Consider the following 144179-nt stretch of genomic DNA (forward strand, 5'->3'; position numbering starts at 1 on the left):
TGAAGGTAAATCAGTGTCAGAGCAGTGGGAGGCATTCAAGGAGGAGATAGTGAATGTTCAGAGCAAGTATGTTCCTTTAAAGAAAAAGGGTGGGACTAACCAATCTAGAGCTCCCTGGATGTCAGGGGGCATACAGGGTAGGGTAAAGAAAAAAATGGAAACTTCTGACAGATACCGAGGGCTCAATACTGCAGAAACCCTAGAGGAGTATAGAAAGTGCAGGGGTGAAATTAAAAAGGAAATTAGGAAAGCAAAAGAGCATGAAAAAATATTGGCAAGTAAAATCAAGGAAAACCCAAAGATGTTTTATAAATACATTAAGAGCAAGAGGAGAACTAAAGTAAGAGTAGGGCCTATTAGGGACCATAAAGGTAAGTGGGTATGGTTCTTAATGAATACTTTGCGTCTGTTTTCACAAAAGAGAGGGACGATACAGATATTGCAATCAGAAAGGAGGAGTGTGAAATATTAGATGAAATAAACATAGTGATAGAGGAAGTATTAAAGGGTTTAGCAGCTTTGAAAGTGGATAAATTCCCAGGCCCGGATGAAATGTATCCCAGACTGTTAAGAGAGGAAATAGCAGAGGCTCTGACCATCATTTTCCAATCCTCTCTGGCTACAGGTGTGGTGCTGGAAGACTGCTGATGTGGTACCATTGTTTAAAAAGGGAGAAAGGGATAGACCGAGTAATTACAGGCAAGTCAACCTAACCTCAAAAATTATTGGAAAAAATTCTGAGGGGCAGGATAAATCTTCATTTAGAAAGACACAGATTAAGGGATAGGGACAGTCAGCATGGATTTGTTAAGGGAAGGTCGTGTCTGACTAACTTGATTGAATTTTTTGAGGAGGTAACAAGGAGGGTCGATGAGGGTAGTGCGTTTGATGTAGTATTTATGGATTTTAGCAAGGTTTTTGATAAGGTCCCGCATGGCAGACTGGTCATGAAAGTAAAAGCCCATGGGATCCAAGGCAAAGTGGCAAGTTGGATCCAAAATTGGCTCAGAGGCAGGAAACAAAGGGTAATGGTCAAAGGGTGTTTTTGCAACTGGAAGGCTGTTTCCAGTGGGGTTCCGCAGGGCTCAGAACTAGGTCCTTTGTTTTTTGTGGTATATATTAATGATTTGGACTTGAATGTAGGAAGTATGATTAAGAAGTTTGCAGATGATACTAAAATCGGCTGTGTGGTTGATACTGAAAAAGGAAGCTGTAGACTGCAGGAAGATATCAATGGGCTGGTCAGGTGGGCAGAACAGTAGCAAATGGAAGTCAATCCGGAGAAGTGTGAGGTAATGCATTTGGGGAGGGCTAACAAGGCAAGGGAATGCACAATAAATGGTAGGACACTGAGAAGTGTAGAGGATCAGAGGAACCTTGGGGTGCATGTCCACAGATCCCTGAAGGTAGCAGGACAGGTAGATAAGGTGGTTAAGAAGGCTTTATTAGCCGAGGCATAGAATATAAGAGCAGGGAGGTTATGCTTGAACTGTATAAAACACTAGTTAGGCCACAGCTAGAATACTGCGTGCAGTCCTGGTCACCACATTACAGGAAGAATGTGATTGCACTAGAGGGGGTGCAGAGGAGAATTACGAGGATGTTGCCTGGGCTGGGGAATTTTAGCTATGAGGAAAGATTGGATAGGCTGGGGTTGTTTTCTTTGGAACAGAGGAGGCTGAGGGGAGACCTAATTGAGGTGCATAAAATTATGAGGGGCCTAGATAGAGTGGATAGGAAGGACCTACTTCCCTTAGCAGAAGGGTCAATAACCAGGGGGCATAGATTTAAAGTAAGTGGTAGGAGGTTTAGAGGGGAATTGAGGAGAAACTTTTTCACCCAGGGGTGGAGGGGTCTGGAACTCACTGCCTGAAAGGGTGGTAGAGACAGAAACCCTCATCACATTTAAAAAGTACTTGGATATGCACTTGAAGTGCCGTAACCTACAAGGCTATGGACCAAGTGCTGGAAAATGGGATTAGGGTGGATAGCTCTTTGTCGGCCAGCACGGACAAGATGGGCTGAATAGCCTCCTTCTGTGCTGTAAATTTCTATGATTCTATGAATAATAATTCTTCCCTCCTCATTTTTGCTGGGGTACGAGTCCACTGTTGCCGGCCTTTCTCCTATAAGTGACCATCCTCCATGTTGTATGCCAAGACTCGGTGTTGGAAAGCTGTTTGACTGTGGGCTGCACAATCAGATCCGAGCACAATGCTGTTCTTGTCCAACATTAACATGTGTGCTCTTCCAGCAGTGATCACTGGATAACCATCAGGAATTGGAACTCTGGCTGGTAATCGCCAACCCTAGCTCCATGTTGATGAGGCCAGGCTGAGGCCAGGCTGAGGTCAGCCACCTCACAACATGGGACATTTCTGGTCAGTATAATGCAGTTCCACAAAACATGGTACATTTACCAGATGAGACATCGGGGGAGCTCAAAAGTTTAAACACATATTGGTCACTATTTGGAAGATTAAGCGTTTTGAATGTAAATACAATTTGGTTTGAGAGTTGACGTACCTGCCATGGCCAGCTGTTAGGTCTTGCATCTACACCACCTACTACCCTGGAGGGTATAGGTTGGTAGGTAGGCGTCCCACAACCGTAAACTGGAAAACAAAACATTGTGTCAGCCTCAATGTTTTTGTGATTCTAATTTTGTCCTGATCTTCCTGCCCTACCTAGCTCGGAGATATTGAGGTCAATTGTAGCATCCCTATCATTGCCCAGCTAGTTTAGCGCTAACCTGGGATCAAACCGACCAGCTCATTGTGGCTCAGTACCACACTGGGCAGCGAAGTTACCCATCAAGTCATTGGGGAAGCCTGCATCAGCCAAAGTTTTTATAGTTAACAGAGTTAATCCAACCAGCAGGGCTATTTTTAAAGTATCAGACTTAATTCTTGAAAATGTTTGTCCAGCTCTGCTAGATATTTTTTCAGTGTTAGTTTGTGATGATACCTGGGTAAGTTTCCTCTTTCTATTTAGCAATTTTGGTCCCTTCTCTCTTACCCCTTGGCCTGCTGCCAGAAGCGGAGTTTACCCTGCTTCCAAGTTGCTGTCGTTGGCCATTAGGAGGCACTAGAGAGTCCTCTGCTCCATATTGTCTTTAAAGGGATCCTGATGGTGAGTCTCCTTTAAGCCTGACGAGGAAGAAAAAAATGCTTAACTAATAAAATGGAAACTCACCGGTTGCGACGAGTAGAGCAGCTAAAGCAAAACGCATCATGTTTGCAAACTAGTGGGGCCGCCACACACACTCTGTCACTCCTACTTATACCTGAAGAGGAAATGACCTTGGGTACGTGTCTGCTCACCATGTGACTATCCCTTTCAATCTTAATTGTGGGAAGAAATGGCATTTAACAGAAGTTTGCGTCCTTGCAAAATATCTATTGATTGAGCAATATTTCTTTATCTTATACAAACTGCACCATTGGTACAATAGCAGAATTCCCATGCTTTGGAGGAAAAATAACTGTGTACAGGTCAAGGAGGGAAAATGAGGAAAGCTGGCGTGAGTGAGAGAGAAACACCAGAGAGAATGAGGAAGGTGGAGAGAAAGAGAGAGAGAGAGAGATGCCCAGGAAAGAGATGCCATGAGGAGAGATGCAGTGAGACTGAAAGCAAAGAAAGATAGCGAGAGGAGGAGGGGAGAAATGGACATTGGGATAGAGACAGAAAAGAGGAGGCAGGAACGTAGGAACAGAGGTAAGCCGTTCATCCTCTCGAGCTTGTTCCACCATTCAATTAGTTCATAGCTGATCTGATCATGGAGGCACAGACAAGGAGGGAAAAAGAGAAAGAGAGAGACAAAGCTATACGGGTGCTCTAATCTCCCATTCATAGCTCATTAACAGTCTGTACTGATAATAAAATAGGGGCCTATCTCCCCAGTGGGTCAGGCGGCAAAGGTAGTGAGGAATTGAGGCATTCAGAGTTAGAACGTCCTAAGTTCGATCCCTAGCCTTTGCTGGGTTGACTAAACTCAGTCAGGGTAACAAAAAGAGGGTCTACAAAGGGTCTGTGTTCCTGGGATTTCAAGAGGAGAAAAAGTAGCCAGGCCCCTCTATTGATTTGTATGTGGGTTCAATGACGACACATTCATGAAAGAGAATGGCCTAGAAATTGAGTTTTGGCGCAGCCAGGGCTTTAGCGCCGGAAGTTAGTGCCGGAGCTAAGTCGCGCTGGTCGGGCCCAAAATTCACCAATTCTGCGCCCAAACGGCTGCCGGCGCTGCTGAGAGCTGTTTGCGCCTGAAAACTGGCGCTACGCGCTGAATATCGGCGCTATTCCGGCGCTGCGGCGCCCGCTGCGGTGCGGCAGGTTCGGGAAGTGCAGGCCTCCTCCTTCCCTTAAGGAGGAGCTGCCTGCACCCGGCCGCGGCCCGCGAAAATCTTTTAAAAAATGAGCCCGGCACCTCGGACAAGTGCCGGGCTTGCTTCTGTTCCGGGGGGGGGGAAGTCCGGGGAGGGAGCTGCGGCCAGGCGGCCGGCGGGAAAGCGGCCGGCCGCCGCGGTGCCTTTAATGCGCCGGCGCAAAGTCATGTAAGACTCTGTTGCCAGAGTCTTAGTTGCGGCTGCCACGGGCGAGGCGGCCGCAACTGAATTTCAGCGCTGGGGCCCGTCGGCATGGCAACCGGGACGCTGCGCACACCGATGACGTCATCGGTGCCGGCGCAGCGCTACCGGTCTACCGCGGCGGAAGGGCCCCAGGCAATTTCGGCGCCGGCGCCAATTGCAGCGCTAGGCCCTCTAGCGCCGCAAAATCGGCGCTAAGGGCACTGAATTTCTAGGCCAATGTCTTTTAATCTAAAGCTTGTTCATCTAAGTTAACAGCATTACAGGAGACACCATGTTAGAGATCCATCTAAAACGAAACTAAAACTAAACTGCTTGTCTCTCACATGCCCTCTGCTGGTCAGGCATAAATAATCAATCAGGCAAATATGCTGGTAAGGCATAAATAATCAAACAGGCAAATACCATCACTATTTGCTGATATCATTACAGCCTCCTGCTCCAGTCCCTATCCGGTGACTCGTGCTGAAAAGAAGACATGCGTCAGATGAGAGCAGGATTCAATTCGGCTTCAATGGCCCTCCCTCACAGTAGAATATCTTGCTGACACTCACTGTCTAGGCTCACACATAAAGAACAGACACTTGGACAAGGTACTGGCGGGCTGCCAGCAGCCAAGGAATGCACCCCAGTAAGATTCAGCAGCTTCGGCAGAGGAGGAGAGGAAATCAAACCTGTTTTAAATTAGAATCTGTTTCTTACTATGGGACTTCTTTTCATGCCTGGGTTTTGTGTACTATACTAGCACCAGGGTGGAATCCTCTTTAAAGATGTAATGGAAAATCACTGAAGTGGTTTTTGCATGGAACAACAAATGCCAATGGAATGACATGCAGTGCGCCAATTATACACATGCAAACTGTGCGGACAACTGCAATGGGATTAGAGACTGACAATTCTATGGAAGAAAATATTTAAATACCAAATACTACCTTCACAATACCTCGTTCGAACCTTCAAAGTGCATTTCACAAAGTATCAGTGTGTTTGTTCAGGTGAAGGATATTTCCCTTCCCACCCTACTTCTGAAAGCAGTCCCCTAAGGCTAATTTCTGTGACAAGATCAGGTTGAGCCACGAGAATATAGATTCTGTCTCAAATCTGTCTGTACCCGGGCGACATCCCAATCTCTACATAATAACGATCTTTAAAGTACCGACAATGTAATAAATATTTTAAAGTTTATGTATGAAACACTGCTTCTCGTTTAGCAAAGTGGGGCATTTTAAACTATTTAAAAGCAGTTTATTGTGCTCAGTCTCCAAGGCCCCAAGCACTGCCTGGCTATTTACAGTAAGAGCTACCATTTAACACCTAGGTATCTCGTATGACTTTTCACCTAGTCAGATTAGACTGGCAGGTATTAAGTGATAGCTAGGTGTTAAAAAGCCTTCTGGAGGCTTTTTAGTTGCCAGTGTTTATAACATCGCAGGCTAGATTTTCCACAGGGATGTAATTCCCCACCAGAAGCGTGGCGGGATTGAGACCTCCGCTCACCTGATGATACGAGTGCTGCCCCGGCCATAGTTTCCGGGGTCAAGATAACTTGCATAACTTGGGTGGCCTCCTGGTGTTGCAAACTTCTCTGATTGGGGAAGCCCTCCCATTTGCAAGACAGCAAACCACGTGCTGCGGTAGGCTTTAAAATCAGCAGCTCAGGGCCAGGAAAAGAGGCCCTATTTGGAATTGAAAGACAGAAGAGACCCCATAGAGTGGCTCAGGGCCAGTAGAGGGAGGTGACCAGAGCTGTGTACACAAATTCCACCACTCCATGCACCGTCGCTCAGTGTAAGAAGAAGCTTATAATAATAATATAATAATAATCAACTTTATTGTCATTGTTAGTGCACAAGTGCAGTACAACAAAATGTAGGCTTGCGGCTCCCGAGAGTGTACATTTAGATTAAGACATTTAAACATTCAACATTCATTTGGCTTGTAATACATTAACATAAACATAACCATAATAAAGTGCATTGGCAGATGTGCAGGCTTTAGAGTTTATTTGAGGAGTTCAGTAGGATGACAGCCCTGGGAAAGAAGCTGTTCCTAAATCTGGTCGTTCGGGTGCGAATGCATCTGTAACGTCTCCCAGATGGCAGGAGGGCGAACAGACTGTGGCTGGGGTGGGTAGGGTCTTTGATGATGGTCCATGACCTCCGTAAACAGCGTTTCTGGTATATGTGCTCTATGGTCGGTAGCCGGGTGCCGGTAATGCGTTGGGCAGTTTTGACTACCCGCTGCAGGGCTTTCCGGTCATAGTAGCTACAGCTGCCATACCATACTGTGATACAGTTCGTCAGGATGCTCTCTATTGTGCAGCGGTAAAAGTTAGAGAGGATCAGGGGTGACAGGTTACATCCCTTCAGCCTCCTTAGGAAATATAGGCGCTGCTGGGCCTTCTTCACCAGAGAGGAGGTATTGAGGGACCAGGAGAGGTCTTCCGTGATGTGGACTCCGAGGAACTTAAAGCTGTCCACCCTTTCCACCACAGCCCCATGGATGTGGATGGGGGTGTGACTTCCGCCTTTAGACTTCCTGAAGTCCACAATGATTTCTTTGGTTTTCTTGATGTTAAGGGCCAGGTTGTCCTTGTCAGGCCAGGCTGAATAAGAGGAGTCAGCCACACCTTCTAAGAATGCACTGTGCTAATTAAGGTTCATAGAAGGTTCTAATTGTCATCCTTAAATACCCGTCATTAATTGTCATGACATCCTCGTGTCACCCCTTCGACTGAAGGTTCTAGACTCCCCAGCCAGGGGAAACATCCTCCCAGCATCTACCCTGTCAAGCCCTGTAAGAATTTTGTATGTTTCAATGAGATCACCTCTCATTCTTCTAAACTTCAGAGAATAAAGGCCTCTCCTCAATCTCTCCTCATAGGACAAACACCCCCCCCCCCCCCCACCCCCCCACCCAGCCCCATCCCAGGAATCAGTCTGGTGAACCTTTGTTGCACTCCCTTAGGTAAGGAACCAAAACTGCACACAATACGCCAGGTGTGGTAAGAACATAAGAAATAGGAGCAGGAGTAGACCATTCGGCCCTTCGAGCCTGCTCCGCCATTCAATGTGATCATGGCTGACCTTCTGCCTCAAACCCATTCACCGGCCCTGTCGCCATATCCCTTGATGCCCTTACTAGTCAGAAATCTATCGACTTCTGTTTTGAATATACCCAATGACTGAGCCTCCACAGCCCACTGGGGTAGAGAATTTCAAAGATTCACCACCCTCTGTGTGAAGAAATTTCTTCTCATTTCAGTCCTGAATGGCCTACCCTTTATCCTGAGGCTGTGGCCCCTGGTTTTCGACTCCCCAGCCAAGGGAAACATTCTCCCAGCATCCACCCTATCGAGCCCTGTAATAATTTTGTATGCTTCAATGAGATCCCCTCTCATTCTTCTGAATTCAAGAGAATACAGGCCTAGTTTACTCAATCTCTTCTCGTACAACAGTCCCGCCATCCCAGGAATCAATCTCGTGAACCTTCTTTGCACTCCCTCTATGGCAAGTATATCCTTCCTTAGGTAAGGAGACCAAAATTGTACACACTACTCCAGGTGTGGTCAATATAATTGGAGTAAGACGTCTTTACTCCTGTACTCAAATCCTCTTGTAATGAAGGCCAGCATACCATTTGCCTTCCTAATGGCTTGCTGCACCTGCACATTCACTTTCAGTGACTCATGTACAAGGACACCCAGGTGCATTCCCCAATCTTTCACCATTTAGGAAATACTCTGCCTTTCTGTTTTTTCTACCAAAGTGGATAACTTCACATTTCTCCACATTATATTCCATTTGCCATGTTCTTGCCCATTCACTTAGCCTGTCTATATCCCCTTGAAGCCTCGTTGCATCCTCCTCACAACTTACATTCCCACCTAGCTTTGTATCATCAGCAAACTTGGATATATTACATTTGGTCCCCTCATCCAAATCATTGAGATAGATTGTGAATAGCTGAGGCCCAAGCACTGATCCTTGCGGTACCCCACTAGTTGCAGCCTGCCAACCAAAAAATGACCCGTTTATTCCTACTCTCTGTTTTCACGCATGAAGAACACTTGGATGAGGTACTGGTGTGCAGCCAATGTCCATAGGACCATATCTCACAGGAGCCGACACCTTCAAAGGAAGAAATTTGCCACCTGTAACTTTTCTGAGGTATTAAAGTTAAAGCTTAACTGAAGTGAACATTCACAATTTTTTTTGTCGAAGTGACACCTGTTAGTATATCTTGTTTAAATCAAATGTTCTGGCAGGTTCACAGCTTTATTTTAGCCTCTGTTTGTCATTGAACAGCCTCAGTGACATGACAACAGGTTATTAATAACCGCTGCCTCGGTCCCCTGTGCCTTTCAGCACTTCTCAATATTAGAACATTTGAACCACCCAGAAAAAGTGAGTTGCTATAGTTTCCCACATTACAACAGTGGCTACACTTCAAAAGTACTTCATTGGCTGTGAAGCACTTTGGGACGTCCTGAGGTCATGAAAGGCGCTTTATAATTGCAGGCCTTTTGTTTTTACTACAGGTAATGGTTTGAGTCCGATATCCATTTGAAGTGACAAGTGGCTGGTAGGCCAGAGGTACGTCACTGGCTCTGTGTCACGCTCTGACCCAGCTGCTAACACCCACCAGTCTCTTGATTTGGGGTATTTAATGCCAGCAATTTACGGCTGAAATTTAAATGTGTAACTGACTTGCGTCAATCTGAGTAAGTCATACGTGTGGGTAGAACTGCTTCACTAACACTGAAGAGATTTACATAACCTGTAAAAAGTTTCCAGTGCAGTCATCCAGGAACGTTTTATAGTGTGAAGCCAAAGTGCCGTGGGATTGCCTCCCTGCGATGATTTCTCAGCCTTGGCCTCAATTTGATTTGTCTAAATTCACACTGTAGTTTTATCACACATGAAAACAAGCTAGAAGCCACTCCACGTCGATGCCGTGTAAGAGGTCCCAATGGGGATCCCCGTGTGTATTCTGTGAATATAATCCTGCATCAAATGAAGGAATTTGAGCCTCGAAACTCCTGTGGTTTTCTGGTGCAGAAATTGTGCAATTTGGACAAGGCAGGGAGAGGAAATCTAGGGAGAGCCTGCTGAAGAATTCTGATGGGAGGGGCACAGGCACTTCTTCTGCCCTTTCACCCCCCACCATTGTAAGAAGTAGGACTCTTGGGATGACGGTCCCCACTAGAAGTCCCTCCAGTTCTGCCGGTTGTACAGTATGGTATGGCAGCTGTAGCTCCTATGACCAGAAAGCCCTGCAGCAGGTAGTCAAAACTGCCCAACGCATTACCGGCACCCGGCTACCGACCATAGAGCACATCTACCAGAAACGCTGTTTACGGAGGTCACGGACCATCATCAAAGACCCTACCCACCCCAGCCACAGTCTGTTCGCCCTCCTGCCATCTGGGAGACGCTACAGATGCATTCGCACCCGAACGACCAGATTTAGGAACAGCTTCTTTCCCAGGGCTGTCATCCTACTGAACTCCTCAAATAAACTCTAAAGCCTGCACATCTGCCAATGCACTTTATTATGTTTATGTTTATGTTAATGTATTACAAGCCAAATGAATGTTGTATGTTTAAATGTCTCCAAATGTACACTCTCGGGAGCCGCAAGCCTACGTTTCGTTGTACTGCACTTGTGCACTAACAATGACAATAAAGTTGATTATGATTATGATTATGAATATATAATCTGGCTTGGCAGGTGGAAGTCCCGCTCCTTTGCACTTGTAGAATCATACAGCACAGAAGGAGGCCATTTGGCCCATCGTGCCTGTGCCAATTAGTATCCAATTAGTCCCACTCCCTTGTACTTTCCCTATAGCCCAGCCAAGTTTTCCTATTCAAGTTTATATTCAATTCCCTTTTGAAAGTTACTATTGAATCTGCTTCCATCACCCTTTCAAGTAGTGCATTCCAGATCAACTCACTGCATAAACAAAACCTTATTTCCCCCTCTAGTTCTTTTGCCACTTACCTTAGATCTGTACCCTTTGGTTACTGACCCTCCTGGAGTGGGCCTTTGGCGTAGCGGTAACATCCCTGTCGCTGGGCCAGAAGGTGTAGGGTTTCGAACCCTGCTCCAGACAGTCCCGGCAAGTGGAGTCGGAGCTCTGGCTCTAAATTCTGGGTTGACATCCAGCGGGATACTTGCGTCCGTGGGTGTGGGTGGCCCCCCCCCTCGTATGGGTTGTGGGAGCCCATAAAACCCTCCCGCCATAGGACTAACCACCCTAATGGCTGGTACGAAGATGGTTACGGTCACGGAAGGAGCGTTTAATCGCGGCCAGAAATCCTTCCACCACTTCATACAGTTCCCCAAAGGGAACAGTGTGAAGACACGTACGACGACGACTGACCCTCCTGCCAGTGGAAACAGTTTCTCCCTACCTACTCTTTCAAAACATTTCATAATGTTGAACACCTCTATTAAATCTATATTGCACTTCTGGTGGCCTGCCAGGAATTTCTAGGCCTTGGTTTTAATCACGTAAGGCCGGGATTTAAGAACAAAACTTTGGTGTTGGGGGAACTACCTACATGTATTGCACTAAACCCTGGGTGTCTCCTCATCAGAAGTCATACTTCTAATTCAAGTACTAACCCTGGCAAATACCCAACACGTGGTCAGTTTTAACCTGAAGGGTAAAGGTTCTCCTCATGAAGGACTTGTCTGTAGAGCTGAGGCCCTGGGAGTCACTCACTTAAACCGGCTGGTTTATTATTTTTACCAGTTTTTTCTCCTCCTCCTGAGAGCATTGATTCTTGCTGAGGTATCTCGTCCAACTAGATATTCTTCAAATGTGTGATGCCAATGTTGGCGTTCATCCATGGAGATCATTGCCCTCAAGCTTGATCTTGTTGTGATTCGACTTCTACACAAATGTACACTCCAGCGAGGGAGACTGGATATCGATCAGGAATGGAAACCCTGGCTGAATTGCTCCCCCCCCCCAGCCAAGGCCAATTGGTGCACTCCGACTATCAACTCAACTGAGATCAATTAATTCAGAACAGACTGGAGGTCTACCCTGTAACTTTCTGGGCTAAACATGTCTCAGTACCACACCAGGTGATGCATTTATGTAAAGGCCAGTAGAGGAGCTAACACTGCAAATTAAATGTGAATCACCTCTGATAATGTAGGGCAGAACAATCCTGTGAAGTTTGCTACCCTGCCATTGAGTTTTTTTTTAAGTAAAAATCCATTACAATCCACTATTTTAGTTTATTAATGTCAACTTAGCTCAGTCGGTAGCGCTTTTTGTCAGAGTCAGGAGGTTGTGGGTTCAAGTCCCACTCCTGGACTTGAGTGCATAATCTAGGCTAACACTTCAGTGCAGGACTGAGGCCCCATCTGCCTATTCAACAGGATATAAAACATCCCATGGCACGATTTGAAGGAGAGCAGGAAGTTCTCCTGATGTCCTGGCCAACATTCCTCCCTCAACCTACACCACCAGATAAACTGTTCATTCACCTCATTTGCTGTTTGTGGAACCTTCCTGTGCACAATTGGCTGCTGTGTTTGCCTACATAACAACAACACTTCAAAAGCAATTAACTGAGTCAGAAGCACTTTACGATGTCTGGGGGATATGATATGGTTCCTCTTTCTTTCTCTCTTATTGCATGAGTCACAACTGTGTAACACAGTTGGAAAAACTCAGCAAACATCATAAAGAATGAGATCAAAACCCAACTGATTTAAACAGTCCTCTGTAACCGAGTGTGTTATCGCCTTGAATTTGTTCCAGAAATTGATTCTTCTGTATAATTGTTATTGTTGAAAATTAACTGTAGCAAATCTTAGGGTGGAGATTAGACCTGGCACTTTCCTCACATTAACAATTATTGCTGTTATCCAAATTCCTCTCTGCACCATTGCAGGTGTTTATCGAATTATTAAAGCTTAGTGCCTGCGTTAGAACGGCACAGTGAGGAATTTGATATGAGAGCATTAAATATTTCTACAATGTGATACTGATTGTAATTTCTACTCCTATATCTCTTACATTCTTTTGGTTTATGACATCACCTGAACCCCTCAATATCAACTCGTATGAAGACTGTGTTATGCTCTGCTGATGGAAGGAATTGTTGATAATCAAGTGGCACTTACCCACTAATCACCTGCTCACCGATGCACAGTTTGGGTTTTGCCTCTACCACACAGCTCAGGGCCTCAATACAGCCTTGGTCCAAACATGGACACGAGCTGAATTCCAACGGTGAGATGAGAGTGACTGCCCTTGACATCAAGGCAACATTCGGTCGAATGTGACACCAAGGAGCCCTAGTAAAACTGAAGTCAATGGTGAGCGGGAGGAAACTCTCCACTGGCTGGAGTCATACCTAGCACAAAGGAAGATGGTTGTGATTGTTGGAGGAAAATCATCTCAGCCCCAGGACATCACTGCAGGAGTTCCTCAGGGCAGTGTCCTAGGCCCAACTATTTTCAGCCGTTTCATCAATGACCTTTCCTGTATCATAATATCAGAAGTGGGGCTATTTGCTGATGATGGCACAGTGTTCAGTGCCATTCACAATTCTTCAGATAATGAAACAATCCATGCCCGCATGCAGCAAGATCTGGACAACATCCATGCTTGGGCTGATAAGTGCCAAATAACATTCATGCCACACAAATGCCAGGCAAAGCTCATCTCCAACAAGAGAGAGCCTAACCTCCCTTTGACATTTAATGTCATTACCATCACCAAATCCCCTGCCATCACCAAATCCCCTACCATCAATATCTTGGGGATCACCATTGACCAGAAACTCAACTGGACCAGCCACATAAATGCCGTGGCTACTAAAGCTGGATACAGACTGATTATTCTGTGGCGAGTGGCTCACCTCCTGATTCCACAAAACTTCACCACCTATAAAGCATAATTCAGGACTTGCCTCGATGGATGCAGCTGCAACAACACTCAAGAAGTGGAGATGCCGGTGTTGGACTGGGGTGGACAAATGTAGGAAGTCACACAACACCAGGTTATAGTCCAACAGCTTTATTTGAAATCACAAGCTTTCGGAGCGCTGCTCCTTCGTCAGGTGAAGTGAAGAGAAGCATACAGGCACAGCATATATAGTCAGAGAAAACTGCCAGATGATTACAGGTAATCTTTCTAACTGCCCTTTATCACACCTCAGCAGAGAGATAATCACAGCAATCAAAGGTGTGAATGGTGTCCAAACAGGTCAGTCAGGAAAACATTACATCAAAGAACAATGAGGTGGGGTCACAAGGGGTCAAATGTTGCAGATGTATGTCTGTATGAAAAACAGAAAAAACCCAAAAAACTTTGCTGGAAATCACAGCAGGTCCGGCCGCATCTGTGCAGAGAGAACAAGCCAACGACGACACGAGTCTGGATGACTCTACGTCAGGTGGGGTTACAGGTAGCGTGACATGAACCCAAGATCCCGGTTGAGGCCGTCCTCATGAGTGCAGAACTTGGCTATCAGTTTCTGCTCGACGATTTTGCGTTGTCGTGTGTCTCGAAGGCCGCCTTGGAGAATGCTTACCCGAAGATCGGAGGCTGAATGTCCTTGACTGGGAGGGAACACTCCTGCCTGGTGATTATTGTGCGGTGTCCGTTCATCCGTTGTCGTAGTGTCTGCATGGTCTCGCTGATGTAACATGCTCCGGGGCATCCTTTCCTGCAACATATGAGGTAGACAACGTTGGCCGAGTCACATGAGTATGTATCATGTACCTGGTGGGTGGTGTCCTCACGTGTGATGATGGTATCTGTGTTGATGATCTGGCATGTCTTGCAGAGGTTGCCGTGGCAGGGTTGTGTGGCAGCGTGGTCGCTGTTCTCCTGAAAGCTGGGTAATTTGTTGCGAACGATGGTCTGTTTGAGGTTAGGCGGCTGTTTGAAGGCGAGTAGTGGAGGCGTGGGGATGGCCTTAGCGAGGTGTTCATCGTTGTCGATGACATTTTAAAGGCTGCAGAGAACATGGCGTAGTTTCTCCGCTCCAGGGAAGTACTGGACGATGAAGGGTACTCTGTTGGTTGTGTCCCATGTTAGTCTTCTGAGGAGGTCTATGCGATTTTTGGCTGTAGCCCGTCGGAACTGTCGATCGATGAGCCGAGCGTCATATCCCGTCCTTACGAGGGCATCTTTCAGTGTCTGTAGGTGTCCATCGCGTTCCTCCTCATCTGAGCAGATCCTGTGTATTTGCAGGGCTTGTCCATAGGGGATGGCTTCTTTAACGTGGTTAGGGTGGAAGCTGGAGAAGTGGAGCATCGTGAGGTTGTCCGTGAGCTTGCGGTAGAGTGAAGTGCTGAGGTATCCGTCTTTGATGGAGATTCGTGTGTCCAAGAATGAAACCGATTCTGAGGAGTAGTCCATGGTGAGTTTGATGATTGGATGGAACTTGTTGATGTCATCATGTAGTCTTTCCAGTGATTCTTTGCCGTGGGTCCATAGGAAGAAAATGTTGTCGATGTATCTGGTGTATAGCGTTGGTTGGAGGTCCTGTGCAGTGAAGAAGTCTTGCTCGAACTTGTGCATGAAGATGTTGGCGTATTGGGGTGCGAATTTGGTCCCCATGGCTGTTCCGTGTGTTTGGGTAAAGAACTGGTTGTCGAAGGTGAAGACATTGTGGTCAAGGATGAAGCGGATGAGTTGTAGGATGGCGTCTGGAGATTGGCTGTTGTTGGTGTTGAGTACTGAGGCTGTCGCAGCGATGTCGTCATCGTGGGGGATACTGGTGTAGAGTGCCGAGACGTCCATCGTGGCGAGGAGTGTTCCTGGTTCAACTGGTCCGTGGGTGCTGAGTTTCTGTAAGAAGTCTGTAGTGTCGCGACAGAAGCTGGGGGTTCCCTGTATGATGGGTTTCAGGATGCCCTCGATGTATCCAGAGAGGTTCTCACACAGGGTTCCGTTGCCTGATATGATAGGATGTCCGGTTGTGTTGGCTTTGTGTATCTTTGGGAGGCAGTGGAATTCTCCCACATGGGGAGTACGTGGGATGAGAGCGCGTAGGATGCTCTGAAGGTCTGGATCGAAGGTCTTGATCAGTCTGTTGAGTTGGTGGGTGTGTTCTTTGGTCGGCTCTGTGGGTAACTGTCTGTAGTGTTCCTGGTTGTCCAGTTGTCGGTATGCTTCTTTGCAATAGTCCATTCTGTTCTGTATGACAATGGCTCCTCCTTTGTCTGCTGGTTTGATGACGATGTTGCGGTTGGTCTTGAGAGCGTGGATGCCGTTGCGTTGTGCTCGGGTGACATTCTGGACTGTCTTGTGAGTGCGGCTGATGAATCTGGCGTTGATGCATCTCCTGACAGCTTGAGCATACATGTCAAGCTTAGGGCAGCGGCCCTCCGGAGGGGTCCAATTTGACACTTTCTTATTCGGTTGCTGCACCACGGATACCTCTGTCTGCTGTTCCGGATCATTTATTGTCTCATTGGGTTTGTTGCTGACATCTTGGGATTTGTGGAAGAATTCCCGGAGCCTCATTCTCCTGATGAATTCCTCTGTGTCTGCCGCGAGGCCGATGGGGTCCATTTTGATGGTGGGGCAGAAATTGAGCCCTCGGCTGAGAACTTCGATTTCATCTGGTTGAAGGATGTGGTTGGACAAGTTGATGATGGACTTCCCTGTGGTTCCAACCGTGGTACCGGGGGAGGTTTGGTTGCTGCTGGTGGTGATGCCGAGTTTCTCAAGCTTCCTGTTCTTGGTGTGCATGTAGGCAGTGTAGTTCCGTTGCCTCGTCTGCTTGGTGGTGTCTCGTAGCTGGTCTGCTGTGTCCTGAGCACAAGCTGAGAACATGGACTCTATCTTGGTTTCGAGGTTGTGGCGTCTGCTGTAGAGCTGGTGTACGAGATGGTGAGGAGTGTGCGAGAGGTATGACGGCAGAGTCTCTTAGCGTAGTCTGTGTTGTAGGTCGACTTGAGAGGGTTCGTGATCTGTAGTCCTTTCGGGATCTTGTCTGCTTTCTTGCATCTCCGTAGAAACTTGATGTCTGTGTCTATATGCGCGATCTTCTTGGAGATCCTCTCCACTTTGAGCCGGCAGTTTGTGGTGTCGATAGTAGCCATGATGTGGAGATGCTGGTGTTGGACTGGGGTGGACAAATGTAGGAAGTCACACAACACCCTTCGTCAGGTTTGATTTCCAGCAAAGTTTTTTGTTTTTTTTCTGTTTTTCATACAGACCCCAGCATCTGCAACATTTGACCCCTTGTGACCCCACCTCATTGTTCTTTGATGTAATGTTTTCCTGACTGACCTGTTTGGACACCATTCACACCTTTGATTGCTGTGATTATCTCTCTGCCGAGGTGTGATAAATGGCAGTTAGAAAAATTACCTGTAATCATCTGGCAGTTTTCTCTGACTATATATGCTGTGCCTGTATGCTTCTCTTCACCTGACGAAGGAGCAGCACTCCGAAAGCTTGTGATTTCAAATAAAGCTGTTGGACTATAACCTGGTGTTGTGTGACTTCCTACATTTGAACACTCAAGAAGCTTGACACCAACCTGGACAAATCAGTCCACTTAATGAGCGGCCCATCCACCAGATTAAACATCCACTCCCTCCACCACTGGCACATGGTGGTTACAGTGTGAACCATCTACAAGATGCATTGCAGCAAGTCGCCAAAGCTTCTAGGGCAGCACCTCCCAAACCCACGGCTTCCACCACCTAGAAGGACAAGGGCAGCAGGCGCATGGAAGCGCCATCACCTCCAAGTTCCCCTCCAAGTTGTACACCATCCCGACTTGTACATATATCGCCGTTCCTTCATCGTCGCTAGGTCACAATCCTGAAATTCCCTATCCAACAGCACTGTGGGAGCATCTTCATCACACGGACTGCAGCGGTCAAGAAGAAGACCCACCACCACCTTCTCAAGGGCAATAAATGCCGATTTTGCCAACAATGCCCATATCCCAAGAACGAATAAAAAAATATGCAGATAACATTCTTAGTTGTTGGTGAACTGTGCTCTGTAACTGGTGGTGTTGGTTGAGGGAGGAATGTTGGCCAGGATACTAGGAGAACTCCCAGCTCGTCCTCAAATAGTATCATGGGATCTTTTACATCAACTTGAATATAATAACTGATCCCCCATGGCATTGCCGACCGATTAAATTTTTTTTAAATGGAGAAGTCCGGCCAATTTCTTTACAGATGTGTGCGCCGACCTGCCTTATCTTCTGATATTCACTTCACCCAGGTGATCTAGTGCACCTGGGTGCACGCCACAGAAAATCTTTAGTGTTTTATTTATAATTATTTAATTTTTCATGTGTTTATTATGTCACAAATCTAAGTATTACTCAGTTGCGTGTGAACCAAAATGGACGGTGGAAGGTGCTGGAGAAGCCTTTTGAATGGTTTGATTGGTTGGTTTTTTGAGCCTTTTGATTGGCTGGTTTCACGGTCGTTGGTGCCTCTTGATTGTAGCTTTCTGCTAATCTGTACATTTTCTGTGGTTAACAAATATTTCTTAGATTGCTGGTTATAATGTGTGTGAGGATGTCAGATGAGAACATTATTGAGCTCAATGGTGATGGCCCCCATGGTAAGTCATTGTCTTGCTCATGCTTGAAGAATGGCCACTTGAAGAAACATAGAAACATAGAAGATAGGAGCAGGAGTAGGCCATTCGGCCCCTCGAGCCTGCTCCGCCAAGAACGTCCTTCCTCAGGTAAGGCGACCAAAACTGCACACAGTACTCAAGGTGCGGTCTCACCAAGGCCCTGTACAACTGCAGCAAGACATCCTTGTTCTTGTACTTGAGCCACTTGAGCAACATACTGGAAGGCTGCTCATGGAACCCCAGGGAGAATGGGCTGGATAGGAGCAGGGGGAAAAGAGTAATAAAAGAACTATAGTTTCAACATTTGGAGTTAATTATATTTTTGGAGCTCATTATTAATATTGAGCAAACAAAAGTGTAGTCTGATTTTTAAATAGTATAATCAGTGCCAGATATCTTTCATACAGGAGCTCCTCCAATTAGAATCCTCCAAGTTACACATATCCAGAAAGATGAAAGACTTGGTTCAGTAACTCAAAAACAGGGGCACAATGTCCACACTCGTATCTAGTTTTAATCTGGACACCTGTCTGATTTCACACAGTATGTATACAGTGTTTACACCCATTAGAGTCAAGGTTATGGGAAGATCTGAAGAGAATGCCCATGTGTTTTCAGGATCTTGGCACGAAGCTTTGTGTAACTCAGCCAGATGTCGGTGGTTAATATTGGACCATGAAGTAAAATGACACCTGACCATTCTCCATTGTTTTAGTTATTAACTCTTAAAGTGACAGGTACAGCTTTGGTTGTGTAGGAGGATCCTTTTCATTCAGGAAGGCTAAGGTTTTTATCTGCTCCTTCCTAACTGAGCCTTACAGACTAAGGAGGTCTTCGGTTCAATCCGTGGCCTGTCCTGAGTTAGATGATTTCAGCCAGTGATTTGTGATAGGGGAACTAAAATTGACCTTAGCACTCGGGATTAGGGAAGGGAAAATCAGTCAGGGCACCTGCTTGTGAGATTGTTATTCATGATTCATTTGTGTGGACATCGGGCGTAACTGTCCACAGTCAACTCTTCCTATCTAAGCTCAAGAATTAACATCCATGGGACGATATCCAGCAGGCGGCCAAAGCCGGAGGCCCAAGGCTCACCTGAAATTGGGCTTCAGGCCTTATTTCAATATTATTGGTGAGCTGCGGGGGGGGGGGGGGGGTGTCCAAGTTGGGCCGGCTGCATTGCCAGCAGTGGCCCTCAGGTAAATCCTTAGGGCGAGAGGGTGTGGGGGTGGGGGTAAGAGAATGGGCAGGGGCTAGCGGGAACCATCAGTGGCCAACAGTAGAGTGGTGGAGCTGAGAGGAGCATTGCTGCTCTTCCCGGCTCCACATGAAGCTAACTACAGAGAAAAAAATAACGTACATTTTTGTTGGGGCCTCCAGCTGTGCCTTTAAGGACCGGCTGATTCAACCGCATGTGGAACTGGTAAAGGAAGCAAGGAGGAAGCAAGAGATGAGAACCTCAAAAAATATTTTAAAATATTCTAGAAATGCATAAATAAAAACAGAATTGTTAAGTGTGAGATGGAACCCCAGAGAGGAGGGAGAGCTAGTTGAGGATAAGCAGAAAATGGTGGGATACTTAACAAGTATTTCACTTAAATGTTTACAAAAGAGGAAGGAAGGGCTGAATTGGTTAAAAGTGCAATGAGAGATAATATAATAAATAAAAGGAAAGTATTAGAAACGCTAAAGGAGGACAAAGTCCAAGGACCTGATGGGATACATCCAAGGATGGTGAGGAAAATGGGGGAAGAATTAGCGGAGGCCCTAGAAATTATATTTCAGGTGTTCTTTTGCGAGTGGAAGTGTGCCAGAGGATCGGAGAGTGGCCAGTGTGACAGAGGTAAACTGGGTAATTACAGGCCAGTTAGTTTAACATCTGCAGTGGGGAAAATTTTGGAATTTTTAATTAAAGATGAAATTACTAAATATCTAGGTAATTAGAACATGGATTTCCAGATGGAAACTCATGCTTGACAAACCTGATCGTGTCCTTTGAAGAGGTGGATGCAGTGGTGGGGGGCGGGGGGGCCGGTGCGCAGGGGGTGGAATGCAGTCAATATGGGAAACATGGCCTTTCAGAAAGCCTTTGACAAGGTACCACACAGGAGAATATTGGAGAAGATTAAGGGGTATGGATTTAAGAGGGAGTCATAGAGTCATAACGGCACAGAAGGAGGCCATTCGGCCCATCGAGTCCATGCCGGCTCTCTGTAGAGCAATCCAGTCAGTCCCATTCCCCCGCTCTATCCCCGTATCCCTGCAAGTTTATTTCCCTCAAGTGCCTATCCAGTCTTCCCTTGAAAACATTGAGTGTCTCCGCTTCCACCACTTCCGTCAGCAGTGAATTCCAGGTCCTCAGCACTCGTTGCGTAAAAAAGTTTTTCCTCACGTCCCCCCTGTATCTCTTGCCCAAAACCTTCAATCTGTGTCCCCTAGTCCTTGTACCATCAACTAGTGGGAACAGCCTTTCCCCGTCTAGCCTATCCAAACCCGTCATAATCTTGTACACCTCTATCAAATCACCCCTCAACCTCCTTTGCTCTAATGAAAACAAATCCAGCTTCTCCAACCTGTCCTTGTGGCTAAGATCTCCCATCCCCGGAACCATTCTGGTAAATCTCCTCTGCACCCTCTCAAGGGCCTTCACATCCTTCCTAAAGTGTGGTGACCAGAACTGGACGCAATACTCCAGTTGTGGCCTAAACAGCGCTTTATAAAGGTTCAGCATAACACCAGGATAGTAAATAGGATTTAAAAACTGGTTAGAAAAGTAGAAACAGAGAGTAAGAGGGCAATTTCTCCGAGTGCTTGGAAATGGGTAGTGGTGTCCTACAAGCTTTCATTAAGGGTTTGCACCTGTTCAGTGTGTATATTAAATATTTGAATATAGGGCTGGAGGGAGTGATGCCAAAATTTGCAGACAATCCTAAAATAGGAGGCACTGTAAATAACTTGAGGACCAAAGAAATGTGCTAGGGGATATTGATTTTTCTGTAAGTGCAATTTTCCAGATATTTTTACTGTTTAGTATTAAAGTGATTTTTAAAAGACGTGAATGAATTGTTCTGAGAAACCTTTTGTTGAAGGGGTAGACCTGATGACTGCAACATTTAAAAGAAGATAATGTTGTTCTGGGAGGGTGAAAAAATAGGGTGCTTTGACCCCCTCTTAAGGGACACACTCATGTTGGTCAGATTTGCTTAGCCTGCACAATCAAACACTTTTGCCTCACACCTTCTTACCAGAGCATCGACAATGGACAAGAACCTGCGGATTCCTATCACTCTGACCACCATACTGACAATTGCAAGTCGCCCTAAGCCCTCAATGTGGAAGTCCCATTTGCGAGAGTTTGTCTGTTTATCATCACATTACAAGGATGGCTTGTCAAAAAACAATACAACAGAACACCCAAGTGACTACCCTTGTGACTACTTGTGCTTTATCTTCCTCTTACGCGTGCTCCTACGTGGTGCTTCCCCTGTGGCTTCAGTAGATGTGGAAGCCCCTTGCTCACTTTATTGCTGCTCCTGTCTTGACACCTTTGGCAGGTGTCCTCTGGGGTGGCGTGCCTGTGAGGGCTCGGCAACAGTCTGCTGCTCCTGCGGCTGTGCAGGGGCTGAGACGCCCATCTCAGTTGGGTGAGGACTCTGGTGGGGCTCTGACCGAGGCTCCGCAGTGGCATGGTCGTGTGAGCGCTTGGAGAGGAGCCCCCACTTCCTTGTTGTCTGCCACCAACATCCCTCTCATGGGTCAGCCCCACTTCAGAGCTAGCAAGTGGCTTGACAGCACCTTGCTGCACTTCAGGGGGGCCATGAGGACCCGTTTCTGCACTGGAAGTCCTACTCCAGAGGACTTCCATGAAGGTCTGGTTTCTATACTCAATAGCTGACCATCACTCCTCAAGCAATGTCTGTCTATTCTGAATAATGACCATGTTTTCAACACTCTGGCGACTTAGCTCCTCCATGGCCATAGCCATCCTCTCCTCTACCATAGGCATTCTTTCCACGGAGGTTGCCATCCTTTCCATGGTGATGTGTTCATGCACCAATGCCTGCACAAAGGCTCTGCTCATGTTCACGATGGACTCCTCCATTTGCTCCACACTCACAGCGACCCTGGAGGCAAAACCTGCCAGAGACTCCTGCACCTGTTCCTGGAGTTCCAGCACCGCTCTCCTTCTGGATGGACCCGGAGGCACAGGGTCGACATGCAGCTGAGCCGAGCTGGGAGAGTCCTGCGTCCTCCGACGAGGACTCTCCACTGCTGTCCCTGTCTCCACCATCTGCTGATGCTATCTCGCGAAGGTCCCACCGAGGTGTGAGTGTCTGCGCTGGTGCTGGGTGCGCTGAATTCTGCTGACGCTACGCCCTCAGAGGCTGCAGCTTTCTCTGAGGAGTCTGGAGGCTCAGGCTGTTCCTCCTGGACAGTGGGAACGGGGGCTTTTGATGGTCCTGTGGGTGAGTAAAGGAAAGTGTTAGAGATGTGAGGTCAAGGTTACATGTACATTGAATTGTGCAGATGATCATAAGTCAATCTGTTAGAGCATCAGAATCATTATCAGTCACTCATGCAATGTCAATGAGAGAGATGCCAAACTATTCTGTCACCAGCTTGCTGTGATGCGCCCCTTTGTCCGTCCCTCACTTGCAAATCTTCCTCGACACTGGCGATTTCCAGGGCCGCCTCCTCTGAGGTGGTGAGCTGGGCTACCGAGGGTGGCCCTCCTCCTGTTCTCATTCTTTCCCTCTTATTGTGTGCTCTCTTTTCCTGCAATGAGTGACACAAGTGGAGCTTGAGTGAGAATGAAGGAGTGAGTGTAGAGAATCCATAGCATAGATGCTTAGAAGGAGACAAAGGGCTCTCCCTGTGTGTTGTAAGTTGCTGTCATTGCATCACAGTGATAGGGGGTGTGAGGGCTGCATGGTCGAATAGTTAAGTGAATGTGACCATAGAGAGAGAGGGAATGGGTAAGGGGGCAGGGATGTAAGTGTCAAGTGGGATGTGGAGGAAGAGGTTGGCAAAGCAGAGTGCTGGTGAGGAGAGGCGATGGGGATCAGATTGAGGGTGATGGGAAAGTCATACTCACTTTTCCTGTGCGGAGAAGGTCATGAAACCTCTTCCTGCACTGCAGCCAGGTTCTGTGTCACATAGAGATTGAGTTGACCTCCTGGGCCACTTGTATCCACACAGCTTTAGTCTGCTGGGGAGGCTTTTTCCTCCCTGAGCAACGGAAGAGCACCTCCTTATTGGATCTTGCTCCCTCCACCAGAGCTTGGAGGGAGGCCTCATCGAACCTGGGTGCACACTTTGGCCTACTGCTGGACATAGTTGCTGAATGAAGTGATCACAACAATGGACATCAAGTTTAAAGCCTCCAGAAGAAGCAAGGCTGCTTGCAGGCCTTAAATCCAGCAGCATTGATGACGTCATCGGAGGCGGCTTTCTGTATGAAAAGACTCATTGGGCCAGGGGTCTCCACACGCTGGAAATCAACTGCCCAATTAGGCAAAATCGCACTTTTTTCCCACTTCACATCGAAGTCGGGGTCCTGACGCCAAAACCACCTGACACACCCCAGCCCACCCCCAATGGCAAAATCCAGCCCTTAGGGCTAGAAATTCTGTGGCGCCCCATTTGGGGCACTAAATTTTCAAAAGTGGAGAAAGTAGCGGCAGGCGCGAATCATTCTCTCCTGCCGGGAACTTCGGCTTTAGCGCACCAAGAGGGAAGTGGAGCGCCAAATCAAGCGCTATCACTTCCCTTAGAGCGCTAACGTGAGTGAGAGGGGCGGGAGCGGCAGAGCATCTTGGGAGGCTCATTCCCTCGCTTAAAGGGAAGGGCCAATGTTGGTTTGAATCAACCCTCATGCTATCTCTGTGGGGCCACGGGACCTGCGCTACGTGCATAACAGCCCGACGCCCGACCAGAGCAGACCTGCGTGAGGTACAAGCAGCGCGGCAACTTTAAAAGGAGGGGCGAGGCGAGGCCCAACGACAGCGGCTGACCTGGGAGTGGAGTGAGCAGCGACACCCGACCAGAGCGGACCTGCGTGAGGTACAAGCAGCGCGGCAACTTTAAAAGGAGGGGCGAGGCGAGGCCCGACGACAGCGGCTGACCTGGGAGTGGAGTGAGCAGCGACGCCCGACCACAGCGGACCTGCGTGAGGTACAAGCAGCGCGGCAACTTTAAAAGGAGGGGCGAGGCGAGGCATACCAAATCAGCAGCAGGGGAGAGAGGTCAAAAGTAATCAAAGTGTGACGTCACCAGGAAGGAGGTAAGTGATTGGTTGGTGAGTATTTCTCTCTTTTTTTAAACTTTAACTCTGGTTTATAGTTTCTAAGGTCTCTCTAGTGTAGCAGGGACTGTTGGTAAACCAGTTAACTGTAGTGTAATTAGTGGGATTGATTGATTTAATTTAAATTCAATTAATTAAAGGGTAAGTCATGGCAGGACAGCCGGGCCCCGTGATCTGCTCCTCCTGCGAAATGTGGGAACTCAGGGACACTTCCTGTGTCCCTGACAACTACATGTGCAGGAAGTGCATCCAGCTGCAGCTACTGACAGACCGCATTGCGGTGCTGGAGCTGCGAATGGATACATACTGGAGCGTTCACGATGCTCAGGACATCGTGAATAGCACATTTACGGAGTTGGACACACCGCAGGTAGAGGTTGGACAGGAAGAAAGGGAACGGGTGACCAACAGGCAGAGTACTAGGCGCAGGCAGGTAGTGCAGGGGTCCCCTGTGGCCATCCCCCTCTCCAACAGATACACCACTTTGAGTACTGTTGGGGGGGATGGCTTATCAGAGGAAGGCAGCAGCAGCCAACTTCCTGGCACCAGGGGTGGCTCTGCTGCACAGAATGGGAGGAAAAAGAGGGGTAGAGCTATAGTAATAGGGGATTCAATTGTAAGGGGAATAGATAGGCATTTCTGCGGCCGCAAACGAGACTCCAGGATGGTGTGTTGCCTCCCTGGTGCAAGGGTCAAGGATGTCTCCGAGCAGCTGCAGAACATCTTGGAAGGGGAGGGTGAACAGCCAGTTGACGTGGTGCATATAAGCACCAACGATATAGGTAAAAAGCGGGATGAGGTCCTAAAAGCGGAATATAGGGAGTTAGGAGATAAATTAAAAAACAGGACCTCAAAGGTAGTAATCTCAGGATTGCTACCAGTGCCACGTGCTAGTCAGAGTAGAAACAGAAGGATACTTCAGCTGAATACGTGGCTAGAGGAATGGTGCCAGGGGGAGGGATTCAAGTTCCTGGGACATTGGAACCGGTTCTGGGGGAGGTGGGACCAGTTCAAACCGGACGGTTTGCACCTGGGCAGGGCTGGAACCGATGTCCTAGGGGGAGTGTTTGCTAGTGCTGTGGGGGAGGGTTTAAACTAAAATGGCAGGGGGTTGGGAACCTGAGCAGGGAGACAGAGGAAAGGGAAACAAGGATAAAAGCAAAAGATAGGAAGGAGAAAAACAAAAGTGGCAGTCAGAGAAATCAACGGTTTAAATCAAACATGGCCACAGTAAATAATAATTCTAATAGGTCTAAGAGCGTTAAAAAAACAAGCCTGAAGGCTTTGTGTCTTAATGCGAGGAGCATTTGTAATAAGGTGGATGAATTGGCTGTGCAAATAGAAGTAAACAAATACGATTTGGTTGGGATTACGGAAACGTGGCTCAAGGAAGGCCAGGACTGGGAACTCAACATCCAGGGGTATTCGATATTCAGGAAAGATAGGCAAAAAGGAAAGGGAGGTGGGGTAGCATTACTGGTTAAAGAAGGGATTAACACAATTGTAATGAAGGATATTAGCTCTGATGAGGTGGAATCTGTATGGGTAGAATTGAGAAATACTAAGGGGAAAAAACATTAGTGGGAGTGGTTTATAGACCTCCAAACAGTAAGGCGGAGGTTGGGGATGGCATTCAAAGGGAAATTAAAGAAGCGTGCAATGAGGGCACAGCAGTCATCATGGGTGACTTTAATCTACATATAGATTGGGCCAGCCAAATTAGTAACAATACTGTGGAGAAGGAATTCCTGGAGTGTTTACGGGATGGTTTCCTGGACCAATATGTCGAGGAACCAACCAGAGATCAGGCCATCTTAGACTGGGTATTATGTAACGAGAAAGGATTAATTAGCAATCTTGTTGTACGAGGCCCCTTGGGTCGGAGCGATCATAATATGATCAAATTCTTCATTAAGATGGAGAATGAAGTAGTTGACTCGGAGACTAGGGTCCTCAATTTAAATAAAGGAAACTACGATGGTCTGAGGAGCGAGTTGGGTAGGATTGATTGGGGAATGGCACTCAAAGTGTTGATGGTGGATAGGCAATGGCAAACATTCAAAGACCGAATGGATGAACTACAGAATTTGTTCATCCCAGTTTGGCATAAAAATAAAACAAAAAAGGTGACCCAACCGTGGCTAACAAGGGAAATTAGGGATAGCATAAGATCCAAGGAGAGGGCATATAAATTGGCCAGAAAAAGCAATAATCCTGAGGATTGGGAGCAGTTTAGGATTCAACAAAGGAGGACAAAGGGATTAATTAAGAAAGGGAAAATAGAATATGAGAGTAAGCTTGCAGGGAACATAAAAACTGACTGTAAAAGCTTTTATAGATATGTGAAGAGAAAAAGATTGGTGAAGTCAAGCGTAGGTCCCTTGCAGTCAGAATCGGGGGAATTTATAATGGGGAACAAAGAAATGGCAGACCAACTAAATACATATTTTGGTTCTGTCTTCACAAAGGAGGACACAAATAACCTCCCAGAGATGCCGGGGAACATAGGGTCTGATGAAAGGGTGGAACTGAAAGAAATCAGTATTTGTAGGGAAATGGTGTTAGGAAAATTGATGGGACTGAAGGCCGATAAATCCCATGGGCCTGATAATCTACATCCCAGGGTACTTAAGGAAGTGGCCATAGAAATAGTAGATGCATTGCTGGTCATCTTCCAGAACTCGATAGACTCTGGAACAGTACCCATGGATTGGCGGGTAGCTAATGTTACCCCACTATTCAAAAAAGGTGGTAGAGAAAAGGCGGGGAATTATAGACCGGTAAGCTTGACATCGGTAGTGGGGAAAATGCTAGAGTCCATTAAAAAGATGTAATAGCAGAGCACTTGGAAAGCAGTGACTGGATCGGACAAAGTCAACATGGATTTACAAAAGGTAAGTCATGCTTGACTAATCTACTGGAATTTTTTGAGGATGTAACTGGTAAAATAGATAAGGGAGAACCAGTGGATGTGGTGTATTTGGACTTTCAGAAGGCTTTCGATAAGGTCCCGCATAAGAGATTAGCATGCAAAATTAAGGCACATGGGATTGGGGGCAAGGTATTGACTTGGATAGAGAACTGGTTGGCGGACAGAAAGCAAAGAGTTGGAATAAACGGGTCGTTTTCCGAGTGGCAGGCAGTGACTAGTGGGGTACCGCAAGGATCGGTCCTAGGACCCCAGCTGTTCACAATATATGTTAAAGATCTGGACGAGGGAATTGGATGTAATATCTCCAAATTTGTAGACGACACAAAGCTGGGTGGGAGGGTATGCTGTGAGGAGGATGTCGTGAAACTCCAGTACGATTTGGACAGGTTGGGTGATTGGGCAGAAACATGGCAAATGCACTATAATGTGGATAAATGTGAGGTTATCCACTTTGGTGGCAAAAACAGGAAGGCAGATTATTATTTGAATGGCAATAGATTGGGAGAAGGGGAAGTGCAAAGAGACCTGGGTGTTCTTGTGCACCAATCGCTGAAGGTAAGCATGCAGGTGCAGCAGGCGGTTAAGAAGGCAAATGGTATGTTGGCCTTCGTAGCAAGAGGGTTCGAGTACAAGAACAAGGATGTCTTGCTGCAGTTGTACAGGGCCTTGGTGAGACCACACCTTGAGTATTGTGTGCAGTTTTGGTCGCCTTGCCTGAGGAAGGACGTTCTTGCCATGGAAGGAGTGCAGCGAAGATTCACCAGGCTGATACCTGGGATGGCAGGAATGATGTATGAGGAGAGATTGTGTCGATTGGGCTTATACTCACTGGAGTTTAGAAGATTGAGAGGGGATCTCATCGAAACCTATAAAATTCTGTCAGGCCTGGACAGACTAGATGCAGGAAGGATGTTTCTGATGGCCGGGGAGTCCAGAACCAGGGGTCATAGTCTAAGGATAAGGGGTAAGCCATTTAGGACTGAAATGAGGAGGAATTTCTTCACCCAGAGAGTGGTGAACCTGTGGAATTCTCTGCCACAGAGGGCGGTGGAGGCCAGTTCATTAAGTATATTCAAGAAAGAGTTGGATATATTTCTTAAGGCTAAAGGGATCAAGGGATATGGGGAGAAGGCAGGGACAGGGTACTGAATTTGGATGATCAGCCATGATCTCATTGAATGGCGGAGCAGGCTCGAAGGACCGAATGGCCTACTCCTGCTCCTATCTTCTATGTTTCTATGTTTCTATGTAAGCACTCTGAGAGCGCAGGGATGAGGAATGGCGGCGGCAAAACAAATCAGGAGGCAACAGAATGGGGAGATAACTAAATGTTTCCCTACCTGACCACCACTGCCTTTAAATACCGCTGCCCAAGCGGCCGGCCGAGGTGACGACGCTTCCTGCAGCTGCCGTTGTTGACGCTCGGTGACGCTGCAGGGGGCGAGAGCGAATATTATATCTGGGGCGGTAACGGGGCGCTGCGCATCGGATTACATCACGATCTACGGGGCGCAAGAGAGCGAGGCGCCCGCCAGCCAAAAAACCGCCAGGGAAGTTTGCAGGTGTCAGTGATTTCGCTGCTCCCGGTCGGTAACTCCTTAGTGCTCCGTTACCGCCCCCCGCAGGCGCTAACGGGAGGCGCTAAGCAGCCAAATTTCTAGCCCTTCGATTTTGATCTTCTGATCAGTTCATTTAAAAAAATGTGTTTGTAGGTATGGTTCTCAAATGCTAACATTGGGGCAAAAATTTGGGCCCAGTGTTGAGCAGCGTTACAAACCTACTATGGAAGGTTCTGCTAGAATGGTACAGGAAACTTTCGATTAACCGGCACCTAAATAACCGGAAATGTCAGTTAACCGGCAAAATTCAGGAGTAGGTTCAGGTAACTTTTATTACTTGCCTTCCTCCATCTGTTGCTGTGCAAGGGTGTGGCTACAGCTGTTGCTAAGCTACAGAGGCGCTTGCAACTTGTGGCCATTGTTTTGAACCTGTTGCTAAGCAACAGGGCTTGTTGCTTTATACGGAGCTCTCAGCTCCATATCTTTTACTATAGCTTCCGGTTATCCGGAATTTTTGATGAACCGGCACCACGTCGGTCCCGTCCGTGCCGGATAAAAAAAAGTTTCCTGTATAACAAAACGTTTCGTTTGTTGACTGATATAATTGGAAAACATTTCTATTTCCAAGTACTAGGAGTTGGTTCAGAGATTATGGATGCCTAATAATTTAAATATCCTTGAAGTTTACTGATAAACTTGGGGGAAGTAGAACAAGGTCAGTTAACTGTAGTTTGCATAGTTAAAGGACTGTCTTGGCTGTTTGGTTGTAGATGCTCTGATATAAGTGTAAAGTTTCATCATTTTAAATCCTTCTCTCATTGTAATAAAGTTTCCAAATATAAAAATCATGTGGTCACAATGTGACTTTGCACAAACCACTGATTACAAGTTATGCACAAGTCCCATTAATGTTTGGATAATAATGGAGACCAATAGAGAGAGAGAATGCAGTAAAATGCAGAAAGGGTTTAGATTGGTTATGCTATTGGATAAGGAAGTGAGAAATTACATTTAACATTGGGCTGAAAAATCTTTGGAAATAAATTTATAATTATTAGAACTAAGTTAAAACAAGGAGATTTATTAAAGGACTTCCGAAAATCAGTCGATATATCACTTTCATGTCCAGACACGGTGGCAAGGCAGTTGAAATAAGTTAATAGAATACTCGGAAATAAAGCCACTACAATAGAAACAAGTCTACAAGAAGTTATGCAAAGGCTTTGTAATGAATTTCAATATAGGTAAGTGTGAGGTGGTGGAAGGAGGAATAAGGAGGCCGCATACTCCTTGGAAAGTAAGAGTCTAAATGGGATAGAGGAGCAGAGAGATTTTAGGTACAGATTCACAACTCATTAAAAGTATCAAGGCAGGTTAGCAAGGCCATACAAAATGCAAACAAAGCACTGAATGGTACCAGAACTGAGATGTTATAATTATCAGGATGGACTCAACAGACTAGGGCTCTTTTCTCCAGAAAAAAGAAGGCTGAGGAAAAAAGACCTAATAGAGGTATTTAAAATTCTGAAAGGGTTTGATAGGGTAAAGGTAGAGAAGATTTTTCCACTTGTGGGGGAATCCAAAACTAGAGGTCATTAATAAACGATAGTCACTAATAGATCCAATGAGGAGTTCAAGAGAAACTTCTTTACCCAGAGAGTGGTGAGAATGTGGAACTCGCTACCACACGGTGTAGTTGAGAGGAATAGCATAGATACGTTTAAGAGGAAGCTCGATAAGTACACGAGGCAGAAAGGAATAGAAGGATATGGTGATGGGATGAGATGAAGTAGAGCGGGAGGAGGCTCGTGTGGAGCATAAACACCAGCATGCACCAGTTGGGCCGAATGGGCTGTTTGTGTGCTGTACATTCTATGCAATAGAGAGGGTGCAGCACCGATTCATTAAGATTCTGGTATGAGGAAATACAAATAGGGAGACCCGAAAAATTGGGACTATTTTTCTTATAAAAGGAGATTAAGGGATGATTTGACAGAGGTGTTTAAAATGATAAAGCTATGGTACCGAGCAGATAGAAACAGATTGTTTCCAGTGATTGAGGGGTCTCAAATGAGGGGACATAGATACAGGATTAAATGTAAGAGATTTAGGACAGAGAGCAGGAGAGAGTTTTTACACAGAGGGCTGTGGGTCAGGGGAATGCATTACCAGAGTAGAAGCAGAGACTATGTCAACATTTAAGAACAGGTGAGATAGATGGCTGAAGGGAAAGGGAATAAAGGGAACAGATCAGGCACATAGGATTAGGACGGTGGCTCGAGTGGAGGACAGACACCAACACGGACTGGTTGTGCTGAGGGTCCTGTTTCCGTGCTGTAATTTCTATGTATTTCTATGTAATTAAAGCAGGACTGGATAGGCGCACCAACGTCAGTGTTCTCACTCAGGCCAACATCCCCAGCATCGAAGCTTTGACCACGCTCGATCAGCTCCGATGGACGGGTCACATCGTCCGCAAAACAAGCGCTCTACTCGGAGCTCCGACACGGCAAGAGAGCCCCAGGTGGGCAGAGGAAACGTTTCAAGGACACCCTCAAAGCCTCCTTGAAAAAGTGTAACATCCCCATCGACACCTGGGAATCCCTGGCCCAAGACCGCACAAAGTGGAGGAGAAGCATCCGGGAAGGATCTGAACACCTCGAGTCGCTTCGCCGGGAGCAAGCGGAAGCCAAGCGCAGGCAGCGCACGTCAACCCAAGCACCCCACCCACCCGCCCCTTCAACCACCGTCTGCCCCACCTGTGACAGAGACTGTAGGTCCCGCATTGGACTCATCAGTCACCTGAGAACTCATTTTTAATGTGGAAGCAAGTCATCCTCGGTTCCGAGGGACTGCCTAAGAAGAAGAAGAAAGCAGGACCAATGTAGAAAGTGAACCCCTTATCTGACTCCACAGGAGCAGTAGTCCAAATCCCATCTACCTTAGTCTTTCCTTCTTCCTACAATTAACAGACTTGGGAATCCCAAACTTGGTGTCACCTAATTACTCTACTTCTCTGATCCCCAATTTCTCTCCTATGCTTTGCAGAGTACTAAGTACTGATGTACTAAGTGGAGCAGAAAAGGTTAAAGCTGAAACAATACTTTAGGTAAAGCACGACTCTCGGACAGGGGGACATAGATACAGAATGCTAAAAGACAAGCTCAGGACTGATTCAGGAATCTCTTCTTCAGGCAAAGAGTAATCGATGCCAGGAATGGCCTTCTGAGCAAGGTAGTGGAGACAACAACTCCGGCATCATTCACAGTCAGTTAGATGCTGTGATGGGGAGGGTTGTAGGTGGGAGGATGAGTTAAGCAGCTTTTTTATATTGCGCTTAGTTTTATATTGTACCTTGGGACGTTTTACTAAATTAAAGGTGCGACATAAATGCAATTTGTTGTTGTTGTTAGTGCCGACTCGTGTATCCGATGGCAACACTTGCTGGATTGACTTAGGCCGGAGGCCAGCAAGACCCAGTAAAAAAAAAAGGACCCTGGTGAATCTGAGAAGTTTATGTTGGTGTTGGCGCCAGCTCGACGAAGCCCACGGGTCAGGGGTCAGGGGTCACGGGTCAGGGGGCTCTAGAACAGCACTGAGTGTAATCCAAAAAGCTGCTCTGGATGCACCGAGTGACCTCCCTTATCCTTACTTATCTGTCTGATCAATTCAACCTTGCTGATGTCCAGCGCTACCGGCCTTCACCTGCCACCTCGGTTTCTCAACAGTAAAAAGTCGCCACTGTTCATGAAAACCAGTGTAACTGTGAGCACCTGCTAACACTTCAGGGAAAACTCCCGTCCCCCACGAGCGAGCGGCGCTGCCCTTTATTCCCTGGTACTAATTTGACATTTAGATTAATAAGCTGCTAGATAAGAAGACCGACAATATCGCTATAAATATCACTGCAGACGGGACTGAGCAGCAGTAGCAAAAGAATGATTTCGCTCATGATTGCAGCTTTGCTCCTGGCTGGTGGTAAGTATTGTTTGCTCTCAGTACAGAACTTTCACTGTTATTGTTATGCTATTTTTTTCTTTCTCTCTGTCCACTACTGAAGGCGCTGACGCCTTGCCAGGGAACAGTCTCTTGGGCACTGCCAACCACCTGGTACCTCACACAAGTGGCCAGTCTTCATGTATAAACCCAGATGGTGTTTGGCAGCGGGCTATTCAACCAGGGGGAGAATCACACCTGAATCTAACTCTGAGGTCAATTTTAACCCCGAATGGGTTTCGAACCAGGCAGGAGGTGGGATTTTTTGCCTTGCGGTCCCTGGTTCCTAATTCCACATGAGGGCCTGCAAACCAAGGCGTTGAACACTCCTCGTCGCTTCACACATGGTGCTAGCCATTACCTCCCCCGCAACCAACACTGTTCATTCTCAATGGGATCTTGCTGTGTGTAAAATGGCTGCTGCCTCTGCCTACAAAAACAACAGTCAAAATAATTCATTGCACGTGAAGTGCTTTGTGAAATGCACTTGCTGGTTTGAATTGGAGACATTTTAAATTCCGGGCCCTCATTTCAATGCTGCCGGTCCATTTTGCACCTGGAATGGGAGGGAAAGGGAGGCTGCCGGTAGGGGAAGGCCGGCTGCAGGAGGGGAGGGGTGTTTGGGAGGGTCTTGCGGGAGGGAAGAGGGGGGGTTAGTCCGGGTCAAGGCGAGGCTGCGAGTTCCTGCTCTTCCTGGCCCTACAAAGGATGTCTCAGGCCTCAGTTAAAATTCCACCGGGGTCCTAGTGCCTGATTCCAGTGGGCACCTCGTCCATCACCAAAAACCAACAGCATTCAAATCGGAGATCAGCTGGAACAGAGCGGGAAATGGAACCGCTCCATTTGAACTGTTCGCCTGCTGAGCAGCGAGAGTTAAAATTGCCCCCTTTGTCTTCACCTGAAATCTACACACAAGCGCTGTCCCTGGAACCCTGACAGTTTTGTCCCCTTCCCAGCCCATTGGTCCTGAAACCAACTGTACTGCCCTGGGTGAGATGAGTTAAGTCAGCACACACTGGGGATTGAGCCTTCTGAGTTCATAGAATCATAGAAAGTTACAGCACGGAAGGAGGCCATTTCGGCCCATTGTGTCCGCGCCGGCCAACAAAGAGCTATCCGGCCTAATCCCACTTCCCAGCTCTTGGTCCATAGCCCTGCAGGTTACAGCATCCCAAGTGCACATCCAAGTACTTTTTAAATGTGCTTAGGGTTCCTGCCTCTACCACCCTTTCAGGCAGTGAGTTCCAGACCCCCACAACCCTCTGGGTGAAGAAATTTCCCCTCAAATCCCCTCTAAACCTTCCACCAATTACTTTAAATCTGTGCCCCCTGGTTTTTGACCCCTCTGCTAAGGGAAACAGGTCCTTTCTATCCACTTTATTTAGGCCCCTCATAATTTTATACACCTCTAAGGTCTCCCCTCAGCCTCCTCTGTTCCAAGGAAAACAGACCCAGCCTATCCAGTCTTTCCTCATAACTAAGATTCTCTACTCCCGGCAACATCCTTGTAAATCTCCTCTGTACCCTCTCTAGTGCAATCACATCTTTCCTGTAATGTGGTGACCAGACTGCACGCAGTACTCTAGCTGAGGCCTAACTAGTGTTTTATACAGTTGAAGCATAACTCCCCCTGCTCTTGTATTCTATGCCACGGCTAATAAAGGCAAGCATTCCGTATGCCTTCTTAACCACCTTATCTACCTGGCCTGCTACCTTCAGGGATCTGTGGACATGCACTTCAAGGTCCCTTTGTTCCTCTACACTACTCAGTGTCCTACCATTTATTGTGTATTCCCTTTCCTTGTTAGCCCTCCCCAAATGCATTACCTCACACTTCTCCGGATTGAATTCCATTTGCCACTGTTCTGCCCACCTGACCAATTTATTGATATCTTCCTGCAGTCTACAGCTTCCTTCTTCAGTATCAACCACACAGCCGATTTTAGTATCATCTGCAAACTTCTAAATCATACCCCTTATATTCAAGTCTAGATCATTGATATATACCACAAAAAGCAAGGGGCCTAGTACTGAGCCCCGCGGAACCCCACTGGAAACAGCCTTCCAGTCACAAAAACACCCATCAACCATTGCCCTCTGCTTCCTGTCTCCGAGCCAGTTTTGAATCCAACTTGACACTTTGCCCTGGATCCCATGGGCTTTTAACTTTGTGACCAGTCTGCCATGTGGAACCTTATCAAAAGCCTTGCTAAATCCATATAAACTACATCAAATGCACTACCCTCATCTACCCTCCTTGTTACCTCCTCAAAAAATTCAATCAAGTTTGTCAGACACGACCTTCCCTTAACAAATCCGTGCTGACTATCCTTGATTAATCCGTGTCTTTCTAAATGAAGATTTATCCTGTCCTTCAGAATTCTTTCCAATAATTTTCCCACCACCGAGGTTAGGCTGACTGGCCTGTAATTACTCAGTCTATCCTTTTCTCCCTTTTTAAACAAGGGTACCACATTAGCAGTCCTCCAGTCCTCCGGCACCACACCTGAAGCCAGAGAGGATTGGAAAATGACGGTCAGGGCCTCTGCTATTTCCTCTTTTGTTTCGCTTAACAGCCTGGGATACATTTCATCCGGGCCTGGGGATTTATCCACTTTTAAAGCTGCTAAACCCCTTAATACTTCCTCTCTCACTATGTTCATTTCATCTAATATTTCACACTCCTCCCCCATGATAGCAATGTCTGCTTCGCCCCTCTCCTTTGTGAAAACAGACACAAAGTATTCATGAAGAACCCTACCGACGTCTCCCGCCTCCACACACAGATTACCTTCATGATCTCTAATAGGCCCCACCCTTTCTTTAGTTATCCTCTTACTCTTAATATATTTATAAAACATCTTTGGGTTTTCCTTGATTTTACTTGCCAAGAATTTTTCATGCTCTCTCTTTGCTTTCCTAATATTATTTTTAATTGCACCCCTGCACTTTCTGTACTCCTCTAAAGATTCTGCAATATTTAGCCCTCGGTATCTGTCTTACGCCTCCCTTTTTTTCTTTATCCTATCCTGTATGTTCCTAGACATCCAGGGGGCTCTAGATTTGTTAGTCCCACCTTTTTTCTTTAAAGGCACATATTTGGTCTGAACCCTCCGGATCTCCTCCTTGAATGCCTCCCACTGCTCTGACACTGATTTACCTTCAAGTAGCTGTTTCCAGTCCACTATGGCTAAATCCTAGCAAAATTTGCTTTTCCCCAATTTAGAATTTTTATTCCTGGTCTATCCTTGTCCTTTTCCATAACTACCTTAAATCTAACTGAATTATGGTCACTAGCACCAAAATGCTCCCCCACAGATACGCCTTCTACCTGCCCAGCTTCATTTCCTAAAACTAAGTCCAGTTGGTATAGCTCAGTAACACACAGGGTAGTGCAATGACTCTTTGAGCCTTGAATGTGCTCAGAGACCTCAGTGCTTAAGGTGGACTCAATGCTGTGCAATAGGTGGATAGAGGACACAGGATGCTTCAACATATAAGAGGTTCCCAATTTTCTTGGGGCATTCTGAGGCAAGTGTCAAACAAGGTGGGCGCTTCCAACCCACAGAGGCAGAGCAACGTCACTCTTTGGTACCACATAGTGGCTGGTTATCATTCAGCATTAGCATGGGGACCTGGGGGAGGGAAGCTGGTCCATCCTCTTATGGGGAGTTTATATTGTAAGGAGCCCCTTGAACAGGAAGGGATGGCTCTTGGAGCTCTGGAATCCATCCCAATGACAGCCCAGATCGAGGACCTCGCAGGCTGGATTTCACAGCATCAGTGACAACTCTAAAGCAAGTGTCCCACTGGCCTATCAGGGGTAGCAGGGTTCAGCTCACCCACAGCCACGGGCACCTGTTGGCAGTCGTTTGTTTGGCCCCCACACTAGTGCTGTACCTCTGGTGACAACAGGGGAAAAAAGAGCCTCTCAAAGTGCCATTCCATGCCGCCCGAAGGCCCGGTGCCACTTACGAACAAGAGACAATGATGCAGTCCGCTGGCCACTGCCACTCGAGGGCTCCGTGGCTGTCTGGGGATGGTGCTGTACACAACAGCATAAATCAGAATGGTCACCATGGTGGGACGTAACACAGGAGAAAGTAACTTTGAAAAGCAGTAAAGACACAATCTAGGAAGGATGTTGAGGCCTTGGCGAGGGTGCATTGGAGATTCACCAGAACGGTACCAGGGATGAGGGACTTCAGTTATGTGGAGAAGCTAGGATTGCTCTCCTTAGAGCAGAGAAGGCTAAGGGGAGATGTAATCGAGGTGTTCAAAATTATGAAGGGTTTTGATAGATAAGGAGAAACTGTTTCCACTGGCAGGAGGGTCGGTAACCAGAGGACGCAGATTTAAGATAATTAGCAAAAGAACCAGAGGGGAGTGTGAATTTTTTTACATAGCAAGTTGTTATGATCTGGAAGGGCGGTGGAAGCAGATTCAATAATAACTTTCAAAAGAGAATTGGATAAATACTTGAAAAGGAAAAATTTGCAGGGCTAGGGGGAAAGAGCAGGGGAGTGGGACTAATTGGAGAGTTCTTTCAAAGAGCCGGCACAGGCACGATGGACCGAATGGCCTCCTGTTGTGCTGTATGATTCTATAATTATATGATTCTATGAAAAGACATGTTTAATTGTTCTAAAATGTAGGTTGAATTGAAGGTAAGTGCTGTTTGTGTTGCAGCCTATGGATACGGTTCTCCTGCCGTTCCCCCTATGTCCTCCAGGGTCGTGGGCGGTGTGGATGCTGTACCCCATTCCTGGCCCTGGCAGGTAAGAGATCCTTCTACATATTCTAAAATAGAAACAGTAAGATATCAGCAAACAAGGTGGCGGAATTCCATCCAAATTGATTCAGGTTGTCTGATTTCAGATTTTTCCTCTCCCCCAGCAATTAACTTGGATCTCTTGTCACGATGAGTCCCAGTTATCTAATCCTTTTTCCATTGGTGTTATTTATAAACTATTTAAACAACGTTCATCGTGCTTCTTTGAGTGTATAAGTGATCTACCTCATTTGCGATTGGAAGTCAACGATGGATCGCATGTTTGTGTCGTTTAGAAGCAACATTAATTTACACGTGAATTGGTTTGTTGTGTACATCGTTTACTCTATTTATTCGGGAGGTCCCATTAACTCTGCAATTACATCTTGATCACTCATCACTTAATCATTTCAACATAAGATTTCAGTGCGAGCTGTAAAACGACACCACTCACAGGTGAGACAAGGCAATTGCACTTCAACGAGGTCTGAACTGACTGAACACCTGTTTCTGCCCGAAATAGCTGGTGCACTTAACACTTAACATGCTGTAAGCAGCAATTCTGTAATTGGCAATAATGGTCATTAAAAATTGGTTTGCGCTATTTGCCTGATTTAATCGAGTGCCCGATTTAAATGTGGATGGTTTACGTGGTGGGGACGGTACCTATTTAACCTTGGGAGGAGCCTGAAATATCCAGTTTCAGGGGCGTGACCTGCTCCAGCTTTAGCAGCACTGTTGTAGGATGTAGGATGAAGACACCCTCGTCTGGGATGTCTGTGGGGCCTCTCCAGTGGTAGACCAGCGCAACCCTGGGGAAAATAGCTAAAAACAGCCATTCACACCATTTCTCCAGGGTTTCCCCCAATCTTCCACCGAGGTTACAGTGGGCGATCTAGAAAACCCCGCAAAAGATTCCCACCTCCCCCGCCATTAGTGGACAACCATACGCAAACCTACCGTAAAGTTTCTTTGTGCCAATCCTCATCCTTGTGTACAAATCCCTCCATGGCCTCCCTATCTCTGTAATCTCCTCCAGCCCTACAACCCCACGAGATATCTGCGTTCCTCCAATTCTGCCCTCCTCCGCATCCCCGATTTTAGTCGCTCCACCACTGGTGGCCGTGCCTTCAGCTGCCTAGGCTCTAAGCTCTGGAATTCCCTCCCTAAACCTCTCTACCTCTCTCCTCCTTAAAACCTACCTCTTTGACCAAGCTTTTGGTCAACTGTCCTAATATCTCTTTACGTGGCTCGGTGTCAAATTTTGTTGGATAACGCTATGAAGCACCTTGGGACATTTTATTACATTAAAGGCGCTATATAAATGCAAGTTGTTGTTGTTGATGCTACATTAAAATCAGAGCAATTATACATAAGAGCGACACTGCCATCTCCTGGTGTATAAACAACATTGCAGGACCTGAAGGTCTGCATTACAAGAAGTGGCATTTAAGAACATAAAAATTAGGAGCAGGAGTAGGCCATACGGCCCCACGTACCTGCTCCGCCATTCAATAAGATCATGACTGATCATCCACCTCAACTCCACTTTCCCGCCCGATCTCCATATCCCTTGATTCCCCATTAGTCCAAAAATCTATCGATCTCAGCCTTGAATATACTCAACGACTGAACATTCACAGCCCTCTGGGGCAGAGAATTCCAAAGATTCACAATCCGCTGAGTGAAGAAATTCCCCCTCATCTCAGTCTTAAATGGCCGACCCCTTATCCTGAGACTATGCCCCCCAGTTCTAGACTCTCCAGCCAGGGGAAACACCCTCTCAGCATCTACCCTGACAATCCCCTTCAGAATCTTGTATGTTTCAATGAGATCACCTCTCATTCTTCTAAACTCCAGAGAGTATCGGCCCATTCGACACAATCTCTCATCATAGGACAGCCCTCTCATCCCAGGAATCAATCTAGTGAACCTCCGTTGCACCGCCTCCAAGGCAAGTACAGATTGAGCGTCCAAAATCCGGAGTTCCGGGACCCAGCATGTTCTGAAATCCGGACTCTGGGACAATTGGTGGCAGGGTCGTCCGGAATCCGTAAAACGTTCCGAAATCCGGAACCCGGGATTTTGGACGCTCAACCTGTACTTCAAAAAGCCATTAATTTTTGTTGTCTTTTTTTGAAAAGTCCTATGAAAAATGCGAGTGATGCAATAAAACTTTAGTGTTGTGTTTTATCCTCCTTAATCTGCACAGCTCCACTAAGTGTTTCCGCCAGGTTGCGGCCACGGCACCACGCCGCCCTGGTGGCCTAGTGTGGGCCATCGGATGCCCTGCAGAGCTCGCAGTGTCCCTCCCCTTTAACAGAAGGGGAGGGGCGGAGAAACGCGTCAGCGCTACACGGAGCGGCCCAGGCATTTCCGGACTCAGAACGCGTTTCTGATGTCCGAAGTCCGGAAACGCCCAAGCCCAGGTTGCGATATTTCCAGACTTCAAACATCAGAAACATGTTCCGAAGTCCGGAAAAACACAAAACTGGCTCGGCCTCGGTCCCGAGGTTGCCGGATTCAGGATGCTCAGCCTGTATATCCTTCCTGTATATATATAATATCCTATATATAAGGAGAGATTGCAGGGAGGGAGGTGCAGTTGAAATAACCTTGGCCAGTTGTTGCAATGCATCCTGTAGATGGTACATCCTAAAGCCATGGTGGAGGAGGAGGTGGAGAAGGTGGATATTGAGCCCAGTGCTTACAGGGCTGAACAAGTGAAATGCTCTGTCCTGGATGGTGTTGAACTTCCCAAGTGTTGTTGTGACTGCACGCATCCATCACACTCCTGATTTGAGCCTTGTAGAAGGTGGGTAGGCTGTGAGGATTAAGGAGATGAGCCACTCATTGCGCAGCTTCTGCCCTGCTCTTGTAGCCATGGTGTTGACCGTGGTCCAGTTAAGCTTCTGGTCAATGGTGACTCCAAGATGTTGATGGTGTAGGACTCAGTGATGGTGGTATTGTTGAAGCTGAGCAGGAGATATTTTACCCACTTCTAAGTGATCTCTCCGATTCCATTTCTCTGGAGATGCTGTACAAAAATTGCAGTTTGCAAATTCATTGATAAATCGGGGCACTTTAATGCATTCATTTTCCCCCACCAAGAGTTGTAAAAGCATTGACAAATATACACAGTGGGGTACAGTTTTATTCTGAAGGGGCTCTACACTCGTGAGGACGGCCCTGATGCCAACTGCAGCTATAGAGGTGAACGCTAAAGGCAATCTGAACTCACCCGTAGCAATCATACTGGAAGATCAGCCCACATTGAAGGGGGCAAGATGACAACAGGGCGATTGGTGTACAAGTTATTTTTCTAGCTACATCCCTGGAAGTGAAAACTCCCTAGATTTCTAAGCTTCTAGATGACATGACTTTAATGTCACAAAATGCGACGTTGGATAGATTTATTGTGGGGGGGGTGCCGAAGAAATATATTTTATTTCAATTCCAGCAGCCTGATTGTGTTCCTTTTATTTCAAACTCACCAAAGGTCTCGCTCCAATATTTAAAAACTGATTACTGGGCTCACACTTGTGGAGGGTCCCTCATCGCCAACAATTGGGTAATGACTGCTGCTCACTGCATCGGGTGAGATATTCACTGTAACAAATCAACTCTTGATAGCTACCCTACACTTCTCATCTGACAGATGATCCATCTCTCACGTCTTCAATGAAACTTGTTTTGACTTTTTTTACGATTCTGCTGTGGTTCAGTACTTTTCTAATCTTTCCTCTCTTATTTCTCCTACGCTGCAATTACAACATCCTACACACACTATCTATACTCTCAGTGTTGTTCAATCAAGAGTCATCACACCATCTTGGATGCTGACAAGGAGGAGGAGGAAGGTGGCATTGATCAGGAGGGGCGGAGGAGGGTGATATTGATCAGGAGGGGCGGAGGAGGGTGACATTGATCAGGAGGGGCGGAGGAGGCCGATATTGATCAGGAGGGTCGGAGGAGGGTGACATTGATCAGGAGGGGCGGAGGAGGGCGATATTGATCAGGAGGGACGGGGGAGGGCGACATTGATCAGGAGGGGCAGAGGAGGGCAATATTGATCAGGAGGGGCGGAGGAGGGTGACATTGATCAGGAGGGGCGGAGGAGGGCGATATTGATCAGGAGGGTTGGAGGAGGGTGACATTGATCAGGAGGGACAGAGGAGGGTGACATTGATCAGGAGGGTCGGAGGAGGGTGACATTGATCAGGAGGGGCGGAGGAGGGCGATATTGATCAGGAGGGTCGGAGGAGGGTGACATTGATCAGGAGGGACAGAGGAGGGTGGCATTGATCAGGAGGGTCGGAGGAGGGCGACATTGATCAGGAGGGTCGGAGGAGGGCGATATTGATCAGGAGGGTCGGAGGAGGGCGATATTGATCAGGAGGGTCGGAGGGTGACATTGATCAGGAGGGGCGGAGGAGGGCGATATTGATCAGGAGGGTCGGAGGAGGGTGACATTGATCAGGAGGGACGGAGGAGGGTGACATTGATCAGGAGGGTCGGAGGAGGGCGATATTGATCAGGAGGGTCGGAGGGTGACATTGATCAGGAGGGGCGGAGGAGGGCGATATTGATCAGGAGGGTCGGAGGAGGGTGACATTGATCAGGAGGGTCGGAGGAGGGCGATATTGATCAGGAGGGTCGGAGGAGGGTGACATTGATCAGGAGGGTCGGAGGAGGGTGACATTGATCAGGAGGGACGGAGGAGGGTGACATTGATCAGGAGGGTCGGAGGAGGGTGACATTGATCAGGAGGGTCGGAGGAGGGCGATATTGATCAGGACGGATGGAGGAGGGTGACATTGATCAGGAGGGTCGGAGGGTGACATTGATCAGGAGGGGCAGAGGAGGGTGACATTGATCAGGAGGGGCAGAGGAGGGTGACATTGATCAGGAGGGGCGGAGGAGGGTGACATTGATCAGGAGGGGCGGAGGAGGGTGACATTGATCAGGAGGGACGGAGGAGGGCGACATTGATCAGGAGGGGCAGAGGAGGGTGGCATTGATCAGGAGGGACGGTGGAGGGCGACATTGATCAGGAGGGACGGTGGAGGGCGACATTGATCAGGAGGGGCAGAGGAGGGTGACATTGATCAGGAGGGGCAGAGGAGGGTGACATTGATCAGGACGGATGGAGGAGGGCGATATTGATCAGGAGGGGCGGAGGAGGGTGACATTGATCAGGAGGGACGGTGGAGGGCGATATTGATCAGGAGGGGCAGAGGAGGGTGACATTGATCAGGAGGGACGGTGGAGGGCGACATTGATCAGGAGGGGCAGAGGAGGGTGACATTGATCAGGAGGGGCGGAGGAGGGTGACATTGATCAGGAGGGACGGTGGAGGGCGACATTGATCAGGAGGGGCAGAGGAGGGTGACATTGATCAGGAGGGTCGGAGGAGGGCGATATTGATCAGGAGGGACGGTGGAGGGCGACATTGATCAGGAGGGACTAATTGGATAGCTCTTTCAAAAATCTGGCACAGTCACGATGTGCTGAATGGTCTCCTTCTGTGCCAAATGATTCTATCTTCTACTTTAACTCATTCTTTCCCAGTTTCCCCTTCCTCCTACGATCTGCAGGCTTTTAAACCCAAGTTCAGTGACAGTCAACTACCGTTTCTTGATTTAGCTTGTCTTCTCTCCTACTCTTTTCAATGTTGCCGGTGTCCTGCATTGCAGGCCAATGCCCTTCACTGAAGTTTCTTTATTGATTAAAGAAACGCCTGCCCAGTGGACTGACATTTCTGGTTTTTCCCCCTTTTAAGCAAGGACAAGACATACCGGGTGGTGCTCGGTAAACACAACCTCAAAGCTTCAGAACTGGGATCAGTTTCAGTTGAAATTGCTCCAGGGAACATATTTGTCCACGAGAAATGGAATCCAATTCTTGTTGCTCTTGGGTAAGTACCAATTATTTTTCTTGTGGTGAAGAAAGGGTGGAAGGTACTCTGTTATATCCCAATATACTTTAACCCCAATTTCAGGCAGGACTCCCTACCTATATAATATTTCTAGATCCACATCATTCTTCCATCTCTCTGGGGCCACCTCAAAAGCCAATAGTTCCTCGTGGGTGTGAATTAATTGTACAGGATTAGCCGTAATTCAGCGCCAGTTAGCACTTGCACATCAGTCTCATTCAAACTCATTTTACAAAGGGTCCTCACAGTCACAAGAGTGACGAGACTTTCATCCCATCAATCTTGCTGGATTTCAGGAATGATTGGACAGCATCACAGTCCATTGCACCACCGAAACTCTAATCTCAAGGAATCTGGTTATGATTTTACTCAATATTGCTTAATTCTTTACAAACTTGTGACCATTATGCACTTGATGCTTTGTGTCAGCTTTGGTAATCTCATATTTGAGCCAGGTGTGTCTGCAGCACCGCAGCTGGTCAACCAGCCAGCCTGGCTCACTAATGGAGGGGTTGACTTGTCGCTGGGGGCTCGGATTCTTCCCAATTAGCTCCACACAGCCCAGCAGACCAAAGCCCTGATGGACAGGGTGGTCTTAGCTGGACAAGCAGTGGAAAATCCACGTGTTTTTACCTGGTTAAACTCCGGTAGTATCTGGCCACATTTGGGCCTTCGTTATGACAAGCTACATTTAAGTTCTTCGGACTTAGGTAAGTGGGATGCGTCCCTACAGGAAGAGTGTGTGCACTTCATTCCGTGCAGACAGAAACCCTACAAGGTGGGTGTAGATTTCTCAGTTGCTTGAATTTTCCCCTTGTGTTGAAGACACCCGGCTGACCAAAATGTTTAATGGGACATTGTCACTGTATTTGGAGTGGTGGGAGTTTGGGCTCAGTTGGAACAACAGTCCTCCTGAAGGCTCGCTTCAAGCCTGCTGCCTTAGTTGGTGGGGAAGTTTCGCTCTTCAGTTGTTGCATCTACTGCACCATGATGTTTTCTGATTCAGTTGTTCTAGTCTTTGATCAAACTACATTAAAACTCGTCATCATGTGACTGATGATATTCTGCACAGTCCTCACCATATAAACTGGGGGAGTATGGGAGAAACACATTGCCACAGTGACAAGACCCCACTGCCCTTACAAGGAGGAAATCGAGCGGAACTAATGCAGTTTTATTTTTGCTAAATTCTCTCATTCTTTTCTTTCCTGGAGTTGCTGGCTTACACAGTTCCACAGGGACCAATGGTCCTGTGGTATCTCAACCAAGAGGGCATTCGTCATATATGAGCTTAAGCAATGTTGATATACTATTCTATCACAGGGGGCATTCCCATCATGTGCCATCATCCAGACTCATTGTCAGGAATTTGAATCTCGGTTTATTTAAGCGGCACGGCGGGTAATTGCAGCATCACCTGCTAGGTGAGTTTGTTAAAGCCAGTAATTCCAGTATCACGCAGCACAATCCATATAGCAACTGAACCAAAACCCAGCAACTTCAAACAGCAGAAATCAAACCTCCTGAAAAGTCTCTGGTGAGGCAATAACAATCTTTTACAAAAAGGGTATCGGAAAATTCTGCACGAACAATGTTCTCTTAAACTTGGTATCTTTAATTCCTACCTGCTAAAATCCATTGTTGACGTACAACTCTTGATCCAACTCAACAGGTACGACATTGCGCTAATCAAGCTTTCCAGCCCCATAACTCTGAGCAACGAAATAGAGCTGGGCTGCATTCCTGCTCCTGGTGCTGTGCTTCCCAACCACTACTCCTGCTACGTAACAGGATGGGGTCGCCTCTATAGTGAGTGATACACAAAATGTTTTGCTTATAAGGATGTTAACATCTGATTTCGCCAAAGAATGCTCTTGTAAATTCAGCATGCTCTGCCATTATTGTTTAGTCCCCCTCAAGCTGGGGAAAGACTATGATATGGAAAGGAACTGTTATTCCTTCTCAATATGTGCACAGAGGTCACCTATTGCAGGTTAGGTGCAAGAAAGAGTGAGCATTGGGGGGCTGTTGTCAACGGTGGAGAATGTGTGTGTGTGTTTTGAGGACATATTACCAATGTGGAACCACCAATGATTATCACCTACCATTTGCATTCAGTGCTGTTCATTTATCTGTTTTAACATTCAATACGTTTGTACACTGGTTTATAGCCTAAGCCTCACTCTCGTAGATTCTTCCACCTACTGAAGCCAAGGAGATTATGTGACAACATGTGATATAATCCGGTGAATTGGAGAGCAGCAACAGGGGCTCTCTGTTTGACCCCTGGCTGAGGAGAGGATTAAGCTCTGCTCCGTCTCCCTGCCAACACTCACTGATAAGACTGGCACACAAATAATGGGAGCTTGGGTGAGGTACTGGGGATGCCAGGCCCTCAAGGAACCATACCCCGAGGAGTCAACATCTTCAGGATAGATGGGGAGATAATGAGAGAGGTTTTTTTTTTAAACGAAACAACTTATTTCAACCTTCTCTATTTAATTCTCATTGCAGCAAATGGCCCCATCGCCGACAATCTCCAGCAGGCCCTTATGCCGGTTGTTGATCACGTAACGTGTTCTAAACCAGACTGGTGGGGTTTGGGCGTGAGAAAAACGATGGTTTGCGCTGGTGGAGATGGCATTGTCGCTGGATGCAATGTGAGTAATTTGGGAAAAGAGGCACAACCACACCATTAAAATTCTAAGAATAGCTTTTTTTGTTTAAAGCGAGCAACCTTAGATGAAAGGACAAGGCCCACAATGCAAGCCACAAGCAAGTGTGAAGAGCAGAAAAGAGACAAATCAAGGAGCTTGGGTTTTAAAACTCTGGGGACTGCAGGAGATGGGGAAGACCAAAGGAAGTAAGACGCTCCATAATTTTAAATTCCGGGGAAAAGAAGCGCGAGAGTAGAAACATAGAAACATAGAAGATAGGAGCAGGAGTAGGCCATTCGGCCCCTCGAGCCTGCTCTGCCATTCAATGCGATCATGGCTGATCATCCAAACTCAGTACCCGGTCCCTGCCTTCTCTCCATATCCCTTGATCCCTTTAGCCTTAAGAAATATATCCAACTCCTCTTGAATATATTTAATGAACTGGCCTCCACCGCCTTCTGTGGCAGAGAATGCCACAGGTTCACCACTCTCTGGGTGAAGAAATTCCTCCTAATTTCTGTCCTAAATAGCCTACCCTTTATCCTTAGACTGTGTCCCCCGGTTCTGGACTCCCCGACCATCGGGAACATCCTTCCTGCATCTAGTCTGTCCAGTCCTGTCAGAATTTTATAAGTTTCAATGAGATCACCAGCGAGTACAAGCCCAATCGACCTGATCTCTCCTCATATGTCATTCCTGCCATCCAAGGTATCAGCCTGGTGAATCTTCGCTGAACTCCTTCCATGGCAAGAACATCCTTCCTCAGATAAGGCGACCAAAACTGCACACAATACTCAAGATGTGGTCTCACCAAGGCCCTGTACAACTGCAGCAAGACATCCTTGTTCCTGTACTCAAACCCTCTCGCTACGAAGGCCAACATACCATTTGCCTTCTTAACAGCCTGCTGCACCTGCATGCTTACCTTCAGCGACTGGTGCACAAGGACACCCAGGTCTCATTGCACTTCCCCTTCTCCCAATCTATTGCCATTTAGATAATAATCTGCCTTCCTGTTTTTGCCACCAAAGTGGATAACCTCACATTTATCCACGTTATATTGCATCTGCCATGTTTCTGCCCAATCACCCAACATGTCCAAATCATCCTGGAGTTTCTCGACATCCTCCTCACAGCACACACGCCCACCCAGCTTTGTGTCGTCTGCAAATTTGGAGATATTACATCTAGTTCCCTTGTCTAGATCATTAACATATATTGTGAATAGCTGGGGTCCAAGGACCGATCCCTGCGGTACCCCACTAGTCACTGCCTGCCACTCGGAAAAAGAGTCGTTTATTCCAACTCTTTGCTTTCTGTCTGCCAACCAGTTCTCTATCCAAGTCAATACCTTGCCCCCAATCCCATGTGCCTTAACTTTACATGCTAATCTCTTATGCGGGACCTTATCGAAGGCCTTCTGAAAGTCCAGATACACCACATCCACTGGTTCTCCCTTATCTATTTTACCAGTTACATCCTCAAAAAATTCCAGATTAGTCAAGCACAATTTACCTTTTGTGAATCCATGTTGACTTTGTCCGATCCTGTCACTGTTTTCCAAGTGCTCTGCTATTACATCTTTTATAATGGACTCTAGCATTTTCCCCACTATAGATGTCAGGCTTACCGGTCTGTAATTCCCCGTTTTCTCTCTACCACCTTTTTTGAATAGTGGGGTAACATTAGCTACCCTCCAATCCATGGGTACTGTTCCAGATTCCATCGAATGTTGGAAGATGATCAGCAATGCATCTACTATTTCTAGGGCCACCTCCTTAATTACCCTAGGATGTAGATTATCAGGCACTGGGGATTTATCGGCCTTCAATCCCATCAATTTCCCTAACACCATTTCCCTACAAATACTGATTTCTTTCAGTTCCTCCCTTTCATCAGACCCTATGTTCCCCGGCATCTCTGGGAGGTTATTTGTGTCCTCCTTTGTGAAGACAGAACCAAAATATGTATTTAGTGGTCTGCCATTTCTTTGTTCCCCATTATAAATTCCCGATTCTGACTGCAAGGGACCTACGCTTGACTTCACCAATCTTTTTCTCTTCACATATCTATAAAAGCTTTTACAGTCAGTTTTTATGTTCCCTGCAAGCTTACTCTCATATTCTATTTTCCCCTTCTTAATTAATCCCTTTGTCCTCCTTTGTTGAATCCTAAACTGCTCCCAATCCTCAGGATTGTTGCTTTTTCTGGCCAATTTATATGTCCTCTCCTGGGATCTTATGCTATCCCTAATTTCCCTTGTTAGCCACAGTTGAGTCACCTTTTTTGTTTTATTTTTATGCCAAACTAGGATGAACAAATTCTGTAGTTCATCCATGCGGTCTTTGAATGTTTGCCATTGCCTATCTACCGTCAACCCTTTGAGTGACATGCCCCAATCAATCCTACCCAACTCGTGCCTCAGCCCATCGTAGTTTCCTTTATTTAAATTTAGGACCTTAGTCTCTGAGTCAACTACTTCATTCTCCATCTTAATGAAGAATTTGATCATATTATGATCGCTCCGACCCAAAGGGCCTCGTACAACAAGAAGCTTTGTGATGTGTGCTGATGTGAACAGTTAGAATGAAGAGTGCATGTGACAATGTGTTTAGAGTTTCAGTGGAATAAACGTTTAAGGGAGGAACCAAAATAGCCTCCATAAAATAGAGGGACAAGTTTGTTATTATAGAATCATAGAACGTTACAGCACAGGAGGCCATTCGGCCCATTGTGCCTGTGCTGGGAATGGTAGACATGAAGCTTATTCAGCCAAGTTGATGTCCTGACAAGGTTCTGCACAGCAAAACTATGCTGTCGCCCGTGTGAAAATACATTTATCTAAAATAGAATATATCAAAAGAACATATTTTTGTCCTTTAAAAATACTGGTTGAAGGCATCTTTCTGCTGTCACATCTGATGAAATACCATTTTATTCCAGTGGTATCTCCCTACTAGAATGCTATGAAGTTGGGGGGTTTTCTTAAGTTACTGTAGGCATATAGATTCCATCAACAGCTATCAAATTCGTGTTGCAGGTTTGAATTAAAAATGACAAAGGGTGGGTGGCAAAGCATGGTGCAAGAACATGATACTGCTCCAACTGTACCATGAACTAGTGGGACCCGACTTCACGCCCCTAGGAACCAAGTTGAAACTCGCTGAACTACCTTCACATAGGAATCTAGCAGCCAATGGCCAGGTGACTTCAGGAGTAACTTTTAAAAAGAAACTCACGACCCTTTCTCAACAGGGGGATTCTGGTGGGCCTCTGAACTGCCAGGCTGCTGATGGAACCTGGCAAGTGCACGGTATCGCCAGCTTTGTCTCTGCCTTGGGTTGCAATGCCAAGAAGAAGCCCACTGTCTTCACTCGCGTTTCTGCCTATAATGACTGGATTGCTCAGGTATGTTGGAGATATGAGAGCGAATGGCTTATGCAAAAGATGGGGCAAGTATACACAAATGTTCTGGATGCGGTGGTTCTACAGAACTGAAAACCCATAGGCGTTTTAATTCACCTTATTGTATTTGCCTGATTCCATATCCACTGCTTCTTCTTATCGTGTCCACGGACAGTCTATACATAGCCCAGCCAGAACTGGACACATTTTTGCGCCTTGTTGTTGAATTCGGCAAGATCTGCAACAGTGCAGGGTTCCTCTAACGATGGGCATTGCAGGAGATGTTGCATAGTCTGTGCCTCAGTTCCACATTCACAAGTTGTCGGGCTGGTTGAATATCCCCATTTGCTTAGTGACACCTTTGAGCAACCTACACCGGTCCTAAATCTGTTAAGGCACTTCCAGATTGCCCAGTTGCAATTAGCTCCTGGGGGAAGGCTTTCATAAGGTAAAATTTCCATCGCTGGGGGTTGTTCAAGACTGACTAGCCGGTCTTTCCACAAGGCGATGCGGGCTTCAGAAGAGGTTGATTGTAATGGAACAACACTGTTCATGAAGCTCTTCCTTGACTTTAGGCGGCTGGGTGTAGGTGTATGACAATGCAGAGGGTGTCTCTCATCTGATGTTTGACGGAGTCGTTCTTCCTTGCTGATATAAGGACATATTATAGACTGAATGATAGCTTTGCTTTTTCTCCCACTATCCAACATTGAGAACATGATCATACCTAGGGACAACTAGAAAGGTTTAACCATAAAGGGTAAGATACAACACTGAGTCTTTCTTTTAAAAAGTAGGAAGTCCAGGATAAGCCCCTACTTATCCATACACACTATAAGGAGTGCACCCCATAGGGATAAAAAAAAAAACGTACTTTTGTTTCAATTAAATGACACGGTTGGGCTCTAGCTCATGATACCGTCTGCCACATTTCTGAGATTTGTAGGAATGGGCAGATGATGGAAATATAGGCACAGAATTTCCCGGACTGTTTCAGCTTAACTACGGCATCAGAGTTCTTTCCTGAGGAAATTCATGTGAAACTAATTTACACTGGTTTTACATCGAAACATCATTATGCGCAAATCCCAAGCTACATCTGTCGAAACCCTCTGCCGCTCGTTTACACCACTGCATTTGCACTTGTTTTAACGCCACCTTTTACATTCCAGTGTAGGCAAATGAGCGCTGCGGGAAATCTGGGTGTGAACTCCTATCCGCAAGAGTGGTGCAGGAAGCAGTGTTAATTGGGCCATCATTTCTGGATAAAATGCAATCCAGGAAACAGGCCATAATTTCTCATAACTCACACCAAGCACTGCTTTCACTTAATGTCGGCAAGGTGAAAACAATAACTGGAAACAAAAACTTGATGGTGACAATGATGACCAACCTATCACGAATAAAATAGTAGAGGGCACTCAAACAGGGTAACTGGCTTGGAGGAATGAGCACTCAATGTATTGAAGCACCTTTAGTAATGATTACACTGCTTCTACTTATGGTGTTGTCATCAAATTTAAATATCAAGCTAATTAAAATTCTCCAACCTAATTCCTCCAATTGTGTCAGAGATTTTTTTAAAATTACGTTTAATGCCGTTTCTTTTCTCCCCTCTTCTGAAGCAGATTCTTGCTGGAGTATAGCTTCACAGATGGCAGAAACCCCTAGTGCCTTGCCCAAGTGGTTGTTCCTTTATGCACTAGCCTAGCCAATGAGCAGTGGCAGTCTGTTCATCCACATCACAGCCAAGCCAAATCCCATCTGCATCCAACGACCCCGCTCACTTTCCAGCAGGCATCACTGGTCAGGAGCAGGAGGGCTTGGTTGATATTTTTTTTGCCCCAATTGCTGCCTAAAATCATCTAATGTAGTTCAAACCCCAAACCAAACTCCTGATTATGGAGTCTGTACAGTTTAGTACATTGGACATACCATTATTCATTAAGCTATGCCCAGGGCATTGGAGCTCTTGCTTTATAAAATGGATTGCGGAGTTTGGATAATCATTCTATCTCCCTCCCAGATGCAGTAGGCATTAAGACTAGGTTAGAGGGGATGGGCAGTCCCACATTCAATAGCACCAGCTTGATCTGTGAAGGAGTTGGATTCCACTATAGCCACCCTAAAGCGAGTAATTGTCTGTTTTATTCCGCAGATTATGACGAACAACTGAAGTGCATCAAATAGAAGAGATGAGTTAGTCAAACAGAATTTCTGCTACAAGTCAATAAAAACATATTTGCTTATGCTTTTTTTTGGTCCATACTTTTTAATTCATAGAATAGTTTATGCACTAATGGGCACTGGTCTTATACCACAGAATGATGATGTGCAGACTGAGCTGAAGAAAACCATAGGCCCAGTACTATGCAAATCACAAAAACACTGCCCCCACGCTGCTAACAATGTACAGCTCACTGGTTAATATCCATTCAGGTCAGCTCCCAAGCATTCAAAAAGGCTGGAAGTAGTTTTCAGTTAAATCAAAGTTGTATTTTTCAGACACAGAATTGAGCCTCCATGTGGCCATTTTGAAAGCAATACTAAGAGACTAGACATTGTTTTTTGTTAATGCAAATCTTGTCAAACACCCTAAAAAAGCTATCTTGTACCATACTGTCTACCACTAGGCTCTCCCTTTCAACTGAACAAACTAAAGTAGGGAGTTTCTTCATTACAACTAGATGCCGATCTGCAGACTGACTGTAGACTCAACTGGTGGCGTTTACACACTCAATAACTCAGTAGTATTGAACAATATTGGCCTCACATTCAATCCATTGTTGAGTAGTCTAATAAACAGACAATTACTCACTTTAGGTAGGACTCACTACTCAGCGTCAGGAGAGGTCGACCAGGGGTCCTTCTCCTGATTACTATTCAGTGGCCCCTGGTAGAAATGTTTGTGTGGATAGTAGATAGCATACAGTTCTTCTGTGTATGCCCTTCCCAAATCTCCGAGTCAAGAATGCCCACTTGCGCAATTGATAGCTTTTAGCTTCTTACATCTTTATGCAACTTAAAGCCTCTACTGGTGCATATTTTGTCTGCCACTCTTGACCAGTGTTCCCTTTCTCTGTTGACTACTGCCTAGCCCTCAACTCATCCATATCCCACCCCATTCTTTTCCACTTTCCTGCAACATACTTTTCTTGGTTCCTGACCCGATTAACTGCTGCTCAACTTCTCCTACATTTTTTCTCAAGTTCTGCTCCCTTCTGGATGTTCCCCACAGCTCCCTGTTCCACCATAGGCATGCTCTGCCTTACCCACTGCAGCACGCACCATTCTCTTCACAGCAGCGATCTAACTCTGCCAGCTCTTTCCCAACAAACATCCACACAATGCTTTCACCAAAGGCCAATCACTCAAACCTCCTCCCCAATGACTACTTTATACTGCCCTCCAGGCCACAGCTTTAGTTGCCTTCCAGACAAGACCCTGCAAATTCACTTCATCCCAGAGGGGTCTATTGATATCCCGAGTGTGACAAATCTGGCTCACAATGATTCCTTGCCCTGTCCAAAATCACACTACCCAGTCAATGTTCCCTGTAGGCTGCACTATGTTCTGCGTGACCCGTTTCTTTCAATTTCTACTCATGAGTGGTATTGCCAATGTAAAAGCTTGTGAGCGGCCTGTGCGGGAACTTGCAATTACTGCGCACACAGCTTATAGGGAACACCGTACCAAGTTACATGTCCTGCCATGATCCCTATCCCACCTGAAATCGTCAATGCCGAGGTCTATCTAGCCTCCACCTCCAACGCGTTAATTCTTCTTTCCTTGTTTGACCAGTCCTCCTTGTCTACCGCCCTCCCGAGCTCCAGTTATTTCTTTGTAGCGATCACCTGCTTATCTGCGCCTTGCAACTTCTCATCCTTGGTCACTTTAATCTTGACCTGAACTCCCCTCCCCTCGTGACTTCTCTGCTCGCTGATGCATTCGCTTTGCTCATTTGGAACGTTTACTACATTAAAGGCTTTATACAAACGCAAGTTGTGTAATTTCGCTCTGTGAAAAGTGAAAATACAATCAGCTAACTGAAGACAGCACTAAAGATGAACTGTCTAGTACAATGGATATTCAGGACCTCATGACTTCCCAAAGTGCTTTACAGCCAATGAAGCACTTCCGAAGTGTTGTCACTGTTGAAATGCGGTAGCAATTTTGCACATAGCCAGCTCCCAAAAACAGCAATGTGATAATGAGCAGATAATCTGTTTTACTGGTGTTGGTTGAGAAAGGAATTTCAGATGAACACCAAGTGTTTGGATCTTCTTACCCCACAATGTAATTTCAGGGCCATTGTTTTCAGTCTCGAATCGAATCATAACCTTCAGGACAGCAGGGCACAAGATTCTCTTTTACATTTTAGGTCGCAACTTTTTAAGATAATTGTGTTTAATCATGTTGGGGGCACAAACGGAGTCAGAAACTAACATGTACTGGTGATTCATCTGCAAAATGTCAGAGACAAAGAATGAAAATAATTTATGAAGTAATAAAACAGCACTCCCCCCAAATTCTACAGCTGTTAATGGACTAAACAGCGACAGGAACTACATCCATAGACTCACACAGTGGAAGGAAACACAAGGTAAAATTTATTCAATTTATTGCAGGAAATACAAAAGTAAAAAAAAAGAAAAAAGTTTACAGCACTGAACAGGCAGCTAATTAGCTACAAATCACTAACTAAACCTAATGATGCCAAGAAACTAGTCATTAATAGCCAGCATGAAAAGCGACGCTCCAGCCCCACCCACCTTACTAAACAAGTAGACAGTTCACCTCCGCTTGGGAAGTGTTAAAAACTTGCAAATGTTCAATTCCATTATTAGTTTTGTGTTGCCAGGGAAGCCATCAACAGTACAACAAATGGATAGTGTTTGCACACAGTGGAATAACTTCCCCAGGCACCACAACTGCAATGAACAGTTCAGATTGATTCTCTTTTGAGGTAACTTAACTGAAAGTGAGCAGCGATTTTTTTTTTTTTCCATTCCTTCCCCAAATAGAGTTTTTTTTTTGCCGGGGGGGGGGGGGGGGGGGGGCGAGAAAGGGAAGTAAAGAGTTTGCGCTAGAATAGCTTCACGTCTTGGTCAACACAATTTCCCACAAACAAGGTTTTTAAGTAAGATGAACCACTTACTACTTTACCAGAATATGCGCGTTTCTAAATTTGGATATTTGAAATCGACAAAAAACGGGGTCTTGATGCTTAAAGGGAAAGTCCAGCTTGGCACCCCATTTAGGCTATAAAAATTTAAATAGGCAGGATCAGATTCCAGACACCTGGAGCTGAAAACTAGAAGCAATCTGTGCAGGCACATGAAATACACAAGTTCAGCAACACATAGGAGTCAAATGCAGTTGATCACAGGCTGCTTGACCTATACCCTTGCAATACAAGACACTGAATGGCATCAACAGCTTTCCTTTCAGTCCAAGGAAAAAAGTTATTTAAAAAAAAGACAACCAACAAAGTTCCCAGAGAAGAGCACTATTATCTCGTGCTATGTCTAGCAGTGCTATTTATTTTATACACAAATTCCAGCCAGCTTCAGAGCATCAAGTCCAAAGTTATCGAAGTTACTTTATTTTTGAGGCAGTCTGGTCTAATTCCATGCAACACTTACAGAAAAGAGTGCACACTCACAGCACTGGTGCAATACTCGGTTTGTGCAACTTGCACCTGCAAGGTTCTGTGGTACAGTTATACCCATCTCCATAAAGCCTGGACCTTTGAAACCAGAAGAAAAAAAAAAGGGTAAAATCTGGGCCAACTTTTCACGTTTTCTACCCTGGACACGTGAGCGTTTGCTGCTGCAGGAAGACACCAACACAGTAGTGCTGCACAGGGACGCTTATGTACCAGATTAAAAAGGACCAATATAAAAAACACACAGGCTCTTCAGTACAGCAGTTTCAGCTTTCAGGATAGTATCTTACCAGGGTTACAAAAACCCAAGACCTGGAAAGTACAAGTAGACCCAGTCACTCCAGCTGTTAGTGACATCGCAGCACTGACAGCTACAGAATGGAAAGTGGGCAGGCTGGCTGGCAAATTAGAGTGGGGAGGAAAAAAAGATAATTAGAAAACATTAATTAAAAAAACACAAAAAAGGCAAGTTTATTGAACATTTTACAAAACAGAATTTAGTTCCACACTCTGGTACGGACTGAAATCAGTAAACTTCAGGCTTGTAAACAGATGGTTATCAGATTTAGATCGCAATCGATTATGACATGCACATCGATGCAAATTTAACTGGGATACAAATTCCAGTTTAAGTTGCAGCCAGTCTTTTCTATGTTCTTTAAAAGAATGTGCAGCTCGTCACACATTCAACGTTGAAGGTAACCCGAGGCATTTCCAGTAAATCAACACCTTTAGCACCAAGATACCAACACCACGGTCACCTAATCAGAGACTGCGCCATGGAAAGAGGATGCCCCACAGGGCAGTCCCAGAGATATCCGAGAGCACCATCAGCTTTTTCTGAAGCTCCGCACACCCAAAAAACTGGAGTATCGTTAACAAGTGTCTAAAACTGTGACTAGATTGTGGATCAGTTACATCAAAATTGTTAGAAATGTATTGGTTTACTCACGTCGGAATCCTTCAATCGCACCAGCAATTCTACTTAGTGATTATTATAATCAAATCACAAGGGTCCTTTCAACACGTTCATCTCAGGCATCAGAACTTTATCATAATGAATTTGAAGGATTACAAGATAAAAAGTGGGATAACTACACCAGCCAATTTGATTCAGCAAGGAGGCTAAACAAAATGCTAGAAAAATGATTGTGCAGTAACCCCATTTTTCCAGTTCCTCGCCTGCCTAAACATGCTTTAAGGGGGTACTTTAGGTCCTGTTGCTTAAAGAGGGCTGCAAGAACTGGATTTAAATTACAGGGTCTTGGCTTTGCATCCATATAGAGTCAGGTGCGTGGTTTCCTGACTGGCACGAGAGCCACACCACTGGAGATAGTTGCAGGTGGCCAAGCTGTACCTTGAGGAATTATCAATACTGCAGACATTATGGCCAGTCAGGCCACGAAGAAGCAATGGAAGAGCTGCCGGTGGAGAATAAAGATTGAAGCCCTGGTAATTATTAGCCAGGAATGAGAAAATGTCTCCATTTTGGTTTTGAATTTACAGTAGCAGGTTTGTACACTTGTGTGATCGCATTTATGCACTGCAACTTAATAGATGAGAAATCCCTTCTGACAAACCACCAAAGGACATTGGAATTTATAACACAACAAGGGTTCAGTATTCAAATTTTAATATGTCAAGTATCTCACACGATCTGCTCACTAGTTCTACAGGAAGAGTCAAACTTGTTTATAATAGCCTCGCCATTAAGTGTATAGACTAACTGCACAGAATACAAATAAATTCTCCAAATACCAAACGACCCGTTGGTCTAGTAGACTGACCTGCATCTAATCCCATTGTGCCTATGTTCCTAATAAAACACCTGCACTAAAACTTACTGACCTTTAGAACAGCAGATTAGTCAAATAATGGACAGTCACTAAGCCACTGGTATTCAAAATAACTGGGACCCCGCCACCCCCTACACTGTGGCATATTCCTTGCTCTATGTTCCTCTGGACGTCAATTCTCTCTGGATTGTAGTGCCAATTTCACTCTTCCCTCTATGGGGAAAGATGGCAAAGGAATGTTACAATCCTTGCATTTATAAATGACCTTGTCACATTGAAAAGTTTCAAAAACACATCTAATGAATGACTTTTCAAGTGCAGTGACTGCCTAAGCAAAAAAGAAATATTCCAAATGGTTGGGATTTGGGCTGATAAAATTAGTGCACAACAAAGATTTCACCTGGTTACCCCAGTACTCTCATTGAGAAAAATATGGGTAGGGGCAGAAGACAGAATGAGGAAAACATATTTTAAAATGGGCTCCATTAGCTTATCAGAAGTGTAGAACTGAAACCAAATGCGTAGCTTAACTTAATACAGACTAGGAATGGGAAGTGAAAGTGACTTTACTTAGGACTGTGCTGAGCAAATCACTAAATCCAATGCAATAATTATTGGCAATGAATCGGCCAGAGTGGGGCATCATAAGGCACTTTCACACTGATGGCGTGCTATTGACAGCAAGTGTGCTGCACTCCTGCTGTCAACAGCAAAATAACATGACCCACGATCTCAATGGCGCCAGGGGCCCAATTCCCTGCGAGGTCTCAACAGAGGTCAGAAGCATGGAATGCAAGCACCTTTCTACAAGCCCTGCAAAATGGAGCTGGAGATATGCAAATGGACTAAAAGGGAGCATATAGCTTTCAAAGAGACACGGGTCTCTGCTGAAGCACTGCTCCCCTGCAACACCATCGACAGTGTAGAAGTGCCTTTACGCCTAATCTCAATCCAACCACTCAGGTCCTGCCCTGCCCTACAGGGGCATTCGGTCATTACAAAACCTGACTCACATTTTAGGACTCTAGTGGTTAGCTGAACTGGCTGGAAAATCCCTGCACCCTTCCCAAATAATCAGAGGGATAAAGTTAATTTAGCAATTCACAAATGCACCACTGGCCAAGACAGCTGACCAGACCAGAATTAAAGTTAGAAAATATAACTGTGCCAGCGTGATAATTTAATGCAGCCAATTGAAGATCATGGTGCCCAATGTCCAGCTTGTTTACACCACTTGGCTGGCCAATTAAAACAGCCAACTCTGGGCTTTAAAAAAAATACAAAGAGCTCCAACACATCAGTAGGAAATGGCCATAGAACATAAGTAAAATTAACTATCTGCGTGCATTATTAAATCAGTTGCTCTGGAAACACTACATAGCTGCATTTGTAATCGTGATCATGTACCACTAACATTTTTGTATGAATTGGAAAATTTCTTCATAGGATGTTGTCCATTGCCTTGCTCCCTGTTCAGTGTGGATTTTTATTTTTTAATCTCGTTGACCAGTGCACCGTAAACTTCAGCTGCCTTTGTTCAAGTGAAGCTTTCGTGTGTGGTTGCTCAGGCTACGTAGCATCAGATAATCCGTGGGTTATATTCGGGCAACTTCTTAATCCTCTCTTTCTCTGCATCACTTTCGTCTCTCGCAATCATCAGTGAATGAGCATGGCCCATAGCAACCTGCAGGAAGAAAAAAAGATTAAAATTCTTTCCCTACAAAGCGTCACTGGGCACGAGGTGTTGACTGTCATCAAAGATCTCTAGAAAGACTTGCATTTATATAGTGTCTTTCACGACCCCAGGATGTCCTAAAGCACTTTTGAAGTGTTGTCATGCAGCCAATTTACGTATAGCAAGGTCCCAGAAACAGCAATGTGATAATGACCAGATAATCTGCTTTTATTTTTTAAATAAAGTGTTGTTGGTTGAGGGATATATAGATTGACCAGAACTCCCCTGCTCGTCTTTGAAATAGTGCCATGGGATCTTGTACATTCGCCCGAGGTTTAAGGACTCATCTGAAAAGCAGCACTCCCCCAGTACTGTACAGATTTTGTGGTTTTTAGGTTTCTGGAGTGGGACTTGATCCCACAACCTTCGGACTCGGAGACCAGAGTTCTACCAACTGAGCCATGGCCGACACTATACTGTAACATTAACCCCCACATGAAACATAGAAAAATAGGAGGAGTAGGCCATTCAAGCCTGCTCCGCCATTCAATATGATCATGGCAGGTCCTCATCTCAATACCATATTCCCGCTCTCGCCCCATACCCCTTGATGCCTTTTGTGCCTAGAAATCTATCTACAGGAAACTTTGTGTTATCCGGAGGCTAAGCGCCCGGCAAGCTCGAGCCACCGGCAAAAATCAGGAGCCATTTTGTTAGGTTTTTTTCTTCTCGTGGCTTTTTTTTCCCCAACAGTCAGGCTCTGCAAAGTCTCTGTAGCTTAGCAACAGCTTCAGAGAGACGCTTCCAAGGTATGGGCTGACTGTTTAGAAGCTGTTGCTAAGCAACAGTGTTTGTTGTCAGATACGGAGATGAAAAGCTCCGTATGCTTCAACATTAACGCTGGCGTGTCCGGCAGTTTTGAGGGAACGGCAACAGCTCGGTCCCGTCGGTGCCGGATAGCACAAAGTTTCCTGTATCTCCTTCTTAAATATATTCAGTGACTTGGCCTCCACAGCCTTCTGTGGTAGAGAATTCCACAGGTTCACCACCCTCAGTGAAGAAATTTCTCCTCATCTCAGTCCTAAATGTCCTACCCCGTATCCTGAGACCCCTCGTTCTAGAACCCCAGCCAGGGGAAACATCCTCCCTGCATCCAGTCTGTCCAGCCCTGTCAGAATTTTATACGTTTCAATGAGATCCCCTCTCATTCTTCTAAACTCTAGTGAATACAGGCCTAGTCGACCCAATCTCTCCTCATACGACAGTCCTGCCATCCCAGGAATTAGTCTGGTGAACCTTCGCTGCACTCCCTCTATGGCAAGTATATCCTTTCTTAGTTAAGGAGACCAAAACTGCACACAGTACTCCAGCTGTGGTCTCACCAAGGCCCTGTACAACTGTACCAAGACATTCTTGCTCCTGTACTCAAATCCTTTTGCAATGAAGACCAACATACCATTTGCCTTCCTAACTGCTTGCTGCACCTGCAGGTTTACTTTCAGTGACTGGTGTACAAGGACACCCAGGTCCCTCTGTACATCAACATTTCTCAATCTATCACCATTTAAATAATACTCTGCCTTTCTGTTTTTCCTACCGAAGTGGATAACTTCACATTTATCCACGTTATACTGCATCTGCCATGTATTTGCCCACTCACTCAACTGGTCTACATCGCCTTGAAGCCTCTTTGCATCCTCCTCACAACTCACAATCCCACCTAGTTTCATGTTGTCAGCAAACTTAGAAATATTACATTTGGTTCCCTCATCCAAATCATTGATACATATTTTGAATAGCTGGGGCCCAAGCACTGATCCCTGCGGTACCCCACTAGTCATCACCTGTCACCCCGAAAAAGACCCATTTATTCCTACTCTCCGTTTCCTGTCTGTTAACCAATTTTCAATCCATGCCAGTATATTACCCCCAATCCCATGTGCTTGAATTTTGCACACTAACCTCTTATGTGGACTTTATCAAAGGCCTTCTGAAAATCCAAATACACCACATCCACTGGTTCTCCCTTATCTATTCTACCAGTTACACCCTCAAAAAACTCCAGTAGGTTTGTCAAACACGATTTCCCTTTCATAAATCCATATTGACTTTGTCTAATCCCGTTGATATTTTCTAAGTGTCCTGTTATCACATCCTTTATAATAGACTCTAGCATTTTCCCTACTACTGATGTAGGGCTAACCGGTCTGTAGTTCCGTTTTCTCTCTCCCTCTTTAAATAGTGGGGTTACATTTGCCACCCTCCAATCTGCAGGAACTGTTCCATAATCTATAGATTTTGGAAGATGACAACCAATGCATCCACTATTTCCATGGCTACCTCTTTTAGTACTCTGGGATGCAAGCAAACAATATTGTTATAGTTTTGATCCCCTGCTAACAGGTGCAGATCCAATCCCTTTTCGGAGCGTCAATGATCCAGAATTAACTAAGTTTTCTGGAAGTCAGCCCCACATCCATTATCCTATAGGGGAAAACTTATTTCAACTTCGCTCATATGCAATTCTACTCTGGAGCTTCTGCAAGAGTAGAAAGATCCCAGCCATGCATTTCAAAGCTCCTACTCTACGCACCGCAGACAGCAATGCTCAAGAAACACGCACTCGTATACTTCTTACAGCTCAAGACCGATAAGAAATGAGAATAGCTCCCTCTCACCTGCTCAATATAAACTCCATCCAAGGTCTTTATTTCCTGTGCAGTGGTGGAGGATTTGGGTTTGTTGTCTCCGTAGCCCTGTAACATCAGTTATGGTTTAAATTATACCAACGGACTGCAGTTATAAGACTGTCACACACAGGCCCACAAGGCAGGCAGGGTCCCTTACTAAGATATTTCTGCTTATAAATAAGACGCAGGGCACGCTGATTATATATGGCACGACAAAAACATCTATTATATACTAAAAATATTAAGTGGGTCACATCACATTACAAAATGCAATGGAGAACCCAATCAGCCTCAGTCAATGGCAAAATCCATTCGAAATGGATTTCATTTGGTTACAGTGCCAGTTACGCCTGTAGGTGGCGATGAAATGGGTAGTTTCCAATTATAAAACGCTCACCGACATTAGCTCGACAGGCAGCACTTTGTATTGAAGTGAATTGTCCTGCATTTTCAGGCAGTTGCCACCAGGTGTCTCCTGAACAGCCTAAATAGTGTTAAGGCAGATCAGCAACGGTCCCCCGTTCTGATATAAATAATGATAGCTGAATATTCTAGCTCCCTCCCTCACCGTCTGCTGTCAACGTAGCAGTTTGGTTAGGCCAGTCTCCAAAATCCTTCCACAGAATTCTTCCCTCGAGCCATTCATACACTGTTCCTGTTGGGGCCCCTTTGAATGCAGTAGCACCGAATGTCATGACTTTCTTTATTTATATATAAGCAGAGCGCACTTGGAGATGCTTGAGCCACCATTCATAACCCTACTGCCTAATTTGTGTAGGACATTCAGCTTACACTGGCACACAAGAACTTGTCCCCTTACGGCACGGTGGCAGAGTGGTTAGCACGGTTGCCTCACAGCGCCAGGGACCCGGGTTCAAATCCGGCCTCGGGTGACTGTGCAAACTCCACACAGACATTCTCCCCGTGTTTGCGTGGGTTTCCTCCGGGTGCTCCGGTTTCCTCCCACAGTCCAAAGATGTGCGGGTTAGGTTGATTGGCCATGATAAAAAATTAAAAAAAATTGACCCCTAGTGTTAGGGGGGATTAAATACGTGGGGTTACAGGGATAGGGCTTGGGTGGGCTGGCTGTCGGTGTAGGGACCGGGTGCTAGGGTTTGGATGATCAGCCATGATCTCATTGAATGGCGGAGCAGGCTCGAAGGGCCGAATGGCCTACTCCTGCTCCTATCTTCTATGCAGCAAAGCCTGCAAGGTGCACACGACTTTGCTTTCCTCCTCCCTCCCCCTGCAGCGAATACCTTCCCTCTTAGCCCTCCTCAAAACTGCTGCTAATGCAGCAGTCCGTCGTTCCCCTACCACCAGCTCTTTTCCACTCCATAAAAGCAGGAACACTGACCTTTTGGCCATGTCCCCCCCCCCCCCCCCCCAACCCTGCTTAACCTAAATACTGCACTTGGTCTGAACACCCCATAGTAAGCAAACAGAACAAAAGCTTACTCTGAAGCTTCCAGAGATGTGCCAGTCACCAACACCAAATAACTTTGAGCAAACCAGGAACGGAGCCTACAAGACTGAGGCTACGAAACCTTTCGATATTAGGATCGGACAGCATTAATCCACCAGAGCAAGAGCTTTACAAGGCTCAAGGTCCCTTGCAACTTTCAGATCACAGAGAGTGGCCTTGAATTAATACTTTGTATCAGAAAGTGGGATGATTTAACACAAAACACTGCAGCAGAACTGGTTTTAGACGGATATTGCAGTTAGGATAAATCAGCCTAAGTCCAGAGAGTCCAGGACGAACTCGGTACCAGAGCAAAGTTCAGTCAGAGTCCCTGGAGGAAGGAGTCGCACTCCCCATCGCTCTGGAATCAGCTTAGATCATAACTCCAAATTTACATAGGTGGTAAGTGAGGACTGCTTTGAACCAATGCTGAATGTAGAGTAAATGCATCCAGCATTGAATACTATATTGATGCAGCGCAGGAGATCCTTGGTCCGAATCCTTTCTTCCCCCATAAAGTCCCCACTTACATGTCCCCTCATCAATTCGACCATCAAAATGGAGTAGACTACGAAACTTTTATACGTATTCAACAGTGAACATTTAGTCGAGACATTTCTCCCTTCTGCATTGAACTCCACAAACAGCCTCACGTGTAGCACTTCCTGCTGACATTAGGGAGGTCTCAAGAGTTCAAAACAGAGGGTAACTGGCATCAACGTTGGCGTGCGTAGATGCGCACGCGATGAAGCTCAGTTTGCAGCCGGCAATTACCTTCCTCCCAACCACCAATTCTTACCAGTTCTCCGAAGGTAGGCGAGGGCCCCCAGCTGATTGTGCTCTCATCAGCTGCTACAATTATGCTGCTTTTCCTGAATACAAAATAAAAATAAAAAAGACATTCCAAACCATTCAAAACATTCCATTGTCAGCCTGAGATTTTTTCAAGCAGTATTAACAAGCTTGAGTTCTGCTGAAGGCATCACACCCAAAATACCATAACTGTTTTTATCTATTTACAGATGCTGCTCAACTGGTTATGCATTGCCAAATTCTAAATCGACGCAACAGAACTTGTACAGCTACAAGGACAAACATACAGATAAGCCCCAGAGCATTCTTTCGTTTACTTGCCTCCAGACACTCGTGGACTTTTACTGGGAGTACCAAGTCCATCAAAGGTGATAATACTTAACACTCCCATTAGCCTAGTGGGCAGGGCTGACTGTACTATGAAGCCATACAGACCAGAAGATCCCAGGTTCAATTTCCCACCCTGCTGGCCTCGTCAGACACTACAAGTGGCCTCAGTCCCCTTTGGGTGAAGGGAGGCAAAAAAAGTCAGTCGGGGTTCCTGTTGCGGATTGCATTTTATGATCCCTACCCAAAACTGCGCGCACACACATCGTCGCTCACTGTCTAGGGCCACACAGGTTGGCATCCTCAGGAGGAGGCGGTAGTATTGGCAAACCTTAAAACAGCATAGCAACAGTGCCCAGATGCTGTAGACAGGGACATAAAGCAAACAGAAGATTAACTGGACCAGCCACATAAATACTGCGGTTACAAGAGCAGGTCAGAGGCTGGGTATCCTGCGGCAAGTGACTCACCTCCCGACGCCCCAACATCTTTCCACCATCTACAAGGCACAAGTCAGGAGTGTGATGGAATACTCTCCACTTGCCTGGATGAGTGCAGCTACAACAACACTCAAGAAACTCGACACCATCCAGGACAAAGCAGTCCGCAAGATCAGCACCCCATCCACCACCTTAAATGTTCACTCCTTCCACCACCGGCGCACCGTGGCTGCAGTGTGTACCATCTACAAGATACAGTGCAGCAACTCACCAAGCCTTCTTCAACAGCACCTCCCAAACCCGCAACCTCTACCACCTAGAAGGACAAAGGCAGCAGGCGCATGGGAACACCACCACCTCCAAGTTCACCACCAAGTCACCTACCATCCTGATTTAGAAATAAATTGCCGATCCTTCATCGTCACTGGGTCAAAATCCTGGAACTCCCTCCCTAACAACACTGTGGGAGCACCTTCACTGCATGGACTGCAGCGGTTCAAAAAGGAGGCGGCTCACCACCACCTTCTCGAGGGCAATTAGGAATGGGCAATAAATGCTGGCCTAGACAGCGACACCCACATCCAGTGAATGAATAAATACATTTTAGAAACAGCCTTCCGTAGGTGGTACAGGAAATTATATTTAATTTGTATTCCCCCGCACCCCCCCCCCCCCCCATCCCATGTTCTGAAGACGGACAATAGTTCTAGGCAGGTGGTGCACGACTAATTTCAGCCTAAGCGACCCAGTCAAAGATAAGAAGTTGTGACCAGGAACCCTGCATTTCACTCAGCAATTCCACAGCTGTCTACTCACCCACTGGACAGGCTGCGAACCTTCCACCCACACAGGTCTTGCACCACTTTGGGATACATCGTGGAATCACGCGAGGTGTTAGTTGCACCCCAGAAAAACAAGCCACCTATGAGGAAAGGGAAAAGGAGAAAGAGACCTGAATTACTGACCAAATAAATGCAAAGAACATCCATCGTCACAAGTGGTCTATTCCAAAGCTGTTAAAACAGACACCAGATCTTCACAAGCTGGCAGATACAACAGTGAGGAAAAGCTCGCCCGGGTGTCAGAGCACTAGGTTAGCTGATGCTTAAATCAGATACAGGAATTGGTTGAAGGAAGAGCTTGCATTTATATAGCGCTGTTTACATTCTCAGAGCATCGCAAAGTGCATCACAGCCACAGGAATTGCTGTCAAACATTGCAGCCAGTTTGTGCACAGAAAGAGCCCAGTTAACCGGACGTGGAAATGTTTAGTTGAGGAGGGCACCAGAAGTCTCTGCTCTTCAAACAATGCTGTGGACCTGCTCATGTCCACTTGAAGGGCCAAACAGGTGTTGGTTTAACATCTCATCCAAAAGACGGCACCTCCAACAATGTCACACTCCCGAGTGCTGCACTGAAGTGGCAGCTGAGATTATGTGCTCAAAGTCCTGGAGTGGAATTTGAACGCACAAGTCCTGACTCAGAGGTTAAGAGTGCTACCACTGAGCCAAGTTGAAGTGGACTGAAAGATAGCTCAGTGTCGTGGCACAGTAACTACAACTATGAGGGCCGGGGCGGGGTTGTTGTGAACACACACACACTTTCCAACAAGTTTCATCTTTGCCAAACCAAACATAGCCAGAAATCGCACTCCCTTTTGCTAATCAGAAAACCTGCAATCGCAGACATTGGACCAAAAGAACAGGATAGTGCTCTGTTGTGATGCCCTTGCTCACAAAAAAACAGCCTGCCAGTAATGATCGGACTGGATTGGGCTCAGCTAAAACAATGCAGTTAGTCACGTAGCCCGTCGACACTCACTGGTGTGGCACAAATGAATGAATGGTACAGGAAGCTGCCAGGGCCCATGGAACCGTACCCCAGCATGAACTTGCACCTTCAGGAGAGAAAGGGAGCCTGAGGGAGCATAACTGGTACAGCAAACATCGACATCTTCATGGAAATAGTCCTGATAGAAACAAAGTGCAACACCCGGGAATACGCACAAACACTTTACGCAGGAGTAAACAGCAGCAAAGGATTAGCGTACACTGGTGTTATTGACTACTGTCGAAGGACGCAATCCAATGTCTTTCTCAAGGGCCAAGGTCAAAAATGGACTGTGTAGTGATGTCGCACAGGTCTGCACCTGCAAGTCCCAAAGTAAGCTCCTTGATTTCAGTTACCAAGTGGAGGCAAGGCATTTTGCTGTAGGAAGAGGAAAAGCAACCACCACAGGACCAGTAATTTATTTTAATTAGAGCCTCTTTCACTTGCAAATTGGGAACTGGGATAATCCCAACCAATAGCACGCCCTTGTCTTTTGCTGTAGAAGAGCATCGACCCCCACAATGAGGTTCGAGTTCTGTCTGGAACAGCAAATCTGCCGAGGTCAACAGGCAAGTGGGGGGTGCAGCCGAAATGGCCCTGGGCCATATGAACGGCAGACAGAAGCAATTCGCACTTTACAACTAGTCCACAAGAATGCATTGAAGACAGAATGTGCATTACTAACCCATTTCATTTACTGCAAACGAACAGGTGTTTCCCGCGCAGATCTGTACAGCACCTCGACCTGGGAAATCAAACAGCTTGACAAGGCGCGGGACCATTTCATCCTTCTGCTCGGTGTGCCCGAGGCGGCCGTATCCGCCAAACCCCCAAGTGAACACCCTCTTCTGCGAATCAAGAGCAATCTAGGGAACACAAAACAAAAAATTATATATATATTTTTTTTAAAGGGATCACTCTTCCATTTTTGCAAGGCTGCAGTAGCAGCTGCACACATTAATAAGAACATAAGAAATAGGAGCAGGAGTCGGCCATTCAGCCCCTCGAGCCTGCTCCGCCATTCAATAAGATCATGGCTGATCTTCTACCTCATCTCCACTTTCCTGCACTATCCCCATATCCCTTAATATCCAAAAATCTATCGATCTCTGTCTTGAATATACTCAACGACTGAGCCTCCACAGCCCTCTGGGGTAGAGAATTCCAAAGATTCACCATCCTCTGAGTGAAGAAATTTTTCCTCGTCTCAGTCCTAAATGGCCGACCCCTTATTCTGAGACTGTGACCCCTGGTTCTAGACTCCCCAGCCAGGGGGAACATCCTCCCTGCATCTACCTTGTCAAGCCCTGTAAGAAATTTGTATGTTTCAATTAGATCACCTCTCATTCTTCTAAACTCTAGAGAATATAGGCCTAGTCTACTCAATCTCTCCTCATAGGACAATCCCCACATCCCAGGAACCAGTCCGGTGAACCTTTATTGCACTCCCTCTATGGCAAGTATATCCTTCTTTAGTTAAGGAGACCAAATCTGTACACAATACTCCAGGTGTGGTCTCACCAGGGCCCTATATAATTGCAGCAAGACATCTTTACTCTTATACTCAAATCCTCTTGCAATAAAGGCCATTATACCATTTGCTTGCTGTACCTGCATGTTAACTTTCACCAGAGGGGTACACCAGAACAATCTGCAGGAAGGTCACTTGCAGTAATGACTGACAGGGGCAGTAGCTAATATGGTCAAGGGATGGCAGTGAGAAAAGGTCAGGTGCCATCACCCTCGGGGAAGGCCTAATTAAAAACTTTTAAGATTGCCACTTGGGATTGAAAACCAAGACAGATACCACACATTAATGTGCGAGTTAAACTGATGTCATTGTTTAGGCTCTTGCAATCAAATAATGTATTCAACATAAAAACAAATTGCTGGGCGTACACAGTAGGTGCGTCAGTAAGAGGCGTTAACATTTCGCGTGTAGATCCTTCGTTAGAACAGAGTCACTTAAACATAGCTGCCCGCTGAACGTGCCTATGGCAGAGGCGATCAAGACAAGTATCTCTTACCCAAAAGTCTGAACAAAATCGGCAGGAGGCAGAAATTTAAAAATTCTCTTCAGATAGAAGAGTGGGGATGGGCAGGCAGGGAATATATTGGGCTGAAATTTGCGGTCGGAGACGTACCTCTGGAGTACGCCTCCAACCTGAAAAAAAATCCGAAAGTACCTGGTGGCTCCGGAACTTCGGGTCCTGGGCCTCCGGGTGTACACCTGCGTAAAGGCCCACGGATCCCAGGGACGCAGGCGGTTCGGAAGCGTTCCTGGGATCACGTGGGCCAGGCGGACCAATTAGAATGGGGGATTCCTCATAAGCTTATGGGGACTCCATTTACGAACGGAACCCCCATAAGCTTACAAGAAATCCCCAAATAGATAAACACAATTCTTATTTTAAAAAATTCCCATGTTCAAAATAAATTAAGTTATTTTGATTAAAATGATTTAATAAAAATTTATTTTTTGGAAAAAAACATTTTAATTTGGCCCAAAATTTACATGAACTAATTTTAAATGTTTTACTCATTTTTTAAAATTAACATTTATTTTAACCTTTACGCTGGTAAAAACACACCTTACGCCTGCTTTTACCAGGCGTTAAGGGTTGCCTGGGCATTCACTGGGCAGTAGTTGGGCAAATAGCCCAACTCGCGCCAGCGAAAGTGTTTTTTGGGCGCATGCGGACGATCTGTCGAGGAGAAACGCGACAGATCGCAAATTTCGTGTTTTCGCGCATGCGGAAACCTGGAACTTGCGGTTATCGGCCCCGTAAAATCCAGGCCATTGTCTACTCCGCTGCAAGATGTTGAGAGCTGGGGGCTCAATGCCATTCTATGGGTATTGCTGGAATTTATTGCCCATCCATAGTTGCCCCCCGAGAAGGTGGTGGGGAGCCTTCTTCCTGAGCTGCGGCAGTCTATGTGGTGGAGGTATTCCCACAGTGCTGTTAGGTAGACCCAGCAACAATGAAGGAATGCCGATACATGTCCAAGTCAGGATGGTGTGTGGCTTGGAGGGGAACTAGGGAGGTTCCCATGCGCCTGCTGCTCTTATCCTTCTGTGGTGTGGAGATGCCGGAGTTGGACTGGGGTGGACAAATGTAAGAAGTCACACAACACCAGGTTATAGTCCAACAGCTTTATTTGAAATCACAAGCTTTCGGAGTGCTGCTCCTTCGTCAGGTGAAGTGGAGAGATGCATAAAAACACAGCTTATATAGTCAGAGAATAATGTCAGATGTTTACAGGTAATCTTTCTAACTGCCATTTATCACACCTCAGCAGAGAGATAATCACAGCAATCAAAGGTGTAAATGGTGTCCAAATGGTGACCTGCTGTGATTTCCAGCAAAAAAAATGTTTTTTGTCTGTTTTTTTGTTTTTCATACAGACCCCAGCATCTGCAACATTTGATCCCTTGTGACCCCACCTCATTGTTCTTTGATGTAATGTTTTCCTGACTGACCTGTTTGGACACCATTTACACCTTTGATTGCTGTGATTATCTCTCTGCCGAGGTGTGATAAATGGCAGTTAGAAAGATTACCTGTAAACATCTGACATTATTCTCTGACTATATAAGCTGTGTTTTTATGCATCTCTCCACTTCACCTGACGAAGGAGCAGCACTCCGAAAGCTTGTGATTTCAAATAAAGCTGTTGGACTATAACCTGGTGTTGTGTGATTTCTTACACTTATCCTTCTAGGTGGTGGAAGTTGTAGGTTTGGGAGGTCCAGCCTAAGAAGCCATGGGGACTTGCTGTAGTGCACCCTGTAGACGGCACACACTGCAGCCACGGTGCGCCATAGGTGGAGGGAGAGGATTTTTAAGCTGGTGGATGGGGAGCCAATCAAGCCAACTGCTTTGCCCTGGATGGCGTCAAACTTTTCTTGCTCTCCAGCAAAAGAAGCCAGGAGAATGCTAATACAGGTAGACTATCCTTTATCCGAAAACCTCGGGACCAGCCGTGTTTCGGATTTCGGAAAATTTCGGATTTCGGAAGGTATTTTATAAGACTGGGAAATTTGTCGAGGGGGGGGGGGGGTCGGGGATCGGCGGGGGGGTCGTCGGCGGGGGTCGGGGTCGTGCGCCACTCTGGTCATGTCGTGCGCACGACTTACGCTGAACGAAAAAACCTTCGTTTTTTTTTTTTTAAAAAGAGGGTTTCGGTTTTCGGAAGTTCGGATAAAAGGTAGTCTACCTGTAGTTGGCATTACCCCCCAGTTTTCACATAGTATTGAAATGTTCTTTCCTGGAATGGGGGGGGGGGGGGGGGGCATTGATAGACAATTGGGCTGAATACAGGGTAACAGTTTGGCTCATTTTCAATGCGTCCTTCCATAAAATCTCTGCAAAAATGATCAAGTTCTTCCCTTGAGGACAGAAGAGAAAAGCCAGAAGTACTTCTCCCTTAACCCCACCCTGCGTACAAATACATTTTTGTTCAAAGGCCATAAATTTGCCGTTTGCTAAGAACAAGGATTTCAGATTTGGCAGTGTTGCTCTCAAATTGATGCCATTATTGGTAGAGAGAATGGGGTTTCGGGTATACACGTCAGGTTACACACAAGTTTGTTTAGCAAGAGAGTTTTCCCAAGCACAAATCATTGTCTTGTACCGTATGATTTGCTCCGCAGGCCACCTCACGGACAACCACATTTGGTACTGGTAAGATTTGACCATCTTTTGTCTTCTCCAGGAAGATCGCTACCCGCCGCGGCACCACCTCACAGTCAAACTCAATTCTCTGGGCCCGGGCAATGAATTTTCCATCAGAGTTGTGTCCTGTTTGAAAACACAGTAATTACATAGAATTTTACAGCACAGAAACAGGCCATTCAGCCCAACAGGTTTATCCCAGCTCCACACATCCCTCCTCGCACCTTACTTCATCTCACCCCATCAACATATCCATCTATTCCTTTCTCCCTCATGTACTTATCTAACTTCCCCTTAAATGCATATACAGGAAACTTTCGTTTAAACGGAGGTTAAATGTCTGGAACGCTCTATCCACCGGCAAAATTCAGGAGTCGGTTCAGATAAGTTTTTTCACTTTTCGTTGCTTTTTTTCCTCCAGTCGTGGCTCTGCAAGTGTCTAGCTGAAGCTGTTGCTTAGCTACAGAGACGCTTGCAAGCTGCGCTGACTGTTTTGAAGCTGTTGCTAAGCAACAGGGTTTGTTGCTTCAGAATGAGCTCAGAAGCTCCGTATGTTTTAACATTAGCTCTCGTTTCTCCGGCAGTGTTGATCGACCGGCACCAGCTCGGTCCCGTCAGTGCCGGATACCAGAAAGTTTCCTGTATGCTTTTTACTTCAACCGCTCCAAGTGGTAGTGAGTTCCAAATTCTCACCACTCTCTGGCTAAAGAAGTTTCTCCTGAATTCCTGATTGGATTTATTAATAACCATCTTGTATTTATGGCCTCTAATTTTGGGCTCCCCCACAAGCCTCCTCCCACTCCATTTACTTCATGTAAATGTGTACCAAGTTTTCCCGATATTGCCTCTTGACTTGCAATGAGTGTCCTGAAATTGCACAGATGGAGTGGAATTCAGCACACTAGCACATTCTCCCCGTGTTTGCGTGGGTTTCCTCCGGGTGCTCCGGTTTCCTCCCACAGTCCAAAGATGTGCGGGTTAGGTTGATTGGCTATGATAAATTGACCCTTAGTGTTAGGGGGATTAAATACGTGGGGTTACGGGGATAGGGTGGGATATGTGTTGGTGTAGGGGTTACAGGGATCGGGTGGGATATGTGTCGGTGCAGGCTCGATGGGCCGAAATGGCCTCTATCTGCACTGTGGGGTTTCTGTGATTCTGTGAAAACTGATGCGATCTTTGGAGGTTTCCTGCCACCATCAGGGGCAGGTTGACACAGGCCAGCGACATGAAAGGTACATCGCTGATTTGTACGACCAGGCAGTGCTCAGCCCATTGACAGCCACACACACACACCAAAAACAAAAAAGGTAGCACTCTGATAAAGCACCCAGAGGTCCATCTGAACTGACAAAGACATTAGCACCCCCTCATTTGTATTACAGTGCTGGAGACATCATCATATAAATACAGCAGAGGGGAAAAAAAGCAATCCTTAAGACTCTGTTGTTATTTCTTAAGACTCGCCTGGTTTTTTAATGATAACTATTAGCACTGTAATCTCAGAAACTCGAAGAAAATCCTGTTCCAGCTCATTAAACTGCACTTGAAGAATGTCATATCCACACAGATCAAGCAGATGAACATTAACGCTGGCTAACAACTCCAATGGCTTTAATCTGCCACTGATCATGTGTGAAACACTCTTTAAAGCAGTAATGATTCCTTTGAGAGTTTGTTTTTGAATGTGGGCAATACACCCTTCAGTAAAGAGCAGGAGTAGTGCTCACTTAGTCAAGGAGGAAATTCACACATTTCAACAATGTGCAATCAGATCAACAAATAGAATAAATCTGTGGAATTCTCTGCCCCAGAGAGCCATGAGGCTGGGTCATTAACATAGAAACATAGAAGATAGGAGGAGTAGGCCATTCGAGCCTGCTCCGCCATTCAACGAGATCATGGCTGATCATCCAAACCCTAGCACCCGGTCCCTACACCGACAGCCATCCCACCCAAGCCCTATCCCCGTAACCCCACGTATTTAATCCCCCCTAACACTAAGGGTCAATTTTTTTTTAATTTTTATCATGGCCAATCAACCTAACCCGCACATCTTTGGACTGTGGGAGGAAACCGGAGCACCTGGAGGAAACCCATACATTTAAGGTGGAGATAGACAGACAGATTTTTGCAAGATAAGGGAGCGAAGGGTTATGGGGAGCAGGCAGGGAAGTGGCTTTGAGCCCAAGATCAGCCATGATCTTATTGAATGGCGGAGCAGGCTCAAGGGGGCCGAGCGGCCTACTCCTGCTCCTATTTCTTAAGTTTGTATGATGCGAATGTTCACACGGAAAATCGTTCAGAGTGGAGTACTGCAGGGGTTCTCAACCGGCGGCCCGTGAGGAGGTTTCGGGGGGTCTGCCAAAAAAGATTCTAGCCCACACTGCCCTCCGCCCAGCACCACCTCTTTTCGCTGACTGGCTGTGATGCCCTTTGCACCCTTATTTATAGTGGGGGGGCGCAGCTATGGGAAAGCAGCTCAGTGCAACCAATAAGGACTGAGGGCGAGGCGCACAGAGCCTATCAGAAGTCGGGAGTGTCTCAACTTGCTACAGTGTAGCTCACGCGCCAGCTTGCGCAGCTGCAACATGCCCATAGGCTTGCACGAGTGGTCGTCCGGGACCTCTTGCCCTGACAGAGGTGGAGGAGAAGCCGGCGCAATCCCTCCGTGTCAAATATGACGACGCGGACATAGATGTGCTGGGTCAAGTCCCGACACCGACCCAGGTACTGAGTGCAGCCGAGAGCGGAACACACAGGAACCATTACAGAGCCTGGAGCGTACAACAAGAGGCAAAATAAAAGGGTGAATTAATCTACCCGTAAAGGGCCTAATGGCACATGTGGGGAAATTATTAACCGGGGTGGGGAGAGGAGAAAGAGAGCCACTCTCTCTCAGGCTGACTTCAATAATCGGGCTACGTGTGTGCCGTTGTATCACTTTCGGCTTGTGTTATCATTAAAGCTGGATTTCAATTTAATAATTATTGGAAAGGAAACTGAATAAATACCGAAATATTTCTTTAAAAGTGACTGCAGCAGAAGCTGGGTTTATTTTGCTGCTGCAACGCTGGCTGCCATCCTCCGCACCTGGGCCGCCTGCACGATCCCGTTCGACTGTTGGTCGCAAACTTTCCAGCGATTAAAAATTAACAAACCCATTTGGGAATTTTGATAACTTTTTTTTTTTTAAAGTGAGTATTTAGTCATATTTTTATTGACACCTCCGCTTATGTAGAGTTCTGAGTAGTTTTAGCAACATGCTGCTCTTTGAGAGTTACGTTATTTACAATTTTAATGATAAAAAGCTGGGGCAAATTCCTCGGGACATTTTCCCGCCCCGCCACAAGCGGAGAAATTTCCCAGTCACAGTGTACCAGAAATGCTCTGCAGCCCGTCCACTGAATACCAGGGGACCACCACTCGAGTCTGACTAAACTGATTTAACGCTAACAAAATGTGGTCCTGGGGCCTTGCCACAAGATCATGATAATTACAGATTTTTTAAAATGTCCCATTTACTCGCCTATGTTCGTTCGGTATGTGTGGAATAAGGAAATAGGAGTTGTAGAAACATAGAAGATAGAAGCAGGAGTAGGCCATTCGGCCCCTCGAGCCTGCTCCGCCATTCAATGCGATCATGGCTGATTATCCAAATTCAGTACCCTGTCCCTGCCTTCTCCCCATATCCCTTGAGCCTTAAGAAATATATCCAACTCCTTCTTGAATATATTTAATGAATTGGCCTCAACTGCCTTCTGTGGTAGAGAATTCCACAGGTTCACCACTCTCTGGGTGAAGAAATTCCTCCTCATCTCAGTCCTAAATGGCTTACCCCTTATCCTTAGACTGTGACCCCTGGTTCTGGACTCCCCCGACCATCGGGAACATCCTTCCTGCATCTAGTCCTGTCAGAATTGTTTAAGTTTCAATGAGATCTCCTCTCATTCTTCTAAACTCCAGCGAGTACAGGAAACTTTGGTTTATCCGGAGGTTAACTGTCCGGAATGCTCGATCCACCAGCAAAATTCAGGAGTCGGTTTAGTAAGTTTTTTTTTTCTTTTCGTTGCTTTTTTTTCCCCCCACCAGTCAGGCTCTGCAAGGTCTAGCTGAAGCTGTTGCTTAGCTACAGAGAACCTTGCAAGCTACGACCGACTGTTTAGAAGCTGTTGCTAAGCAACAGGGTTTGTTGCTAGATACGGAGCTCAAAAAGCAATACGCAGTTTTGATGGGACGGCAACAGCTCGGTCCCGTCGGTGCCGGATATCACAAAGTTTCCTGTATAAGCCCAATCGCTGCTCATACGTCATTCCTGCCATCCCAGGTATCAGTCTGGTGAATCTTCGCTGCACTCCCTCCATGGCAGGAACATCCTTCCTCAGATAAGGCGACCAAAACTGCACACAATACTCAAGATGTGGTCTCACCAAGGCCCTGTACAACTGCAGTAAGACATCCTTGTTCTTGTACTCGAACCCTCTCACTATACCATTTGCCTTCTCAACCGCCTGCTGCACCTGCATACTTACCTTCAGCGACTGGTGCACAAGGACACCCAGGTCTCGTTGCACTTCCCCTTCTCCCAATCTATTGCCATTCAGATAATAATCTGCACCAGCAACAAGTTTCACATTAATTAAGTAAAACAAAAATAATAATGTTTAATTGTAGGACTAATTTTTAATATAGAAAAATACTTGTGTTACAGGGGGTCCGTGGAATTTTTAATAATATTGGGTGGGGGGGGGGAGCCTCAGAAGCAAAAAAAGGTAAGAACCCCTGGAGTACTGCACTCTTGGAAGCAACTGAAACAGCAGATCTCTGGCTCCATCTCCAACTCCCTTCCCCCTAAACATGTTCAATGGAGTGGGAAATCCATGGAAGTTCTGCACAGGCATTAAAAAAAATTAAGTTGGTGGTTCCAACTCTCTAGGAAGCAGTTAAGCGAGAACATTCTATTAGATATTAAAATGCTAAGTGCATCTTCTAGCTACCCTCCCATCGGATTCCATTCACGACTGCAGCAAGTGATTTGACGTGACTCGACAGTCAGCAGGTTTCGACGCTCATCGAATGCAGTGCTATTTGCCCAGGTGCGGCAATTTTGCATAAAAGGTTTCAGAGGCGGCGACAACAACAAATTACTTTATCCTATTCACTGCTGCCAAACCTCGGCCAATGGCACGGTACAGCTGCTTATAAGATTACTGAAGGAAACAGCATTTTCTACTCCATTTACTCTGCCGGGGTGGAGCAGGGGCGAAGTTTCTGGTGATCCCCGTCTCATAAAAGGCAAGCTAGGAATTTCCCATATGAGGTGCACCCCACATGCAGAAAAATGGAACACTAGTGCCAAGTGTTCAGAATAACCAAATTACCCAACCAATGTGCAGAGCAAGGACAAGCAGAAACAAATAAATACAAAAAGATTCTTAGTCACAATTTCTGCCTTGCTATGAAGTTTCATATCTGACCCTCACAATGACCTATCACAGCAGCACAGCCCTTTCTTCTCCTCCCCCACCTCACAAAGAGTGGCACAAGACAGCCTAGCTCTTTTTCGCCAGCCTCTTAATTTCACCATCAAGCTCCAACTCATCCTGGGAGTGCGGCAGTTTTAGGAATGCAAGCTTATTTGTATTTTTGCAACCAGAGTAACTGGTAACCAGAGGAAAAGCCAGGAATGAACTTGCATTTAGAGAGAGTGCCTTTTCACAACTTCAGGATGTCCCAAAACATTTTGCAGCCAATGAGGTAAGTTTGAAGCAGAGCCACGTTTGCAATGTATGGAGACGTGGCAGCCACGTTGTGCACAGCAAAGTCCCACAAACAGCAGAGATAAAACAACCAGATCATCTGTTTTAGTGATAGAATCATAGAATAGTACAGCACAGGAGGTCGCCATTCGGCCCGAGTCTGCACCGGCTCTTTCGAAGCGCAAGCCAGTTGGTCCCACCCTTCCCCCCCATATCCCTGCAATTTTTTCTCTTTCAAGTATTTATCCAATTCCCTTTTGAAGGCTACTATTGAATCTGTATCCACCGCCCTATCAGACAGCGCATTCCAAATCCTAACTACTCATTGGAGTAAAAAAAAAAGTTTTGCTCACAACACCTCTGTGTCTTTTACCAATCACCTTAAATCTGTGCCCTCTGACTATCGACCCATCAGCCATTGGGAACAGTTTCTCTTTATTTACTCTATCAGAACCCTTCATGATTTTAAACACCTCTATTAAATCTTCTCTTAGCCTTCTCTGCTCTCTAGTCTCTCTATGTAACTGTAATCCCCCATCCCTGGAACCATTCTAGTAAATCTCTTCTGTACCCTCGCCAAAGCCTTCACATCCTTCCTAAAGTGCAGTGTCCGGAATTGAACACAATACTCCAACTGGGGCCGAACTAGTGTTTTATAAAGGTTCAGCATAACTTCCTTGCTTTTGTACTCGATGGGCTGGATTTTCTCAGCCCCGAGGAGGCAGTATGGAGGCGGGACTGCCGGGAAAGTTGCAGAATTTGGGGGCAAGTGGCAAACCCGCCCCCATGCCCTCTTACTAGGAGGCAGGAGGCCGTCCTGTCCCGGGTCCCGTCTCCTTGGAGGCAGGAAGGGATTAAAGCCTATTAACTGCCTGTTAACAGGTAGTTAACAGGCAGAAAATAGGATTATCCCCATTTTTTGTCGTGAAGTGCGGGCTTCCCGACCTGGGGGAACCCCGCCGGGGTGTAGGAGACGAGGAGGTCGTCTGTGGGGGTCGGAGGGGTCTGAAAGTGCGATGTAGAGGTGAGTGATGGGTGCAAGTGTGGAGTGGTAAGTATGTGAGGCGAGTGTAAAGTGTTAGAAAATGTTAACTTTGTTTCTACCTACAGCCTTCAGCCACTGTGGAGCTGGAGTCCCCGACTTTTCCATTGTAGAGATCACAGACTGGCTGGTGCATCCTCCGATTTGATTTCTGCAAAGTAGAAAGGTTTGATGAGTCCTGAACACAAGGACTCATCAAACTACATAGAATGTCAAGTGTTTGACAGCTTCACAGAGCTGTCAAACGCAGACATTTCTTCTTTCAAAAGTTCTTGACAGATGACATGTCATACGTTGACGTGCTCGGTCACACGTTGACGTGCTCTGTCACTGACTTCCCCCTAATTGGCCTGCTGAGCCTGCCAGGCAGGCTTAACAAGGTCAATCAGGGGAAATTCCCACTGGTTGGCCAGAAGCTGATGGAGGTGGGACTAAGACCCAGCAAGCAGCAGTCCCGCCTCCAAAAGCTTCCCATTCGGAAAGTCCAGCCCTGTGCCTCCATTTATAAAGTCCAGGAGCCCATGTGCTTTATTAACTGCTTTGTTAACCTGGCCTGCCACCTTCAAAGATTTGTGCACAAACACCCCCAGGTCTCTCTGTTCTTGCACCCCCTTTAAAACGGTTACCATTTAGCTTGTATGGTTTCTCCTCATTCTTGCTACCAAAATGTAGGGCCTTACACTGCTCTGCACTGAATGTCATCTGCTCTGTGTCCACCCATTCCACCAGCCTGTCTATGTCCTCTTGAAGTCTATTACTAACTTCCTCACTGTTTCCTACACTTTTGTGTCATTTACAAATATCAAAATTGTGCCCTGTACCCTTAATGTATATCAAAACTAGTGGTCCTAGTACTGAACCTTGGGGAACACCACTGTATATCTCCCTCTAGTCCGAAAAACAGCCACTCAACGGTTTTCTATGCCTTAGCCAATTTTGTATCCATGCTGCTACTGCCCCTTTTATCCCATGGGCTTCAATTTTGCTAGCAAGCCTAATACGTGGTACTTTATCAAACACCTTTTGAAAGTCCATATACACATCTACTGCACTGCCCTCATCCACCCTCTCTGTTACCTCATCAAAAAACGCAATCAAGATAGTCAAATATGATTTGCCCTTAACAAATCCATGCTGGTCCTCCTTTATGTTATTAGTCCGTGCTTGTCCAAGTGGCTGTTAATTTTCTCCTGGATTATTGTTTCCAATAGCTTCCCCACCACTGAAGTTAAATGGACTGGCCTGTAATTGCCAGGTTTATTCTTCTCCCCTTTTTGAACAAGGGCTGCAATCCTCCAGTCCTTTGGCACCACCCCTGTATCTATGGAGAACTGGATTGTGGCCAGCACCTCCGCAATTTCTACCCTTACTTTCCTCAGCAATCTAGAATGCATCCCATCTGGATCGGGTGACTTATCTACTTTAAGTACTGCCAGCCTTTCTAGTACCTCCTCTGTCTATTTTTATCTCATCCAGTAGCCCAACAACCTCCTCATTTACCATAGCTTTGACAAAACCCTTTGATGTTGGACAGTGGGAGAACAGCACCGGGGGACTGTTTACATCCACCTAAAAGACACAGATTGACAATACATCCGAAAGACGGCACCTCCGACAGTGCAGCACTCCCTCATATGTCAGCCGAGATCATGTGCTCGAGTCTCTGGAATGGGGTTTGAACCTACAACCTTTTGACTCAGGCGAGAGTACCACCAAGCCAAAATACTTCGCCAGATCTTTGTACACCTATATCTGCGTTCCTGAACCTTTCAGAATGGGAGACCTCTTAAGTAACTCCCCCAAATCTCCAATCTCAACTTCTTAGAGACAATGTCAGCCACCCTTTGTTAGAGAAAACAGTTTGTTGATATTCACTAAAGAAAAATGCTAGCAAGTCAACAAATATAGAAAAAATACTTTAAAAAAGGTACAGAATTGGACATGCTGGATCGGGAAGGGCACACTTACTTCACTTGGTACAATGCATCATGATTCGATGCATCAATCGCCATGGGACAATTGGCAATGAGGCATCAAGAAATAACTTGCATTTACAGTGTCCTCATGTCTTCAGGACATCTCAAAGCACTTCACAAGCACATAATTACTTTTAAAGTGCAGTCAGTCATGCTGATAAATGCAAGAGTCAATTGCACACAGCATGACCCCATAAACAGCATGGGATGATCGATCAAGTTGTGGCTGGTCTTCATTAAATGTACAAAGTGTAGTTGGTTGAGGGAGGGAGGTTAGCCAGGACACTGGGAGAAGTTCCTAACTTGAGCAGGTAACAAAATGGAGTTGTGGAAGAGAAATCAAGTGCTAAGACACAACGGTGCTCAATTTGAAACACATGCGCACACATACCAAGCTGTCCATACTCTGGATGACCAAAAGAATACAGGTTCCCTTTGCAATCAGCAATCATACTGAATTCTGCACCGCAGGCAATTTTCACAATTGGCTGGCCATTGTACATTATCTGAAAAAAAAAAAGTGACAAGAGTATAAACAATCTAATTGATCGATCCACTGGATGGTCATACAACCCTCAGTATTATAAAAAGATTACTGTAGCACCATTTTAAATTGCAGCCAAATTATTTTTCTTTCTACGCTCTCCATATTCTAAAAGGTTGTTATCTCTCTGGGGGTCAGGTTTCTTCACAAAAACAAAATCGATTCTAGTGTCTGTATCTTCAGTCACACCCTTGTCATCATAGCTTACTGTATAGCACAGGCTGCTATGACACAAATATATGTAAACCTTCTCTCTCTCTACCCCCCACCTCTCCCCTTGTGAAGGAGCAACATCTATGATAAATATTGAAGGAAAATATGCTTAGAAGCAACGCAAAAACAGAATAAAACCAGAAATAACAACAGAAAATGCTGGAAAAGCTCAGCAGGTCAAGCAACATCCGTGGAGAGAAATTTGAGTTGACGTTTCGGGTCGAAACCCTTCTTCAAAACTGGAAAGAAAAGAAAATAGATCGAAGGCAGGGCTGCGATCGAACGAAAGAAGTAAAAGAGACAATAAAAGGTATTCGAAACCAGACAAGATGGTAATAGGCCCGTGGAGACAAACGGCAGCTGAGATTAGGTGTGAAGTGTACTGGCAGGGTAAGAGACAGCTGCCAGGTGGGAGAGAGAAACAAAAGGAAAGGGGGGGGGGGGGGGGGGGGGGGAAAGGAAGACCCAAAACAAAGGAGTGGAAAAAATAAGTAAAAAAGTAATAGGGGCCGAGGTTATGATCTGAAATTGTTGAACTTGATATTGAGTCCGGAAGGCTGCAAAGTGCCTAATCGGAAGATGAGGTGCTGATCCTCGAGTTTACGCTGAGCTTCCGTGGAACAATACAAGAGGCCAAGGACGGTGAGGTCAGAGTGGGAATGGAGCGGTGAATTAAAATGACAGGCGACCGGAAGCTCGGGGTCACCCTTACGGGCTGAACGGAGGTGTTCCGCAAAGCGGTCACCCAATCTGCGTTTGGTCCAGAGCAGCAAGGGAAGGCCAAAACAAAACCCTAAGACTTTTATAGGGCTATTGTGTGGCAGAATTTAGAATACACTTCTCCAAGTGCCAAGTCAATGTTACCCAGCTTCAACTCAAGAAAGGACTTCACACACTGTACATAACATTCCCTGGCAGCACAAGATGCACAGCATTGATCTTTTTAAATACAGAGAGATCTGCAGCCACCTCTGCACTCCCATTCTGGTAGCATGTTATTATTGGGTATCACCATTAATGCCACCGCTGTACTGTTTATTAATGCAATGTAATGTGACATGAAGTGGCAGTATTTCAGCACAGATGTTCAGTAGACACTGTGTTACATGCTACTGTACACCTGAAACAACTACATAATAAATACAACATCAGAGAGAGGGGAAGGGGAGAGAGAATGCAAAAAGAGTGGAGAGCAAGAGAGATAGTGACACAGATATCCCAATCCTGATTATTATTCAGCGACTCTGCTGGAAAATGCATGCATGAACATGGAGACACCAGGATCAGGCATGGCTGTGATGCCACCCTTGCACCCCCATCATAGCGGAACAGCCGATCAACATTCAATAACCACACATGAAGAGTGGTTCACTTGAGCAAGTTACCATGGGGCTGGTAACACCCGGGGAAACGTAGTCCCGTACAAGTCAGTGACTACAGGAGAGAGAAAATTGGAAATGGGCAAGTGGGGAGGGACTGGGTAGATGGATGGGAAATATCCATCAGAAAGAGAGTTTGTCAGATTGATTGGGTTTGGTTTACCTGTGCAGGGCAGGGTTCTGCTTCAGTCTGGTTTCCTAGGCCAAGCTGTCCCATTTTGTTCTCGCCAAAGGCAAAAACGGTTCCATTTTCTACACACACACACACAAAAAAATTAAGATGTCTTATTAACAAGACTTGCTAATTACAAAAAGAACCATAGCCTACAGAGCAAGAGTCAGTCTTCAATGAAGGGGATTAATGGAATTACAACAAGCATTATGATGGACATTCATGAATAGCCACATACAGGATATAGTCAGATCATCAAGAGCTGGTGCAGTTTTAGGGAGTTCATTGCTCTTCTTACTCATTTAGAACTCCAGTGTCAAGCAAAACATCAAAGTCACCTATTTTAAGATTAGTCTTTTATTAAACACCCTCCCCTACAACTAATCTTGTTGGCGAGCCTTCCTCTGATGCTGGCTTCCTGCTGCCAAGAACTTCCACCCGTCTCGGGCAAGCAGCTAACCGGCAGCATGCAGAATGAGGCTCCGCCGTTAAAATCGCCTAGGCTTCATGCTGCCAATATTGTGAGGGGGGGGGCGGTTTGGCATTCACTTCACCCCAGGTTAAAATTGGGGCTACAGTCTCGGGTTAGGTCCTTAGTCCGAATCAGGTAGATCAGTGGTTGAGCTGCAACAATTGAGCTAGACATCCCCGGGCAAGGGAGAAGAAACACGGGCAAGTTTCCTGCTTATGATAGTTTGCCCAGTAACCTCTGCTGGCAATAGGTATTTGAGATCAGGTGTAATACCCTCAACAGTTGAACAACCAATCTTTATTCACATATCTGGCCATTCATGAACAGCCACGTGGGCAAGATTTTGGAGCAATGCTGGCAGCAGAACTACACCCCAGCACAGGTTAGCCTCCTCCGGAGAGCAGGCGAGAAAAAACAAAAAGGAACAAAAACAAGTTTGTTTTGCAGGAGCAGGGGAATTTGTTCTCGAATACATTCCAGTGTAGCCAGATCAGAATCACTCCCTTTTCTGGTCTACCAGTAGGGGAAAAATCACACAGAGTAGATACAATTAAACAGGCGAGTTATTTTGATCCAAGGTTATGTGATTAGGTAAGATACCAATTTATGTAACAATGACAACTGGCATGCATTTTGAAAACTTTCCAAAGTTACATTTTGTCCAGTACAGATTAAAAAAGGTTCACAATAACTCCCTTAGGACGTTTATGTTAAAAATGCTATACAGTTGTTGCATGTGCAATAGGTAAATCATTTGCTGTTTTTGATCTGAATGCCCTCCCCATCCAATGCCTCAGCGAGTTACCAGTGGTCCCAGAGAGACCAGGAAGGCCACAGACTCGATCGCCTGGTCCCTGCAGCCACCTTGACCAGTGTACTTTTCAGTAGAAATCACTGGACATCAATGTGCGGCCAAATTTTTCCACTACCTTACCCAGAGGTACGGAGGGCAATTGCAGCACCTCGACCGACTGATCTCAGCTAGCACAGCACAGAGCAGGGGTGGAAGCTGGGACCTTTTGGGCTAATTGGACTGCAATTGTTTTAATTTGCACCGTTCTCCCCCCCCCTCCCCCAAGGGTTCTGCAAACTGAAAGCTGAAGGCTGTGCCAAGTGCAGAACCAAAAAAACATGCGCGGGCACAGCTCGCAAACCTCAAGAGGAGATAACTAAATAAGTAAGTTCAGTGGAAATACTTAGGCTTTTGTGCGTTCCACCTCAGATATCAGAACTGTTGCTTGTAGGGAAATTTGTAGTTGAAAGATTGCACCGTAGCACCCAGAAGACAGCCAGCCACTTCAATGAACAGGAAATTAAACACATGGACTCTGGCAACAATCAGCCAAGGGACCCCCACATCAAGTGCTCGGCTTCATTTCCTCTCCAATGAAATGGCCATCACTGAGCTCTATGCTGAAGCCTTTTCAACTATAAGCTCCCCTGGAAGATTTGAAAACCCACAAGATTAAAATTCAATCAAATCGGATTAGACAGCAGTTTGCCATGCGGCAGATTTTTTTTTTTTTTTAAAGTCTGAAAGCAATGGAACAGATCTAAACGCCCAATTAAAAGCATGTTTGGAATGACCTTAACACAGAATTTCCTCCCGCTACCTCAAGGCCAGATCAGCCCCATTAAGTCTTCTATTTGGATCAGCATCACGGAGAGACAGGGTTGGGATGTGGTGTTCTGCTTCAGCACCCCCCGCCCCCACCTCCTACTGTGTTTTGGAAGGGGCAGTCTAGAGGTCTACCTTGTGCTGTAGTATTACAATTATTCAACTGTTCAAAATGCAATTGCTACTTTTCCAGCTAAAGCATTACACACACATACTTTACAGTTCACTGCAACATATAAGCCCTCAATATTAAAAAAAAGTCACTTTTAAAAAATTTAAACACGGCAACTATTAAAATTCATATAGAATGGCAGTTTTTAGGCATATGTTAAATATTAGTTTTACCTGGGATAGGTCACTCGTCCCTAAAAGTGATACCGAACAAGCCAAGTTCTGCCCGCACTTTTACGGCGAAATATAACTTCTGCTCATTATAAAGTCACAATGAAGGCCAACTTTCAGGCCTTCCGCAGGCTCTGGCACTTACCTGTTAAACAGAGACTGTGATTACGTCCGCAAGCTACTGCAACGATTGTCTGTTCTTTGAGGGCCTCGATGAGTTTGGGGACCTCGCCTCGCTTTGTGTCTCCGTGTCCAAGCTGACCTTTCTCCCCTCGACCTAAGAGAAGTGAAAGGACAAAGGAAAAAGAACATTTTAAAATGAGCCTGTAGTACACACCGTGCAGTGCTACATTAGTCAGACAGCAAGCTATATTGGCAGGATTAACAGATGCATTTCCCACAGTGCACTCAAGATGCGTTGAACTGATTCTTTGCAAATTTATTCCGACTACTAGGAAAGATAGCAGTTTGCACTCAGTTATGTAACTCGGTCATTTAAATAACTAGAACTGGTAAGGCAGCTCAAAACCTTGCAGATCAGCCACAAATATGAAACGGAGGTGTACGGAGGATTATGAAAGGGTTCAATAGGGTAGACGTAGAGAAGATGTTTCCACTTGTGGGGGAGGCCAAAAACAGGTTATCATAAATACAAGGTATCACTAATAAATGGAATATGGAATTCAGGAGAAACTTCTCTACCCAGAGATTGGTTAGAATATGGAACTCGTTACCATAAGGAATAGCTGAGGCAAACAGCATAGATGCATTTAAGGGGGAAGCTAGATAAACACAAGGGAGAAAGGAATAGACGGTTATACTAATAGGGTTAGACGAAGAGGGGTGGGAGGAGGCTTGTGTGCGGCATAAAGGCCAGCATGGACCAGTTGGGCCAAATGGTCTATTTCTGTGCTGTACATTCCATTTCAGTCACTGCAAACCACTCTTAACAAAACACATGCCAGGTCGCACAACAAGACAGAGAGGCATGAGCAATTCAGCGTCTTCCAGGACAGGAAAGACGATGGGAACAAAACCACAAGTCAAGTCTTCCCTCCTGCCCCTCACCAACACGGCCCAAGTCTCTTTCAGCTTTATGGTAGTTAAATGCTAGAAGTTTGGAAGTGAACAGGAAGTACTTGTATGCAAATGTGATAAGCAAATTTCTGTTACCCAGTCAGTAACTGACTTTAGCTGATTCAAGCAATAAAAATTGGAAGCCAATCAGGGTGCGGAAAGTGCCCAAACTCAAGCCAGCTGCATTGCTCTTTCCAATTGCTCTTGTTCAGTTGCCAGCCACTCACCCCAGCTCCAGAGCTTCCCCTCCGTTGTAATGATGAGATTGTGAGCAGCACATGACCCCGATGACACTGTCCGCACGCGGATTCCTGAGAGACAGCCGTAACGATTCGGGCCCCACAGATTCTGCCCCAGGTTGCGGTATGCAGCTGAAACAATTAAAGTGAGTTTAACTACGAGTCATTGCAAAATATACATTAGAACAAAGCAATGCTACATAATTGCCTGTTTGACATTTCATCATTTGCCCACCAGAAACAGAAAATTGCTGGCACCGAGTTTACAGTAATTAACAGACTTTTGCAAACTTTCCGAGGTCACCTAAGTTGTACCAGCTTGTATGCCAAAATCCACCTTGTTATCTCTACTGACTGATGCTCAAGGTGCATACTGTAAATAAAATGAGTATTTAATGAAAACAACAGGCAAATCAACCTCCACTAACTGCCAAATGGAAGTGGAGTTCTCTGCTATACAAGTCTACTCTTAATTTGAATTATCCGTTAATTCATATTTTAAGCATAAAACACCTGCGATGTTTTGATTAAATTGCTTAATTTGAATAGCAATGCGGTAATCTGGATACTAAGGGACTCGAGCGATATGGGGATAGTGCAGGAAGGCGGAGTTGAGGTAGAAGATCAGCCATGATCTTATTGAATGCGGAGCAGGCTCAAAAGACCGAATGGCCTACTCTTACAAGCCTCTGCTCTGGGAGAACGCAGCAGATAATGATGGTTCCATTGCAGGTTAAAGATCCTTCCATCTACACAGTTACAATTTCAGTAAACTGCAACAATGGAAGCAATCTGAGGTGATGAATTAAGAGTATGCGTGTTCACACTTGAGGCGATCAGTACCAATATGCCAGGAGGACACAGACATGGATGCATCTTGGGAAGTGCAGCGTCCTACCTTGTTGCTTAGGAACTTCTTTACGACCAATCAAGTCCCAGTTTGTGGCTCCACAGATAAGAAGCTGACCTTTGTACTTGGATCCTTCCAGTTTCTGTGGGAAAACATTAAAAACAGAAACAGAACAAACATTCAGAGTGTGTGAGATTACAAGAGCCAGTCACAGCGTTCATTAAATTCCAGGAGAGCAGGAACAGGGCAACCACACTCCATATTCCTTGTGTGGAAGTTTGAGAGGTCCAATAGTGCTGGGTTTTAAAATAAAAATTACATATACAGCTGTGATGGACATACATCAGACCTAGCACAGGATTTCCCAGTCCGTTAGCGTCATTAGATGCTTATTGTGATGCAACGCCTCTGACAAGGACAGAACAACATAAGAAATAGGAGCAGGAGTCGGCCAATCGGCCCCTCGAGCTGCTCCGCCATTCAATAAGATCATGGCTGATCTGACCGTGGCCTCAACTCCACTTCCCCGCCCGCGACCCATAACCCTCGACTCCCTTATCGTTCAAAAATCTGCCTATCTCCACCTTAAATATATTCAACGACTGAGCCTCCACAGCTCTCTGGGGTAGAGAATTCCAAAGATTCACCACCCTCAGAGAAGAAATTCCTCCTCATCTCCGTTTTAAATGGGCGACCCCTTATTCTGAAACTATGCCCCCTCGTTCTAGATTCCCCCACGAGGGGAAACATCCACCCTGTCAAGCCCCCCTCAGTATCTTCTATGTTTCAATAAGATCTCCTCTCATTCTTCTAAACTCCAATGAGTCTAGGCCCAGCCTGTTCAACCTTTCTTCATAAGACAACCCCTTCATCTCAGGAATCAACCTCGTGAATCGTCTCTGAACTGCCTCCAATGCAAGTATATCCTTCCTTAAATAAGGAGACCAAAACTGTACGCAGTACTCCAGGTGCGGTCTCACCAGCGCCCTGTAAAGTTGTAGCAAGACTTCCCTACTTTTATACTCCACGCCCCCTTGCAATAAAGGCCAACATCCCATTTGCCTTCCTAATTACTTGCTGTACCTGCATGCTAATTTTGTGTGTTTCATGTACAAGGGCCTCCAGATCCCTCTGTACTGCAGCATTTTGAATTCTCTCTCCATTTAAATAATAATTTGCTTTTTTATTTTTCCTACCAACCTCACATTTTCCCACATTATACTTCATCTGCCAAATGTTTGCCCACTATCTTAGCCTATCTATCCCCTTGCCAATTCTGTGTGTCCTCCTCACAACTTGCTTTCCCACCTATCTTTGTATCATCAGCAAATTTGACTACAGTACACTCGCTTCCTTCACCCAAGTCATTAATATAGATTGTAAATATTTGAGGCCCCAGCACTGAACCCTGTGGCACCCCACTAGTTACAGTTTGCCAACCGGAAGTGACCCATTTATCCCGACTCTCTGTTTTCTATTACGTTAGTCAATCCTCTATTTTTGGTAACAGCTCGTTCTGCGCGTCCCCGCCAGCCCCCAGAAATAGAAAGCGGAGCGAACAAGTACAATAGAAATCTTAAATTCTAGCTTATTTATAGGTTTATATAGTGGAATGGGAAAGTGTAGTGTAGAATTACATAGCATTTACAGCACAGAAACAGGCCATTCGGCCCAACTGGTCTATGCTGGTGTTTATGCTCCACACCAGCCTCCTCCCACCCAGTATTGCTACTGGTTGCACAGAAAAAAAACTAGATGCCAGAAATCTGAAAGAACTGACAAAAGGTCCACCCCCGAAATGGTGACTCCACAGATGTTGACTGACCCATAAGTGTATCTAGCATTTTCTGTTTCTGTTTTGTGGCTACTTACAGCTTTTTTTTTTTTTATAAAAACAGGTCAACATTTAAGCAAGTCACCTGATTATGTTTGGAGACAATCAGAAAACCACAATTTTCTGTATGTGCCAAGGTCGAGAGACAAGGCTTGCCTGACTGACTGACTGACCGACCGACCAAGAATAGAGATCAAAAAGCAAGTTAGTACATCAGATTGCAACAGATTACACGAGAATGTTCTTTACAAAATTGGCACATCAGAACCTCCCACATGCCTCCTGCTTATGACTTCATCTGCATGCCAAAACCTCCGTGACAAGCTTACTTTTTATTTTACACCTGCCGAAGAAAAACTCATTAAAAAAAATAAAAATCAAAATATTTATCAGCCCACTTCTGTGGGTTTATTTCCAGCAACTGCTTCACAACAGTAATGAAGGCTTTCCATGAGCCACTGATCAACCTAGTTCCCTCAGACTGAGACACAGGAGAAAGAACCCCAGCACACAGGCATGTCTTAAATGCATCCAGTTGTGCTGTAGATGACCTGGGAGGGAGCACAAAATGGCATGCTGAAGAGGGACCGTTATTCTGCATTTAAAGCATTTTTATTGTTAGTGCTGCCAGCTCCCAACAATACATGACCCACTCACCTGGCCGCACTGCCGGAGGCGAATGCAACTATGCATGCAAGTGCGAGACTTTGATGGGTCTTTCCATTTCCTGCTGGCTCCAGAGACCATATACCAAATCAGATTTAGTAAGTCTGTGGCCTGATGTCATACAGAAAACACCTACAGCAAAACTTGCCTTTTAGTAATATATATATTAAAAGACAGCAATGGAAGGGAATATAACTACATTTTAAAAAAATCATTGTAAAGCAAGGCTTGTTTTCAGAAGTCATTCCATAAAATGTTTGACAGGATGGAATTATATGGCTCATCATTAACTAACGGTAATGCGATCTTCAACCTGCTATAATCAAAAAAAAAAATCACTAATATTCAAAAAAGGACTTTTCTATTAATTTAGTCCTTCCTTTGCCCATGTTAATCCACTCCACCCCCGCTGCAAGAATTCTCACTGTTTTGCGCATATGCCTTATTGCAGACCACACAATAATTGCAGATACAGACCTTGAGGGTCATGCATAGTTACACAGTTCTCCACATTATTGTACAAGATACTCGGTGACAGGGTAGGCGGTCCTTCCAAGTCAGGATAGGCTGGGAGCATATGGGGTGGGGGCTGTTTCGCAGACATTGGGTTGAGGCACCACTGGGGCTCATCTCTTTAGTAGTCAGCCCCAGGATTACTCTGGTTGTGGAGGCTTGGCGTGGTTGCCCGAGAGGCAGGCCTGCAGGAAAGGGTCCCATTCATCTTAGTGTTTTCCCCAGCAAAGTGTGCAATACTGGCTCTGATTTTGCCCATACGTTTACCGCTGGAAGCATTGGGTTGTACCACACGGTGATGCTGCATCTTGCTGCCAAGGAGATGTGCACAAGCCTATGAGCGGCCGGAGTTCCTTGACCTACTGGAAGCTGGATACAGGAAAGTTGGGTCATTTCACCCAATACAACTACATCTGCCACCGCCAGGGCTGACGCTTCCGCCAAGAGCCTGCAGTGTTATGCGCCATAAAATCGAACATAGACCAACCCCATTCGCAACTGGCTGCCTGCAGTTGCGAAACTGCTCCACAGATACACCTCGACCATTCACACCAAGCAACACCGAAAACTTGCGTGACTCCTTGGATTGTGACTTGGGTCACCACCTCTCAGGGTCCCGGGCCGAACCCTCATGCCCTCCACAAATCTCATTCCGACAAACTACAGATTCCACCCAACTAATAGCTGAGCGCTTACTCCTACTCTGTTCAAACCAGTTTAAAATCACAGAAAAGATCCAAAATAAATCAAACCAGGCAAATTTTGTGAAGTGTCTCTGTGGAGCTAGGAGACAAAACCACTAAGAGGGATAGTTCAATTGTCACAGTGCCCAAGATGCAATGCAAAGGCAGGGTGTGAATACTGAAGGCTTTTGATACAAGAATATATTTTTTTTTTTAACATCGATAGAAAAGGAGAAACCCAGTCACATGATAAGCAACTTTCAACAAAAAATGAAGGCTGCTAATTGTTGCATTTTTATGTAGAGAACTATCACGAACTTAAAGAACAATGTTGAAGGTCACTGCTGCAGAGATGTATTCAAAACAGCAATGGTGTGCACCGCTCATTTTACCCGCCTCATGGGAACAGTGCCTGTTGTGATGCTCAGAGCTGGGCCACATCATTTCTAATATATATATTTATTCCAATAACTTTTTTTAAAAATCAGGATGATATAGCCATCCCAACATCTCAGAGATAAACTCTCTAACTCTGCGCCATATAGAACAACTACTTGTATTTTTAGAACGCCTTTAACTTAGTAAAACGTCCCAAGGCACTTCACAGGGGTGGGTTATAAAACAAAAAAGTTGACACCGAGACACAGAAGAAATTAGGGCAGATGTTTAGTCAAAGAGGTGGGCTTAAAGGAGAGAGGAGAGACAGAGGTTTAGGGAGGGAATTCCGGAGCTTAGGGCCTAGGCAGCACGACCGCCAATGGTTGAGCGATTATAATCAAGGGTGCTCAAGAGGATAGAATTAGAGGAAGGAAAGGCCCATGATCCCAGATGTCTCCCGAATAAATAAGCGTTCACGCGTGTGAAGGTAAAAATCAGAGAGTCATCAAATATCTTACTGACACTCACTATCGAGGCTCGTACATGAAAACTGGTCAATTAGGAGAGGTACCAGAGGCCAATCACCACACGTGGAGCCGAGAAATTTGGATGAAAAAAACCCAAAGACTTTAATGAAAGAGTTTGCCACTTTTGCAGCTTCTGGGTTTATGCCTGACCGTCAGCAAAATTTGGGCAAGTGATCAACCACTTTGTCCTGGAATGTCAGAGCCAGAAGAACTCCACAGTGCGACATCACATACAACAAATTAAAAAAGGGGAAGTCAAGTCTGGAGGTGCCCATTTTGTTTAAAGTACTGCCTCATTTTAGAGAAAAATATTGCAGTATTTTTTTAAATTTATAAACTGAGCACTGCAATACTCCAGGATCAGATTTCCCTCCCCGCTAGGCCACTTTGTACTGCCACCAACACCATCCTTATGTAGCTCCATTGGAAACAAAGGGAGCTGCTTCTTCAGGCTCCTCAGAGAGCTGATCCGGAGACGTGGGACTCCGGGGAAACCCAGATACCGGCTGTTTCAGTGTCCAGTGCAAACAAAAATACAGAACAAGCGACAACTTTTTATGTTTCTTCTCCTCTGCCAAACATGATGCCCTTAACTCCCAAATGCTGAGTGCATTTCATTACAAAAAAAGAGGAACTGTACAGGACACCAGGTGCAATTGTTTTGGAAAATGCTGCCACATTTTAAGTCTATGATTTCTAATGCACGATATACAACATACAAGCTAGAATGGGATTTATGCCGAGCTAAAAGTTGCACAGTGAAGTGCCTCTCAGTTTCCCTCCAAGATTTGGATCATTGCTCCTAAACTTTTCTCTCATTCATCCATCCTAAGCTCCAAGTGTGCTTCCTAACATGCCTTGCCTCCTCCTCAGAAACCACACGGTGTTGAAATCCAGAAATTGTCATGGCACCCTCTCACCCATTCAATTCACCCTGTTGCAGGGCCTCAAAACTGTAGAGCTCCATACCTCCCTCAGTCTCCCTGTCCTCCTTGGGGCTGGATCACAGCTTAGTGTTACCTAACCACCACTACTTGATTTAACCTCATCTTCTCTCCAACTTTGGATTCATACAGACAAATATAAATCTTGCGTACAACACACAATTCTGCAGGTGCCCTGCTGGTTTATAAAACAAACAGATTTTTTTTAATTATTATTCGTTCCTCGGATGTGGGCATCGCTGGCAAGGCCAGCATTTATTGCCCATCCCTAATTACCCACGAGAAGGTGGTGGTGAGCCACCTTCTTGAACCGCTGCAGTCCGTGTGGTGAAGGTACTCCCACAGTGCGGTTAGGGAGGGAGTTCCAGGATTTTGACCCAGCGGCGATGAAGGAACGGCAATATATTTCCAAGTCAGGATGGTGTGTGACTTGGAGGGGAACTTGGGAGGTGGCGGTGTTCCCAGGCGCCTGCTGCCCATGTCTTTCTAAGTGGTGGAGGTCGCAGGTTTAGGATGATGAACATCTCCCAAGTTCTGACCAAGGTCTCCACCAGAAAATTCAACCTAACCTCTCACTCTTTAACTGCATTTTCAATAGATAAGCTCCAACACGTTTTACTGTTCTTAGCCCTGATTTGCAGCAGTAGAGGTTCCCCCCTCCTGTGGAAGCACATTTGTTGCCCGGGGCTACGCGGCTGATTGACAGGCGAGGGCCGCGCGTGCGCACTGAACCGTCTCCGCCACCGGAGAAATGGCGGGAAATTAGAGCAGCGGAAACGGACGAAAAAAATAAAAATAATCTTTTTAAAAAGTTAATAAAAAAATAACCGTGACTCCTAACTACAACACCCGAAAAAAATTTTTAAAAGGTAAAACCCCGAGAGAAGTAAGGAGCTATTAACGGAGAGTTTATTTTTTAGGAAAATAATGAAGTAAATTTTTTTTTAAATCGGTAACTAAAAAATCCATTAAACGTTCTCCTCTCTCGTGCGCCTCCATGGGGAAACCGCGGCGTGTTTGTCGGAAAGCCTCCCGGGTTGAGCCTCTCGTGGCGCCGGTTTCAGACCGCCGATTGCGGCCTAGTCGAGGGGGGGGAAAGCCCGAGTCCCCAGCCCCGCGGCCGCAAACGGAGCCAAGCCCCGAGACCGGGCCTCAATCTCCTCTAAACCATCCACACAAAAAAAAACACCTTTCAAATAGAGGACGGAAGGCTCAAGAGTTTAAAGTTATTTATTTATTCTCTCTCTCTTCACCCACCCACCAATCCTCCTCCTCCTCCTTCAACTCGCTCCCGTGTCCGTCTCTTTGTTTCGAAGCGCGGAGCTGGGCCGCGGATTGAGAGCAAACAAAAAAATCCCCTCCCCACACACAAAGTGGTAAAAATAAAGCTGTTAAAATGTGAATAAAACTAAAAGCTGAGGTAAAGCGGCCGAATTAAAGCCTCTAATTCCTCTTTTTAACCTCGGTCCTCTCGAAGCGGAAAAAAAAAATCCAACCCGGGGCTCGGGCCCGAAATTTAAAAAATAAAATCAAACTTAAATAAACCGGCTCTTGCTGAATTACTTTTGCTTAAAAACATTTTTTTGTTAATTTTTAAAAAGGGGAGGGCGAGAGGAGCCGCTCTGCGGGGCCGGCTTCTTTGTTCTAGGCCTCGAAACATTTAAATTTTAAAAAGAAAAAAGTTGTACTCTTTCTCCCCCCCCCCCACTCCCTCGGCCGTCTCTAAAGTTTAAAATGTTCAAGAAATGTCTTTAAAAATAAAACTTTTGAAAGAAGAGGGAGTGAAAAAGGGTACTTTCTGAGAGAAACCTCTTCCTAGGAGGTAAGTTTTAATTTATTTTATTCCCGTTAGTAAAATGGGTTGAGGGTTTTTTTTTTGTTTGGTTGAAACAAAAGTTGCCCCCGCCAAGCCCCGAGCTTTCTTACTATTTTTTCCTTGGTCTCCTCCGGCTCGTTGACGGTCTGCAAAGCGGGTTTGCCCATCTTCTTGCCGGGATTCTCCAGTTCCAGCTCCTCTTCATCGCTGAAGTCTCTTTCTCTTTTCCTTCCACCTTTCATTTTCTTTTTCTCCACCTTCTTGCGAGGCATCTTGTCTCGAGCAACAACAAACAAAACAAAAAAGAAATCCCTAATTTTTTTTTTAAGTAGAAAATCGTGTCTTTTAAGCAAAAAACTCTTTTTTTCTCCCCCTCCTCCTCGCCAGATGATTAAATATCCACCAACTTGATTGAAAGTCACCAAATTCTATTTTTTTTTGCTGAGTTTTTTTTGTGTTGGGTTTTAAACCCTCAGATTTGTCTCCTTTCTTCCCCTTTTTTCCCTCAGACTCTGCCTTTTTATTGATCTGAACAATAGATCTCTGTGTCTGAAACAAACCACGTGGACCCGCCTCACATCTGTCTGCCTCTTATATTATATATATATTATATTCTAAATAATTAAAGCATCAAACTTCCGCCTTTTCCTCCCTCCTCAAAACCCTGCACCAAAGTGCGTTGCTGATTTTTTTTTCTTTGCCCCGTTCTCAGCTCAACTTTAAGTACCTGGATTCGTTTAATTGGGAAGAAATGATGTGTTGTTGCAAATGTGTTATGGGGGAGGGAGGTTGGGTTATTTTCTGTAGGTTTTTTTTTAATTCCAGCCCACCCGCCGTTAGGTTAAAATGTAAATCTGCCCCCGAGTCTGTGACATGATGTGACAGCCCTCTATTCACAATCAGTCGTGGACACACAACTCAGGATGGAGAGCCAGCTTTTACAAAAGAAATCCCTGAAAACTCCTCAGACATTGACATCTGCTGGCTGGGAGAGGCCCTTTAAACTCAGTTTTCATGGTTTTTAGATGGTTAATTTCTGGTTAAATGTTATTACTTTTATTTCCTGGAAAGAACAGAATTTTTTTTACATTTTAATTGGATTTTAGTTAAAATGGGGTGGGATATTAGTGTTAGAGGAATGAAGTGATTGGGGGATATAGAGCTGGAGATAATCGCACTGATCAAGTTCAAGTCATGTTCCACAAATGTTGTTTTCTTGAAGCCAATTCGCCCACCTCCTGTGTAGTCATCAGTTGGTCATTAGATAACTGATAAGGGATAAGGAGGACTTGAGCCTTCAGTAGCCAGGCAACAGATACATACCATCAATTCAACATATGTGGCATTATAAACAGCATATCACACAAAAAAGTGTTCATGCCTTGGTACCATCTTCTTAATTGCAGTGTGGACACATACTATACCCTAGTCATTTCACTTACTAGATTTGCAGCAACAACTGCTTTCCTCTCTCTAATCTAATTGTGGTAGTCACAAAACCCTGGATACAAGGCCTAACTAGTAAGATATGGTTTTGGGTGCTCTACAGATGTGTTATTATGGGTTTGCATAGTTCAAGAGGCCATCTTGAAGGTATTGATTGGAAGATACAAGGGATGTGTGTCCCAGTTTTTAATTCATATCAGTACCTACTGTGGATGGAACTTTAGCCTGGACACAGTCTTTCAGGACCATGCTGAAATGGGACGAAGGGTGCATTGATCTTATCTTTTTGCAATGTTAACCAAAGCCCTAATGAATGTTACGTTTGTGGCATGTAAGACATGGTCAGAACTCAGGCATACAACTGGACCTCAGAGGGCGGGTTTGGAGGTGGGTCGGCAGCGAAAATCGGAAAAATTGTCGGTTGGCTACGAACCCACCTCCAACCCGCCCCCCTCGCTAATTTCGTACGTATCGGGTCAGCCGCTCCCGAACTGACCCGACACCAAACGGCGGGACAGGCAGTTAACAACCTGTTAAGTGCCTTGCTAATCCTATTTTAATATGCGATTCCGATTTTGGTGCTTTTGGCTCCTGTTTCCCGTCTTCCGAGAAACATGCCAGCTGCAATGAGTTGGGTTTCTCGAGGACATGATTTGTTGTCGGTTGCTGCAGCCGCTTAAAAACGCTCCTGCAACATGGCTGACATTCAAATGCCACAACTTTATTGTTGGAGGTTTGGGATAAGATTTTGCAACTCTACTGACCTTGTGACTGTTCAAGCTGACAGCCATCTGCAGTGTGACCTGATTAGCATAACCTCAGGCCACTTCGACTGCGCTTGCAAGCTTCTTGCCTCAACTGAATTCTATAGCAATGGTATGGGAACCATTTACATCCTCTCAACCTGGTCGTCAGATTCGGAGGAAGAGCAACCGCGGCAGCACCACAACCAGCCACAACACCAGCACCAGGAGCGCCAACCTCCTCCTCACCCACCTGATGCTGCACAGGGCAGAGAGCGTCAGCGCAGGGCTGCACCTTGCCGTAGGAGATACCCCCATCACAGGGTTTACAGGCAGAGGATCAGCTTCCTCAGCATGACTGAGCAGCAGTGCCAAAGGAGGCTGAGACTTTCGAGAGACGTAGTCGTTGACATCTGCGCAATGCTGCACCAACACCTGGAGCCCAGAGGAGCGTGTGGACACTCCTTACCAGTGACTGTCAGAGTCACCACCGCACTCAACTTCTTTGCTTCGGGCTCCTTCCAGGGATCAGCTACAGACATCAGTGGCATCTCCCAGTCGGACGCACACACCGGCATCACACAGGTTGCCGATGCCCTCTTTGCAAAGGCACGCAATTACATCCACTTCTCCACTGATGTGTGATCACGTGTGCGGTAATGGTGCAGGGTGTCATAGACTGCACACATGTGGCCATTAGGGCCCCCTATCACAACCCAGCTGTATTTGTCAACCACAAGGGATTCCACTCCCTGAACGTCCAGCTGGTGTGTAACCACAGGAAGATCATTATGCATGTTTGCGCTAAGTACCCTGGCAGTTGCCATGACTCCTTCATCCTGCGCCAGTCTACTGTACCTCAGCTCTTCCATCCGCCAACCCAACTCTCCGGATGGCTACTTGGCGACAAGGGCTATCCCCTGAAAAAGTGGCTTATGACACCGATAAGGAGGCCAACAGATGAGGCTGAGGAGCACTACAATCTGAGTCACTTATCCACCAGTAGCATCATTATTATCTTAATGGCAAGAAACTGGAAAGTACTGAAGTACAAAGGGATCTGGGCGTCCTGGTGCACGAAACTCAAAAGGTTAGTATGCAGGTGCAGCAAGTGATTAAGAAGGCCAATGGAATGTTGGCTTTCATTGCTAGGGGGATAGAATATAAAAATAGGGAGGTATTGCTTCAGTTGTACAGGGTATTGGTGAGACCGCACCTGGAATACTGCATACAGTTTTGGTGTCCATACTTAAGAAAGGACATACTTGCTCTCGAGTCAGTACAAAGAAGGTTCACTCGGTTAATCCCGGGGATGAGGGGATGGACATATGAGGAGAGGTTGAGTAGATTGGGACTCTACTCATTGGAGTTCAGAAGAATGAGAGGCGATCTTATTGAAACATATAAGATTGTGAAGGGGTTGGATCGGGTGGATGCGGGGAGGATGTTCCCGATGATGGGTGAAACTAGAACTAGGGGGCATAGTCTTAGAATAAGGGGCTGCTCTTTCAAAACTGAGATGAGGAGGAACTACTTCACTCAGAGGGTGGTAGGTCCATGGAATATGCTGCCCCAAAAAGCTGTAGAAGCTACATCATTACATAAATTTAAAACAGAAATAGACAGTTTCCTAGAAGTAAAGGGAATTAAGGGTTATGGGGAGCGGGCAGGAATTTGGACATGAGTCTAGGTTCGGATCGGTCATGGCCCTGTGGGTAGCGGAGCGGGCCCAGGGGCCGTGTAGCCTGATCCTGCTCCTATTTCGTGTGTCTAATTCTGTTAGATTCAGGAGATGGTTCTGTGATAGTGGATTGGCGGTTAGGATCAGATCAGCCATGATCTTATTGAATGGCGGAGCAGGCTCGAGGGGCCGATTGGCCTACTCCTGCTCCTATTTCTTATGTTCTTATGTTATTATCATCAAGCAAACCATCGGCTTGCTCAGAATGTGCTTCCGATGCCTGAACAGATCTGGTGTTGCGGGGCCGAATGTGGCCAATGCAGCCGCACGCGACCACATTGCTGGCCATCTGGCAAGGGAAGCACTCATCCATGCCAGATTCGCGTAGGTTTACGCTTCAAACACAGGTGGCTGGCAGATGGAGATGACTATAAGGCCGACATTCTCAAAACCTCATGCATCATCTGTCCAATAAACGGTGGTTTCCGCTCACTCTCACACCATCATTATAAATGGAATTAGCCCTGAGCCCTCACTCTTGAACTTCCATTTCCCAGAACACATGGGCCAGAACCTCAACTCTTTGCCATCACTTTTGTTCAATTACATCACAAAAGGATGACACTCGATATTTAACAACACTATAAAACACCCAAGTGACTACCCTTGTGACTATTTGTGCTTAAACTTCCTCTTACGCGTGCTCCTATGTGGTGCTTCCCCCGTGGCTTCAGCAGATGTAGAGGCACCTTGCTCACTTTGGTGCTGCGCCTGCTTAGATGCCTTTGGCGGGCGTCCTCTGGGTTTGGGAGCCTGTGAGGGCTCCTCCACAGTCTGCTCTTCCTGCGGCTGTGCAGGGGCTGAGACGGCCATCTCAGTTGGGTGAGGAACCTGGGGCTCCGACCGAGGGCTCCGCAATGGCACGGTCGTGTGAGCGCTTGGAGAGGAGCCCACACTTCCTTGTTGTCTGTCACCAACATCCCTCTCATGGGTCACCCGCACTTCACTGCTAGCAAGTGGCTGGAAAGCAAAATGCTGCACCTCTGGGGCCATGAGGACTCGTCTCAGTACTGACAGTCCTCATAACAGGGACGTCCATGTACCTCTGGTGTCTCTCCTCAATAGCTGCCAATCTATCCTCCATAGCAGACCATCTATTTAGAAGAGTCACCATGTTCTGTTGAGTGTGGCGACTTATGTCCTCCAAGGAGGTTGCCACCCTCTCCATGGCGGCACGTTCATGCGCCATTGCCTCCACAAAGCCAGTGCTAATGTTAGAGATGGACTCCTCCATTCTCTCCACACTCTCAGTTACTCTGGATGCAAACCCTGCACTTGTTCCTGGAGTTCCAGCACCGTTCTCTTTCCGGATGGCCCCAGAGGCACAGCGTCTACATGCAGCTGAGCTGAGCTAGGAGAGTCCTGCGACCTCCGACGAGGACTCTCCACTGCTGTCGCTGTCTGCAGCATCTGCTGATGCTCGCTTGTGAGCTGTGACACACCAGATGACAACACTACTCTATGTCGCGAAGGATCCCTGAGGTGTGTGTATCTGCGCTGGCGCTGGGTGCGCTGAGTCCTGGTGACGCTGCTCCCTCAGAGGCTCCAGGTTCCTCTGAGGATTCGTCTGGATCTTCCTCCTGGACAGTGGGGTGGAGGGCTCTTGATGGTCCTGTGGGAGAGTAAAAGTATGAGTTAGACATCAGATTTGGAGGTAGCAGACACATCCTATTGTGCAGATGATCAGAAGTCAATCTCTATGAGCAACATATGCCATTGCAATCAATCATGAATTGTAAATGCGAGGGATGAAAATGCATTCTGTCACCAGCTTCCTCTAATGCGCTCGTCTCTCCGTCCCCCACTTCCAGCTCCTCGCCACCTCCCATGATAGCGTGAGTTAATGTGGCGAGTGATGGTGTGCCTCCTCCTGTCTTGGCTCTCTCCCTCTTATTGTGGGCTATCTTTTCCTGCAAGGAGCGACACAAGTGGAGTTTCAGCGAGAGTGATGGAGTGAGTGTGAAGAATCCATAAGGTAGAATCTTAGAGGGAGGCCAGGATGGAGTGAGGTGGCAAGAGGAAGGAGCCTCTCTGTGCGTTGTTAATTGTTGTCATTGCATAACAGTGAGAGCGAGTGTGAGGGCTGCATAGCAGGATGGTGAAGTGATTCAGTACAGAGAGAGCTAGAAAGGTAAGGATGCAAGGGAAGTAAAGGTAAGGTGGGATGTGGAGGAGCAGGCTGACAATGCAGAGTGCTGGTGATAAGAGAAGGGAAGCAGAGTGAAGGTCAGTGTGATGTGATACTCACTTTTGATGTTCGGACAAGATCATTGAAGGGTTTGCGGCACTGGAGCCAGGTGCGTCCACACAGCGACCTTGCGCTGACCTCCTCAGCTATCTCCAGCCAGGCTGCCTTCGTCTGTTGAGGAGGCTTCCTGAGGCCATTGGCAGGGAACAGAATGTCCCTAGGCCCTCTTCCCCCCTCTACAAGAGCTTGCAGGGAGTCATTGAATCTAGGAGCAGCCTTCTTGCCTGTGGCAGCACTCATGGTGATCCTGGCCCTTTCCAGCTGCAGCAACAACGAGAAATGTGAGGCTGAGGCTACATGGAGCCCTTAAAAACAAGACCTCATCAGTGCAGACCAACACACCCGCTCCAAGTCATTGCAGCAGGCAGCGCGCACGGCGGGATTAATTGGTCCAATTGAGCCAAAATGGGAAATCGGGAGCAGCTGAAACCGGCAGCGGGACAGAAACCCGCGCACCAGGCAAGCCGACTCCAACCCGCCTCCTCCATTAAAATCGAGTCCATTGTGTGAGCTCCAGCACCAAGCTGTGAGGGGGATTTGTTGCAAAAAGGAAAGCTTGTAGGGAGAGAGGCTCTGAATCACACCAAAATCATTGAATACCCTGGAGGGGGAATCACCCCACAGCAGATAAGCCTCTGCCAAAGCTGCTCACATGAGAACCTAGCGAAGAGTAAGCCTGATATGTGGCATTTGCCTTGGACATCAGGAACAGTAAGGTGGCTGGCACGTCAGAACTATCCTGCAGAGGTCCTTTCTCCATGTTGAAGACATATGTCCATTATCTAGCTGTTGAGGAAATTCTGAGATTCAGGGTGACCGTTGTTGGAAGGTGTTTTCTGGAGGCCAATTATATGAACGTGTGCAGTATCTTGGTACACCAATGGTCAACAGACCACCTCTTGGTATTTTTGTAATTAGTTTCCTCTCTGCACCTGTTGCCCACAGAATAAAGGAGTTGAAATTCCTCCTAACAATTTTAGCAAAAAAAATGAATCCCACTTTTTTGCTAAAATTATTGTCGGGATAAATTTAGTTCCCAAAGTTTTCACTTTCCTCTGCTGTAATTTTTAAAAATGTTTTGCCTCTTTTTTACTCTTTCAGTTTTATCCTTTTCCAGTTCTCATCCTTCCTTTATCTCACTACATTTGCTTTCACCTTTTCAGCCTTACAGGAATTTCTCCCTCTCTTTATATCTGTTTCCTTCCTGCCTTCTCCAAGTTTTATATTTGTCTCTTTTGTTGCGGTGTTTCCCTCACCCCTCGGCTCCTTATTAATGCTTTCTTCTCATCTCAAGCTTTCATGTGAGCAGTGAAGGCTCAATGTTTTCTGGTCTTGCTGTGAGCCACACACACACACCATGGAGAACAGCCAGAGCTTCCTTCCAGAGGACTTTCTACGTTGCACTGACTGTCAATCAAAACATCTGGCTTCAAATGCAGCCGCGTGTGCGGAGGGAAGTCTTGCTGGCACCACTAAAAAGAACTGTGCCTATACCATATTGTGTGAAAAGTTAGAGATTCAATCTAGCTAGCAACAGCAATCTCCAGCCACCTATGGCTTACAGGTGAAACTCTTCCATATTACTGCTCCGACTGAAACTATTTGCATAATACAGGCACAGTTTTATTCCCATTTTCTTCTATTCTCTTCTAATTCAAGCTTTGTTCTGTTTCTTGCTCCCTGGCAGCAGTCCAAAACTGCGGACCAAGTGGCCATTCTTCATCTGCGAGGCTACACAGTGAGTCTTGGCAGGCTCTTTGACCATGGATTAGCCCAGTCCTGCTCTCGCCCGATATCCAAACACACAAATGCCGATGACACCTAACTTGGGGGGGTGGCAAACAGTGAGGATAATACCAATCGACTGTAACAGGACATAGAAAGGCTAGCAGAATGGGCAGACGTGTGGCAGATGGAATTTAATACAGAGAAGTGTGAGGTGATGCAATTTGGCAGAAGGAACAGGGAGAGGCAATATACACTTAATGGCACAGTTTTAAAGAATATGCAGGGACAAAGAGACCTGGGAGTTAATGTGCATAGGTCCCTGAAGGTGACAGGACATATTGAGAGAGTGGTTAACAAGGCATATGGGATCTTGGGCTTCATAAATAGAGGTATTGAGTACAAAAGTAGAGAAGTTATGTTGAACCTTTATAAAGCGCTGGTTAGGCCACAACTGGGGTATTGCGTCCAGTTCTGGTCACCAAACTTTAGGAAGGATGTGAAGGTCCTTGAGAGGGTGCAGAGGAGATTTACCAGAATGGTTCCGGGGATGGGGGATCTTAGCTACAAGGACAGGTTGGAGAAGCTGGATTTGTTTTCATTAGAGCAAAGGAGGTTGAGGGGTGATTTGATAGAGGTGTACAAGATTATGACGGGTTTGGATAGGCTAGACGGGGAAAGGCTGTTCCCACTAGTTGATGGTACAAGGACTAGGGGACACAGATTTAAGGTTTTGGGCAAGAGATACAGGGGGGATGTGAGGAAAAATCTTTTTACACAGCGAGTGGTGATGACCTGGAACTCGCTGCCGCTGGAAGTGGTGGAAGCGGAGACACTCAATGTTTTCAAGGGGAGACTGGATAGGCACTTGAGGGAAATAAACTTGCAGGGCTACGGGGATAGAGCGGGGGAATGGGACTGACTGGATTGCTCTGCAGAGAGCTGGCACGGACTCGATGGGCCGAATGGTCTCCTTCTGTGCCGTTATGACTCTATGACACACAGTTTCCAGCATGGAACCGTTGGATGTTGCTCAAATGGGGAACGCCTGCTGATTTTCTTACTTCCTATTTTAGTCCATGAGCACTGATGCCAATTGTAGTGCCTCACCTGCCACCTTGACCTTATCAGCTTATTTAGGTCAGGGTTGAAACCTGGGACCTTTTGATCAGTAAATGGTTGCATATTGCAGGCCAAGACCTAAGTGTGCTACTGTCCCCTCTTTATGTTCGGCGATTGGGGGCCATGTGGGAAGTTCCACTGTTCTGATATTGTACCATGACATCAAAAGAAGGATCATGTTGCCACCACGACAGCACATTTACTGGGCCCAGAAAGGCCAGCGACAGTCAGGCCTGGTACAGAATGGAGCTTTCTGGCCACCAGTCTTAAAAAAACAAAGCCTGGTGAGTTTACCACGCTGTTGTTGGCGGCTGCAGGAGACCCACGCTTTGGGAGCCCGTGGCACAAGACCAACGTAAAAGCAACTTGCGTGATTCAATGTTATTCCAGGGGGCACATTTACCTAGCATGTGCTGTGGCTTTCAGCAGAGGAAGAGTAATGGCGGGGGTAAAATTGGAGGTGAACAAATGAGGAAGGAATGATGTAATCTATGTATGTTATTACCATGGTGACTATACAAAACTGTTTTACTTCGGATACCAAAGTGTTGTACATAAATGCTTTTATATTGGTGTTTGGCACCTGCCTTTATGGCACACTTCTTCTTGGCCATATCAAAATAAACCTTCTGGAATTTTTTTAGACTTGATGATAAGGAAGGCCCATTTTTCAGGGTGGTTTCCTGGCAGCCACTAGTCTTATTGGAGCTAATAAATGAGCTTCGGCAGTGACATTTAACATTGACGTCATCATTCATCATTCTCTTGTCTTCCTAGCAACACATGACCTTGCATCACGGTATCCCTAATCCGCACCGGCGATTTGGCTAAAATGTCATGGTCAGCCCCTGTAAGTACATAGAATACTGGGCCTTCATAGTGCGGCCAGTTTACAGGTAGACCAGCTGCACCTTGCAAAATAAAGACAGGAAAGCAGCTCAGTTAGCTCGCTGTTTCTCGAGACCCGGGCTGTGATGTAAAAGCAGCTTATGAAAATAAACCTGCTGATCTTTGAATTGGAGATACCGAGGTCTGTTTGTAAAATAACTTTACTTGTGCATACCAGCGAGCAAAATTAGAGTTTGTAATAGAGATGATGTATGCAGCTCTCTCTTTGAGTGCAGTGTTGATAACACTTAACACCTGGTTCCAAACTGATTTACAGTCAGCAAAATGGATGTGGAAAATGGCCTCGTTGCTTTTGGAACCATACTCCAACAAGAATCGGCACCTTCAGGAGAAGTAGGAAGAAAACTGGAAACAAAAAAATGTGTAATTCTTTCGGTCTCTCTTCTGCCTCCCCGCCCCAATTATTTCCTGTCTCAAAGCTAGGTGGGACAGTAAGCTGTGAGGAGGACACAAAGAGCCTGCAAAGGAATATAGACAGGTGAAGTGAGTGGGCAATAAGGTGGCAGATGGAGTATAACGTGGGGAAATGTGAGGTTGTTCACTTTGGTAGCAAAAATAGAGAAATAGAATATTTTTTAAATGGTGAGAAACTATTAAATGTTTGGTGTTCAGAGAGATTTAGGTGTCCTCGTACAGGAAACACCGAGAGTTAGCGTGCAGGCACAGCAAGCATTTAGGAAGGCAAATGGCATGTTGGCCTTTATTGCAAGGGGGTTGGAGTATAAGAGTGAGGAAGTCTTACTACAATTGTACAGGGCCTTGGTGAGACCACACCTGGAGTACTGTGCACAGTTTTGATCTCCTTATCTGAGGAAGGACATACTTGCCTTGGAGGTGGTGCAACGAAGGTTCACTAGATTGATCCCTGGGATGAGAGGGTTGTCCTATGAGGAGAGATTGTGTAGAATGGGCCTATACTCTCTGGAGTTTAGAAGAATGAGAGGTGATCTCATTGAAACATAAGATTCAAAGGGGGATTGACAGAGTAGATGCTGAGAGGGACAGAATTAGTCTCCACTTGGCGAGGCAAGGATTAATCAAGGATAGTCAGCATGGCTTTGTCAGGGGGAGATCATGTCTAACCAATTTGATTGAATTTTTCGAGGGGGTAACTAGGTGTGTGGATGAGGGTAGTGCAGTTGATGTAGTCCACATGGACTTCAGTAAGGCTTTTGACAAAGTCCCACATGGGAGGCTGGTCAAGAAGGTAAGAGCCCATGGGAGCCAGGGCAATTTGGCACATTGGATCCAAAATTGGCTTAGTGGCAGGAGGCAGAGGGTGATGGTCGAAGGTTGTTTTTGTGACTGGAAGCCTGTGTCCAGTGATGTACCGCAGGGATCGGTGCTGGGTCCTTTGCTGTTTGTAGTGTACATTAATGATTTAGATATGAATGTAGGAGGTATGATCAGTAAGTTCGCAGATGCGACGAAAATTGGTGGAGTGGTAAATCGCGAGGAGGGAAGCCTCAGGCTACAGGACGATATAGATGGGTTGGTTAAATGGGCAGAACAGTGGCAAATGGAATTTAACCCTGAAAAGTGTGAGGTGATGCATTTTGGGAGGACTAACGAGAGGGAATACACAATGAATGGCAGGACCCTAGGAAGGACAGAGGATCAGAGGGACCTTGGTGTGCATGTACATAGATCCCTGAAGGCAGCAGGACAGGTAGATAAGGTGGTTAAAAAGGCATATGGGATACTTGCCTTCATTAGCCAAGGCATAGAATATAAGAGCAAGGAGGTTATGATGAAGCTGTACAAAACGCTAGTTAGGCCACAGCTGGAATACTGTGTGCAGTTCTGGTCGCCACACTATAGGAAGGATGTGATTGCATTGGAGAGGGTGCAGAGGAGATTTACCAGGATGTTACCTAGGCTGGAGTGCTTCAGCTATGAAGAGAGACTGGACAGGCTGGGGTTGTTTTTCTTAGAGCAGAGAAGGCTGAGGGAGGACCTGATTGAGGTGTACAAAATTATGAGGGGCATAGATAGGGTAGATAGAAAGGAACGTTTCCCCTTAGTAGAGAGGTCAATAACCAGGGGGCATAGTTTCAAGATAAGGGGCAGGAGGTTTAGAGGGGATTTGAGGAAAAACCTTTTCACCCAGAGGATGGTTGGAATCTGGAACTCACTGCCTGAAAGGGTGGTAGAGGCAGGAACCCTCACAACATTCAAAAAGCATTTAAATGAGCACTTGAAATGCCATAGCATACAAGGCTACGGACCAAGTGCTGGAAAATGGGATTAGATTAGACAGGGCTTGATGGCCGGCGCAGACACGATGGGCCGAAGGGCCTCTTTCTGTGCTGTATAACTCTATGACTCTACAACTAGGTTGTTTCCCCTAGCTGAAGAGTCTAGAACTAGGGGGCATCATCTCAGGCTAAGGGGTCGGCCATTTAAGACTGAGATGAGGAGGCATTTCTTCACTCAGAGGGTTGCGAATCTTTGGCATTCTCTGCCCCAGAGGGCTGTGGATGCTGAGTGGTTGAGTATATTCAAGGCTGAGATCGATAGATTTTTGGACTCTAGGGAATCAAGGGATATGGAGATTGGGCTGGAAAGTGGAGTTGAGGTCGAAGATCAACCATGATCTTATTGAATGGTGGAGCAGGCTCGAAGGGCCGTATAGCTTACTCCTGCTCCTAATTCTTATCTTCTTATGTCTCTGTCATTATATATCTCACTTTTTTGATTGCGGTTAATTATGTACAATTCTGACTGATTTTAACGGATATTGATTCATAATTTAAAAATATGGTTTAAAACCTGGAGAGCAGATTATTCTGTGGTTGGAAATGATAGCACAAAAGTTGGCCAAATTCACAGATAATGGCTCGTAATTTGCGGCCCCTATGGGTGCATAAGAGGTGCATACACACCCGTAAGGGCCGCGCAAGTTCTGGGTTTTCACGTGTGAAGCGCATGCGCGCAGCCCCGGAACTTGCAATCTGTCAAGAATTTTCTTGATGGATCCAACGCATCCCCAGGAAAAGGGCATCTGCAGGCGGACTTCTGCCTTGCAAATGCCCGTGAAATTCTTACGCGCAAGAGTTTAAAAAAAACATTAAAATAATTTTTTTTCATCATTTATACATTAAAAAACCTGTGGAAAAAGTTTATTTTTAGTCCCTTTAGAACATTTACATTTATTTTTCAAAAAATTAAATTTTTGTTTTAAATATTTAATTAAATGACATTTTAATTAATTTTAAATATGTCATTTAAAAAAAAAATTATTTGATGTGCAGGTGTATTTTTTGGGGTATTCCCTTTCATGCTTATGGGGATTCCCTTCTTTTATTGGCTGGGCTGGCCCATGTGATCCCAGGGGCGAACCGCATGCGCCCCTGAGATACGTGGGCCTCTACCCGCGCGTACCCGGAGAGGCCCAGGACTGCGAATCTATGTGGCTCCTGGACCACCAGGTATGCGGGCATTTTATTTGCGGATCGGAGGCATCTCCCCGCGGGAAGCCTCCAACCGCAAATTCAGGGCCAATAGGTCCCGGCAGACTGGAAAACTGCTAATGTAACACCCTTATTTAAAAAGGGCAGTAGACAGAAGGCTGGAAACTATAGACCGGTTAGCCTAACATCTGTGGTAGGTAAAATTTTGGAGTCCATTATTAAGGAGACAGTAACAGGACATTTGGATAATCATAATTTAATAGGACAAAGTCAGCATGGTTTTATGAAGGGGAAGTCATGTTTGACAAATTTGCTGGAGTTCTTTGAGGAAGTAACATATAGGGTGGATAAAGGGGAACCAGTGGACGTAGTGTATTTAGACTTCCAAAAGGCATTTGACAAGGTGCCACACAGAAGATTATTGCTTAAGATAAAAAAATCACGGGATTGGGGGTAATATTCTGGCATGGATAGAGGATTGGCTATCTAACAGAAGGCAGAGAGTTGGGATAAATGGTTCATTCTCAGACTGGCAATCAGTAACTAGTGGTGTTCCGCAGGGGTCAGTGCTGGGTCCCCAACTCTTTACAATCTATATTAACGATTTGGAGGAGGGGACCGAGTGTAACATATCAAAGTTTGCAGATGATACTAAGATGGGAGGGAAAGCAGTGAGTGAGGAGGACATAAAAAACCTGCAAGGGGACATAGACAGGCTAAGTAAGTGGGCAGAGATTTGGCAGATGGAATACAATACTGGAAAGTGTGAGGTTATGCACTTTGGCAGGAAAAATCGTAGAGCAAGTTATTATCTTAATGGCAAGAAACTGGAAAGTACTGAAGTACAAAGGGATCTGGGGGTCCTGGTGCACGAAACTTAAAAGGTTAGTATGCAGGTGCAGCAAGTGATTAAGAAGGCCAATGGAATGTTGGCTTTCATTGTTAGGGGGATAGAATATAAAAATAGGGAGGTATTGCTTCAGTTGTACAAGGTATTGGTGAGACCGCACCTGGAATACTGCGTACAGTTTTGGTGTCCATACTTAAGAAAGGACATACTTGCTCTCGAGTCAGTACAAAGAAGGTTCACTCGGTTAATCCCAGGGATGAGGGGATGGACATATGAGGAGAGGTTGAGTAGATTGGGACTCTACTCATTGGAGTTCAGAAGAATGAGAGGCGATCTTATTGAAACATATAAGATTGTGAAGGGGTTGGATCGGGTGGATGCGGGGAGGATGTTCCCGATGATGCGTGAAACTAGAACTAGGGGGCATAGTCTTAGAATAAGGGGCTGCTCTTTCAAAACTGAGATGAGGAGGAACTACTTCACTCAGAGGGTGGTAGGTCCATGGAATATGCTGCCCCAAAAAGCTGTAGAAGCTACATCATTACATAAATTTAAAACAGAAATAGACAGTTTCCTAGAAGTAAAGGGAATTAAGGGTTATGGGGAGCGGGCAGGAATTTGGACATGAGTCTAGGTTCGGATCGGTCATGGCCCTGTGGGTAGCGGAGCGGGCCCAGGGGCCGTGTAGCCTGATCCTGCTCCTATTTCGTGTGTCTAATTCTGTTAGATTCAGGAGATGGTTCTGTGATAGTGGATTGGCGGTTAGGATCAGATCAGCCATGATCTTATTGAATGGCGGAGCAGGCTCGAGGGGCCGATTGGCCTACTCCTGCTCCTATTTCTTATGTTCTTATGTTAAACATGCGAGGGGTCAGTACAGTCAGTTGAAGTAGTCAAGGATTTACTGTAGGACACAGACAATATCTGCAAGTGAGAAGCACTATGGGAGATGGAATTCAATATAGATAGGTACAAAGTGTTAGACATTGAAATAAGAAAATGGAGACATAATTAATGAATGAAGTTCTGACGAAAGGTCTGCATCTGAAATATTAACCTGCCTTTTCTCGCTACAGATGCTGTTGGATCTGATCTGTATTTTAAGTTCTTCTGTTTTCCGCCACAAACTCCGTTCCCTAGTCACCAACTCTATCCCTCTCCTTGGCAACTATCTGAGGCTGAACCAGACTGTTCACAACCTTGGCGTCATATTTGACCCTGAGATGAGCTTCCGATCACCATCACTAAGACCACCTATTTCCACCTCTGTAACATCGCCCGTCTCTGCCCCTGCCTCAGCTCATCTGCTGCTGAAACCCTCATCCATGCCTTTGTTACCTCTAGACTTGACTATTCTAACGCACTCCTGGCTGGCCTCCCACATTCCACTCTCCGTAAACTTGAGGTCATCCAAAACTCTGCTGCCTGTGTCCTAACTCGCACCAAGTCCCGTTCACCCATCACCCCTGTGCTCGCTGGCCTACATTGGCTCCCGGTTAAGCAATGCCTCGATTTTAAAATTCTCATCCTTGTTTTCAAATCCCTTCATGGCCTCGCCCCTCCCTATCTCTGTAATCTCCTCCAGCCCTACAACCCTCTGAGATATCTGCACTCCTGCAATTCTGACCTCTTGAGCATCCATGATTTTAATCGCTCCACCATTGGTGGCCGTGCCTTCGCTGCCTGGGCCCTAAGCTCTGCAATTCCCTCTCTAAACCTCTCCGCCTCTCTACCTCTCTTTCCTCCTTTAAGATAGTGGTTCTTAAACTTTTTTGGTTGAAGGACCCCTTTTCAAATGGATTAGTAATCACGGACGCCCCCCCCCCCCCCATCTAAATTATTGCCCCCTTGTATTGATACTGTACCAGGATCTTCTGACAATGAATTGCAATATAGCTATGGTGACATTTACAAAACAGGAATCCCTCAAGTATATGTATGTATAAAATGATAGTGATTTTAAAGCATTGATTTTTAAAAATTACAAATGCATTGGTTATTCAGTGTATTCAAGTGCTGCCCAGATTATTATGTCAGATTTGCACTTTGGCCAGCCCTTGACCATGGACAGACAGATCTACTGTAATGTATGTCCGACTTACGGGGTCAGTTGTTTTTGGCCGTATCTCGGCCCTGCTGCAGCTGGCTGGTAGTCGGGACGGGATCTTTGTTTACAGACGGTCGGTTCCTCTCCAAACAGCTGACCCTGCGCTTTTCCGCCTCTGACTCCTGTTGCTGGCATTGGCATTGCGGCCGCTGTTGGCCCGCAGTCATTTTCCCTCCCTCCTTCTCCTCTTCTTCCTGCAACGCACAGCCGCTGCTGCCGCCACCATGGTAACCATTCGCCACCCCGTTCAACAGCGCCCAGCGGCTCTGCACCGGCTTGCTCCCCATCACTGATTGGGTTTTTTTTGTGGACCCCCTGGAAAGTCTCTATGGATCCCAAGGGATCCGCGGACCCCAGTTTGAGAACTACTGCTTTAAGACGCTCTTTATAACCTACCTCTTTGACCAAGCTCTGCCCTAATATCTCCTTATGTGGCTCGGTGTCAAATTTTGTTTGATAAAGCTCCTGTGAATCGCCTTGAGACATTTTACTACGTTAAAGGCACTATATAAATACAAGTTGTTGTTGTTATTTCAGACTTATAGGATTTGCAGTTTTTTCTTCTTATTTGTACTGCAATCACTGGTATTGAACTAGCTGTGGGAGAGACTGAAAGAGATCGGGGAGTGATAGTGGACTCAACACTGATCATGTCACTTGGACTCCGCAGGAGGTGCGAGAGAAGACTTTATTGGATTATAAATGGAAGAGAAAGGGTTTGTCCTAAACACTATTTCAAGTTAAACAATCAACTGCAGGATGTGGGGACATCGATATAAACCAATAAAAGGTAGGTCCAGGACTGATGTCAGAAAGCAAGTCTTCATAGAAAGAGTGATCAATATTTGGAATCCAAAGGTAGTCGAGACAAAAACTCAAAAAGACAGATGCTGTAATGGGGGGACACTAGGGCCTAGAAATTCGGTATAGCCGCATTTGGGGCGCTAGTCCTGGCGATGCGCAAAGTGTAGCGCCAGGCGCAATTTAGCGCCACCTAGCGCGATATTGGGTTGCAGCGCCCCTAAAGGTGATTGCGGCGCTAAATCGGGCGCTGCACGCTACTCTTAAGGCGCTAACCCGGCGGCGCAACCCAATTTCGCGGCGGTGGGGCGCAGCGAGGGTGCTGTCAATAATCACTTTCCCTGAGACACAGTGGCGCCGGCCAGCTCTTAAAGGGGCAGGTCAATTGGCATCACCAGACACACTCACTGCCTTGTAGGCCTTCAAAGCGGTGGGAGCCTACCTGTGGCGCACCAGCCTAGCAAGACATGGCAAGGGTGAGGCAGAGGGCGGAACGCCTCACTGATGGGGCATTGGATGCTTTGGTTGGTGCAGTGGAATCAAGGCCAAGGAAGATGGTCGGAATGTGATTTATGTTTTGGACAGTCTCCCGGGTGTGAGAGGCAGTTATGTGTCAGTGTATTAGTTTTGCTTTCTGTTGCCATAGCTTTCTCATGTTTGAAGGAACCACATTTTGTGTAATGAAACACTTTCTTCATTTACAATGGCCATGCCTGCTATTTACATGCATCTTGCCCTTCACAGGCTTGGGGGTATCAGACCGGTTCCATTCCTGTTCTTGGAATGGCAGCAAGCATTCCGTGAGAGGGGCCTAGAAGCTACTTCTGATCAGCCTCTGACGCGCAGCCTGAGAAGAGCCGCTCGCGTAGAAGTTCAGGCCAGCAGCCATCTTCTCAGCCGCCGACAGAGATGTCCTGCACCTTATCTGAGGCTGCAGATCTGGCTGAAGCAGCTGGCACAGCTCAGTCACCACCTCCTTTCTAAATCGCAGCCTTCTAACACACTGCTCCTCCGGCATGTTCATGTGGGAAAACTGCTGTCGGATAACTCTGCCAGCATAAGGTCTGCTGTGGCGACGTCTGTTGGCCCTCCTCCGTCTGGCCATGCCCGCCCCCCTCTCCCAGCATCTCAGTGCCCTTTCCAGATGATTCAGCAGCAGGATGTTCCCCTCCAATGCAGCCCCCATAATAAGTGCCCACAGGAAGGTTCCCCGTTGTCAAGGCTCACCAACAGCAAGGTGATGGTCAGAAGGCTGAAGATCGTCTGCCTGCGCTGGCTCAGTGGTCAAATGGCTCTCAGTGTGCAGCTCAGCAACTCTTTGTAGCGCTCAAGGAAGTTGTGATCCAAAAATGGCTGCCGCTTTTAAACCACACCAGTCCCCTTTAAATAACGCTCCTCCAGCCCGAGAGCGACTTGGTAAGGCCCAGGTAAGCTGTCACTATTAGCGCCAGGCGCTACGGAGGGGGGCGCCACTGAATTTCCGGTCTGGGGCGTCCAAAAGGCGTTGCACACTCAAATGACGTCATAATCAGCCTGCGCCCATGAGCAGGCGCCGGCGCTAAATGCATGCTCAATATGGGGCGAGGCGCTAGGCGCCTTGTGCCCGCCCGGAAATTGGCTAGCGCCCCACTTCTCGGCCTCTTTAGGTGTTAATCGGTGGCGCTAACAACCAAATTTCTCCCCCTAGGTTTCTATTGAAGAAGGAGCCAGGTGGGCTGAATGGCCTACCTTATCTGTATTTAATTAAATTCTGTACAGTTTTTGCATTCATTTTGCAGCTAGGGGGCGTACACCCGTTTCAGATGGTTCAGCATTGCATCAGGACTAAATATACTAAAGCCACTGAAGTAGTAATTCTGGAGGTAGGATTGTATATTAAATACATCAGACTGAATCTCTCTGTAATTATTAAAATAACTTGATAATATTGTAGATTTTATGACAAAAAATGTTGTTGAGGCTGTCTTTCATTCAGATTGTCAAGAGCCTTGTGACTTCTGAAAATTCAACTAACTCACATTGCACATTCCAGTATTATAATGTCTTCAGATAATATAATAAACCGTGAGCGTGAAGCTCAGCATCTAAAATTAATTGAGATGCTACGACACCTAATTTGAGTGCGCTCCCAGACATCTGAATCCAGTTGTGGGGAGTGGGGGGTAGACTCGGAGGGTGAAGGATGCAGCTACCTCTCCGGAGAGGCCAGGAGGCGGCCACAGATTGGTGAGTCACTGGAGCCTGCCTTGACGGCTGCAGGCATGAAGAGGTGCCTGCTGATGGGGCATCAAAGGGGCACGATGACCTTGGGCTCCATCAGCAGCAACATGGAGAATCTTGCAGGTCTAGCCTCAGAGTCTGCTGTGAGGATGAGAAGCATTGCACAGGGGATGCTACAGCTGCAAGGGCCAGTGCAGCAGTTGACCACTGTTTTGGGCTATCCGGCAGGTTCCCCCGTCGGGACCATGATGTAGAAGTCAGGACCCCCAACTTGATGGAGGCTGAGAGTTCGGGGTTGATTTTCACTCCCTTCGCCTGGCGTTAATGGGGCAGTAAGGGCCTCAAAATGGGGTTGGTAGCCTCACCACCTATTTCAAGTAATAGGCCCCTTTTAAAATGGCACGCGGGGTCCTAGGACGTAAATAGGACCCCGTTTGCCATCTTAGGTAGGAACTGGACAGACCCTGGTCCATGGATGATGGAAGAGAAGAGGCCCAGCAAAGGTAAGTGTTGAATTATTTTTGTGGGCCTCAATGGAGCAGGATTGCACTTCCAGGGCCCACAAAAATAATCTAGGCTGCTGCTGCCCTGGGCCTCCCACCATCCGCGATTGCGACACCCCCTCACCTGACCACTTACCTTCCTGGCAGCAGCCCCGATCCGTTTGCCTTTGCCGAATCTGGCGAGCTGCATTGCGACGCCTGATTAGCGTCCTGCAACTCGCCTGCCGATTGAGGCCGGAGCCTCAATATCGCGTGGGCCTCTTCACCGATGGAATGGGTGACCCACCAGCGCGCTCCCCTGCCCCCCCCAAACCCGGTCAGCAGCCCAAAAGTCAAAATAGACCCCTTCAGCTCTTAAGGCTTTGGGAGCCGGTCTGGAGGGTGTGACAAGTCATGGCTTTCAGACTCTTGCTGAGGCCTTACGGGATCTCACGGCTACCATCGTCAACCCATCAGGGTGCTACCTAGGGCCGTAGATGAAGAGCGCATTGGTAGGTTGGCTCACATGGTACAAGTGACTGATGTTTCCACCTCTATGGGCAGCAGTACCATCCTGGGCTCCAGCCTTACAGCAACAGGCTCGTCGCCAGCTGCACACGCCAGGCTGCACGTGGCAGCTCCGGATCTCGATCCTAGGACACAGGCAGCAGAATCGCTGTTCCAGGAGCAGACAGCCCTAAGAATCGTTTTTGGCATCCCACCCCTATGCCCCAAGTTTCCAGCCTGTGTACAGTAACTTGTAGGCAGTGCAGGGGGCAGCAGGCCGAAGAGCTTGTCTTGGCACGGTGGCCAAATGAGGTCCCTGGAGAGAGTCGGGGGAAGTTGAAGCCTTTCTCTACTGCCTCCTCTTTTTTCCTTCTTTGTCGTCAAAGGGGGACAACTGCCAGGCTGGAAGATGATTTACTTTCCCACCGTTGTCTCTGATATTTAAAAAGATTCATGGTTGAAAATGTTAAATACTTATTTGAATTTTTGAAAGTTATCAACATTTTGCACAAAATTATAATGTTTACGTTGTTTGAACTCGTTTACTGCTGTTAGAAAGTTTGATCTTGTTTATAGTTACATTTTTGCAATTTTCCAAACAGAGTTTTACATTTAAATGAACACTTCTGTTATTTTAAAATGTTTCTTTATGGTATAATAATGGAAGAATTTTTGAAAATTATAACGGGTTTAAATTTTTTAAAGGACAGTTTGTCGTTAACAATGTGCACTAACATTTTTGTATTAAAAAGTTATTTGAATTTGACGAGATCAGTCTTCTTCTGGTTGTGACCTCTGCAGGTGGTTGGTGATGTAAAAAGACTACTGAGCACTTGGCTTGAATATAAAACAAGGCTTTAATCAACTGTTTCACAACCATGAGATTCTAGTTACACCACTAGTTCCTGGTTACAGAAACATCCTGAGCAAGCTGGGCCCACGCCCGAGTATTTATACTCCTTGGACGACGCCACCAGCTGGCCGCCCAGTGTTATTTCATGAGTCATTTCTCCATGAATGATAAGATTCATCACATTTGGCTCATTGGGTGATGGCCTGCGCCCCTGCCCTCTCGAACGCATGCCCCCTGCGGACGTGCCACGTCCCTTTGCTCTGGCTCCTGCAGCGCAGGATCCTTTGCCTGTATCGGCTCCTCTCCCAGTATGTCGAGGTTCAGACCATTAGTCATGGCAAAGCACACAATGACATTGCACGCCACTCGCTCTGGGGAGTACTGAAGTACGCCCCCAGACCTGTCCAAGCGCCTGAAGCGGATCTTCAGCACCATGATGGTTTCTCGATGGCCTGCCTGGTGGACACTTGCCCTTGGTTGTACCTCTCCTGCGCTTCGAACTGTGGGAGGCGAGAGGGCGTCATCAGCCATGACAGCAGGGGGTAAGCCTGGTCACCAATTAGCCATCCTTTCAACGGTCCCCCATCCCCCAGCATGCATTGCACACAATGAAAGCATCTTGACATGGAACCCGCGTGCAGCGCGTTAACATGTAGAATGTGCAGCCAGAATGAGCGAGTGGAAATCCTTCTGAAGGGAGGCTTCAGTGCCACACGAGTTCTGTCAATTGCTTCAAGCACTCTGGGGAATCCAGTAATTCTGCAAAAGCTTAGTGCCCTCTGTCTTTGCTCCACCACCGATATAAAGAGACTTGCATTTATATAGCACTTTTCATGACCACCGGACGTCCCAAAGCGCTTTACAGCCAATTAAGTACTTTTTGAAGTGTAGTCACTGTTGTAATGTAGGAAATAAGGCAGCCAATTTGTGCACAGCAAGCTAGGATGACAGCCCTGGGAAAGAAGCTGTTCCTAAATCTGGTAGTGCGGGTGCGAATGCATCTGTAGCGTCTCCCAGATGGCAGGAGGGCGAACAGACTGTGGTTGGGGTGGGTAGGGTCTTTGATGATGGTCCGTGACCTCCGTAAACAGCGTTTCTGGTATATGTGCTCTATGGTCGGTAGCCGGGTGCCGGTAATGCGTTGGGCAGTTTTGACTACCCGCTGCAGGGCTTTCCGGTCATAGTAGCTACAGCTGCCATACCATACTGTGATACAATTCGTCAGGATGCTCTCTATTGTGCAGCGGTAAAAGTTAGAGAGGATCAGGGGTGACAGGTTACATCCCTTCAGCCTCCTTAGGAAATATAGGCGCTGCTGGGCCTTGCCCTTGCCTGTGAAGCGGTATCCTGGCATGATTCGATGCTATCAGAATGGGAGGGAATCAATCGGAGCACTCCTACTACCACCTTGGTTGAGAATAGCAATCTTGGCACAGACCAGGGAGTGAAACTGGGATCTTCAATGGCTCAGTTCTACAATTTGTGAGGTATTTACCCAGAACATCAGTGGGATAGCTGGATCTGTTTTCGATCTTTTGATAGGGTCACTGACGCCTCCTTGTGTTCAGTCACACTATTGCACTTGGTGATAATGCTCCAAGATGCGATGCCGCTGTGCACACTACTGACCTAGTTACTGTTATATTGTGAACTGCATTGGTGCAGGGACAAACAGATTAGAGGCTTAAATGTGTGGCTCAAAGAGTGGTGTAGAAGGAAGGGGTTTCAGTTCATGAGGCACTGGCACCAATACTGGGGAAAGAGGGAGCTGTTCCTGGCGAACTGAATAACTAGGGCTGTAGACAGGGCTTTAAACTAATGAAGGGTGGCGGGGGGTGGTGGTGGTGGTGGGAGGATTCAGGAAAGAGTAAATTTAAAAGCAGCGAGAGAAATGTCAAGGCTCTAGAGCAGAGTTTTGGGTAAAAATAAGCAGGCTGAGTCAGGAAGGGACAGAGAGAGTAACAAAGGTAATAAGGCATCAGTGACTAAGGTGACATCAGGGAAAAATAGAAATAAGTCAAAGCTAAAGGCACTATATCTGAAGGCGTGAAGCATTCGCAACAAAATAGATGAATTAATAGCGCAGATAGAAATGAACAGGTTTGATCTAATAGCCATTATGGAGACGTGGTTGCAAAGTGACCAAGCTTGGGAACTAAATTTTCCAGGATACTTAACTTTTAGAAAAGATAGGCAAAATGGAAAAGGAGGAGGGGTAGCCCTGATATTAAAGCATGGGATAAAGACAGCAGAGAGAAAGGCCTAAAAATTTGGTTGCTTTGCGCCTCCCGTTGGCACCCTAAGAGGGCGCTAACAGGACGCAAAGCAACTAGCGCCTGGCGCTGTGGCACGTAGCGCCGTGATATTAACTCGCAGTGCCCCAAGAGGGAGGTGCTGCGCTTCCAGTAGCGCCCCGCCTCCCTCTTGAGGTGCTACCAATGAATTTTGGCTGCGGGGGCGCTAATTTTTTCGGGGTGCTAAAAGTAGCGCCCTGGCGAAGTTAACGCCCCAAAAGGGGCACGATCCAATTTTTCCCCCAAAGGATCTTAGCTTCGAAAATCAAGAAGTAGCATCAGTTTAGGTGGAGCTAAGAAACAGCAAGGGGCAGAAAACATTGGTGGGAGTTGTTTATAGGCCCCCAAACAGTAGTTGTAATGTAGGGCAGAGTATATCAGGAAATTAGGGGCGCATGTAACAAGGGTAATAAAGTGATCGCGGGGGACTTTAATCTACATATAGACTGTGTAAACCAAATTTGCAGTAATAGTGTGGAGGACAAATTCATGGAATGTATGCAAGATAGTTTTCTAGATCAGTATGTTGAGGAACCAACTAGGGAACAGGCTATTTTAGATCTAGTATTGTGCAATGAGAAAGGGTTAATTAATAACCTTGTTGTAAAGGGGCCTTTAGGGACGAGTGACCATAATATGATAGAATTTTATATTGAGTTTGAAAGTGATTTAGTTAAATCTGAAACTAGGGTCTTAAATCTAAACTATGTAGGTATGAGGGGCAAGTTGGCTACGGTAGATTGGGAAAATACATTAAAAGTTATGACAGTAGACAAGCAATGGCTAGCATTTAAAGAATTAATACATAATTTACAACAAGTATACATTCCTTTAAGGCACAAAAACCCCACAGGAAAAGTGGTTCAACCGTGGCTAAGGAGAAGTTAAAGATAGTATTAGATCAAAGGAAGAGGCTTATAATGTTGCCAAAAAGAGTAGTAAGCCTGAGGATTGGGAAGATTTTAGAATTCAGCAAAGGAGGACCAAGAAATTGATTAAGAAAAGGAAAATAGAATGAGAGTAAACTAGCGAGAGACATAAAAACAGACTGTAAAAGCTTCTATAGGTATGCAAAAAGGAAAAGATTAGCGAAAGTAAATGTGGGTCCCTTACAGGCTGAGACAGGAGAAATTATAATGGGGAATAAGGAAATGGCAGAGAAATTAAACAAGTACTTTGTGTCTGTCTTCACAGAAGAAGATGCGAAAACCTTCCTGGAAATAATGGAAATCCAAGGCTCTAGCGAGAATGAGGAACTGAATGAAATTAGTATCAGGAAAAAAATAGTACTGGAGAAATTAATGGGATTGAAAGCTAGTAAATCCCCTGGACCTGATGGCCTACATCCTAGGGTTTTGAAAGAGGTGGCTATAGAGATAGTGGATGCATTGGTTGTCATTTTCCAAAATTCCATAGATTCTGGAAAGGTTCCTGTGGATTGGAAGGTAGCAAATGTAACCCCACTATTTAAGAAAGGAGGGAGAGAGAGAAAACGGGGAACTACAGACCAGTTAGCCTGACATCAGTAGTAGGGAAAATGCTAGAATCTATTATTAAGGATGTGGTAACAGGGCACTTAGAAAATAATAATAGGATTGGGCAGAGTCAACATGGATTTATGAAAGGGAAATCGTGTTTGACAACTCTGTTAGAGTTTTTTGAGGTTGTAACTAGCAGAATAGATAAGGGGGAACTAGTGGATGTGGTGTATTTGGATTTTCAGTAGGCATTCAATAAGATGCCACACAAGAGGTTATTAAACAAAATTAGAGCTCATGGGATTGGGGGTAATATATTAGCAAGGATTGAGGATTGGTTAACGGACAGAAAACAGAGAGTAGGAATGAATGGGTCATTTTTGTAACTAGTGGGGTACCGCAAGGGTCAGTGCTTGGGCCTCAGCTATTCACAATCTTCATCAATGATTTGGATGAAGGGACCAAATGTAATATATCCAAGTTTGCTGATGATACAAAGCTGGGTGGGAATGCAAGTTGTGAGGAGAATGCAAGGAGGCTTCAAGGGGATATAGACAGGCTAAGTGAGTGGGCAAGAACATGGCAAATGGAATATAATGTGGAGAAATGTGAAGTTATCCACTTTGGTCGGGAAATTAGAAAAGCAGAGTATTTTTTAAATGGTGAGGGATTAGGAAATGTTGGTGTTCAGAGGGACCTGGGTGTCCTTGTACAAGAATCACTGAAAGTTAACATGCAGGTACAGCAAACAATTAGGAAAGCAAATGGTATGTTGGCCTTTATTACAAGAGGATTTGAGTACAAGAGTAAAGATGTCTTACTGCAGTTATATAGGGCCCTGGTGAGACCACACCTGGAGTATTGTGTACAGTTTTGGTCTCCTTACCTAAGGAAGGATATTCTTGCCATAGAGGGAGTGAAACAAAGGTTCACCAGACTGATTCCTGGGATGGGGGGATTGTCCTATGAGGAGAGATTGAGTAGACTAGGCCTATATTTCTCTATATTTTAGAAGAATGAGAGGTGATCTCATTGAAACATACAAAATTCTTACAGGACTTGACAGGGTAGATGCAGGGAGGATGTTTCCCCTGGCTGGCGAGTCTAGAACCAGGGGTCACAGTCTCAGAATAAGGGCTCGGCCATTTAGGACTGAGATGAGGAGAAATTTCTTCACTCAGAGGGTGGTGAATCTTTGGAATTCTCTACCCCAGAGGGCTGTGGAGGCTCAGTCGTTGAGTATATTCAAGGCAGAGATCGATAGATTTTTGGATATTAAGGGAATCAAGGGATATGGGGATAGTGCAGGAAAATGGAGATGAGGTAGAAGATCAGCCATGATCTTATTGACTCTCAGAGCAGGCTCGAGGGGCCAAATGGCCGACTCCTGCTTCTATTTCTTATGTTCTTATGTAATACAATTATGGACATAAATCCCAACTGTTAGTATGTTTTCTTTTATTGCATTAACTATGTTCTTATTACAAGAGCTACCAACAATACTGACCAACCCACAAGTGAAAGCGGCTGTAAGATTCCAGACTTCAACAGAGTGCTGAGAGTTGGGTGAGTCAGGGAGTTAGGTGAGGCAAGGCCTCAGAGCTTCGGCGGGTGCTTCAGCGGTAGAGCGGGCCTACAAAGGGCTCCAGAGACCAGGTAAGGCTTACTTTACTGGTGGTATTGAATTAATTTAATTTAAATTGATTAAAGGGGTAGGTCATGCCAGGAGAGCCCAGCCCCGTGATATGCTCCTCCTGCTCTATGTGGGAATTCAGGGACGCTGCCAGCGTCCCTGACCAACACGTGTGCCAGAAATGCATCCAGCTGCAGCTACTAACGGGCCATCTTGGGGCGCTGGAGCTGCGGGTGGATGGGTTGTGGAGCATTCACGATGCTGAGAGGGTCGCGAATTACTCGTACAGTGAGTTGGTCACACCGCAGGGTAGGGCTGCACAGGCAGAAGGGAAATGGGTGACCACCAGGCGGAACAATAGAAGCAGGCAGGTAGTGCAGGGGACCCCTGTGGCCATCCACCTTTCAACCAGGTATACCGCTTTGGATACTGTTGGGGGGGATGACTTACCAGGGGAAGGCGGCAGCAGCCAACTTCCTGGCACTGGGGGTGCTCCTGCTGCCCAGGAAGGGAGGAAAAAGAGTGGGAGAGCAATAGTGGTAGGGGATTCTATAGTAAGGGGAAGAGATAGGCGTTTCTGTGGCCGTAGACGTGAATCCAGGATGGTTTGTTGCCTCCCTGGTGCCAGGGTCAAGGATGTCACTGAGCGGCTGCAGGGCATTCTGGAGGGGGAGGGCGAACAGCCAGAGGTCGTGGTCCACATTGGTACCAACGACATAGGTAAAAAGAGGGATGAGGTCCTGCAGCAAGAATTTAGGGAGCTAGGTAGAAGATTAAAGAGCAGGACCTCAAAGGTTGTAATCTCTGGATTACTCCCGGTGCCACGTGCTAGTGAGTATAGGAATAGGAAGATAGAACAGATGAATGCGTGGCTAAAGGGATGGTGCAGGAGGGAGGGCTTTAGTTTCCTGGATCACTGGGTCTGCTTCTGGGAAAGGTGGGACTTGTACAAGTCGGACGGTTTACACCTGAACCAGAGGGGGACCAATATCCTTGCGGGGAGGTTTGCTAGCACTGTTGGGGGGGGTTTAAACTAACTTGGCAGGGGGATGGGATACAGAGTGGAGCTATAGTAGGGGGTGATTTACAGCCAAATACGGAGGAAAAAACAAGTCAGCTGGGAAGGCAGAGCAAATATGTGAAGGCAAAAGGGAATATGGCAAGGCTGGAAGGCATTTATTTTAATGCAAGGAGTCTTGCAAATAAGGTGGATGAACTGAAGTTGTTGTTGAACACATGGGAGTACGATATTGTTGCTATCACGGAGACATGGTTGAGGGAGGGTCAGGACTGGCAGCTCAATATTCCGGGGTATAGAATCTTCAGGCGAGACAGAGGTGGGTGTAAAAGGGGAGGGGGTGTTGCAATATTAATTAAGGAGTCAATTACTGCTGTAAGGAGGGATGATATATTAGCGGGTTCCTCTAATGAGGCCATATGGGTAGAACTTAAAAACAAAAAGGGGGCAAGCACTTTGCTGGGAGTGTACTATAGGCCCCCAAACAGTCAGGGGGAGATAGAGGAACAGATATGTAGGCAAATCTCAGAGAAGTGCGAAAATAATAGGGTAATAATAGTGGGGGATTTCAACTTCCCCAATATTAATTGGGATAGTCAGAGTGTGAAAAGCTTAGAGGGTGCAGAATTCTTAAAGTGCATCCAGGAGAGCTTTTTGAGCCAACATGTAGAAAGTCCTACAAGAGAGGGGGCGGTACTGGACCTAATTCTAGGGAATGTAGCCGGGCAAGTGGTGGACGTGTCAGTAGGAGAGCATTTTGGCGACAGTGACCATAATTCGGTGAGATTTAAGGTGGTCATGGAAAAAGACAAAGACGGCCCGGAAATAAGGGTTCTAAATTGGGGGAAGGCCGATTTTAATATGATAAGGCAGGATCTGGCCAAAGTGGACTGGGAGCAGCTACTTATAGGAAAATCCACATCAAAGCAGTGGGAGACTTTCAGAAGGGAAATAGAGAGAGTACAACGCCAACATGTTCCCGTAAAGGTCAAGGGTGGGACCAACAAGCAAAGGGAACCTTGGATGACAAGGGACATACAAAAATGCATTAGGAAAAAAAGGGGGGCTTTTGGCAGTTACAAAAGACTAAAGACGGAGGAAGCCCTAGAGGAGTATAAAAAGTGCAGGGGCATACTTAAAAAAGAAATTAGGAGAGCGAGGAGGAGCCATGAAATAACACTGGCGAGCAAAATAAAGGAAAACCCTAAGATGTTTTATAAGTATATTAAGGGCAAGAGGATAACCAGGGAAAGGGTAGGGCCCGTTAGGGACCAAAGTGGCAATCTGTGTGTAGAGCCAGATGATGTAGGCGGGGTTTTAAATGAATTTTTTGCATCTGTGTTCACTATGGAGAAAGACGATGTAGACATAGAAATCGGGCAAGGGGACTGTGATATACTTGAACATATTAGCATCGAGAGGGAGGAGGTACTAGCGGTTTTAGCAGGCCAAAAAGTGGATAAATCCCCAGGCCCGGACGAGATGTATCCCAGGCTGCTGTGTGAGGCAAAGGAGGAGATTGCAGGGGCTCTGACACAAATTTTCAGAACCTCTCTGGCCACAGGGGATGTACCAGAGGACTGGAGAACAGCTAACGTAGTACCATTATTCAAGAAGGGTAGCAGGGATAAACCAGGGAATTACAGGCCAGTGAGCCTAACATCTGTGGTAGGGAAATTATTGGAAAAAATTCTGAGGGACAAAATTAGTCTCCACTTGGAGAGGCAAGGATTAATCGGGGATAGTCAGCATGGCTTTGTCAAGGGTAAATCATGTCTGACCAATCTGATTGAATTTTTCGAGGGGGTGACTAGGTGTGTGGATGAGGGAAATGCTGTGGATGTGGTATACATGGACTTCAGTAAGGCTTTTGACAAAGTCCCGCATAGGAGACTGGTCAAGAAGGTACGAGCCCATGGGATCCAGGGTGCCTTGGCACGTTGGATCCTAAACTGGCTGAGTGGCAGGAGGCAGAGGGTGATGGTCGAAGGTTGCTTTTGTGACTGGAAGCCTGTGTCCAGTGGGGTACCTCAGGGATCGGTGCTGGGTCCCTTGCTGTTTGTGATCTACATAAATGATTTGGATGAGAATGTAAAAGGTATGATCAGTAAGTTCGCAGATGACACGAAAATTGGTGGGGTGGTAAATTGCGAGGAGGAAAGCCTCAGGCTACAGGACGATATAAACGGGTTGGTCAGATGGGCGGAAAAGTGGCAAATGGAATTTAACCCTGAAAAGTGCGAGGTGATGCATTTTGGACGGACAAATAAGGCAAGGGAATACACAATGAGTGGTAGGACCCTAGGAAGTACAGAGGGTCAGAGGGGCCTTGGTGTACATGTACATAGATCCCTGAAGGCAGCGGAACAGGTAGATAAGGTGGTTAAAAAGGCATATGGGATACTTGCCTTCATTAGCCGAGGCATAGAATATAAGAGCAGGGAGGTTATGATGGAGCTGTACAAAACGCTGGTAAGGCCACAGCTGGAGTACTGTGTGCAGTTCTGGTCGCCTCACTATAGGAAGGATGTGATTGCTTTGGAGAGGGTGCAGAGAAGATTCACCAGGATGTTACCTGGGATGGAGCGCCTCAGCTATGAAGAAAGACTAAACAGGCTGGGGTTGTTTTCCTTGGAGCAAAGAAGGCTGAGGGGGGACCTGATTGAGGTGTACAAAATGATGAGGGGCATAGATAGGGTAGATAAAGAGGAACTTTTCCCCTTAGTAGGGGGGTCAATAACAAGGGGGCATAGATTCAAGGTAAGGGGCAGGAGGTTTAGGGGGGCTTTGAGGAGGAACTTTTTCACCTAGAGGGTGGTTGGAGTCTGGAACTCACTGCCTGAAAGGGTGGTAGAGGCAGGAACCCTCACAACATTCAAGAAGCATTTGGATGAGCACTTGAAATGCCATTGCATACAAGGCTATGGACCAAATGCTGGAAAATGGGATTAGATTGGACAGGGCTTGATGGACGGCGCAGACACGATGGGCCGAAAGGCCTCTTTCTGTGCTGTATAACTCTATGACTCTATGACTGTGCCCCATTAAAGAAGTTACTGAGTGACACAGGAGTCAGTGGAAATACTAAGCAACTTGGATTGTCTAGCTAGTTTTAACGTGATATCAGCGGAGTGTTGCAGCAGTGAGGTGACGGATGGATTGATTTCACCAGTTTCTTAGGTCTTGAAAAGGAATCACATAAGGAATCTGTGTAGTCACTATGTAGGTTGTAAGAATGTGTTGTGTCGGTTGAATGGCTACACATTGTTTTCTGAGAGAGAGACTCAATGGGGTGCAACAACATTCAACATTATTGCAGTTAAAGAAGCTTTATGCTTTTACTTATTAATTATACATTAGTAGATTTTCTGCGGCACTCGTGTGCCCTTTCTTCTCCTCCCCCCATCTCCCCCAGTCTGTTCCCAGCTTCCTGGGCTGGAGTCCTGGAAAAATAAATAATGTCAGGAACTCTTTTAGCCCAACATTCTATTTATTCATTTTGGCAGGAGTGATGCTGAACAAACTGACGACTTTATGCATTTGCACAGCTCTGCATGATGGGGAGTGGGGCAGAGGCAGGGCTGAGGCCTCGCCCTAGGAGTAAGTCCCTCTATGACAACACCCCTCCTTACCTCCTCAACATCCTTCTTAACAATCTGGAACACTCTCCCTAAAGCTCTCCACTTGCTATCTCTCTCTCTCTTCAAAAACTTGAAACCGTCCTTCTTTGCCTTTTTGTCACCACCTTAGCCTTCTACTCAGTTAGTTATTATCACTTCTATGAAGCCTGTTGGTACATCTTATTATGTTAGTTACAGCTGCTATAAAAGTGAAAATTGTTGTTAAGGTTAGGTAAGTTGGATGAATGACGGACTAGATAGAAGGTCAAACATACTTATTATCTAACCTAACCTCACTTTGAAACAGAGTACTTACATGTATACTGATACTGCTCTTCATTCCCATCTGAAAGACATTGCCCAGATCCATGATTGATGGTTTTAGTTTCATCAACTTTAGAAAATATGGAAGAGAAAGCCGTTCAGCCCATTTATCATAGAATTATAGAATAGTACAGCAAAGAAGGAGGCCATTCGGCCCATTGAGTCTGCACCGGCTCTTTCGAAGAGCAATCCAGTTACTCCCACTCCCCCGCTCTTTCCCCATACCCCTGCAATTTTTTCTCCTTCAAGTATTTATTCAATTCGTACAAACATACAAAATTAACAGGAAGGGAAATACCAGCCAGTCTATCAAGCCTGCCCACACACTCATGATGGCTGGAGCATCATGATTAAACACTTCTTCCCTCTCCCCTACCTCCCATCACCCTCGCAGCCATGTAATCTTCTGGTAGAGGCAAAAAAAACCAGGGCCAATAAGGGGAAAAAAACTCTGTAAAATTCCTCTCCGACCCCCTCAGGCGATCAAAACCAGTCCAGGGGATCACAGGGGCTTTATGTCCATAATTGTAACACTGATGCAGTTCACTATACAACATGAACTAGATAAGTAACGTGCACAGCAGCATAGCATCTCGGAGCATTACCACCAAGGGCAGCAGCGTGACTGAACACAGAGCAGCATCAGTGGCCCTACCAAAAGATAGAAAACAGATCCCGCTCTCCCAGTGACTTCCTGAGTAAATACCTCACAAAGTGTAGAAATGAGCCATGGAAGATCCCAGTTTCGATCCCAGTAGATGGGCATTAGCTGGGAAAGGGAGTGCAGGTGAAGCCCAGGAACCAAAGCACTGGGGATGATTAGATGCAGGATATGGTATGGTGGCACCCACTATGAAAAAATGGCGGTTGGATACCTTCTTGGTAGTTGCCCTGCACATTTCAATTGGTTGGAGTCTGTAACGTGTTTTAGCTGATGGTTGGACTCTGTCACACCTTGTCCCCCTACTGTTGACAATTTTGTCAATAAAAGATGCTGGACCAATGACGTTCGAGAAAGCTGACAGGGACACGGTGTGACAGACAAAGTTCACAACAGATACAAAAGTTATATAGCTGGATAGAATATGTGTGTTTTTGCTTGTGTATTCCGATGTCTCTAATCCAGTGGGAGCTGCCTCCCTCTGCGGGTCAGCTGCATGGTGAGATTGTCATATCTGTTAACCCCTACATGTTGCCAAAAGAAACCAGGGCTACAGGTGGGCAAGAACATTCTGCCGCAGTGTGATCACCTGGTAATATTGAAAATGGCAGCTCTTGCATGGTAACAGGAACACAATTAAGGTTGTGTCATGAATCTTACCATTCATGTAGAAATGACTCATGAGATAACACTGGGCGGCCAGCTGGTGGCGCCATCCAAGGAAAGTATAAATACTCGGGTGTGGGCCCAGCTTGCTCAGGACGTTTTTGTAACCAGGAACTAGTGATGTAACTAGAGCTCATGGTTGTGAAACAGTTGATTAAAGCCTTGTTTTATTCTCAAACCAAGTGCTTAGTAGTTTTCTTACGTCAGGTTGTAATATTTTTTTAAATTGACACATCACTGGAATTGCATTGTGTGTAAGGAATCTGTCAGTAGATACCACAATGGGGTCATTGTGATGCTGAACATGTGGATCTCAGACAGCTCTTTCTGCCCCGGGTCCTGGAGTGCTAGCTCTTTGTCCTGCATCTATAAAGAATGGCTGTCTGGGTAAGGTAGCGGAGGATGGCTAGCGTTTGTGGAGCTATACCTGCCCAAATAGTCAGCACCTTCAGGAGAGAAGGGGAAAAAATGAACAAGGAGCTTGTGCCACCTATCTAGGACATAGAAGGCAAAAAGATCTATCTGAGGTCCACAATGTTCAGCATCACAATGACCGATTGTGGTATATATTGACAGATTCCTTAAACATGCTGCAATGCTCAGTCTGCCTATACAAAGACACTGATGGGGAGCATTTGTGATGCTTCCTCACAAGTGAGGCTTGGTAAAATAAAATGCATTCCGTGACATTAATTTGATAAAAGGTGTTCTCATTATCAGACCCGACTACGGTTGCCAGCTCTGATTGGACGTATTCCTAGAGGTTTCATCACATGACCTCCAACCGCCTCACCCAGTCAAACAGCTTTTCTCTCCCATCTCCAATATTTTTATGACTAATAAACAAAAGTGTTCAAAGAAAATGAAGGAAACAATTGCCGTGAAATTCGGCTCCTTTGCGCCTGCCGTTAGTGCCTCCAGGGGGTGCTACCGGGGTGCAAAGTGCTTATCGCCCAGCCGGGGGTGCTACTGAGGTGCTAGCCGATAGCCCCGCCCCCACCAATAGCGCGACCCGCGCTGCCATTTTATTTATTGGGCCGACCTCCAGGTCAGCCCTCCGCGGTGGCCCTTGGCGTGGTCCATGGCCGCCATCGCGAAGCCTGGCACTGCATCTCGGTGCCGGGCTGCAGCCACGGCACCACGCCACCCTGGTGGGCTAGTGTGGGCCATCGGAGGCCCTGCAGAGCTCACAGCGTCCCTCCCCTTTAACGGAAGGAGAGGGGTGCTGAAACACATCAGCGCTACGTGGAGCGGCCGCGTAGCGCTCTGGCGCGACCGTGCTTTGCGCCCCCTGACACCACCCTGAGAGGAAGTGGAGCGCTTGAGATAGCGCTTCGCTTCCTCGCTAGGACGGTAAGCCCAATTTAGTGGCCGGGGCAGTACTTCCGCGCCAGGCGCTGAATCTCCAGCGATAATTCGGTTACCACCCCCAAACGGGGCGTAACTGAATTTCGCCCCCGATATTTTTAAATATGCCCCTATGATATTTCTCCTTGGTTGCTCACAGCAGTGTCCAGGAGATGAATCTCTAGTTCCTGGAGACTCCAGGACATTCCTGGAGGGTTGGCAACCCTTGACCCGACTGAAACCATAAGAGGTCTGGAAAGTACCAGTGGTCTGGATTTGGCTCAGATTCATCATTTGTAACCCAGGGCCTCCGGTACTGTACACAAATTCACAAGCAGCTGAACTCTGACACCAGCCTGAAAGCAATAGATGTTTTTGTTACACAGGAATTTTGCATTCAAACTTTTTTTTTTTAAATGAGTGAACCTAAAAAATTCCACATCAGTCCTAAAGGAATATCTGAGATTCTGAAAACGTTATAATGAGTGCACAGTACATATCAGGCAATGGAAAGAATCTAAGAGCTTTTAAAATTCCTTTGTTTGGTCCAAGACAGATTTGTAAGGGATATCGGAGAAGGTAACGGCAACAAGCGTTGATGTGGACAGTCTGCAGCCAGAATACAGTCAGTGCAAAAGAAAATGAAGCTGCTTACTCAAGCGTCTATTGTTCTGGCTCAACTCTACATAGTTCTGAGGGATGCTTTCAATATCGCGTTGCAGAGGAAAGCAGAACAGCCAGTGATAGCACTGCACTTCATTATGCTACAGCTGAGAGGCTGTAATATGAAAATCAAAGCACAAAAGGATCGAATGGTGTCTAGGTCAGTAATGCCAAAATAGCCTCTGTGCAGTTGTCTCAACTTTTGTCTTGGGGGGCGGAGAATTTAATTGTATTAATCAATTTAAGGAATGGACCACATTTCCACTTCTCGCACCCAGTGCCAGCATCAAACACTCCCTGGTCATGTGCAGCACCATTTAGATATAATATAAAGCTCCCTCTACACTGTTCCAACAATGTGCCTTTACTCTAACTGTATGAGGGCATTCATTAATGCAACAGTGTGAGATTTCCATTTTCCATATCGACCATAACTGGGGCCTCTGAGTGAAACTTCCAACTTGGTGCCAAATTTACAGTGCTTTTGCCCTGCATTACTGGGTAGAGAATGTTCAAAATACTTTTTGCTTAGATTGCTTACAGAACTCGGGGATCTGGAATGGAACTATACAAAATGGACCTGTTTCCCTTTCACTAGCTGCATCCTATTGATTCTGTAGCTCGTGGTGTTATTGTATTATGTCCAGTATGTCCCCTGTACGACGTTGTAAATAATCTGCCTCATACTATGTTGTGTCAGTGTTCCGTCTACTGTTTTCTCCTGTTAATTTGTACTCTGTCCCTTGTGTTGTGTCTGTTTGTGCAGGGACCCACTGTAAACAAGCTACTAAACTAGAATGTCACAGATGATCTCAGCCGGATTAAACTCTGATATCTGATTTAGCAAATACAAAGCCTAAAATGGTCAGAATAGACTACTGGGTCTTGGAGTGTGGGGTGGGGTGGGGCGATGGGTGGAGGAGTACCTAGCCAAAGACCAGAGGAATTAACATTTTTTTCGTTTCAACACAAAAACAATCATTCCCTGCTCTTCCTGATGCAGAGTAAATGACTCTATCCACTTCAAAATACTGACACATTCAGTTTGAGAAGATGGGACTCAGTATGGTGTCTAATGTTACCGAACCTATAACTCACACATGTTTTCTCACCAATGTAGCCTCTTCATTCACAAATCTGCAGTTCACCTGCCATGAATTAATGATCCAAAATGTAACATTTCCCAGAGAGACTAAGGCCTAGAAATTGAGTGCCCTTAGCGCCGATTTTGCGGCGCTAGAGGGCCTAGCGCTGCATTTGGCGCCGGCGCCGAAATTGCCTGGGGCCCTTACGCCGCGGTAGACCGGTAGCGCTGCGCCGGCACCGATGACGTCATCGGTGTGCGCAGCGTCCCGGTTGCCATGCCGACGGGCCCCAGCGCCGAAATTCAGTTGCGGCCGCCTCGCCCGTGGCAGCCGCAACTAAGACTCTGGCAACCGAGTCTTCCCCGAGTTAGCGCCGGCGCATTAAGGTCGCGCGGCGGCCGGCCGCTTTCCCGTCGGCTGCCTGCCCGCACCTCCCTCCCCGGACTCCTCCACCCCCCCCCCCGCGGAACAGATGCGTCTGGCCTGCAAGCCCGGCACTTGTCCGAGGTGCCGGGCTAATTTTTTCAATATTTGAACGGACAGCGGGCGGGTGCAGGCAGCTCCTCCTTAACTGAAGGAGGAGGCCTGCACTTCCCCAGCCTGCCGCACCGCATCGGGTGCCGCAGCGCCGGATTAGCGCCGCAATTCGGCACTCAGCGCCCATTGGGAGGCGCTCACGCCCGCCAGTAGCGCCGGCAGCCGTCTGGGCGCGGCGCTACTGAATTTTTGGCGCGCGCAAGGGAATTAGCGCCGGCGCTAAATTTCCGGCGCTAAAGCCCTGGCGCGGCGTCAACTCAATTTCTAGGCCTAAGTTGTATAATGGCAAAAACTCTTCAACTCTTCCCTTCGTTGCTCTCATGCTCTGTTGTGATTGTAAACTAACGAGAACTTGTATTTATACAGCACCTTTAATGTAGTAAAACATCCCAAGGCGCCTCACAGGAGTGTCATAAAACAAAATTTGACACTAAGCCGCATAAGGAGAAATTAGGACAGATTGGTCAATGAAGTAAGTTTTAAGGAGCACCTTAAAGGAGGAAAGAGAGGCGGAGAGGCGGAGAGGTTTAGGCAGGGGATTCCAGAGCTTAGGGCCTAGGCAGCTGAAGGCACGGCCACCAATGGTTGAACAATTAAAATCGGGGATGCTCAAGAGGCCAGAATTAGAGGGGTGCAGATATCTCGGGGAGGGTTGTGAGGCTGGAGGTGATTACAGAGATAGGGAGGGGCGACGGCCATGGAGAGATTTGAAAACAAGGATGAGAATTTTAAAATCAAGGTGTTGCTTAACCGGGAGCCAGTGTAGATCAGCGAGCACAGGGGTGATGGGTGAACGGGACTTGGTGCGAGTTTGGACACGGGCAGCCGAGTTTTTGATGGCCTCAAGTTTATGGCGTAAAGAGTGCAGTACCCCATGCCTCATTAATTGCCCCCCACATGCTGCACAGCCTGAAATGAGCAGAAGAAGCTGTACCAATGCAGCATCCAGCAGCATCAAACGGCCCTGTTTGGCTGCCACCTCAAGTAGAACATGGGAAGCCAGCCAGGAGAGTGTTGGAATAGTCACGTCTAGAGGTAACAAAGACATGGATGAGGGTTTCAGCAGTAGGTGAGCTGAGACAGGGGCGGAGAAACTAAGTGACACTTTTAAATAAATATTACTTGGGATGGATTTAGATTAGTTGGCGGTCAACAAAAGAACATTACTGGCACAGCACTGCCAAGCCCCTAAAAGTGATAGTTAAAGTCCTGACTTACAGAACCCCTCCCCTACAACTCCTGCACCTGAGCAACAACAGAACAAGAAGCCCATACCTGACTACACGCCGTTTGATGCTACTGGATGCTGCATTGGTACAGCTTTTTCTGTTCATTTCAGGCTGTGCATCATGTGGGGGGGGGGGGCGGAAATTAATGAGGCATGGGGTACTGTACTCTTTGCACCATGAGTGTCCTTGCAGTGTGCACACATACACCTACTATGTAGACACTAGAGAGCAAGGGTCGACACTACGGATAACCGTAGCTGTCGTAAAGACAGTGCGGTTTGATTGACAGCTGGTTGACGGCTGACGTCATATCCGGGGGCGGGATCCGACGCCATCTTGGCCATGCTTGGGAGTACTGCACTAGGAGACACAGAGTCAGGACTGAATAAATGGCACTCCACTACAACTGCTTGGGAGGCTCGTAATTACGTTATTAAGATAACATTACATGGTACCAGGATTTATAGAACTCACGATAAGGACATACTACAACAATGGAAGGAATAAAACCTCCGGCTAGCCTGCAACTAGAAGGAAATGTGGATGAAAATTGGCGTGTCTTCAAGCAACGCTTTCTTCTCTACCTCACAGCGATTGACGCTTCGACTAGCTCTGGAACACGTAAAGTAGCTTTGTTGCTAATAGTGGCTGGCTCGCAGGCGATCGAGCTGTTTAATACATTTACGTTTGCAGCCAAAGATGATAGAAATGATCTGGACAAGGTGATAGAACGGTTCGACGAATACTGCACTCCAAAAAAGAATGAAACGTATGAGAGATTCGTGTTTCGCTCCCGCATGCAAAAGCAAGGAGAATCCTTTGATTTTTTTTGACGGACTTGAAAATAAAAGCACAAACATGCAACTTTAGGGACCTGAAGGAATTGATGATACGCGATCAAGTCGTTTTTGGAATACTCGACAAGAAGGTGAGGGAGAGAATGCTTAGAGACAATGATCTAAATTTGGATGCAGCAGTGAAAATATGTCATGCTAGTGAACTCTCAGCCATGCACACGAAAACTTTCGAAGGGAGCAGCACAGCAGCGGGCAGGAGTGCCCTGGGGCTGAAAAACCTGCCGGTGGATGTGGTACACAAAAGGGACACAAGAGGGCCCAACGGAATTAAAGACGATGACGCCTTACGAATGCAGACGGTGCAGCAATAAACATGTAGCCAGACAGTGTCCTGCTTATGGGAAGAACTGTGCAAAATGTAAAGGCAGGAACCACTTTGCCAAGATGAGTTTTTGGGAAGAGAAAACTGAAGGTAAAAAGACAGTGCATGCTATTGAGACTGAAGAGACAGGAGCAGAGACTTTGTTTGTTGGAATGGTGCAAAATAAGTCAAAACAGGGCAAAAATGCTAATGAAGTGCACTCTGTAGGACCAAAGACTGAAGTTTGGATAGCTCCCTTGATGGTAAATGGCACCATTGTTCCCTTTAAGCTAGATACAGGTGCTAAGGCAAACCTCATAAGTTGGAGTGATGCATGGAATCTCAAAGTGCGACCTAAAATACTGAACAAGACAGTGTCTTTGAAGGCATACAATGGACAAAGCATTGAAACAAAAGGAACGTGTAGGCTGAATGTTAAGGTAAAAAATCACATTCACCCTTTGACCTTTGTTATAGTGTCTGAAGGACATGAGTCACTGTTGGGGGATAAGGCCTGTGTGGATTTGGGCTTGGTAAAATGAGTCTATACTATCAATGAACCGAACTGTGTGCAGAGTGCCCCCCAAGATAGTACAAATCTGACTCATGAGACTATAGCACACAAATATGCAGATGTATTTCAGGGTTTCGGAGCACTGCCCTTTATATACTCCATCAAACTGAGAGATGACGCACAACCTGTGATTCACGCACCCAGGAGAGTTCCAGTGGCTCTCTGTGAAAAACTGAGGAAAGAGCTAGACCGCATGGAGGGACTAGCTCTCATAAAGAAGATTGAGGAACCGACTGACTGGGTAAATTCCATGGTCTGTGTCAATTCAAAGAAAACTGATAAATTGCGTGTCTGCATGGATCCCAAGGACCTTAATGCCAATATCAAAAGAGAGCACTACCAAATTCCAAAGAGAGAGGAAATAGTCAGCGAAATGACAGAAGCGAAAGTCTTCTCCAAGATGGACGCCTCGCATGGTTTCTGGCAGTTGAAACTTGATGAAGAAAGTGCTAAGCTGTGCATTTTTAACACCCCGTTTGGTCGATACTCCTACCAGCGTCTGCCCTTTGGTATTAGCTCCGCCCCAGAAATCTTTCACAGAGCAATGGAGCAAATCATCGAGGGCCTGGAGGGAGTGCGGGTGTACGTGGATGATCTGGTAGTATGGGGCTCCACTCAGGGGGAGCACGACACCAGACTGGAGAAAACACTTCAGAGAATACAGCAGTATGGACTCAAACTAAATAAAGACAAATGTCAGTTCAGTGTCAATGAAATCACATTCCTCGGAGACAAGATCTCTACAGAGGGGATTCAGCCAGACAAGTCAAAGGTAAAGGCTATACATGACATGGAGAAACCAAAGGACAAGAAAGGGGTTCAGCGGGCCCTTGGCATGGTTAACTATCTAGGAAAATTCATTCCAAATCTAGCAGTGAAAACTGTTCATCTGAGAAAACTGCTGCACCAAGAGACAGAGTTCCAATGGGGACATGAACATGAGAGAGAATGGAAGGGGCTGCTACACATTCTAGCAAGTGAACCCCTACTGAAGTTCTTCTGTCCTAAAAAGAGGACAAAAGTGTCCACAGATGCCTCTAAGAATGGATTAGGGGCTGTCCTTCTACAGGAAGATGAAGGAGAATGGCAACCAGTGGTGTATGCGTCACGCTCCATGACGGCTACAGAGTGCCGGTACGCGCAAATCGAGAAGGAGTGCCTTGGCTTGGCATTTGGGTGTGAAAAATTTCATACCTACATCTATGGTCTTCCCAAGGTTATCCTAGAAATGGACCATAAGCCACTACTAGGGATCGTAAAGAAGAATCTGTGTGACATGTCACCATGGATACAACGCCTAATGATGAGACTTCAACGTTACGATTTTGAGCTAACATATGTGCCAGGGACACAAATGTTCATTGCAGACACACTATCCAGGGCTGCGCCTTACGCCACACAAAACAGTGAATCAGAAGAGGATGTGGCTCTTCATGTGGATATGGTCTACGCAGCATTGCCCGCCACACAGGAACAACTATCAGTGATAGTCACAGAGACATCAAAGGACCCAGTCCTGAGTAAAGTAATGAGAAATCTTCAAGCGGGCTGGAAGAAAGGGTCATGTAAACAATATTATCATATTCAGTCTGAGCTCTCTGTGGTCAATGGACTACTGCTTAAGTGTGACAGGATAGTAGTGCCCACCTCTATGCGACGAGAAATGCTCAACAGGATACATGAAGGGCACCTGGGTGTAGAAAAGTCAAAAAGGAGAGCACGTGAGGCACTCTACTGGCCAAACATGAACTCTGATATTGACTAGTTGATCAGCGAGTGTGCTACATGTCAGGAGTATCACTACAAGCAAACAAAAGAGCCCCTCATTACCACAGAGCTCCCATCACAACCTTGGGAAAAGGTCGGAACTGATATATTTCACTATGAAGGAAAAGACTGTTAGTTATTGATTATTATTCCAATTATCCGGAGATGGCTCTCTTGTCCAGTACCACATCAAGAGCTGTGATAACTCACCTGAAGTCAATCTTTGCCAGGCAGGGCGTCCCTCTAACCCTGGTCTCTGATAATGGCCCTCCCGATGCCAGTCATGAGTTTCAGTCATTTGCTTCAGTGTATGAGTTTATTCATATAACCTCCAGTCCGCTCTATCCTCAGGCTAATGGAAAAGCGGAGAAGTGGGTACAGATTGTGAAAAGACTATTAAAGAAAGCAGCACACAGCAAAGCTGACCCACATCTGGCCGTGATGTCGTACATGGCAGGCCCGCTAGCAAGTGGCAAGTCTCCAGCTGAGCTCTTACTGGGTCGGAAAATCCGTACACGACTTCCCAGTTATGTCACACCTGACCACAGAGATGAGGTGTGGGCAGACAAGGCTCGGAAACTACAACAGAAACAAAAAACACTTCATGACCGCACAGCCACTACACTAGTGCCTCTATAGGAGAAGGATATAGTTCGCATTGAAGGGCCTGAGTCATGGCCTAAAAGAGCCACCGTTCTACAACAGGTCGCCCCAGGTCATACAGAGTCATGACAGAGAACGGCAATGTGTTTCGCAGAAACAGGAGGCACCTACTGAAAACCACAGAGACCTTTCAGCCTCAGGAGGACAGAGAGGATGACGAGATGAGGGAAATGCCACAAAGTGACGAAGGACACAGTAGTGATAATGTGACAAGAGACCTGTGTGGTACAGACATGAACTTAAGGGATACAACTGGGGTGGTTCAGCAAACACCCGTTCAGCCACGCAGGTCACAGCGCACCAGAAAGCCTGTAGTTAAACTTGACCTGTAGACAGGGATTGATAAGACTGTAAACAGTTAATGGACTCCTGGGTGTGGGTAAGGTATATACCTACCTGCAATTAGTTCAACGGTGTAGTTACACTGACTGTTTCTATATGATGTTAACAAGTGTTCTATGTGTTATGTTGTTACTGTGTTATGTCTTCATTGAAGGGGGAAGATGTACGGATAACCGTAGCTGTCGTAAAGACAGCGGGGTTTGATTGACAGCTGGTTGACGGCTGACGTCATATCCGGGGGCGGGATCCGACGCCATCTTGGCCATGCTTGGGAGTACTGTACTAGGAGACACAGAGTCAGGACTGAATAAATGGCACTCCACTGCAACTACTTGGGAGACTTGTAATTACGTTATTAAGATAACATTACAGACACTACACTCAGATCGTGCCCTCATCTCCCTGTTTGGCTGCCACTTCCATCTTGTATTCCAGTAGGAGCACTTCATGACTCGCTGCATGTGCTCATTGCCATATCAAACTACCCATTGTCTGATATCAGCAAAGCCCGTTCACAACCATTGGGTGGCAACAGTATGTACGCTGATTGGTCCAGGTGAGGGATAATCATGATGCTCTTGGTGACGAGCCTCAGTTCTCCAACAAAAATTTCCTGGGTCTAATGCCAGGTGCACTTTAAGCCCTCCATCATCATTCTTATGTCACTGCTACAGGTATGGGTAGGCTTTTTTTTTGCCAATTATTACCCTATGTTTCCTCTCATGAAGGCATTGACTCCTTGCTGGGGTACAGTTCCAAAGGCACTGGTTGCCCTCTGATACCTTGGCTAAGTGTCCACTTTTTATGTGATTATTGACAGGCCTTTGATTGTGGGAGGCATCACAGCCAAGTCCGATCCTGTCCTCACCCAATGTTTACATACTTTCTGCTAGCGGTCACTGCATAGTGAAGAAACACCCTGGCTGTTTTTCCCCTTCTCCCTAGCCTAGGGGCACCCATACTGCCATGGATCAAACTTGGATTTCCTGGTCTGTGTGATTTTACCACCTAAGCCAGCGAGGAAACTCAAGTATGGGGGTTGAAAAATGGGACTGATATCTAAGATTCATTGGGCGAAAAATTGAGTCGCGCCCCCTTTGGGGCGCTAACTTCGCCGGGGCGCTATTTTTAGCACCCGGGAAAAATTAGTGGCCCCGTGACAGAAATTGAGTGGTAGCGCCCCAAGAGGGAAGCAGGGCGCTACTGGAAGTGCCCCGCCTTCCTCTTGGGGCGCTGTGAGGGAATATCGCGGCGCGGTATTGCAGGCCTTCCTCCCCTTCTTAAAGGGGAGGGGCCTTGCGCAGTGCTTCCGGGGTCCAGCTGGGCCCCCGGGGATCGGGAGTGCCAGCAAAAGAGCCCGGCACTCAAGAGAAGTGCCGAGCTCGTGGAGCGCAGCCAGCACTCCGTGGGGGGAGGCGGGTAACGGGGGTGTGAGCGGAGGCAGGTGCTGGCAGGCGGCCAGCAACAAAAATGGCCGCCCGGCACCTCACCTTTAAATAGTGCCTCCCTGGCCGCAGGTTGGCCCCCCTGACCCTGTCGGACATAGCGTCCGGCGGTAAGTCAGGGGGCGCTACCGAAGATCACGGCCTGGGCGCGAGCGGATCGCTGCGCACGGCAATGATGTCATCGCCGGTGGCGCAGCGCTGCGGGGCGCTACTGGTTACCGGCCCCGCTAACCTCCCGCTGAATTTCACGGGAGGCGTTGGTAGCGCCGCGCCCGGGCGCTAGTTACTTTGCGCCCCGTTAGCGCCCTCTTAGGGTGTTAACGGGAGGTGCAAAGCAACCGAATTTTTCCCCCAATTACCTTATTAGCAACTACTTAGAAATTTCTGATGAGTGTAGAACTTGGGAGATTCAAACAATCAGTAATGAGGAGTTCTTACCACTAGTACCTCATTGAAATATGTGCTAGTAAATGAAAGCTTCACAGCCAATAACATACTTTTGAAGTGTAAAGTAGGCAAACGCGGCAGCCAATTAGTGCGCAGCAAGGTCCCATAAATAGTAATAAAGTAAGTAACCAGACGATCTGTTTTTGGTGTTCTTGGTTGAGGGATAAATATTGGCCAAGAGAATTTCCCTGCTCTTTTTCAAGTACTGCCATGGGATCTTTTACGCCCACCTGAAAGGGCAGATGGGGCCTTGATTTCACACCTCATCCATAAGAGATTAAAACATAATTAATATTTAATATCTATTTTTAACTGTTCCTTTTCTTGAATATATTTGTTTGAAATATAAGTGCAGATGCTTTGCTTTCATCAGGTTACTGAATCTCAGGGCTGGATTTTGCCAATGGGGAGCTTTTGAAGGCGGGACTCCCACTTGTCGGATTTCAGTCCCCGCCTCCATCAACTTCTGGCCAACCCACATTATTTTCCCTTGATTGACCTTGTTAAGCCCGCCCAGCGGGTTTAGCAGGCCAAATAAGGGAAAACCGGTTACAGAGAACGTCAACGTATGACATTTCATCTGTCAAAGATGAATTGTCATCATTTGACAGCTCTGTGAAGCTGTCAAACACTGACATTTTCTGTAGTTGAATTCAAGACCTCATCAAACCTCTTTCTTTAGCAGAAATTAGATGGTTGTTGCATTGGAGAATGCAACGGCCATCTGTCATCTCTGCCGCAGAGGTGCGAGACTCTCCGCATACCCACCGATTGAAGTCTGCAGGAAGAAACAAAGGTAAGTACACTTTTTCTAACACTTTCCACTTACCTCAGATACTCACCTCTCCACACTTGCACCCATCACTCACCTCCACAGCACACTTTTGGACCCCTCCAACCCCCGCAGACCCACTACTCGCCTCGGTGACCCTGGCGGGTTTCGAAGCCTTCGGGGAGCCCGCACTTGTGTGGGCAAAATGGGGATAATCCTCTTATCTGCCTGTTAACTACCTCTTAACAGGCAGTTAAGTGGTTGTAATCCCTTCCCGCCTCCAAGGAGACGGGACCTGGCGCGGGACGGCTACCCGCCTCCTGGCAAGATGGCACGGGGGCGGGTTGGGCACCCGCCCCCAAATTCTGCCATTTTCCCGGCAGTCCCACCTCCAAACCTGCCTCCCCAGGGCTGGCAAAATCCAGCCCAAAGAGTGCACAGGGTCTAAACTAACATTATTGACACAGTTAGTAACCCTGATGGACTTTAATGGGTTTTGATTATTTACCAAATGTTTAACTGTTGGGCTTATGGATTCACTCCTGGCAGTTCCTCCAAAAGCGCCCACGACAGTTGACACCTTTTGCCAAGACAAGCTGGCCAGGAGATGGATAGGGTTGGGGCAGGGAACTGAACATGCCTTAAGTCTTGATGTTCAGTTTGCTGCTCGTAAAAGTTCATCTTAAATTTAACAGCCTTTTAATAGTTAACACTTCCGCATCACGAGACAAGGGATCAAGCGAAAAGAATTAAAACTAGATTTTTGGTATCTGGCTTATGTCTTAGGGATTTACAGACAAAAAAAACAGCATCAGGTCGAAAACCAGATGGGTGGTGATCCCAATAGTATTAATGTTTACAGATGGTTATTTAAAAATAACAGAAATAGGAACAGTTTTTTAAAAAAGAGCCTGCAATGTTGACGCTGTCTTTTAAGGGGACGTTTTCATCCAACTAAAGTTACTTTTCTAAATTTAAAAAGAAAATACAAAAATTGCTTTCTTCTGATATATAAAATATATTCCTTGCTCTCCCGGTTTTCCTCCTCTCTTCTCTATAAAGTAATGGCCCAGAAATTAGGTTCGGGGGCTTGCCGCGCGTGCAAGCCCCCGATGTGCACTCACCCGGCATGCCGACAGCTGAAGCCTGGGCCTGCTTGGAATTCCTGTCACAGGCCCGGTTCAGCTTTCGGCGCGCTGTGCTTGCCTGATCCAGCGGCGTAGTTAGTGCGATGTGCCGGCTGGGATCAGGTGAGCACTGGGCAGCCAATCAAGGGAGGGGAAACTTCATTCATGAGTTTGATAGTAAGAACTGTCAAACTCATGAAAACTACGGGCGTCCAAAACACTACTTAAACTTTAAATAAAATTTTAAAAAACATCCCACTAATTAAATGAACTATAAATAACTTTAAAAAACTATTTTAAACAATTAATCAAATTTTTGAAAAAAATAATTTTTTAAGAAATCGGGTCTAAAAATAAACTTACCTTACTGTAAAGTCCTTAAAAACAATAAAGCTGTGGAAAAAATGTTATAATTTTAAATAATAGACCACTTACCTTAAATAATCAAGTCCTTACGTCTCCTTTTTACATTTCTAAAAAGTTCAGGCCCTTACACACGGGCAAACCTGTCAAAAAGAAGGAAGTTCAACGCGTGCGCGCAGAGTCCTGCGTGCACGCGTTGGACCTCTGAACCCCTTGGAGGAAATGCCGGTTTCCCGCGCATGCGTTGTGCATGCTGAAATCCGGCACTTCCAACGAGCCCACGCGTGAGTACCCCGTCCGTACTCACGCGTTGGGACCGGAATTACTGGCCCAATGACTCATTCATGTAAGGCCAATCCTCCAGTACCTTGTCCTAGCGGCCATTCTTCACGTGACAGGATATCCGACCATTACAACTGATCTCACCTGAATCCACAAACATGAATTTTCCAGCAAGGGTCACTGGATAGCAGGAACCCTGTCTAATTGTTTTTGTTCTGCCAGGAAGGATATATTGGCTTTGGAGGGAGTGCAGCGTAGGTTTCCCAGAATGATACCTGGACTGCAAGGGTTAAGTTACAAGGAGCGATGACACAAATTAGGGTTGTATTCCCTAAAATTTAGAAAGTTAAGGAGTGATCTGATCGAAGCTTTCAAGATATTAAGGGGAACAGATAGGGTAGATAGAGAGAAACTATTTCTGCTGGTTGGGCAGTCTAGGACTAGGGGGCATAGTCTAAAAATTAGAGCCAGACCTTTCAGTGAAATTAGGAAACACTTCTACACACAAAGGGTGGTAGAAGTTTGGAACTCTCTTCCACAAATGGCAATTAATGCTAGATCAATTATTAATTTTAAATCAGAGATTGATAGCTTTTTGTTAACTAAAGGTATTAAGGGATATGAGCCAAAGGTGGGTATATGGAGTTAGGTCGCAGATCAGCCATGATCTCTTTGAATGGCGGAACAGTCTCGAGGGGCTGAATGGCCTACTCCTGTTCTATGTTCCTATGTCACTTCCCTAGCCTAGGGACAGTAAATCCAATTTCACAGCTCCAACTACTGGCCTGGTTGAGATCAGCTAACTCAGCACAGACCAGGGATCGAACAACCACTTGCATTTATATAGCTTTTTTTATTGCAGAGAAACATCAAAGGTGTTTCATAGAGAGAAGAAAATAAGAATGGAAGTCATGGCATGAAGAGAGAGGTAGAAGAGTTGACCATAATAGGTTATTAAGAAGGTCTTTTAAAGGACGGGAGAGAAGTAGAAAGGTGGAGAGGTTGGGAGGTGTGGTTTCAGAGAGTGGGGTGGGGTGGTTTCAGAGAGTAGGGCTGAAGCGGGTGAAAGCTTTGCCACCAATGGTGAGCTGTAGGAGGCGGGGGCTGCACCGAAGAACAAAGGAACAGGAGTAGGCCATGCAGCCCCTCGAGCCTGCTCAGCCTATCAATTAGATCATGGTAGATCTGTACCTCAACCGACCAGAGTTGGAGGAGCAAAGGGTGCTGGAGATGGCGTGAGGCTGGAAAAAATTGCAAAGTTAGGGTGGGCGAGACTATAAAGAGATTTCAAGATGAGAACGAGGACCTTCCTGGAGTATATAAGGCTCAGTAGCACATCAGGAAGTGCATTTACCCACTGAACCACCAGACTGGGCATTATAGAAACATAGAAGATAGGAGCAGGAGTAGGCCATTCGGCCCCTCGAGCCTGCTCCGCCATTCAATGAGATCATGGCTGATCATCCAAATTCAGTACCCTGTCCCTGCTTTCTCCCCATATCCCTTGATCCCTTTAGCCTTAAGAAATATATCTAACTCCTTCTTGAATATATTTAATTATATATATATATTTTTTTTATTTAAGCCATTTGTTAATCGTCTCTCCCCTGGTTTAGTTCCTTAGGCCTCTGCCACTGGCGTGTGTAAATGGCCCACGGTTTCACTCCCTCTGATTTTCTCTCCTAAAATAAAACAGCTGTCATCTATTAAACCCCCAGCACATGATGGGGCGGGCGGGGGGTGGTGGAAGTGATTGTTCACCATGTGTGAAAATCACAGTCACAAACCACATCCTATTACTCTGTGGCACAGCAGAGAATTTCAATGAGCGCCTCGTTATACTTGAATTGTCCTCCTGGGGACACACACTGGGTCAGAAAAAATATATTTTTTAAAAATCTGTTTCCTGATGTTAGACAGAGTTCCTCTGGTACTTCTGGTGTTTTGGAACAGCCTAAGCATTCTGGAAGGGACGATCAACTGCAACTAGATAGCAGTGCCGAAGGCTGACAAGGAGAGACACACGCAACTTGTGTGTTGTCACAAAAGAGACATCTGCTGTACCAGATATGGGAACGGCTGCCAAACAAAAGGAGATCTGTATCCAAAGTCAGCACACACTCGGTGACGGATTCATGGACGGACTGAAGTCCCCAACTCTCCATTACCTAAACAAAACTTGAAAGGGAAGTTGGGCATGTTGAGATATAAACAAGAGTGCAACTGGAAAGGAAAATGAAAATAAATTCTGAGACTCAGAAAACATCATTCAGATGTTTGTCACTTTGGTTCTTGTTTGGTTTATTTCCCCCTTATAATTCGTTCAGCCCTCGGTTACTGGGATACAGTTTCACGGGTGCCTCCGGTACCTTGGCCAAGTGACCATTCTTCATGTGCAACTCTAGACTGTTAATATTGGCAGGCTATTTGACCATGTGGGGCATTGTGGGAACTTGATCCTGTCCTAACTTGAGATTTATGCAACTGCATTTTACAGAAGGAGGTCACTGAATAATGGTCAGGAGCAAGCACTCTGTCTGATTACTCACCTTGGTGATCCAGCAGCACTATAGCAGTTGCCTCCTGTAATGACTCAGTTACACAGCAGGTAGTGCAGTTACCAGCTGAGCCATCAGAAGACGGACACTTATCGTCAGTGCAGAATACAGGTAATTATATTTTTCTTCTGAAAGTTTTATATCAAGGGTATATAAACCTCGTAAACATGCAAAAAAAAAATCAGGAAATGGCTGAAAGGAGGTCACACAATAACAGCAGCGACAAGAAAATGGGATGGATGGTGGAGATTCAATGTATAGTATGTATTATGAGTTCCCAACCTCAGTCTTAGCATCAAAGAGAACTGTCGAGCAGACTGCAGGCTTTTCCCCAGAGGCATCAACAACAGAAAAATCACAAGGTGAGCTGCTTTGACCCATTCCCGCACCCTTCCCGAAGGGCAATTTCAGAGCAGCATTAATGCCGGCCAGTTCTCTTGACCCAGATGGTGCATGTGAGGAGGGATGTCCAAAAGAGGAAGATGAGAAAATAAAACAAAATGGCAAAAAGATACACAAATGTAAAATAGAAACTTATTTTGTTATGATTGAATTTAATGATATTTGAAAGGTAGTTTGTGGTTTGGCAGAGCAAGTATTTAAAACGAGAGACATATAAGGTAAACTTCTGTTATTGGAAAGCAGCACTGGATAAAATAGTACCTATGTCATTACATTTCTCAGTACCAAAAAGCAGAGTATTTATAAAGACCAAAATGACGCAGGCTAAAAAAAAAGTAACTTGCAACAATATTAGCACTTTAAAGAGGTGGGCCAAAGCCTCTCT

At 46.2% G+C, this 144179-nt stretch overlaps 2 protein-coding genes across 5 annotated transcripts; one reads left to right on the forward strand and one right to left on the reverse strand.

The window, feature by feature from the left end:
• Positions 1-7906: 7906 nt before the first annotated feature.
• Positions 7907-52002, forward strand: LOC147100543 (chymotrypsin-C-like). Of its 4 annotated transcripts, XM_085966902.1 has the most exons (8): positions 32587-32959; positions 37667-37755; positions 41248-41345; positions 43531-43665; positions 45359-45495; positions 46201-46346; positions 49599-49751; positions 51907-52002. In XM_085966902.1, the coding sequence occupies exons 1-8, from the start codon at positions 32920-32922 to the stop codon at positions 51922-51924; spliced, it is 816 nt and encodes a 271-aa protein (XP_085823028.1). In that variant the 5' UTR covers positions 32587-32919; the 3' UTR covers positions 51925-52002. The 4 variants fall into 4 exon arrangements, with proteins under 4 accessions (XP_085823025.1, XP_085823027.1, XP_085823028.1 ...); XM_085966899.1 differs by lacking the exons at positions 32587-32959; positions 41248-41345 and adding an exon at positions 7907-9126; XM_085966901.1 differs by lacking the exons at positions 32587-32959; positions 41248-41345 and adding an exon at positions 9112-9181.
• A 2350-nt stretch (positions 52003-54352) lies between these two features.
• Positions 54353-95053, reverse strand: rcc2 (regulator of chromosome condensation 2). The gene is made up of 12 exons (XM_085966905.1): positions 94283-95053; positions 86860-86953; positions 85950-86093; positions 84791-84922; positions 82205-82293; positions 80297-80411; positions 71088-71254; positions 67138-67318; positions 65439-65544; positions 63842-63914; positions 61566-61643; positions 54353-58896 (listed from the first exon to the last, which is right to left on the reverse strand). The coding sequence occupies exons 1-12, from the start codon at positions 94442-94444 to the stop codon at positions 58792-58794; spliced, it is 1446 nt and encodes a 481-aa protein (XP_085823031.1). The 5' UTR covers positions 94445-95053; the 3' UTR covers positions 54353-58791.
• Positions 95054-144179: the final 49126 nt, after the last annotated feature.

This window comes from Somniosus microcephalus, chromosome 25 (assembly GCF_052327205.1).
Source record: "Somniosus microcephalus isolate GS21.2 chromosome 25, FLI_Smic_1.0, whole genome shotgun sequence".
In the NCBI taxonomy this organism is placed as follows: Eukaryota; Metazoa; Chordata; class Chondrichthyes; order Squaliformes; family Somniosidae; genus Somniosus; species Somniosus microcephalus.

What these genes read in the sequence shown, in the direction of transcription:
- LOC147100543 (XM_085966902.1), top strand. Translation starts at nt 32,920, where the DNA reads ATGATTTCGCTCATGATTGCAGCTTTGCTCCTGGCTGGTG. An exon ending in AGGATGGGGTCGCCTCTATA is followed by an intron (nt 45,496 to 46,200) that starts GTGAGTGATACA and finishes TTCTCATTGCAG; the next exon opens with CAAATGGCCCCATCGCCGAC. An exon ending in GCATTGTCGCTGGATGCAAT is followed by an intron (nt 46,347 to 49,598) that starts GTGAGTAATTTG and finishes CTTTCTCAACAG; the next exon opens with GGGGATTCTGGTGGGCCTCT.
- rcc2 (XM_085966905.1), bottom strand. Translation starts at nt 94,444, where the DNA reads ATGCCTCGCAAGAAGGTGGAGAAAAAGAAAATGAAAGGTGGAAGGAAA. An exon ending in TCCAGAGTATGGACAGCTTG is followed by an intron (nt 71,255 to 80,296) that starts GTATGTGTGCGC and finishes GTTTTCAAACAG; the next exon opens with GACACAACTCTGATGGAAAA. An exon ending in ATGGAGTTTATATTGAGCAG is followed by an intron (nt 58,897 to 61,565) that starts GTGAGAGGGAGC and finishes TTCTTCCTGCAG; the next exon opens with GTTGCTATGGGCCATGCTCA.